The sequence below is a fragment of the Pseudophryne corroboree genome, assembly GCF_028390025.1.
Source record: "Pseudophryne corroboree isolate aPseCor3 chromosome 3 unlocalized genomic scaffold, aPseCor3.hap2 SUPER_3_unloc_1, whole genome shotgun sequence".
Classification (NCBI taxonomy): Eukaryota; Metazoa; Chordata; class Amphibia; order Anura; family Myobatrachidae; genus Pseudophryne; species Pseudophryne corroboree.
Window position 1 is genome coordinate 4,453,459 of NW_026967493.1, and position 144,179 is coordinate 4,597,637.

At 48.0% G+C, this 144,179-nt stretch overlaps 3 protein-coding genes across 8 annotated transcripts; 1 reads left to right on the top strand and 2 right to left on the bottom strand.

Moving 5' to 3' along the window:
* Window positions 1–8,401: 8,401 nt before the first annotated feature.
* Window positions 8,402–24,793, bottom strand: LOC134983142 (gastrula zinc finger protein XlCGF26.1-like). 4 transcript variants are annotated; one of them, XM_063948875.1, is made up of 7 exons: window positions 24,502–24,791; window positions 20,152–20,308; window positions 19,490–19,675; window positions 19,120–19,198; window positions 18,921–19,006; window positions 11,418–11,517; window positions 8,402–10,703 (listed from the first exon to the last, which is right to left on the bottom strand). In XM_063948875.1, the coding sequence occupies exons 2-7, from the start codon at window positions 20,227–20,229 to the stop codon at window positions 9,703–9,705; spliced, it is 1,530 nt and encodes a 509-aa protein (XP_063804945.1). In that variant the 5' UTR covers window positions 20,230–20,308; window positions 24,502–24,791; the 3' UTR covers window positions 8,402–9,702. The 4 variants fall into 4 exon arrangements, with proteins under 4 accessions (XP_063804945.1, XP_063804944.1, XP_063804947.1 ...); XM_063948874.1 differs by having other exon boundaries at window positions 24,427–24,791; XM_063948877.1 differs by lacking the exon at window positions 19,490–19,675 and having other exon boundaries at window positions 24,427–24,793.
* Window positions 24,794–43,666: 18,873 nt separating this feature from the next.
* Window positions 43,667–64,078, bottom strand: MMAB (metabolism of cobalamin associated B). Of its 3 annotated transcripts, none has more exons than XM_063948868.1 (9): window positions 63,969–64,078; window positions 60,838–60,899; window positions 60,651–60,744; window positions 59,513–59,570; window positions 58,853–58,925; window positions 58,369–58,466; window positions 57,177–57,241; window positions 57,031–57,090; window positions 43,667–43,986 (listed from the first exon to the last, which is right to left on the bottom strand). In XM_063948868.1, exons 1-9 carry the CDS (start codon window positions 64,040–64,042, stop codon window positions 43,899–43,901), a joined length of 672 nt encoding a protein of 223 aa, XP_063804938.1. In that variant the 5' UTR covers window positions 64,043–64,078; the 3' UTR covers window positions 43,667–43,898. The 3 variants fall into 3 exon arrangements, with proteins under 3 accessions (XP_063804938.1, XP_063804937.1, XP_063804939.1); XM_063948867.1 differs by lacking the exon at window positions 63,969–64,078 and adding an exon at window positions 63,828–63,962; XM_063948869.1 differs by lacking the exons at window positions 43,667–43,986; window positions 63,969–64,078 and adding exons at window positions 45,497–46,390; window positions 63,828–63,962.
* Window positions 64,079–64,139: 61 nt separating this feature from the next.
* Window positions 64,140–85,719, top strand: MVK (mevalonate kinase). The gene is made up of 11 exons (XM_063948870.1): window positions 64,140–64,283; window positions 67,443–67,533; window positions 74,248–74,395; window positions 74,653–74,797; window positions 79,014–79,169; window positions 80,285–80,388; window positions 81,777–81,822; window positions 82,218–82,308; window positions 83,861–83,977; window positions 84,560–84,713; window positions 85,042–85,719. The coding sequence occupies exons 2-11, from the start codon at window positions 67,456–67,458 to the stop codon at window positions 85,191–85,193; spliced, it is 1,191 nt and encodes a 396-aa protein (XP_063804940.1). The 5' UTR covers window positions 64,140–64,283; window positions 67,443–67,455; the 3' UTR covers window positions 85,194–85,719.
* Window positions 85,720–144,179: the final 58,460 nt, after the last annotated feature.

Consider the following 144,179-nt stretch of genomic DNA (forward strand, 5'->3'; position numbering starts at 1 on the left):
TCACCTCCCAGCCCAGTCCTTACCTCACACCTCTGTTCTCCTTATGTCACAGCCCTGTCCTCTTACCTCACAGCTTCCCCTGTAACAAATATACATACACATACAGTGACAGTATAGAAATGATAATCCCTTTCCGACTTGCTTTGTCACTTTGTATTAGCGCTCATCGATTAACATCACCGATTAAATCCAACACACAGAGACTATATAAAAGATTTCAGCAAAGTACTGTGTATATATAAATATATTCAGGCCGTCCGCATTGATGAGATGGCAGGGAGACGTATCAGTAGAAGACACTGTGAGCCTAATTCAGACCTAATCGCTCGCTAGGGTTTTTTTGCAGTCCTGCGTTCGCATAGTAGCCGCCCATAGGGGAGTGTATTTTCGCTGTGCAAGTGTGCGATCGCATGTGTAGCAGAGCTGTACAAACAGATCTTGTGCAGTCTGTGCGCAGCCCAGGACTTACTCAGCCGCTGCGATCACTTCAGCCTGTCCAGGACCGGAATTTACATCAAGATCCCTCCCTGCAAACGCATGGACACGCCTGCGTTTTTCCAACCACTCCCAGGAAACGGTCAGTTGCCACCCACAAACGCCTTCTTCCTGCCAATCTCCTTGCGACCGCCTGTGCGACTGGATTCTTCGCACAAACCCATCGCTGAGTGGCGATCCGCTTTGTACCCGTGTGACGCGCCTACCTGATCGCCCGCTGTACGAAAATGCAGCCTAGTGATTGGGTCTGAATTAGGGCCTGTGTCCCACTGCACATATACCTTGAAAAATCAGGATTTTGGTACTTACCGATAAATCCCTTTCTCCGATTCCACAGGGGCCACTGAAGCGTAGTTACAATGGGGAAATAGTAGGCAGTAATTGGGAGCTGGCACTTTAAAATTCTAACACTGTGGCTAGCTCCTCCCCTACTATCTCCCCTCCAAGCCAGTCTACGTAAAACTATGCCCGAGGAGAGCTGGAATAAACAAACCTTAAGGTAGAGGAGGTTAATGACGCCCTGTAAACCAGGATAACACAAACCAAACCTGGAACAGAACCTGCCAAAAAACAGGCTAGCCCGAACTCAACCAGCAGTCATATGGTGAACTGCAAACCGTTAAGCAAAAAACAAGGAGGAACAGCGCTGGGCGGGCGTCCAGTGGCCCCTGTGGAATCGGAGAAAGGGTTTTATCGGTAAGTACCAAAATCCTGATTTCTCCTTCATCCACTAGGGGCCACTGGAGCGTAGTTACAATGGGGACGTCCCAGAGCTCCTAAAACGGGTGGGAGAGCGCTGAGAGTCCTGGAAAACCGCTCGGCCAAACTGTGATGCAGAGGCCGCGAAAGTGTCAAACTTGTAGAATTTGACAAAACGAATATCGGTCCGACCAAGTAGCCGCCCAACATAAAGGATTCATGGAGACCCCACGGGCAGTCGCCCACGAAGGTCCCACAACGCGCGTAAATTGCGCTGAAATGGAAAACGGAGGCTCCCGAGCAACCACCAAGAAGACTGTCTGATGGTCAGATGTATCCAACGGCCCAGCGTATGCTGGGACCCCGTCTATTTAGTACGGGAGCATCGTACAGAACAAAGAAGAAAACACTTCGTCGAATAGCCTAAGACTTCTGTAGAGAGAGTCGGCGAGCCCTGACAACATTCAAAGAGGACCGAAAAACACTAGTGTCAGATTTATATGAAAAACGTACATCCCCTCTGGAAGAAACGACCGCTAAGGCCGAAGCTCAGCCGGGGGAGTTGCCAATAGAGTAGTTCCTGAAAGAGAGCCCGAACTTACGGCCGCCAGGCTAATCTCTTTTGGAAGAAAACCGAAAGGGCAGAGACCTAAAATTCAGGTCAATGTGGTTTGAAGCGCAGCCGAGCAAAACCTCCCAGAGAAACCAAAGATGACGGCTGAATGGTAACTGAAAGAAGGGGAAAACCCCTTTTATCCTCACTATGGCCCTCATTCCGAGTTGTTCGCTCGCAAGGCGAATGTAGCAGAGTTACACACGCTAAGCCGCCGCCTACTGGGAGTGAATCTTAGCTTCTTAAAATTGCGACCGACGTATGCGCAATATTGCGATTACAAACGAGTTAGCAGTTTCAGAGTAGCTCCAGACTTACTCTGCCTGTGCGATCATTTCAGTGCTTGTCGTTCCTGGTTGACGTCACAAACACACCCAGCGTTCGCCCAGGCACTCCCACCGTTTCCCCGGCCACTCCTGCGTTTTTTCCGGAAACGGTAGCGTTTTCAGCCACACGCCCCTGAAACGCCGTGTATCCGCCCAGTAACACCCATTTCCTGTCAATCACATTACGATCGCCGGAGCGAAGAAAAAGCCGTGAGTAAAAATACTTTCTTCATAGTAAAGTTACTTGGCGCAGTCGCAGTGCGAACATTGCGCATGCGTACTAAGCGGATTTTCACTGCGATGCGATGAAAAATACCGAGCGAACAACTCGGAATGAGGGCCTATGTCCCATAAGATTTTCCAAAAGTGGCAAAAGCGAGAAGAGGTAACAGACTTCTGAAATCGGGGCCCAGTAGGCATAACCGAACTAGGGAACTCCTCCCTTCTGAGGTCTCGTGAACAGTCACACGGTTAAACGAAACCAGTTTAAGATGAAGAAAAGGACCCTGTTGAAGTAGACAGTCTAGTCAAGGTAGGAGCCAAGGCTCCTGTACTGACAACAGGTGTAGCTGTATCTTCAAGTCATGTGTGGCCCAACCGGAGCCACCGAGAGGACTAGTGCGCATATTCCCGTCCTGTGTTACCGAAAGTGAGGTAGAAATAGAAAAGGAGGTAGAAATAGAAAAGGAGGCAGGATAGAATAACCAGAAACTCCCAGGAGCCCTGAGGGCATCCTCGGCTACTGCCGCCAGAGCTCACGTCCGAGAGTAGTAAAGGGTTAAAGAGTCAGTCAGAACGCCCTGAGGTCGATCCGAAATCTCCGCCAACAGCGGACCAGCTGACAAAACTCCGGGAAATGTCCCCTCACCCGGGAGTCTGACCTGGCGGCTTGACCTGGAAAGAAGATTGTTGTCCTTCGCTCAGAGGGGAATGTAGGCGACCACTCATTGCGTCGCAACTTGACTTAAGAAATAGAGTACCTGGTGCTGAGGAAGGAAAAATCCTCTGACGGACCGTGTTGAGAAATGTATACGAGGAGCATAAATTGGATCCGTGTCGAACCAGAAACTCCTGGATCCTCCGGATATTCAGAAGCCACCTAATGTACATAGTGGGAGAGTAGCAGTAGATTGTCCCATTAGGGAACCAACGTCACTTCCTGCCCTTGAAAAAGAGTTATTCTGTGATCTTCCTGAACCCTGTGGGAGCGGAAGAGAGACTGAATGGAAAGGACTGACAGTGAAAATGAGTATCCTGTAATGCGAATCTGGGAAAAGCCCGATGAGGAAAAACCCAACGGAAATGAGTAAACAGGCATCCCTGAAGACAAGAGACGCGTAAAACCCCCTTTCTTGTTCAAAACTAGCAATCACAGACTGAAAGGATTCTAAGGCCAAAATAGGCCTGGCCGAGCCAACTGGCTTCGGAAAGTGAAAAGAAAACAAAGGCCTGAAAACGGTCCCGATTCAAATGATATGTGAAAAACAGGGATCAACACCCTTTGCGGTTAGAAGCATATGGAGCGCCGCCTGCAGTATGACTCTCTTGTCATCGTAAATCGGCCGACCCATGCCGAAGGACTCCTGAGACGGCTGTACTCCAAAATCTAGTCTGGTACCGCCCAAGCCTTCTCAGTACTCCCCATAGGACCACCGACCTGCGCCTACCCTGGGACCCTCCAGGTGGTAGGAAGGTCTAACCTGTAGTGGGTGTATAGGATGACCTAAAATCAGACTGGACCGAGGATGCTGAACCTCTGCTTCAGCCTGTTACCCTGAGATCCCCTGGCGACGGAGAAATCGCCCGTGTGGAGTCGAAAGCTTGAAAGGGCACGGAAAGATCTAAAGGAAAGACCGGTAAAGGTCCGTCTTGGAGCTGGGGCAGTAGTAGGAGAAAGAAAAGTGGACTTACCTCCAATGGTTCAAGAAATCCTGCAGAAAGTTCCTTCCCCTGAACCATCTGCCCCGTAGGATTTCATGTTCACCTGTCACTGTCGCAGCCCCAGAGGTCGTCAGGTTAAGACAGCCCAAGCGAAAATGCAGGTTCCGAGTCTGCAGATGTGGAGACCTCAAAAGAACATAAAGCAGAATTGTGATTCTGATCTGTCCCAAAGTATCAATTGATCCTGATGCGAAATATCCTGTAACCTAGAGGACAATTGTTCCACAACCTACCTGCTCCAGACAAGGTAGAACCCCGCTGCCGTATATGCTTCGATGGATACCTGAGCAATGTTGCCTCAGGAAAACGGCAGCTTGTTGGACCGGTGATACATTGAGGGGTATACCTGGAGAGGTTCTGATGCCATTTCCTTCCGTCTGCGGTGAAAGGATAGGAAAACCAACATTGTTTTACACCTGAGATTGTGTATTCGGGTGTCTGCAAGCCGCCTACCGGAGCCTGTCCAGCCCATCCGAAACTGGACCATTTCGTCATCGGCGTCGAACCCTGATGGACCTGACGTGTCCGCCTCCTTTACCTGCAGTATCAGACAAACTGCTGTATAATGCACCTGGATATTCTGAGACACAGGTTCAGACTGCACCGAAACCAGACATCCTCCGTATCCTGGACATCTCTCGCCTCCTCCCAGAGAGGCCTTTCCACCGCCGAGTCGTGTAATCTGGGAGGTTATCAAGGTTCATTTAGAAACCTGTATAATCTGAGCTGTTCAAACAGGAGTGTCCTGCAGGTGCGTGGAGGGCTAAGCAGATGGCTCCACCGCATACTTCACACCTAAGAGGGAATTCTTTGACTATCCCAGGTGAGACAAACGAAAGGAGAAAAGGTGGGTTAAATAAACACAGCCCTATGTAAGGTCTGCACTATAATGTGTAGTGAACGACACGATTCAAATAAACTTTCTGGAGCAGCGGAGACCTGAACCAGTAGCGCTGCGCTGTGGGACAGGAGTCTTAGCCCTAGGCTATAGGAGCTCCCCTTAAAGTTTTTTTTTTTTTTTTTGTTGGGATTCAAACCCTGGTCCCCCTGTTCATATACCCGCTACTAGCGTACCGAGTCGCAGCGCTATTTGTCTGATGCCTTAAAGTATCTGTGGAGGTACTTGAACCCAGGCCTCTGTGGTTGGGTGTTTAGGGGATTAGTGTGCTGAGCCACACTGTCTGATATATACACATTCCCCAAATTACCAATATCATTTGTACCCAGTGACACCAAGGAATAATAAAGGGAAGGCAACACCCCGCCCTGTATGTAGTGTACCGCTAATTTAGGTGCACCAGATGTTTTCGGTATTTTGTTATTATAAAACATTGCGGAAGTGGTTTTACCCCCCCATATATGGTATTGTATGCATATATATACATACACACACACACTCACTCACACAGTGAACCCAACAGGGTAGATAAATACTGTCTATGTGAAATACTGTAGGGTAAATAAATATTGCATACCAGATTTCAATCATTAATGAGCTGAGCCCCAGCTCCTGTTATAGAGCAGGCTCCCTGATCTACAGCCTTTATGAAATGCCTGGCAGAGGACTCCCCTGCAGGGAGGAATGTAGCCAAGGTGAGAGAAAATAAATATGTCAGCATCTCCCTGCACAGAAAAACTAAAATCCCCCTGAGACAGGATCTGTTGCCTGACAATGAGCGCTGCGAGCCGCCGCCGGGAGCCCGCTGAGCAAAGCGGGAATAAGCTTCACCCCCACCTTGTTACCTGTAAAATAACCTCATTGCAGCGGCCCGGGGAGCGGAGGACTTGTAAGCGGCGCTGTAGCGGCCCGGGGAGCGGAGGACTTGTAAGCGGTGCTGTAGCGGCCGGGGAGCGGAGAGCGCTGAGCCCGCCGTACAGAGCGGGAGTTAGCTCCGTCCCCCCCCCCCCCGCTTCGGCGCCAAATTCAAAATGAAACCCGCTGCTGTTCACTAAGCGGGAAGCGCCCTGTATCTCCCCGGCCGCCTGTATGCTGCGGCCGGGGAGCGGAGAGCGCTGAGCCCGGCCGTACGGAGCGGGAGTTAGCTCCGCCCCCTCCCCTTTCGGCGCTCAATTCAAATTTAAACCCGCTGCTGCTGTAAAAATAAGCGGGAAGCGTGTATCACCCGGCTGCCTGTATGCTGCAGCCGGGGAGCGGAGAGCGCTGAGCCCGCTTACAGAGCGGGCTGAAGCTCCCACTAATGTTTAAAAATACAAAGTGCGCCTTTGATACCCTCCAGCCTGTCTATGACTGGGGAGTATAGGGGATCCGTCCAACCACCACATAATGCACCATTAAACCACTAAAACTGACAGTGTAAAATAATAAATCAGTCTGGAGGAGGGGGGAGATTGTACTCACCGCTGTCCTGTAATTCCGTCAGGTGCCGCACTTTACACTGCTCGACAGATCGGCCCCGACACGCGCCGCACGCAGCGGTGTCCGGCCCCTTTTAAGACTTACCGCTGCCATGCTGCCGGAATCTTCTGCTGGTGGAGCGGCCCCGACACGCGCCGCACGCAGCGGTGTCCGGCCAGCTCAGGAGAGCTTTGTGTCTCCCTCAGCTGGGGCCCATCCCGAGCCGCAAGCAGCTGCGATGGGACCCCGCCGGCAGCTCCCGCGGTGCAGACTGGCAGTGGCAGAGCTGCCAGTCTGTATGTGTAAGAAAGAAAAATGAAAAGAAAAAAGAAAAATTTCTTCAGCTAAAACCCAAGTGAACCAGCTCCCTCGGGCACTAACTAAGACTGGCTTGGAGGGGACATAGTAGGGGAGGAGCTAGCCACAGTGTTAGAATTTTAAAGTGCCAGCTCCCATTACTGCCTACTATTTCCCCATTGTAACTACGCTCCAGTGGCCCCTAGTGGATGAAGGAGAAAGAGTTGAAAAGTAAATGTCCGGTAAATTCGTACAAATATTCCTTTTGAAACAATTTACCACCCGTGCTTCCAACCCATTTGATAAGATCTCTGTAAGAATTCATTTTAAAGTAATTCCTCTTTTATAAAATACCCTACTGAGGATTTCAGTGCTTTTATCTATTAATATGATCCTTAGACAGTATCAATGTCTGCTTTCCTTTTTGTCCCTCTGGGGTCTATTCATGAAGCAGTGAAAAGAGTGGAGAAGTGAGCCTGTGGTGTAGTTGCCCATAGCAACCAATCGGCTGCTCCGTACCATTGTATGGTATGCAAATTATAAATGTTACTTCAATGTTGATTGGTTGCCATGAGAGACTTCTCCACTGGCTCACTTCTCCACACTTTTCACTGCTTCATGAATAGACCCCCTCTGTGTGTTATTAATTACTTTGATCCTATCTCTGCTTAATTAGTGGGAGTCTTATGAAAATCGGATCTACTCCGACCATACCAATTGGGCCTCATACTCCAAACTGTTCCGTGTCTCCCAGCAATGCGCTATACAAGATCTCCTCACAAGCTTCCATCCTCTATCCTCACTCCTCACTCTCTCCTGTCTTTCAGGGACAGATGTATCAAACAGTGGAGAGATGCAAATTACCAACCAATCAGCTCCTAACTGCCATGTTACAGGCTGTGTTTGAAAAATGACAGTTAGGAGCTGGTTGGTTGGTTGGTACTTTCTTTCTCTACAAGATTTGATACCTCTCCCCCTCAATCTCATCATTTACATTTATTAATTAATCATGGATTCCTGAGGGACTGAGCGTCGCCCATATCTTCCAATAGGGGTGTGAATCATTGGGTCAACCCTGTCTAGGTCAACAGTCACTAGGTTGACCACTAAAGGTCGACAGTAAGTAGGTCGACACTGACTGAAGGTCGACAGGTATGGAAGGTAGACATGGTCATTAGGTCGACACACAAAAGGTTGGCACAGTTTTTTTTTTTTGGGGGGGGGGTGTCTTGACCTGAATTTCCATCTAGGACCACCAACAGTTGAAACGCAACCGCTCGCCACGCTTCGGGCACAGTGGCTCACTATGCTCGCCACAAGGTTTATAGCCAACTCTATGCCCACTTGTATAGAGAAGGTATTAAAAGGTCCTGAAACCCCCCAAAAAACTGTGTCAACCTTTTATGAGTCGACCTTGCCCATGTCGGCCTTCCATACCTGTCGACCTAGTTATATGTCAACCTTCAGTCAGTGTCAACCTTCAGTGGTCGACCTACAGACTGGACACCTTCCAACAGTCCCAGCTAACAAACAGATCAGCCGGGACACAGCCCAAATCTTCTAATTAGGATGACCTGCCCACTAACAGCTGACACCATCGGTAGAAGACACAGCGCCCGTCAGTCAATGTTCCAGAACCACATAGACGAGCCGGATGAATACAGGAAACGTTCTTACAGTGTCTTTACTCAATAGACTTACGCATGGCAAATATTGCAGGTCCCGTATTACAGAAATGTGGGTCTAGCTCTACTGATGCCTCCATAATAGAAGACGTTCTTACAAACAATGGGGCAGATGTATTACGCCTGGAGAAGGTCTAAAGAAGTGATAAAGCGGTGATAAATGCAAGGTGATAACGCACCAGCCAATCAGCTCCTGTCAATTGTCATATTGGAGCTGATTGGCTGTTGCATTTTTCAACTTGCACTTATCACTGCTTTATCCAGTCTCCAGACTCAATACGTCTGCCCCAATACTTCAGTAAGAGTATACTTATTGCAGAGCATACAATGTAACAAAAGGATTCTAAAATGTGTACTACAGGGTATATACAGTCAAGTCGCATTATAATGACCACCAGCTAATAGCCAGAGTAACCGCCGTGTGCAGCAGAGACAGCACCTAGACGGGCTGAACTGTCGTTTTAGACACACGTCTGGTTCATATGACGGTGAGCTGCTTCACTGTAGCGTATCGGTCGGCCCTCACGCACCTTCGTAGCCGACGTTCACCTCTCACATCACTGTCACGTGGTGCTCCGCAGTGTCCACATCAGTTATTCACAGTGGTGCCATCTGTCCAGTCACGATACAACTTCACCACAGCAGCACGCGAACAAGTCACACAATGCGCTGTATCAGAGATACCGCCACCCTTGGCCCGAAAGCCGATAATCATCCCTTTCTGCAACTCTGAGTCGCCCCATTTACCCATGACAGCAACGAGTGATATGTGTGCAGACGGCCTATAGCACACCTTATATACCCACCAAGCCAGCGCACGACACGTGACGTACTTCATGGGCTACGCGCCGCCGACGTCATATGTAGGAGGTGGTTGTAATAATGTGACTCGACCGTGTATAACAGCCTGCGTGCTGCAGGCAGCTGCATGATTTCAGGGAACTTAAAAGGGGCAATAATTTAAAACCAACCCCCTTTCACCTTGGAAAACTCTAGGGGGCCATGATTCAAGAAAGTGTAGGGACCACTGTTGTAGCCTATTACAAGTCTTTGTAACCAGGTCTGGAAATTCAGGTGAGTGATACCAAGGGAATGTCAATGTTATTTTTCTGCATCTTATACAGTATATCTGCCCCCCAAAAGGTGAAAACTGGACACGACGACCACAACTGAAAGCCTATCGCCCCTCCGCCTTTGCCGGTATTAGCAGACGGACAGACTTTGGCTTAGTTGCATCGGCCAGAAAACCTGTAGAACCAGTCCCAGGCATACTTGTTCCTAAACACAACATTATTCTAGTATAGCGGACGCCATAGTTACACCGTCACCCATGCCAAAAAACCCGGGGGTATCATCGCTGGGAATTCCGTAGAGCGATGAGAAGGGGAAGAATGACAGGTAATGCTCCTTCATGTACGCCGGTAAGTGCACATTTTGAGGGAAGAAGTTCCCACCCTCCGAACCCTTACTGCTCTTCTCGGCAGAGTGGACCCTCTGATGCTTAACGAGAATCGATCTCTGCGTAAAATACTTCCCACACTCGGAGCACCAGAAGGGCTTCTCCCCCGTGTGAATTCTCTGGTGCTCCACGAGAATGGCTTTCAGAGTGAAACATTTCCCGCACTCCGAACAAGAAAATGGCTTCTCCCCGGTGTGTACTCTCTGGTGGTCCAACAGGTGCGACTTCTGCGTAAAACATTTCCCGCACTCGGAGCAGGCATAGGGCTTCTCGCCGGTGTGGATGATCTGGTGCTCTGCCAGGTGGGACTTCTGTGTGAAGCACTTGGCACATTGAGGGCAGGAAAACGGCTTCTCGCCAGTGTGGATCCGCTGATGTCTAACCAGGTCAGACTTTTTTGTAAAACATTTTCCGCACTCGGAACAGGGGAACGGCTTCTCGCCCCTGTGCGTTTTCTCGTGGCCGACGAGAATCGACTTCCTGGTAAAACATTTCCCGCACTCGGAGCAGGAAAACGGCTTCTCGCCAGTGTGAGTTCTCTGGTGTATGATGAGATTTGCATTCTGGGTAAAACACTTCCCACACTCGTAACATGGAAATATTTTATCTGCTCTGTGGGGTATGCTGTGGGTGACGGTATCTGAGTCATTCGGGAAACACTCCTCCGGATTAGAGTTGTCCGATGATACATCTGCACCGTGAGATACTGGATGTACATTTGGGGGAAAGGGGTTTTCTCCTGGGGAATCCTGCGAGAGTTCGTCCTCCTCTGTTTTACAGTCAGGAGATAAAGGGAGAGGTTCCTCTGAGGCACTCCTACTGCGGTGTCCATCTGATGGGGAGACAGGAAATGTACAGTATGCAGTAACAACCAGCTGGACAAAATTCAAGATATTTGCACTTTGTCATTACAAATATCTAATTTTAACAGCAACTTGATTTTGACAGTAATTATGTAGGCAACTGCAGTATTAGGACACAGCATGGTTCGGAGATATTTACAATACAATCAATGAAAAGTACATGTGAAGGGTAATATTCCTATAGCATGATAAATGGGTACCATCAACTGGTAGAACAGAGGGAGGAGTATGAGTAATGTGTATAGATTAGTGACTGGATCACTATGGTGACATGTGGGGAATAGCCTAGGACAGGAGTATAATAGGGGCTGATGGCTCCTGATGTATGAGATACACCAGAAAGTGTGGCGAGGAGACTGGTCAGATATCTGGGCTGGTAACACACAGTGACATGATGTGAGGGGGAGAGCAGGAGTATAATAGGGGCTGATGGATCCTGATGTATGAGATACACCAGAGAGTGTGGGGAGGAGACTGGTCAGATCTCTGGGCTGGTAACACACAGTGACATGATGTGAGGGGGAGAGCAGGAGTATAATAGGGGCTGATGGCTCCTGACTCACCCACTGGGCAAATACTTTGTCCTCATTAGTCTGTAGTGACAGAGGAGGGTGTAGAATATGTGTCTGCTGTAGTGATAGTATAAGAAGAATATCTATCTGTATTTAGTGCTTATTACTCACCTGTGCTGATAAATGTAGGGCTTTCTGCCTCCTCTTTACACTGCTGATCACACATCTCTTCTTCCTCATTTTCAACTTTAATAACAATGAGGTCTCCAGCCTAAACAACCCACAAAATAAAAAAGTTTAGCAACGTGCAATGTGTACTGTGTAAATAGACTCAAAAGGAAAATTCTCTGCACGTTTCTTGCTCCAGAAACACCAAACCCAGTAACTCATGACCCAGCCTGGGAAACAGAGAGTAGAAAGTTTCTACCTAGTCAGAAAAACATCTGCGGCTGGGCATATAAAAAGATATATATTTTTTATATATTAAGCCATTTACTAAATGACATGCACCATATACACTGAGACACAATCAACAATTTGCAGACAGCCATAAAATCTTAGGCAAAGTCCGTATAGACCGATCTAAATGCTATACCCGCTATAATAAGAATTTACTTACCGATAATTCTATTTCTCATAGTCCGTAGTGGATGCTGGGAACTCCGTAAGGACCATGGGGAATAGCGGCTCCGCAGGAGACTGGGCACAAATAGAAAGCTTTAGTACTACCTGGTGTGCACTGGCTCCTCCCCCTATTACCCTCCTCCAAGCCTCAGTTAGGATACTGTGCCCGGACGAGCGTACACAATAAGGAAGGATTTTGAATCCCGGGTAAGACTCATACCAGCCACACCAATCACACCGTATAACTTGTGATCTGAACCCAGTTAACAGTATGATAAATAGAGGAGCCTCTAGAAAAGATGGCTCACTACAACAATAACCCGATTTAGTTAACAATAACTATGTACAAGTATTGCAGACAATCCGCACTTGGGATGGGCGCCCAGCATCCACTACGGACTATGAGAAATAGAATTATCGGTAAGTAAATTCTTATTTTCTCCGACGTCCTAGTGGATGCTGGGAACTCCGTAAGGACCATGGGGATTATACCAAAGCTCCCAAACGGGCGGGAGAGTGCGGATGACTCTGCAGCACCGAATGAGAGAACTCCAGGTCCTCCTCAGCCAGGGTATCAAATTTGTAGAATTTAGCAAACGTGTTTGCCCCTGACCAAGTAGCTGCTCGGCAAAGTTGTAAAGCAGAGACCCCTCGGGCGGCCGCCCAAGATGAGCCCACTTTCCGTGTGGAATGGGCTTTTACAGATTTTGGCTGTGGCAGGCCTGCCACAGAATGTGCAAGCTGAATTGTATTACAAATCCAACGAGCAATAGTCTGCTTAGAAGCAGGAGCACCCAGCTTGTTGGGTGCATACAGGATAAACAGCGAGTCAGATTTTCTGACTCCAGCCGTCCTGGAAACGTATATTTTCAGGGCCCTGACTACGTCCAGTAACTTGGAGTCCTCCAAGTCCCTAGTAGCCGCAGGTACCACAATAGGCTGGTTCAGGTGAAACGCTGAAACCACCTTAGGGAGAAATTGAGGACGAGTCCTCAATTCTGCCCTGTCCGTATGAAAAATTAGGTAAGGGCTTTTATAGGATAAAGCCGCCAATTCTGACACGCGCCTGGCTGAAGCCAGGGCCAATAGCATTACCACTTTCCATGTGAGATACTTTAAGTCCACAGTGGTGAGTGGTTCAAACCAATGTGATTTTAGGAACCCTAAAATCACATTGAGATCCCAAGGTGCCACTGGAGGCACAAAAGGAGGCTGTATATGCAGCACCCCTTTGACAAACGTCTGAACTTCAGGAACTGAAGCCAGTTCTTTTTGGAAGAAGATCGACAGGGCCGAAATTTGAACCTTAATGGACCCTAATTTTAGGCCCATAGACAGTCCTGTTTGCAGGAAATGCAGGAAACGACCCAGTTGAAATTCCTCTGTAGGGGCCTTCCTGGCCTCGCACCACGCAACATATTTACGCCAAATACGGTGATAATGCTGCACGGTTACATCCTTCCTGGCTTTTATCAGGATAGGGATGACCTCATCCGGAATGCCTTTTTCCTTCAGGATCCGGCGTTCAACCGCCATGCCGACAAACGCAGCCGCGGTAAGTCTTGGAACAGACAGGGTCCCTGCTGGAGCAGGTCCCTTCGTAGAGGTAGAGGCCACGGGTCCTCCGTGAGCATCTCTTGAAGTTCCGGGTACCAAGTCCTTCTTGGCCAATCCGGAACCACGAGTATAGTCCTTACTCCTCTCCTTCTTATGATTCTCAGTACCTTGGGTATGAGAGGCAGAGGAGGGAACACATACACTGACTGGTACACCCACGGTGTTACCAGAGCGTCCACAGCTATTGCCTGAGGGTCCCGTGACCTGGCGCAATACCCGTCTAGTTTTTTGTTGAGGCGTGACGCCATCATGTCCACCTTTGGTTTTTCCCAACGGTTCACAATCATGTGGAAGACTTCTGGGTGAAGTCCCCACTCTCCCGGGTGGAGGTCGTGCCTGCTGAGGAAGTCTGCTTCCCAGTTGTCCACTCCCGGAATGAACACTGCTGACAGTGCTATCACATGATTTTCCGCCCAGCGAAGAATCCTTGCAACTTCTGCCATTGCCCTCCTGCTTCTTGTGCCGCCCTGTCTGTTTACGTGGGCGACTGCCGTGATGTTGTCTGACTGAATCAGCACCGGCTGACCTTGAAGCAGAGGTCGTGCTAGGCTTAGAGCATTGTAGATGGCCCTTAGCTCCAGGATATTTATGTGAAGTGATGTCTCCAGGCTTGACCACAAGCCCTGGAAATTTCTTCCTTGTGTGACTGCTCCCCAGCCTCTCAGGCTGGCATCCGTGGTCACCAGGACCCAGTCCTGAATGCCGAATCTGCGGCCCTCTAGAAGATGAGCCCTCTGCAACCACCACAGAAGAGACACCCTTGTCCTTGGAGACAGGGTTATCCGCTGATGCATCTGAAGATGCGATCCGGACCATTTGTCCAGCAGATCCCACTGGAACGTTCTTGCGTGGAATCTGCCGAATGGAATCGCTTCGTAGGAAGCTACCATCTTTCCCAAGACTCTTGTGCATTGATGCACTGAGACTTGCCCCGGTTTCAGGAGGTTTCTGACCAGTTTGGATAACTCCCTGGCTTTCTCCTCCGGAAGGAATACCTTTTTCTGGACTGTGTCCAGAATCATCCCTAGGAACAGAAGACGTGTTGTCGGAACCAGCTGCGATTTTGGGATATTTAGAATCCAGCCGTGCTGCTGTAGCACTACCTGAGATAGGGCTACTCCGACTTCCAACTGTTCTCTGGATCTTGCTCTTATCAGGAGATCGTCCAAGTAAGGGATAATTAAAACGCCTTTTCTTCGAAGAAGAATCATCATTTCGGCCATTACCTTGGTAAAGACCCGAGGTGCCGTGGATAATCCAAACGGCAGCGTCTGAAACTGATAGTGACAGTTTTGTACTACAAACCTGAGGTACCCTTGATGAGAAGGGTAAATGGGGACATGGAGGTAGGCATCTTTGATGTCCAGAGACACCATATAATCCCCCTCTTCCAGGTTCGCGATCACTGCTCTGAGTGACTCCATCTTGAATTTGAACCTCTGTATGTAAGTGTTCAAAGACTTCAGATTTAAAATTGGTCTCACCGAGCCGTCCGGCTTCGGTACCACAAACAGCGTGGAATAATACCCCTTCCCTTGTTGCAGGAGGGGTACCTTGATTATCACCTGCTGGGAATACAGCTTGTGAACTGCCTCCAATACTGCCTCCCTGTCGGAGGGAGACGTTGGTAAAGCAGACTTCAGGAACCGGCGAGGGGGAGACGTCTCGAACTCCAATTTGTACCCCTGAGATACTACTTGCAGGATCCAGGGGTCCACTTGCGAGTGAGCCCACTGCGCGCTGAAATTCTTGAGACGGGCCCCCACCGTGCCTGAGTCCGCTTGTAAGGCCCCAGCGTCATGCTGAGGACTTGGCAGAAGCGGGGGAGGGCTTTTGTTCCTGGGAAGTGGCTGCCTGTTGCAGTCTTTTTCCCCTTCCTCTGCCCCGGGGCAGAAAAGAGGAACCTTTTGCCCGCTTGCCCTTATGGGGACGAAAGGACTGAGCCGGATAAGACGGCGTCTTCTTATGTTGAGAGGTTACCTTGGGTAAAAATGTGGATTTCCCAGCAGTTGCCGTGGCCACCAGGTCCGATAGACCGACCCCAAATAACTCCTCCCCTTTATAAGGCAATATTTCCATATGCCGTTTAGAGTCCGCATCACCTGACCACTGTCGCGTCCATAATCCTCTTCTGGCAGAAATGGACAGCGCACTCACTCTTGATGCCAGCGTGGAAATATCCCTCTGTGCATCTCGCATATATAGAAATGCATCTTTTAAATGCTCTATAGTCAACAATATACTGTCCCTATCCAGGGTATCAATATTTTCAGTCAGGGAATCCGACCAAGCCACCCCAGCACTGCACATCCAGGCTGAGGCGATTGCTGGTCGCAGTATAACACCAGTATGTGTGTATATACTTTTAAGGATATTCTCCAGTTTTCTGTCACCTGGTTCCTTGAGGGCGGCCGTATCAGGAGACGGTAACGCCACTTGTTTTGATAAGCGTGTGAGCGCTTTATCCACTCTAGGGTGTGTTTCCCAACGCGCCCTAACCTCTGGCGGGAAAGGGTATAATGCCAATAACTTTTTTGAAATTATCAGTTTTTTATCGGGGGAAACCCACGCTTCATCACACACCTCATTTAATTCGTCTGATTCAGGAAAAACTACAGGTAGTTTTTTCACACCCCACATAATACCCTTTTTAGTGGTACTTGCAGTATCAGAGATGTTTAACACCTCTCTCATTGCCATGATCATGTAACGTGTGGCCCTACTGGAAGTCACGTTTGTCTCCTCACCGTCGACACTGGAGTCAGTATCCGTGTCGACGTCAGTATCCACCACCTGAGGTAACGGCCTTTTTAGAGACCCTGATGGTTTTTGAGACGCCTGGACAGGGACCAGCTGATTAATCGGCTGTCTCATGTCATCAACCGTCTTTTGTAAGGAGCTGACACTGTCACGTAAATCCTTCCATAAAGCCATCCACTCAGGTGTCGACTCCTTAGGGGGTGACATCTCTATTATAGGCAATTGCCCCGCCTCCACATCATTTTCCTCCTCATACATGTCGACACAAACGTACCGACACACAGCACACGCACAGGGAATGCTCTGATAGAGGACAGGACCCCACTAGCCCTTTGGGGAGACAGAGGGAGAGTATGCCAGCACACACCAGAGCGCTATATATAGATATAGGGACAACCTTATATAAGTGTTTCTCCCTTATAGCTGCTGTATTGTTAATCACCCGCCAATTAGTGCCCCCTTCTCTTTTTTACCCTGTTTCTGTAGTGCAGGACTGCAGGGGAGAGTCAGGGAGACGTCCTTCCAGCGGAGCTGTGAGGGAAAATGGCGCCTGTGTGCTGAGGAGATAGGCTCCGCCCCCTTCTCGGCGGCCTTTCTCCCGCTTTTTTGTGAAAATCTGGCAGGGGTTAAAATTCATCCATATAGCCCAGGAGCTATATGTGATGTATTTTTAGCCAGCCAAGGTGTTTCTATTGCTGCTCAGGGCGCCCCCCCCTAGCGCCCTGCACCCTCAGTGACCGGAGTGTGAAGTGTGCTGAGAAGCAATGGCGCACAGCTGCAGTGCTGTGCGCTACCTTGTGGAAGACAGGATGTCTTCTGCCGCCGATTTGCCGGACTCTTCTTGCTTCTGGCTCTGTAAGGGGGCCGGCGGCGCGGCTCCGGGACCGAGCTCCAAAGCTGGGCCTGTGAGCTGTCCCTCTGGAGCTAATGGTGTCCAGTAGCCAAGAAGCCCAATCCACTCTGCACGCAGGTGAGTTCGCTTCTTCTCCCCTTAGTCCCTCGATGCAGTGAGCCTGTTGCCAGCAGGTCTCACTGAAAATAAAAAACCTAAACTAAAACTTTCACTAAGAAGCTCAGGAGAGCCCCTAGTGTGCACCCTTCTCGTTCGGGCACAAAAATCTAACTGAGGCTTGGAGGAGGGTCATAGGGGGAGGAGCCAGTGCACACCAGGTAGTACTAAAGCTTTCTATTTGTGCCCAGTCTCCTGCGGAGCCGCTATTCCCCATGGTCCTTACGGAGTTCCCAGCATCCACTAGGACGTCAGAGAAATTATAATTCTCCTCCAACATCATCCATTCTAGTTCACCCATTTTATGTGACTCTTAGTCTGTTACTATACATTCCACATTATTACTGACATTTCTGTGTTGCCTTTCCGTCACCTCCCCCATATTCTATCACATTTCCTTTGATTAAGCCCTGTTTTCTGTCCGTATTATACTGCTTGTAACTTCACCATCACCCCAAATTCCTAGTATAAATCACCGCCAAGCATCTAATTATCTTCTGCACCCTCCTAATAGAGATTAAGCTAATCCCTACTACAATGCCTGTAGCCAAAGGGGAAATTATCCCAGTTCCCAAAATCATCCTCCTTGCTACGCCAATTTCTCAGCCACTTATCACCAAACCTAAACCCCTACTGTCTTTCAGGCGTAGCCCTGACACCGGGATTATTGCAGAAAATACCACATTGGAGGTCTGTGCTTTAAATTTACAGCCTCATAGCTTGAAATATATTTTTTAAGATGGTCCATCTACCTTTAACTTTTCCATTAGTATTGATATGTACCTTAACATGTCATGACTACTAGGTCCTCCCCACATCCATCTATTGACCCAATCCGCACTAGCCTGATCTCAAGCTCCATCCTCCATGCGCTGAGCCCAAGCCCCATCCACTCTACGCTGAGCCCAAGCCCCATCCACTCTACGCTGAGCCCAAGCCCCATCCACTCCACGCTGAGCCCCATCCACTCCACGCTGAGCCCAAGCCCCATCCACTCCACGCTGAGCCCAAGCCCCATCCTCTCCGCGCTGAGCCCAAGCCCCATCCTCTCCGCGCTGAGCCCAAGCCCCATCCACTCTACTCTGAGCCCAAGCCCCATCCACTCTACTCTGAGCCCAAGCCCCATCCACTCTACTCTGAGCCCAAGCCCCATCCACTCTACTCTGAGCCCAAGCCACATCCACTCTGCACTGAGCCTAAGCCCCATCCTCTCCGCGCTGAGCCCAAGCCCCATCCTCTCCGTGCTGAGCCCATGCCCCATCCACTCTACGCTGAGCCCAAGCCCCATCCACTCTACGCTGAGCCCAAGCCCCATCCTCTCTGCGCTGAGCCCAAGCCCCATCCTCTCTGCGCTGAGCCCAATACAGGCAGTACATTTTTTGGCATTCACATGATAATTATCACAATTTATAGCAATTGTTTATATCTCAATGGTCTCAGTTGTGTTTGTGCCTCCTCACTTACCTTCCTAACATCTATTACTTTCCAATTTCTCCTTCTTGGGGATTGGTTTTTGTGTCTTATTTGTCTTTTGCTTGGTTATACTTATACTTTGTTTTGTTAATTAGGTAACTAACCCATAGTAAAGGCAGCCATGGAGGACTGAAGAAGAAAAAGTGGTACTTAACAGAGTTGTGTGTGGGGAGACCCTCAATTCCACCCACCTTATAATCTGTATTTTCCTCTCTATCATCCTGGGAATAAAGAGGACGGGGACATCTCTCTGGGGTATTCCTGTTACTGGCCCCATCTGTAGGAGACACACAGTGACTGAGTACATTGTATATATGTGATTATCAGGTGATGTGTAGCTAGGTGGCCCCATAGCTCTCTCCATTACACTACATGACAGTCTCCTCTTACCCAGTGATGTGAGGGGCCAGAGATTCTCCATCATCATCTCCTTATACAGACCCTTGTGTTCATCTAAATAATCCCACTCCTGCATTTAAAAAGAACAAAGAAAGACCACAATAGTCATCACCCAGTCACATCCCCTGGTGTTACTGTATAACGCCCCATTCCCAGCAGTCACCTCTCCAGTCATCACCCAGACACATCCCCTGGTGTTACTGTATAATGCCCCATTCCCAGCAGTCACCTCTCCAGTCATCACCCAGACACATCCCCTGGTGTTACTGTATGACGCCCCATTCCCAGCAGTCACCTCTCCAGTCATCACCCAGATACATCCCCTGGTGTTACTGTATAATGCCCCATTCCCAGCAGTCACCTCTCCAGTCAGCAGCTGAATGATCTTGCTGGTGACTTTCAGGATCTTCTGGTCATTGTGTCTCTCATGTTTCTGTGAGTGAGGTGGAGGCACCGGGATGGGGCTCTGGGTCCTGTTCAGTCTTCCAGGCAAACGGGAACAGCTTCTGGATTTTATGCTCTCAGACCTCTTCACAACAATGTAATCCTACATATTACAGACACTAATAATTAAAAAGTTGCAGTAAGAAAGATTTCATCTCCATTTTGCCGACAGGTCTAAGAGTGACATCACTGTGACACTCCCAGGCTCCCTCACCTCCCCAGTCAGGTCCCTGTGTTAGTAATGGAGATCAGAATGATGTCACTGTGACACTCCCAGTCTCCCTCACCTCCCCAATCAGGTCCCTGTGTTAGTAATAGAGATTAAAGTGATGTCACTGTGACGCTCCCAGACTCCCTCATCTCCCCAGTCAGGTCTCTGTGTTAGTAATGTAGATCAGAATGATGTCACTGTGACACTCCCAGGCTCCCTCACCTCCCCAATCAGGTCCCTGTGTTAATAATAGAGATTAAAGTGATGTCACTGTGACGCTCCCAGACTCCCTCACCTCCCCAGTCAGGTCCCTGTGTTAGTAATAGAGATAAGAGTGATGTCACTGTGACACTCCCAGACCCCCTCACCTCCCCAGTCAGCAGGTAGATGATCTCCAGGGTGAGATTTAATATCCTCTCAGTAACCTCGTCCCTGTCTGTGTCCATGGTCACTTTATATGTTGGAGAGTGTACTCTGGATCTTGTGGAGGAGAATGATCATGAGGAGACGTCAGCTGAGGCGATACTGTAAAATTAATGAAATAAGATTGTATACTAATACATAAGTGTAGCGACGACAGAATGCAAATATTGAATAGAATAAAATGTAAATATTTCAATCAAATTGTATCCATTCTATGAAGGGGTCTGCTACACAGGACATTTTAGGCACTAGGACTGTACTTTTTGACCTCATGTGTGTGCTATCCTTCCCCTATCCACCAGAGTTCATAATTATGTGGGCCTAAGGGATCCATAATTTAAACAAAAATTGGGGTCCTACTTCACTTTTTCTGGGTTCCATCTTAATTTATCTCTCCACATGCCCCTTATAGGCCATCAGACCACTGCAGATGTCCCTTATAGGCCATCAGACCACAGCAGCTACCCCTTATAGGCCATCAGACCACAGCAGATGCCCCTTATAGGCCATCAGATCACTGCAGATGCCCCTTATAGGCCATCAGACCACTGCAGCTGCCCCTTATATGTGCCATCAGACCACTGCAGCTGCCCCTTATATGTGCCATCAGACCACTGCAGCTGCCCCTTATATGTGCCATCAGACCACTGCAGCTGCCCCTTATATGTGCCATCAGACCACTGCAGCTGCCCCTTATATGTGCCATCAGACCACTGCAGCTGCCCCTTATATGTGCCATCAGACCACTGCAGCTGCCCCTTATATGTGCCATCAGACCACTGCAGCTGCCCCTTATATGTGCCATCAGACCACTGCAGCTGCCCCTTATATGTGCCATCAGACCACGGCAGCTGCCCCTTATATGTGCCATCAGACCACTGCAGCTGCCCCTTATATGTGCCATCAGACCACTGCAGCTGCCCCTTATATGTGCCATCAGACCACTGCAGCTGCCCCTTATATGTGCCATCAGACCACTGCAGCTGCCCCTTATATGTGCCATCAGACCACTGCAGCTGCCCCTTATATGTGCCATCAGACCACTGCAGCTGCCCCTTATATGTGCCATCAGACCACTGCAGCTGCCCCTTATATGTGCCATCAGACCACTGCAGCTGCCCCTTATAGGCCATCAGACCACTGCAGATGCCCCTTATAGGCCATCAGACCACTGCAGATGCCCCTTATAGGCCATCAGACCACTGCAGATGCCCCTTATAGGCCATCAGACCACTGCAGCTGCCCCTTATAGGCCATCAGGCCACTGCAGATACCCCTTATAGGCCATCAGACCACTGCAGATGCCCCTTATAGGCCATCAGACCACTGTAGATGCCCCTTATAGGCCATCAGACCACTGCAGATGCCCCTTATAGGCCATCAGACCACTGCAGATGCCCCTTATAGGCCATCAGACCACTGGCCCATCACAATTCCCCCTCAACCCCAATACTGGAGGCCATGAAGAAAGGAGGGACAGGACACTTTCCTCCTCCATCCCTCTTGGCTGGAATGCTTATGTCCACTACACCTCTCTCGCCTGTACTAGTGACGTGTCCCCTCACACTAATGATCATTTGCGCTCACAATAGTATTGTCCGCTATCTCTACTCCTATAGTAATGGCGATGCCCCCTCCTCAAGACAATATAATGCTGACACAGTGACTGTACTTGGTCTTTGTATGGTTTGTATGGTTTCCAGCACGTATTCTATAACAGTGGCATGAAAGGGTTAATGCTTATATGAAATAGGTCTGTCATTTTGCAGTTGCAGAGCCTGACAGAGAGCAGCGAATACCTAACTCAGATGTTCTTGATCAATGGGTCAGGTCCAAATAAAGGTCACTGTATTGTACAGGGTCACGGACTACTGTAACATTTCAGTGCACTGCCAACAAATAATTCCTAATGTATGAACCATATATTGCACACCTATACTATTTTGCAACCATGAGCAAAACATCTAGGCCTTTTTTTAATGTTTTGATTAAAACATCTAGGCCTAGATAATTTGGGTCATCCACCACTACACCCCGATGTTTCCCTGTGGAACCCCTATGTACCCTGCTGCAGAAACACCACTATATATTATCCCGTGCTAGCGCTCAGAATGTGGCGTCACAAACACAATTTGTATTTCGGCTTAAAAACCTTAAAGAACAAGTAAAGAAACAAGTAAAGCCAGGCTCTCGCATATTTCTCCATTGCTGGGGTCAGTGATGTCACAGGAGCTTAAATGGCTGCAGTCTCAGCCTTAATCCAGTCGAGCCGGGAAGCAATAGCACTGATGTGTATTAAGAGGTTAGCTGCCGAAATTGGCGAGCGAAAACTCCCTCCGCCGTCGTTCCCGGCTAGCACCAGACTTTTGACTCCTGTCTGACCCCAATGCGCATGCACAATAAAGTCCCGAGCTATAAATTACACATAGCGCCATCCTCAGGTGGCGCTATGTGCTGGAGAAATCGGATTATTCCGTAGTCAGTCTCTACATTTTAGAGAAGCGGTAAAGGTCGATACATGGCTGGGTCGATAGGTATGGAAGGCCGACATGGTCATTAGGTCAACATGGGCAGGGTCGACGCAGTTCTTTGGGGGTGGTTTTGGGCATTTCAGTACCTTTTCATACCGCCTCTATCCAAGTGGGCATAGAGTTCCTTATAAACCTTGTGGCGAGCGGACGCGGTTCAACTGTCGGTGGTCCCAGATGGAAATTTGGGTCAAGAAACCCCCCCACCCCCCCCCCACAAAAAAAAAAAAACGTGTCGACCTTACCCATGTTGATCTTCCACTACCTGTCGACCTAGTCATGTGTCAACCTAGTGACTGTTGACCCAATGATTCACACCCGATTGACACATGTATCCCTTAGACCAGAGGTTCTCAAACGCGGTCCTCAAGGCACCCCAACGGTCCAGGTTTTAGGAATATCCATGGCTCAGCACAGATGGTTAAATCAAATTGACTAAGGTGCTAATAAGTCACCTGTGGCCAAGCATAGATAAACCTAAAACCTGGACCGTTGGGGGTGCCTTGAGGACCGCGTTTTGGGAACCTCTGCGTTTGACCTCTAGAATTATAGTCGTCTCTAAAGGCATTGCAATGGATGTGGGAGGAACCCCGGCTTTCTGCAATGGAGTGGTGAGATAATCATTTAGCAGTGAAGTGCCAGGGTAACACTGAACAGCGGACTTTAGCTTCAGGTTTCCGATCTGAAAATGTCAGTTTTGGGTGTGTAGTGGTACAGCAGATTAACAACCTCTGACCCACTCCAATAAATGTCACCGCGTGACAGTAACACGATTAGTTATACAAGTTAGTTACACATGTCAGACGTGTTTTCACGTAAGTGGCCACAATTTCCAGGGACACTTGCTGTATACCGAATGTGGCTACAATGTCATTATTAGGGGGACATTTACTAAGCAGTGATAAGAGCGGAGAAGTGAGCCAGTGGAGATATTTCCCCATCAACCAATCAGCAGCTCTGTATCATTTTATAGTATACAAATGATAGATGTTACTTCAGTGCTGATTGGTTCCCATGGGCACTTCTCCACTGGCTCACTTCTCCACTCTTATCACTGCTTAGTAAATGTACCCCTAAGTGCTAGGAAATGATATAGCTGTCATAAATAAGGCACAATAGCGAGAAAATCCCCGTCACAATCTAGAGGAATTATAAACTTTGTCTTTCACTAAAAAAATAAAAATAAATTGAGGGTTCAAGGGAAACTGGGGGTGGGGGGGGATAGGGTTAGGCTGCGGCGATCACAATACTGACAGCGGTGAAATACCGCAACCGGAATACCGGCGACACAGGTTATTCTCCCTCTGTGGGTGTACACGACACCCATAGATGGAGAATATAACCTGTGGCGAGCGCAAGAAGCGGACTGGATGCCGCAATCGGGATCATGACAGCCGGCATCCCGTCCGCCAGGAAATCATATGTATACTTACCTCTCCCCTGCCGGGATGCCACCGCCAATCACACATATCAAACTCCTACAGTGGTTAGATATAGTCTGTTAGACAGCCTGTATCTAACCATGACACAGTGCACAAGGCAGTCTCACTGCATGCATTACCATAGGCATGCATTTGTGTGCAGCAACATCTGCAAAACATGCATCATGCTATGTCAGTGTCACTGAGCTGCTTGCATTATCTCTCCCTCTCCAGCAAAACATTAATATTATTATCATGAGAGTTTCATTACCTCTCCCAGGAAAGAGCTCAGGCCCTGTAACAGGAGACAGGTCTGGAACATACAGCAATACCCCTCTCTAATTACCCGGGGATAGATGGGAGCTGTAGGAGAGGAGCTGTGTTCCATCCATTCTTGTCCCACTCCCTTCCCTCCTGCTCTGAACCACAATAAAATGGCCGCCGACCCCCCTGCACTAAAGACAGCTGTACTAAATACAGTTATCCTCTCTAGTGTTTGTATGCAGGCGTCTTGTCCGGTTAAGGTGACGTCAGTGATTTGGTTTTTGGTTATCCCATTGCCACCAATCAGCACTAAGGGCGGAGCTTGACGCTCTCAGTGTCTGTTCAGAAAGCAGAGGGTTAACGGCCATGTTGGGCGTGGGCAAGGAGTCACCCGCGGCCATGTTAGATATGGGCAGGTTTCCAGTAGCTGCAAGGAGTAATTTTGTATATGATAGTATATATAAATACAGCATGCCCAATTAGCAGTAATGCTGAAGTAATAAAAACAAATCTCATTTTAAGCTACAAATGGTAGCTCACATAAATGATCCCCTTCTATCAGAAATTTTGATGGTCTTCTTTTGGGACAGAGGTGAGGCAAAAACACCCCTTTAATGCCTCGCCATACGGCTGCTGCTATGAATGACACTGAGCTGGACAGTCCCCTCGAAAAAGGACATTTGTGAGGTTTAGGGGTTTATTCATAGAGCAGTAAAAAGTGTGGAGAAGTGAGCCAGTGGAGAAGTTGCCCGCGGCAACCAATCAGCATTGACGTAACATTTATAATTTGCATACTATACAATTGTACGGAGCCGCTGATTGGTTGCCATGGGCAACTTATTCACAGGCTTACTTCTCCACTCTTTTCACTGCTTCATGAATAGACCCCTTAATTTCCTGCTGCATAAAGGGGTCTATTTACTAAGCCTTTGAGAGAGGTAAAGTGGACAGAGATAAAGTGCCAGCCAATCAGCTCATAACTGTCATTTTTCAAACCCAGTCTGTAACATGACAGTTAGGAGCTGATTGGCTGGTACTTTATCTCTGTCCACTTTATCTTCCTCCAAGGCTTAGTAAATAGACCCCCAAACCCCTTGCTGGTGGTGATGGTAACTTGTCACCAATGTTATCCTCCACCGTATATCCTATGAATCTGTGATGAATGCAAAATGCTGTATTCTTGTCCTGATAAAATCACGCTATATTTAAACTCCCCCATCCCCATCCACCCCATTCCTGGCCCAGAGATTCCTGGTGGATGGTCTTTATCCGGGGACAAGCCACCAGACCCAAGGGACTGGAGGCTAAGTTTAGTACAAAACCAGTGTGGACTTCCTTGGTGATGCATAACATGAAAATTGGTATGTGCCAATTGTCAGTCTTCTTACTGGCATTCACTAGAGCAGAGGTTCCCAAACGTTGTCCTCAAGGCACCCCAATGGTCCAGGTTTTAAGTTTATCCTTGTTTGGCCACAGGTGACTTAATTAGCACCTCAATTTGATTTAATCATCTGTTCTGAGACATGGATCTACCTAAAACCTGGACCACAGGGGTGCCTTGAGAACCACGTTTGAGGAACTCTGCACTATAGGTAAACATACATGCATACATACATGCGTAGGAGATGCTGGAGCTAGGCATGATCAAGGTATCTTGTGGTCCATGGGCACACTCCCTTATATTGGTTTCCAAGAAAGACAAGCGAGAGTGGTTCTGCCTAGACCACCACCGGATGATCAAAGTAACTCTTCCTACGATTATTGGTAGATACTACTGACCCCCGAGGACTGCGAACATTCTCTATTCATTATCCCATTTGGTCTGTTAACGGCCGTGCTGAGGGGGAGATTTCCCCAGAGATGGGTGCTGAGCGGTCTAGCACAGACCGCTCAGCACAGCACGATGTGCTGAGCGAGGGGGTGACGGACACGGTGGGCCGCTCATTTCAGCTAGCTGCGAAATGAGAGACCTGCTAGATTGTGCCTGCATGTAGGCCAATCTAGCACCGGCGATAGCGACGTGCGGGACCGCGCATCGCTGTCGCCGGCACCCCTACACATGGAGCGATGTTCAGCTAATTTCTAAGCAATCTAGTCAGATTGCTTAGAAATTAGCTAAAAATCGCTCCGTGTGTACCCCTTTTAGAGTTTAAGGTAATGCAAATTTGGTAGATCGCACCAAGCAGCATTTTGGCAATGCCCTGCTAGAAGGGTTTGAAGTCTTTGCTTAGGCACTCTTGAATAACGTTGCCCTCTTTTAGTAACACATGGGAAAGTTACTGAGAGCATCTAGGGCAGGTTCTAGAGAAGATTCTAGGGGGGCAGGTCTGACAATCAGGGTAAACAAGTGTCACAGTTGCTATACCCGAGACACCGTGTGTGGAGAACAAAGAAAACTAGACACAATCCTTCCTGTGAGGGAAATATATAAAACCTTTTGGAGAGTGGAGAAATTAGCAAGTGGAGAAGTTGTCTCATGACAGACCGAGCGTAAATTGCCTACTATGAGCGTATGTAGGTCAAAGAATAGGAAATATGTGAACCGGGATTTGGAAGAATGAACCCGGGGATGATAAATTACAGCAACACAGAGGAAAACAAGGATGGTGTGGACACTACAAGTGAAGACGGAGAAGTCAGGGATAACTCTCATGGCGCACATTGGAGAAAGTAGGGTGCTGCGTTGCATGTCTCGAGGTCTGGGTATAGCTTTGGGGAAGCATCCTACCATTGTCACATCGGTACACAGAAAAACACACCATCATAAAGCAATAGTTCATCATACTGTATTGAACAAACAGTAACCAGAAATGAACGCACATGAAAGAAGTCCACAGGAAAATTGCGCACGGAAAAAAGGAGATTTATGGTAGACTTACCATTGTTACTTCTCTTTCTGCGAAGTACATTGAGTTCCACAGGGAAACATTGGGGTGTAGAGTTGGATCTTGCTCCAGGCACTAACAGTTTAAAGCTTTAGCTGTCCCAAGATGCATTGTGGGGCCTCCTCTATAACCCCGCCTCCAGGCACTGTGAGCTCAATTTCGTTAACCAGTCCAATGCAGGAGCAGGTAAAAGAGAAGGCATATGTTAGTCACATAGAACCACATTCTTACGACAAGAGAAGGGACCAGTGGCTAATGCCATACAAACCCATAGATGCTAGGTACGTCAGGGCAGGCGCCCTGTGGAACTCAATGTACTTCGCAGAAAGAGATTTAACAATGGTAAGTCTACCATAAATCTCCTTTTCTGCAGCAGGGTACATTGGTTTCCACAGGGAAACATTGGGGATGTCCTAAAGCAGTTCCTCATGGGAGGGGACGTGCCTTAGCGGGTATGAGAACCCAGCGTCCAAAGGAAGCATCCTGGGAGGCGGCAGTATCAAAGGCATAGAACCTAATGAACGTGTTCACAGAGGACCACAAAGCCGCCTTGCACAATTGTTCAGCGGACGCGCCACGGCGGGCCTCCCAAGAAGGTCCAACAGACCGAGTAGAATAGGCTTTTATAGCAGCAGGAGCTGGGAGTCCAGCCTGCGTATAAGCTTGTGCAATCACCATTCTAATCCATCTGGCCAAGGTTTGCTTATTCGCAGGCCAGACACATTTGTGAAAACTAAAAAGTACAAAAAGGGAATCTGACCTCCTAATAGAGGCAGTCCTATCTACATAAATACAGAGAGCCCTTACCACATCCATAGACCGCTCTTTGGAGGACAAACCAGAAGAGATAAAGGCCGGAAACCACAATCTCTTGGTTAAGGTGAAAAGATGACACCACTTTAGGTAAATAACCAGGGCGAGTTCTAAGAACTGCCCGGTCCCGGTAAAATATCAGAAAGGGTGGACGACAGGACAGAGCGCCTAGGTCTGAAACCCTCCTAGTAGAGGCAATAGCCAGTAGGAAGAGGACCTTGACCGTGAGCCATTTAAGATCCACTGACTCAAGAGGTTCGAATGGAGACTCTTACAGGTCATTCAGGACAACAGACAGATCCAATGGAGCCACAGGAGGGACATAGGGAGGCTGAATCCGTACCACACCCTAAGTGAAAGTATGAACATCAGGAATAAATGCAATTTTTTTCTGAAACCACACAGACAAGACAGAAATATGAACCTTGAGGGAGGCCAGACGAAGGCCTAAGTCCAGGCCTTGTTGCAGAAAAGCCAGAAGTCTGGAAGTACTAAATTTCTATGCATCGTAATTCTTAGCAGCACACCAGGTGAATTAAGAATTCCAGACCCTGTAATAAATCCGCGCAGATACTGGTTTACAGGCCTTCAGCATAGTTTGGACAACCGCCTTGGAGAAACCTTTGGCCCTTAGGAGTGAAGCTTCAAGAGCCATGCCGTCCAAGCCAGTCTGGCCAGGTCCGGGTAGACTCAAGGGCCCTGAACGAGAAGGTCTGGTCGTTGAGGAAGTAGAAGAGGACCCTCTATCGATAGACACTGTAGGTCTGAGTACCAATGCCATCTGGGCCATTCTGGAGCGACTAGAAGTAGTATTCCTCCTTCTTGTTTGAACTTCCGCCGTACCCTGGGCAGAAGAGAGACTGCAGGGAACACGTAGGGCAGCCGAAAGTTCCATGGAATTGCCAGTGTGTCCACGAACGCTGCTTGAGGATCCCTGGTTCTTGATCCGAAGACCGAAACTTTGTGATTGTGTCGAGACACCATCAGGTCTACATCTGGTAGGCCCCACTTGTCCACTAGGAGTTGAAAGACTTCCTGATGATGACTCCACTCTCCGGCGTGCACGTCTTGATGACTGAGGAAATCCGCTTTCCAGTTGAGGATCCCCGGAATGAACACTGCCAATATTGCTGGCAGATGGCGTTCCGCCCAACAAAGGATTTTTGACACTTCCATCATTGCCATGTGACTTAACGGTTTATGTATTTCACCGTGGTGGCGTTGTCTGATCGTACTTGAACAGGCCTGTTCCATATCAGAGGCAGGGTGAGAGACAAAGCATTGAACACTACCCGCGATTCCATAATGTTTATCAGGAGTGATTCCTCCCTGGTCCACCGACCCTGGAAAGAGTGTTACTCCAGCAACGCGCCCCATCCCCTCAGACTGGCGTCTGTAGTCAGTAGGGGATCCAGAACGGACGGCCCCTGCTCAACTGCTGGTCCTGTAGCTACCAGGTGAGCGACAGACGAACCTCCGGAGTTAAGGAGATCATGTGAGACCTGATCCGATGAGGTAAGCCGTCCCACTTGGAAAGGATTAACCTCTGCAGAGGGCGGGAATGAAATTGAGCGTACTCTACGATGTTGAACGCCGACACCATGAGGCCTAGTACTTGCATCGCCGAGTGTATCGACACTCTTGGGCGAGAGAGGAAGTATCTGATCCTGTCCTGAAGTTTCAAGAACTTCTCTGGAGATTGAAACAGCCGTTGACTGTGTGAGCCCAGGAGTGTCCCCAGGTGCACCAAGCTCCGAGCAGGGACCAGCGAGGACTTCTTCCAGTTGATGAGCCACCCGTGGGCATGTAGGAAATTTACCATCAGTTGTAGGTGACTGAGGAGGACATCGTGAGAGTTTGCCAGTTAGCAAGTCGTCCAGATACGGCAGGATCCTGACGCCCTGGCGCCGAAGATGAGCAGTCATCATGGCCATAACCTTGGTGAAGATCCGAGGAGCCATGGCCAGTCCAAATGGCAGAGCCTGGAACGGACAGTGAAGGTTGCCAATAGCAAACCGCAGATACTGCTGATGCGATATGGCAACAGGTATATGCAGGTAGGCATCCTGTATATCCAGGGATACCATATAGTCTCCGGGTTCCATTGCCAGTACAACAGAGCGCAGTGTTTACATACGGAACTTGGACACTCGCACAAACTTGTTCAGTGACTTGAGGTTGAGTATAGGCCGGAAAGACCCATTGGGTTTCGGTACCAGAAACAGTGTTGAGTAGTATCCTCTGCCCCCTTGGGACAGAGGTACCGCCACTACCACTCCTGTATCCAGGAGGGAACGCACAACCTGTTGCAGAGCTTGTGCCTTCAACAGATCCAAAGGAATAACCATTGTGCAGAACTGGCGAGGGGGACGTCTCTTGAAAGAGACTGTGTACCCGTGAGAAACAACTTCTCGCACCCAAGCGTCTGAAGTGGTCTTTAACCAGACCTGGGTGAATCGCAGAAGTTGGCCTCCCACCCTGGGGTCCCCCAGGCCCGCCCCGTCATGCAGCAGGCTTGTCGTGTTTAGCAGCCAGCTGACGGGCAGCCCAGGATTGTTTTGCCTTGGGCTTAGTGGTTTTGGGAGCACGAGATGGTCTCTGGTATGACTGACCTTTTGCTTTCCCTTGAGGCCGAAAAGTGGTACTCTTTGCCTTCTGTGCAGAAGGATTAGTATTCAGGAGAAATTCAGTCTTAGCAGCACCTAAGTCAGTCACAGCTTCCACGACCTCAACCACAGAATACGGTAAGCCAGGATGGACGTAGTCGATGCCTTGGCTGCCAACACACCTGCCTCAGAGGACACCTCCTGAATGTAACACGCGGCGGTAGCAATATGGGACAGGTACTGTCTGGCCGTGTCCGATATATCCTGAGGTAGCTCTTCCTCTAATGCCTGAACCCATGTTTCAATTCCTTTTGCAGCCCAGAGGCTGCTATAGTGGGTCTATGTACAACACCTGTAAGGGAGTAAATAGACTTCAGGCATCCCTCCACATGCTTATCTGTCGGTTCCTTAAGTGAGGTGACAGTGGTGACAGGCAGAGTAGATGACACCACGAGACGGGTGACATGTGCATCCACCGGTGGAGAATTTTCCCACTTGTTGCACAACTCTGAAGGGAGAGGATAACGAGCTACCATCTATTTAGATTGGGAGAATTTCCTGGCGAAGACCAGGGTTCCTGACGTATGTCTATTAAATGGTCAGAATACGGTAATAATATTTTAGTTACCTTCTGACGTTTAAACTGATCAGGTTTCTTAGACACAGTAGTGGGATCCATATCATCCTCTATTTGTAGGATTTGCTTAATAGCCACCACTAGGTCAGGGACATCAACCTGAGTAGTAGATTTCTCGTCAGAAGCAGCTGAATCAGCGTCTGACGGGTCAGTATACTCCCCATCCTCATCAGAAGAATCTTCCGAGAGATTAGTGGATTGTGAGGAGGAAATAGCCCGCTTAAATGACCCCTTGACACCAGAGTGACATGGAGTAGGTTTCTGTCTAACCAAAGATTGATTCAATTGCTGCAACTGGGTAGACAAACTATCCGCCCAAGGCGGATTTACCATAGGGACAATATGTGGCTGCAATGGCACAGGGGGTCCCATAGGGGGTGTAAGGCATGTCACAAGCGTATTGAGCATAGTTGAGAATGCCACCCAAGGTGGCTCCTGATTGGTTATAGGAGCTGCGGACTGACTGGGAGATGTATGGCACATATTACACAGACCATCATTCAAAGCTTCCCCCTCCGGCAAATCCCCGGCGCATGCGCTGCATGAGACAGGAGCATCCGTGGATTTCCCTCCCTTTGTGTTAGACATTTTAGTGAATGTAACCACAGAGCGTATTAGTACGATACCGCCAGACAGAGTACAATACCTGCAAAATAAATTCCCTAGGAAGTGACTGCGTACACGGTACACAACACCAGCGAATAAATGCGGTATGATGTGACTGAGTACACAGTAGAATACACTTAACAGTAATGGTAAATACTGTGCCGCACTATATATTAGACCCTGACGCACCTAGTCCCTTAGAGTATAGAATATAGTGATATATATAGCTGTGATACACTGAAAGTGAAATCCACACAGCAGATACAGGCACACACAGTGACAACGCAGATAATTATTTTAGTCAGACAAAAAAATAAGAATTTACTTACCGATAATTCTATTTCTCGTAGTCCGTAGTGGATGCTGGGAACTCCGTAAGGACCATGGGGAATAGCGGCTCCGCAGGAGACTGGGCACAAAAGTAAAGCTTTAGGACTACCTGGTGTGCACTGGCTCCTCCCCCTATGACCCTCCTCCAAGCCTCAGTTAGGATACTGTGCCCGGACGAGCGTACACAATAAGGAAGGATTTTGAATCCCGGGTAAGACTCATACCAGCCACACCAATCACACCGTATAACCTGTGATCTGAACCCAGTTAACAGCATGATAACAGAGGAGCCTCTGGAAAGATGGCTCACAACAATAATAACCCGATTTTTGTAACAATAACTATGTACAAGTATTGCAGACAATCCGCACTTGGGATGGGCGCCCAGCATCCACTACGGACTACGAGAAATAGAATTATCGGTAAGTAAATTCTTATTTTCTCTGACGTCCTAGTGGATGCTGGGAACTCCGTAAGGACCATGGGGATTATACCAAAGCTCCCAAACGGGCGGGAGAGTGCGGATGACTCTGCAGCACCGAATGAGAGAACTCCAGGTCCTCTTCAGCCAGGGTATCAAATTTGTAGAATTTAGCAAACGTGTTTGCCCCTGACCAAGTAGCTGCTCGGCAAAGTTGTAACGCCGAGACCCCTCGGGCAGCCGCCCAAGATGAGCCCACCTTCCTTGTGGAATGGGTTTTTACAGATTTTGGCTGTGGCAGGCCTGCCAGAGAATGTGCAAGCTGAATTGTACTACAAATCCAACGAGCAATAGTCTGCTTAGAAGCAGGAGCACCCAGCTTGTTGGGTGCATACAGGATAAACAGCGAGTCAGATTTCCTGACTCCAGCCGTCCTGGAAACATATATTTTCAAGGCCCTGACTACGTCCAACAACTTGGAGTCCTCCAAGTCACTAGTAGCCGCAGGTACCACAATAGGTTGGTTCAGATGAAACACTGAAACCACCTTAGGGAGAAAATGAGGACGAGTCCTCAATTCCGCCCTGTCTGAATGGAAGATCAGATAAGGGCTTTTACAGGATAAAGCCCGCCAATTCTGACACGCGCCTGGCCGAGGCCAGGGCCAACAACATGACCACTTTCCATGTGAGATATTTTAACTCCACAGATTCAAGTGGTTCAAACCAATGTGACTTTAGGAACCCCAAAACTACATTGAGATCCCAAGGTGCCACTGGAGGCACAAAAGGAGGCTGTATATGCAGTACCCCTTTTACAAACGTCTGAACTTCAGGTAGTGAAGCTAGTTCTTTCTGGAAGAAAATTGACAGGGCCGAAATTTGAACCTTAATGGACCCCAATTTTAGGCCCATAGACACTCCTGTTTACAGGAAATGCAGGAATCGACCTAGTTGAAATTCCTCCATCGGGGCCTTACTGGCCTCGCACCACGCAACATATTTTCGCCAAATGCGGTGATAATGCTTTGCGGTTACATCCTTCCTGGCTTGATCAGGGTAGGGATGACTTCATCCGGAATGCCTTTTTCCTTCAGGATCCGGCGTTCAACCGCCCTGCCGTCAAACGCAGCCGCGGTAAGTCTTGGAATAGACAGGGTCCCTTCTTAGAGGTAGAGGCCACGGGTCCTCCGTGAGCATCTCTTGACGTTCCGGGTACCAAGTCCTTCTTGGCCAATCCGGAGCCACGAGTATAGTTCTTACTCCCCTCCGTCTTATAATTCTCAGTACTTTTGGTATGAGAGGAGGAGAAGGGAACACATACACTGACTGGTACACCCACAGTGTTACCAGAGCGTCCACAGCTATTGCCTGAGGGTCCCTTGACCTGGCGCAATACCTGTCCAATTTTTTGTTTAGGTGGGACGCCATCATGTCCACCTTTGGTTTTTCCCAATGGTTTACAATCATGTGGAAGACTTCTGGGTGAAGTCCCCACTCTCCCGGGTGGAGGTCGTGCCTGCTGAGGAAGTCTGCTTCCCAGTTGTCCACTCCCGGAATGAACACTGCTGACAATGCTATCACATGATTTTCCGCCCAGCGAAAAATCCTTGCAGCTTCTGCCATTGCCCTCCTGCTTCTTGTGCCGCCCTGTCTGTTTACGTGGGCGACTGCCGTGATGTTGTCCGACTGGATCAGCACCGGCTGACCTTGAAGCAGAGGTCTTGCTTGGCTTAGGGCATCGTAAATGGCCCTTAGCTCCAAAATATTTATGTGAAGTGATGTCTCCAGGCTTGACCACAAGCCCTGGAAATTTCTTCCCTGTGTGACTGCTCCCCAGCCTCGCAGGCTGGCATCCGTGGTCACCAGGACCCAGTCCTGAATGCCGAATCTGCGGCCCTCTAGAAGATGAGCACTCTGCAACCACCACAGGAGAGACACCCTTGTCTTTGGTGACAGGGTTATCCGCTGATGCATCTGAAGATGCGATCCGGACCATTTGTCCAGCAGGTCCCACTGGAAAGTTCTTGCGTGGAATCTGCCGAATGGAATTGCTTCGTAGGAAGCCACCATTTTTCCCAGGACCCTTGTGCACTGATGCACTGACACTTGGCCTGGTTTTAGGAGGTTTCTGACTAGTTCGGATAACTCCCTGGCTTTCTCCTCCGGGAGAAAACACCTTTTTCTGGACTGTGTCCAGGATCATCCCTAGGAATAGAAGGCGTGTCGTCGGGATCAGCTGCGATTTTGGAATATTGAGAATCCAACCGTGCTGCCGCAGCACTATCTGAGATAGTGCTACCCCGACTTCCAACTGTTCCCTGGATCTTGCCCTTATCAGGAGATCGTCCAAGTAAGGGATAACTAAAACTCCCTTCTTTCGAAGGAGTATCATCATTTCGGCCATTACCTTGGTAAAGACCCGGGGTGCCGTGGACAATCCAAACGGCAGCGTCTGAAACTGATAGTGACAGTTCTGTACCACAAACCTGAGGTACCCTTGGAGAAGGGTAAATTGGGACATGTAGGTAAGCATCTTTGATGTCCAGAGAGACCATATAGTCCCCTTCTTCCAGGTTTGCAATCACTGCTCTGAGTGACTCCATCTTGAATTTGAACCTTTGTATGTAAGTGTTCAAGGATTTTAGATTTAAAATTGGTCTCACCGAGCCGTCCGGCTTCGGTACCACAAATAGTGTGGAATAGTACCCCTTTCCCTGTTGCAGGAGGGGTACCTTGATTATCACCTGCTGGGAATACAGCCTGTGAATGGCTTGCAATACTGCCTCCCTGTCTGAGGGAGACGTCGGTAAAGCAGACTTTATGAAACGGCGAGGGGGAGACGTCTCGAATTTCTTGAGACGGGCCCCCACCGTGCCTGAGTCCGCTTGTAAAGCCCCAGCGTCATGCTGAGGACTTTGCGGAGGCGGGAGAGGGCTTTTGTTCCTGGGAACTGGCTGTTTGCTGCAGCCTTTTTCCTCTCCCTCTGCCACGGGGCAGAAATGAGGCGCCTTTTGCCCGCTTGCCCTTATGGGGCCGAAAGGACTGCGCCTGATAATACGGCGTCTTCTTAGGTTGAGAAGCTACCTGGGGTAAAAATGTGGATTTTCCAGCAGTTGCCGTGGCTACCAGGTCTGATAGACCTACCCCAAATAACTCCTCCCCCTTATAAGGCAATACTTCCATGTGCCTTTTAGAATCCGCATCACCTGACCACTGCCGCGTCCATAAACCTCTTCTTGCAGAAATGGACAGCGCGCCTACTCTTGATGCCAGTCGGCAAATATCCCTCTGTGCATCACGCATATATTAAAATGCATCTTTCAAATGCTCTATAGTCAGTAATATACTGTCCCTATCTAGGGTATCAATATTTTCAGTCAGGGAATCCGACCACGCCACGCCCGCACCGCACATCCAGGCTGAGGCGATTGCTGGTCGCAGTATAACACCCGTGTGAGTGTATATACATTTTAGGATATTCTCCTGCTTTCTATCGGCAGATTCCTTTAGGGCGGCCGTATCAGGAGAGGGTAGTGCTACCTGTTTAGACAAGCGTGTGAGCGCTTTATCCACCCTAGGGGGTGTTTCCCAACGTGCCCTATCCTCTGGCGGGAAAGGGTACGATGCCAATAACCTTTTAGGAATTATCAGTTTTTTATCGGGGGAAACCCACGCCTCATCACACACTTCATTTAATTCCTCGGATACAGGAAAACTACAGGCAGTTTTTTCTCACCAAACATAATACCCTTTTTAGTGGTATTATCAGAGATATGCAATACATTTTTCATTGCTTCAATCATGTAACGTGTGGCCCTAGTGGAAGTCACGTTTGTCTCCTCATCATCGACACTGGAGTCAGTATCCGTGTCTGTGTCTGCCATTTGAGGTAACGGGCGTTTTAAAGCCCCTGATGGCGTTTGAGACCCCTGGACAGGCACAAGCTGAGTAGCCGGCTGTCTCATGTCGTCAACTGTCTGTCGTAAAGAGCTGACACTGTCACGCAATTCCTTCCATAAGCTCATCCACTCAGGTGTCGACTCCCTAGGGGGTGACAACTCTATAATAGGCAATTGCTCCGCTTCCATCTCATTTTCCTCCTCAAACATGTCGACACAATCGTACCGACACACCGCACACACACAGGGAATGCTCTGATAGAGGACAGGACCCCACTAGCCCTTTGGGGAGACAGAGGGAGAGTATGCCAGCACACACCAGAGCGCTATATATAGACAGGAATACCACTATAAAATGTGCTTTTCCCTTTATAGCTGCTGTTAGTATCAAAACTGCGCCAAATTAGTGCCCCCCTCTCTTTTTTACCCTTTTCTGTAGTGCAGGACTGCAGGGGAGAGTCAGGGAGACGTCCTTCCAGCGGAGCTGTGATGGAAAATGGCGCCCGTGTGCTGAGGAGATAGGCTCCGCCCCCTTCTCGGCGGCCTTTTCTCCCGCTTTTTGGTGAGTTCTGGCAGGGGTTAAAATACATCCATATAGCCCTGGGGGTTATATGTGGTGTATTTATGCCAGCCAAGGTGTTTACATTGCTGCTCAGGGCGCCCCCCCTAGCGCCCTGCACCCTCAGTGTGAAGTGTGCCTGAGTAACAATGGTGCACAGCTGCAGTGCTGTGCGCTACCTTGTTGAAGACTGATGTCTTCTGCCGACGATTTTTCCGGACCTCTTCTTGCTTCTGGCTCTGTAAGGGGGCCGGCGGCGCGGCTCTGGGACCGAGCTCCGAGGCTGGGCCTGTGTTCGGTCCCTCTGGAGCTAATGGTGTCCAGTAGCCTAAGAAGCCCAAGCTACCACCACTTAGGTAGGTTCGCTTCTTCTCCCCTTAGTCCCTCGGTGCAGTGAGCCTGTTGCCAGCAGGTCTCACTGAAAATAAAAAACCTAAAACTAAACTTTCACTAAGAAGCTCAGGAGAGCCCCTAGTGTGCACCCTTCTCGGCCGGGCACAAAAATCTAACTGGGGCTTGGAGGAGGGTCATAGGGGGAGGAGCCAGTGCACACCAGGTAGTCCTAAAGCTTTACTTTTGTGCCCAGTCTCCTGCGGAGCCGCTATTCCCCATGGTCCTTACGGAGTTCCCAGCATCCACTAGGACGTCAGAGAAAACTGCACTGGACTAGTATATGTGTGTGTGTGTGTATATATATATATATAACAATGCACGGTCTGAGACCGGATGTATTTATCAGAATACTCGTACAATATATTCTGGCACAGGTACACTTGCTCTTAACGAACGCTGTCTTGTTAATGACATGTAGAATACTTAAGTGTCTGTAAAATCACGGCGCTGATGTACAGGCGGATTTACAGAGGAGACCTTGCCCTGCAGTCCTGGAGACAAGCCGCAGCTACTTAGAGAAGATGGCGCCCAGCGTCTCAGTCAGGGAGTGAAGGAGAGTGTGAGGCAGCTCCAGGGTGGGAACACCAGCAGTAGATGGCGCCCAGAGCTGGGGGAGGGGCTACAGGTCAAGCGCCTTATCTCCTATGCTGGTCCTCACCACCTGGTACTAGGGAGCCTTACTAAAAAGGATATTAATATATCCGACCTGTGCTCCTATGCCTTGGTGAATATAGTGAGGTCCCTGCTCTGTCCACGCCGGCGCCGCAGTCCGTCTCCTGAGACTGCGGTCAGAACGTGATTTATGGCAGGTCCCGCCTGGGGTACCCTCTTACCTCCTCCCTTCTGTAGTAGCCACACGAACCAGGAGAGCGCAGAGACCGTGTACCCAATGCCGGAGCGTCTCCGCCGCAATTACCCGGGAACAGAGCCAGCGGGAGTATGCAACGCCACTGGGGAGGTGATGGAGCCGCAGCACAGAATGTCAGCATGACATGTAAGTGCTGCAGCCCTTGAAGTCTTCTAAAAGTGTTTTCAGTGCAGCCCCCCATGTTCAGTGACCTGCTCCTGCAAGGCACCAACTCAAAACTGAGCTCAGTGCCTGGAGGTGGGGTTATAGGAGGCCCCACAATGCATCTTGATCTTGGGACAGCTAAAGCTTTAGCCTGTTGGTGCCTGGATCTACACCCCGATGTTTCCCTGAGGAAACCAATGTACCCTGCTGCAGAAAACCCCCACTAACAGAAAACCCCCAACAAAATTGCATTCTATGTGGGTTTTGTCCATAGAACCCGCTACATCTTATTTGCCCCAGTGACAGGGCTGTGACAGGGATACTTGTTACTCCTTTGTGTTCCCAGATGATTTCCATGATCAAGAAGACCATGTTCAAACAAGGGTAAATCCCCATCTTCCATATTACCCCTACCCCCCAACTCCCAAATCCAGTATATCGTGCCCATGTTCTTTCTCTGCTCTGTATGTCCCTAGTGTACACCCCCCATCCCCATTTGTTTTCATATTGTCCCCAACACTCCTATCTGTATGTTCTGTACTGCCCCCCCCCCCCTTACACACACATTTTGCATTGATTCCTCTCCCCCACCACAGTCTATAGGTTGTATGCTGTGTTGTCAATGCCAATGAGACCACCATCTGGGGTAGCACTCACTCCTCTGCCCTGGCTACCACCACCCAGGCTAATTCGGGAAGCAGACCTTGATTTCAGATTTGGGAACCTAATACCTAAAGACTTGGTGTTGCCTCCGGCAAGAAAGTGGTCGGAGGGGAATGGACAGCTCCTTGTCCCTTGGGAGATAAGACCCACCAATAGGAGAATCAGAAATGGGGACAACGATCCCTATGCCCAGAGGCCATGATTGTGGGAAAGGATAAAAAGCCTCACCAGGAGGCCAGAATCGAGGATTTGTTTGATGACTGGGTAGGGGGTTACAGCTGTTGTTGGGTTGCCGAAAAGTGGAGGCTACATGAAGGCTGTGAGGAACAGAGGTCTTCTTTCTTCGTCCACATACCCAGCATTTACGGTGCAAGCGGTGGGGACATTGAAGCAGAACTGCCGACTTTCCAGCAATACTGTCATGGGCATATGGCCAAAGCAGGTTCACCACAGTTGACAATTGTAACGTATTGTTTCCCTGTATGAAATAATGCATTATTATGCGATGGTTTTAACCCTTTCATAAGAACATTATAGCCTTGTTGGTACATTTTGTGTTGACAAACCTTAATATACTTATATTCAAATAATTGAATGGGTGATCAATCACTTTCCCATGCCAATTATATATATATATATATATATATATATATATTTAAAATACATTGCGGCAGAATTAAATGTGACAGCTGCCAGAACATGTTCTGCGCCTCAACATACAGTAGCCAATAGGATTGCGAACAGAAGTCATCGCCCGTAACTGGCCGGAGAATACACAACCATCTGAATCTGACACAGTGTAGTATTGTTATAATGTGCTTTAACAGACAAGGCTTTCCCACCCCGAGAGAATACACCATACGTCTCTGAGCCTGGGCAGTACATTTCCACCTCTACAGGAGTAAATACAGGAGGAGGTGTAGCAAAGCTTTGAGAAACGAAAAGCAGTGTGGTTGCCCATGGCAACCAATCGGCTGCTGTCATTTCCTAGGCTAACTAGATAAATGGTTTTCTAAGGGCAACGTCTCAGCTTTATCTCTTGAAGGTTTGATACACCTCCCCCCATAGTTTGTTATACAGAAGACATTACTAACAGTGGTGCAATGAACATTAAAGTGCAGGTCTATCTCTTCATATTCTCATGTCCTCTTCAGCTGGATGAAGAAATAACGGGATGCAGTCAGGAATTTGAGAATTTGTTAGGCTGGAATTCTTGAAGAGTACTTCTACTAAATGGTACTGTCAGGTTTATTGAAGAACTGCAACAAATACACATAATAAACATATATAAATAATTGAGCATATACATAAAAGAATAAAGCACCCAAGCCTAACATTACGGCAAACATAACCTTAACAATATTATATAAACCAAAACACATATCACATAAATCGTACAGTACAACTCAAATCTATTACAATAGCACTCACATATTACTACCAACACCCCAAACTCTACACAACCACCTTCACCAACATCCCAAAATTACACCCCTGCGCAAAGAGAAACTGAGCCAAGCCTTTTAGATGTGTGCAAACTAATTCCATAAAAAAGAAAATAATCTTATAAAAATCTAAGGGATATGAAAAAGAAAGAAGAAAACCCTACAGCTGGATTTGGAGAAGACTTCCATCACCCACTCATAGGGGCTTTAGATGACCACACTATCGGGAACAACTGACAACGCCCATCTATTCCTTTATCCAGATCCATCATCCGCTTCAGGTCATGTCCCTTCAGGTTGGCATCTAAAATCGTTCACCTACCTGCCAGTAAGTCTATAACCTGGTGCACAGTTGCCATACCGGTAAAAAAACACAGCCACCCCACCGTCGGCCGCAAGAGACCAGTAAGGCGGCCCATACCTCCAAGCTTAGTCCTGTGGAGGGTGGCCAACTCACTAATTCTGGTCTCATGAAAAAATAAAAATCTACCTCAACCGTTCCGAAAACCCCCAAAACAAACAAACAAAGGCCATAAAAACGAGCACGCACGGAAACTACGGAAGCCACATTAATGGCGGCACATCGTATGGGTTGGTGATCCGTGTTTTTTGGTTATAGAAGCAGGACCTTGCTCACTTTCCCTTTGCTTGCTTCCCTGACTCCTTATCAGAGGAGCCAAACCTTTTAAACACTCACCCTTGCAGGGATAACCTCTTCCACACTAGGCCATACAGCACCTGTCCCCTGGGCACACTCCCATTCTCCATTGCCCACCCCCAATCCATCTGGGGGTTTTGTGTTAGGGGGATTATGGACAAGTTTGCTCACTGGACACAGTTTCCCCACCAGCAGATAATCTTCATGAGCTGGCAGGTCCAACCACACATCCCATCTGCCCTTCAAATTGACTCGTTTCCTCCACCACCCCTCCTTCTCTAAAGACTCACACCTTCCCAAGTCCACAGCCATTCCCTCAAGCCCCACTCCTTCTACCAACTCCATACTGGTAGGGTCCCAATTCTAACCTGCTCTGATTCATTCCCTTCCCCACTATCCTCTTCCCTTATCCTTTAGCCCCTGAATCCCCTCCTCCCATGTTTTGCTCTCAACTCTCCTCTCCTTCCTCCGACTGAACTTGGGAGCAAACACATGATCATCCTTTCTGGTGGCAACCTCTCCTTCCCCTCTCTTCGTCTGAAGAGAATACATCAAACCTATTGCTACAACTAACACTGGGATCTTCCCCACCACCCCACCCCCCCTCTCCTGCTGACCACCTGAAAGGGAGTATCCCCTAGTCTGCCCTCGTTTGCTCAACCTCCACACTCCCACTAAAACGGTTTCCAAATGTTATGGCTAGCCCACCTGCACCTACTATATGGATGCCCCTCTTCCCCACATTGGTTACAAGTGACTCTTTGGTTGTCTTGAATCATGCTCTACAGCACTTTACCACACAATGCACACCTTACCACCGTACAAACCCACTCAAGTGGCAGAAGTCCCCACATTTAAAACAGGTTAAAGGCTGGCCTTGGGAAACACTGTAACCTCTCTCTCTCTCCCAATGTAGGCTGCAGATGGAATATACACAAACCCTACACCATACAACCACTGTATAACAATTTCCAGGTTTGACTGTACTTCACAATAGTGAGACAAGCAGTAAAGAACATACAGAGACGGTATGGATGCATTTCGGACTAATATCGTGACCTTAACTTTATCCTGTTAGGATTCCTGCAAGGCCAGCCTCGTAACCAATGTTGACAACCAATTTCCCCAAAAAGTCTGCAATCCATTGTAGGATATGAAGCGGAGGTCGAAGTCCGGTGTTTTGCCAGGATGTATACAGGTAAAAAAGTCAAGATGCCTGATACAAAAAAAAAAATTGTTTCCAAAAACTTCACCTTCAAGGGCACTTGCCCCTCCCTATCCATTTAAATTGCACCACATTTTATCTGTACTACCCGTCATCCTTACACCATTAACACCACCTGAGTAGAAGATTGGATAGGGCTTGAGGGCCACAAAATTGCTTATATCTGTCTTCCTTGGACACCAATGCCACACAAGGAACACCAATTTGTGAATCAACTCTTTCAGCTATATCAGACATATTACAGGCAATACATTTCCCCTTACTTTATCCCCTCTATTCCGGCAAATTATCTCATTTGCGGCTTTAGCCCTTAGAGGCACCCTCATTGGTCAGTTATTTGCTGCTCTTCTGGTGGCAGGGAATCCCTCTCCAAGCAGAGAATTCCCTGCAATGTCTTCACTGGTTGTATAGACAACCTAGATGGCGCTGGCAGTTTCTCGAGCCCCAGCTGACTTAACAGGAAGCATGACCTCAGTACTCAACAGCTCCCTGGTCTTCAGCAGCACCACCCTTGGTTGGAGCTCCCCAGCACACGTCGGCTTCACTGTAATGTTCAGTGCAGGGGTACCGGATCCATGAGAGAGGTTACTGGTGACGTGGCCGCACTTCTAATAATCTATGGAGAACCGCCCCTCCTACTGCAACCACCGCAGCCTCAGCACTTCATTTGGAACTCCTCACTAGACCTTGGAAAGCTCCCTCTTCACCTACAGACCATGCTGCTTCACAGAGCCAGCTTCTACACACTGGACAGTTTCCACTTCACCAGGTTGGCTGTACTCATCACCGTTTGCCTGGGCTATGATCATCTTCAGGTTCAAATCAGACCTGTTCTCCAGGGAGCCCTCCTCTTCCTCCTCCCAGGAGGGTCCATCCTGCCCGTGAAGGCCCCAAAGAAACACAGGAGGATCTGGTAGTCTGGATCTCTCAGGTGCTCACGCAGGCACCTCCTCTACGCAGCACAGCAGACACGTTACAGAGTGACAATGTCTGGAGAGATGTAGCAGTGTTTGCCACGCTTTTTTTGATGACTATTTCTTATAGTTCTGCTCACAGAAACATAAGCGTGATAAAAAAAAAACACTAGACCGCCTCCAAAAAGGCCATTTATTTCATTTCAGTAATCAAGACTGTCCTATCCTATTCCTGGCTACAGAGATAGGGATTGCTCGTGCCACTGGCCGGTAAAGGACTGTGGGATCTAGCCAGGCCTTAGGTGAAGGTTCTTGCATTGTCAAGGAGACAATATATTATCTTCTTCGAACACATGGGGTCACAGGTAACACAGGCACAGCAAAGGTAGAACCACTGGAAATGACAAGGCGTCACGGGTGCCCAGTTCGGTATATGGTCTCCGGCCTGCCTTCTGCTTTAGCCACGAATCTTGCCAATGTGAAGAGGTAATCGCTCAGTCTGTAACATAAAATACAATGTGTTACCGATTGTCCACTCCCATGCAGCGGTCACGTGAATACATCACGGTGGCTATGTCAGTCACTTACACCTGACAGATGAATGTGCATTGTTGCAATTTAATTCACATTCATTAGGTAAAGCTTTAACTGATACTAGGTACAGTAAATATGTATCTGAACCAGAGAGTTTTGGAATGCACTGGACAGCAAAATGAATGATCAATAAACTTATCACAAAACCATAGAAATGGGCTAAGTCTCTTGGGCCAAAGTAAATGACACTGCATCACGTACAGGTTTCATATTGTGTATCCCCAGTACAGGTGTATGCCCTGGATTCCTTCCTCCTCAGAGTAATGAGGCGTATTAACCGGCTTTGACCAATGGCTTGTATGCGACTTCGTAGCATACAAATTTCATTCTTGATTCTCCTTAATTAACCAATGTGGCTTACACGAGCCCTTTTGTATACTAGACCCCAGCAAGCAGTGTCAAAGTCGAAAAATATTGTAATGCATATACCCTGTACTAACCCCATGCACATGCCCGCTGCGCGTGCACTCAGACCGCCGTGCGTGCACATATCCGCAATTTGCGTAGGATCACTCCTGCGATCATGCGCGTGGTATGGGTATTTACGGCAGAGTTTGTGAGCGCATAGAGGGTTATTAGAACATTACATATTTAACCCAAATAGTGTACATTTTAGATATAACTCCCGTGCACCACATCAGCGAGTATCAATAGTTTAAACAGTTCCAGGACTAAGGGATTCGCCTTTGCATGATAGGAAGGGTCAGATAAAGGTTAGAAGGTGATGTCTAGTATCCAGCTGTAGGGTATTTTAAGGGTAACATTCCGGTGTTGGTTAGAGAAAGATCGCATGTTCCAGCGTATAGTTATGTGCAGAAGTAGAATATAGATATTAATTGTATTTACTGTATATTATGTATGCGGCGGGAATCCAGAGGATACCACCCACCAGAGCAGTTGGGGAAAGACATCGCCCACCTTTTTAAATCAACCTATGACCTCTCATGTAATGAAAAGACACATCTCTGTGTCCAATGGACAATGAGATTACAGTGACCATTGTATTGTGTATGTAAGTTGTGTATAAAAAGACCGTTGTTGCCTGGCCGGTCAGAAGACTCTGAACGCTTTCTATCTGACAAGCGGAGGACCGGCCGGGTTGCGCTTGCGAACATTCTCACGTATGTACATTCTCTGTAGCCATTATTCTGTTTAGATTTATCTTGTTAGCCTGTAGTGTATGATTTGTACTGTTTTACCTTTTGAAATAATCCAGCCTTAGAACCCTGTGGTTTCAACTACAAATCGGTGTTGTGTCTTCACTTTCCTGCAAGGGTTTAAAGCGTATTTAACTGTATAAGGTTTATAAGTATTGATAAGGTGTACGCACTGCGGGTACTTTATACCGTCAGCGCTACTTAAGGTTTAAGGTATAACATTGTTGCAGTACTTTGCTGCTAAGGGTTTAAAGTGTAAACATATCAATACATTTTATCACTAACAAGGTTTAAAGGTTATCAATTGTGTGTGCGTGCGCTGTGCGTACTCTGTACACTCAGCGCAGCGTGTGTACGCCAGGTACGTACCACATACGGGACTCTACGCAAATAGCGTACAAAGTGCGTAGCACGTGTATTCAGTCTAACGGCCATAGCGGCTCCACGGTAAAAGTGTATCTAGAGGTATAGCTTTATGGTTTAAAGATAATATCGTCATTATCAGCAGACATCTCTTAAGGAAGGTACACACTGAGAGATCTGTGCTTATATTCTAAGAAGTCTGACTAGACTGCTTAGAAGTTAAGCACGGATCTCTCCGTGTGTACCCCCCCCAGCGATAGTGATGCGTGGCCCCGCGCGTCGCTATCACCGGTGCTAGATTGTGCCTGCATGCAGGTCGCTCATTTCACCCGCTGGGTGAAATAAGCCCCTCCCCCTCCCCATCTCCCGATGTGTACGGGGCCTTAGTGACTGCTACCTCTTCTCAATCATGCTAGTAATAGTAACATGCGAGCCGCACGTAGCGAAAAAACAAATCACTGAATGGGGATCTCCGCCACATCAGTACTTTACTTGCATTGATATCTTTTCCTCCACCATTGTTAAACAGAAGCTTAAAGCGGTGATAAGGGTTACACGGTACAGTAGTGAATAAAGCAGTGGATAATGGCATCCCTGATGAGCTCTGTGCCCTTTAAAAAAAACTATACGACATTGGTATCCCAGGTCTCACTCCGGCTCTAGGTTGGGTATAAAAGACTAGAACCCTTGTTTCAGCAAAACGGCCATCGGTGCTCCCATGCAGCAGATCCCAATGTCCTAGAGATGCTTTCAGTCTGGTGCGGACACTAGAAGGATTAGCTGCAAGTTCTGGATAAAGTTACATAAATTACTAGTGGTAGATCAGCTACAGGCATTTGGGTATTACTGTAAGACTACATCATGGTAATAGAGTGTTCACTCTAGCACCCTGCACCTGTCGCAACCTGTGCAGTTCCTCTTTCTGCTCTGGTGCTACTAGCACACTCTGGTCTGCATCTTCTCACTGAGCGACACCCCAGACAGGAAAGAGGAACTGTACGGGTTCGGCTACTGCTGGAACGTCGTCATGTGTTGTCGGACAGTATTCATTAGTACTCTGGGTCAAGCATTCCCAACCTCGGTCCTAAAGGCTCACTAACAGGACAGGTTTTAGTGATATCCAGGCCTCAGCACAGATCGTTAAATAACTGAGGTACTAATTGAATCATCTGTTCCCAAACATGGATATCACGAAAACCTGGCCTGTTAGTGTACCTCGAGGACGGAGGTTGGGAATGCCTGGGCTAGGTGTTTCTCTAGTATGCTATGATCACACATCTTCCCCCGTAATCCAGGTTTAGATTTAGCCAAGAAGAGAGGGGTTTGTGTAAGGCGACAGATCAGATTAATAATAATGTCAGGCTAATCCAGGGCTGAATCAGAAGTAGCATTTTATGGTCTGTAATGTGTACCCTGTAATAGAAGAGGAGGATTTTGGTAGTTACTGATAAATCGATTTCTCTGAATCCACCCGGGGACACTGGAACAGCTTATACAGTAGGGGTATGAAGCTTGCAACCGGAGGTGTGGCACAATCTAAAAATTAAACATCGTCTGCACAGCCGGCTCCTCCCCTTAACGCCCCTCATCCCTCAGTTTGGAAAATTTGACGGAGAGAATAAGACATGAGACTACAAACCAATGGCGAAGAGCTTACCGTAGCAAATCAAACAGCATCCAAGAACTCTTAACAGAAACTAACGCTGTTTGCACAAACTGTTTAACAAGAAACTAAACACAGCAGGTTTGACAGCACAGAGGCGGGCGTCCAGTGTCCCAGAGTGGATTCAGAGAAATGGATTTATCGGTAAGTACCAAAATCCTCCTCTCTTTTTCATCCACTAGGGGACACTGGAACAGCTTATACAGTAGGGGACATCCCAAAGTCAGTGGCCTGCAAAACGAAATGTCCAAACTTTGAATCTCCGGACGCAAAACGTATCGAACTTGTAGAATCTCGTGAACGTGTGTGCAGATGACCACGTTGCCGCTCTGCAAAGTTAAGTAGTAGAGGTAACTCTGGCTGCCGCCCACGAGGCCCCCACGGATCTGGTAGTACGAGTCCCTACCTGAAAAGGGGACCCGTTTACCACAGGATAGAGATAATAATATTTATATATATATATTTATATATATATATATATATATATATATATATATATATATATATATATATATATATATATATATATATATATATATAATAAAAATGGTAAACCTAATCCATCTGGCCAGAGGCTGCTGAGATGTTGTCCAATCCCTCCTCGGACCATCATAAAGAACAAGCAAATGGACAGACCTTCTGATGCCTGATGTAACCTGTACGTAAATCCGTATTTTCTGTGCTCTTACCACGTCTAAAGACACGTCCCCTTCTGCAAATCCTTGAAAGGAGGGGACCACAAAAGGCTAATTATTTACAATTCTGCCATACTCAGGATTCAAAAACCCATGATCTTGCATATTTCAGCGAGACTCCTTACTCATGGAGCCATCGTATCCTGTCCTACCGAAGGGAGGACTCTGACCTCGTACGGAGTACTGCCCTATCTTCCTGGAAAAGTAGTAAAGGACCTTTACACGATAGGGATCCCAGCTCAGAGACTCGTCTGGCTGAAGCGAAGGCTAATAACAAAGTGATCTTCAAGGAGTGAAATTCCATTCTGCTCCTTCCGAAGGCTAAAAGGTTGTTGATCTCAAATCTTCTAACACTAAGTTCAGGTCCCACAGTGCTGTGGGAGGACGGGGAAAAAAAGGAGGTAGTATCCTTAGAATTCCCCACAAGAAGTTTAAACTCCCTGTAGGGATGCTAAATGCTGTTGAACATAGGATGGAGAGAGACGAAATCTGAACCTTCAAGGAACCCAAACGTAGACCTCCCTCTAAGCCGGCATGGAGGAAACGTAGAATCTAGACAGGTGAAATTCATTTTAATTTCTCTATCGTCCTAGTGGATGCTGGGGTTCCTGAAAGGACCATGGGGAATAGCGGCTCCGCAGGAGACAGGGCACAAAAAGTAAAGCTTTAGGATCAGGTGGTGTGCACTGGCTCCTCCCCCTATGACCCTCCTCCAAGCCTCAGTTAGATTTTTGTGCCCGGCCGAGAAGGGTGCAATCTAGGTGGCTCTCTTAAAGAGCTGCTTAGAAAAGTTTAGCTTAGGTTTTTTATTTTACAGTGAGTCCTGCTGGCAACAGGATCACTGCAACGAGGGACTTAGGGGAGAAGAAGTGAACTCACCTGCGTGCAGGATGGATTGGCTTCTTTGGCTACTGGACATTAGCTCCAGAGGGACGATCACAGGTACAGCCTGGATGGTCACCGGAGCCTCGCCGCCGGCCCCCTTGCAGATGCTGAAAAGAGAAGAAGGTCCAGAATCGGCGGCAGAAGACTCCTCAGTCTTCTTAAGGTAGCGCACAGCACTGCAGCTGTGCGCCATTGCTCTCAGCACACTTCACACGGCAGTCACTGAGGGTGCAGGGCGCTGGGAGGGGGGCGCCCTGGGAGGCAATGTAAACCTATTTTTTGGCAAAAAATACCTCACATATAGCCTCCGGGGGCTATATGGAGATATTTAACCCCTGCCAGAATCCGTTGAAGAGCGGGAGACGAGCCCGCCGAAAAAGGGGCGGGGCCTATCCTCAGCACACAGCGCCATTTTCCCTCACAGAAAGGCTGGAGGGAAGGCTCCCAGGCTCTCCCCTGCACTGCACTACAGAAACAGGGTTAAAACAGAGAGGGGGGGCACTAATTTGGCGTTAGAAATATATAAAAAGATGCTATAAGGGAAAACACTTATATAAGGTTGTCCCTATATAATTATAGCGTTTTTTGGTGTGTGCTGGCAAACTCTCCCTCTGTCTCTCCAAAGGGCTAGTGGGTCCTGTCCTCTATCAGAGCATTCCCTGTGTGTGTGCTGTGTGTCGGTACGTGTGTGTCGACATGTATGAGGACGATGTTGGTGAGGAGGCGGAGCAATTGCCTGTAATGGTGATGTCACTCTCTAGGGAGTCGACACCGGAATGGATGGCTTATTTAGGGAATTACGTGATAATGTCAACACGCTGCAAGGTCGGTTGACGACATGAGACGGCCGACAAACAATTAGTACCGGTCCAGACGTCTCAAAAACACCGTCAGGGGTTTTAAAACGCCCGTTTACCTTAGTCGGTCGACACAGACACGGACACTGAATCCAGTGTCGACGGTGAATAAACAAACGTATTCCTTATTAGGGCCACACGTTAAGGGCAATGAAGGAGGTGTTACATATTTCTGATACTACAAGTACCACAAAAGAGGGTATTATGTGGGATGTGAAAAAACTACCTGTAGTTTTTCCTGAATCAGATAAATTAAATGAAGTGTGTGATGATGCGTGGGTTCCCCCCGATAGAAAATTATTGGCGGTATACCCTTTCCCGCCAGAAGTTAGGGCGCGTTGGGAAACACCCCTTAGGGTGGATAAGGCGCTCACACGCTTATCAAAACAAGTGGCGGTACCGTCTATAGATAGGGCCGTCCTCAAGGAGCCAGCTGACAGGAGGCTGGAAAATATCATATAAAAGTATATACACACATACTGGTGTTATACTGCGACCAGCGATCGCCTCAGCCTGGATGTGCAGAGCTGGGGTGGCTTGGTCGGATTCCCTGACTAAAAATATTGATACCCTTGACAGGGACAGTATTTTATTGACTATAGAGCATTTAAAGGATGCATTTCTATATATGCGAGATGCACAGAGGGATATTTGCACTCTGGCATCAAGAGTAAGTGCGATGTCCATATCTGCCAGAAGATGTTTATGGACACGACAGTGGTCAGGTGATGCAGATTCCAAACGGCACAAAGGTGTATTGCCGTATAAAGGAAGAGGAGTTATTTGGGGTCGGTCCATCGGACCTGGTGGCCACGGCAACTGCTGGAAAATCCACCGTTTTTACCCTAAGTCACATCTCTGCAGAAAAAGACACCGTCTTTTCAGCCTCAGTCCTTTCGTCCCTATAAGAGTCATATTTGCCCAGGGATAGAGGAAAGGGAAGAAGACTGCAGCAGGCAGCCCATTCCCAGGAACAGAAGCTTTCCACCGCTTCTGCCAAGCTCTCAGCATGACGCTGGGAACGTACAGGACCCCTGGATCCTACAAGTAGTATCCCAGGGGTACAGATTGGAATGTCGAAACGTTTCCCCCTCGCAGGCTCCTGAAGTCTGCTTTACCAAGGTATCCCTCCGACAAGGAGGCAGTATGGGAAAAAATTCACAAGCTGTATTCCCAGCAGGTGATAATCAAATTACCCCTCCTACAACAAGAAAAGGGGTATTATTCCACACTATATTGTGGTACTGAAGCCAGAAGGCTAGGTGAGACCTATTCTAAATCTAAAAAAATTTGAACACTTACAAAGGTTCAAATCAAGATGGAGTCACTCAGAGCAGTGATAACGAACCAGGAAGAAGGGGACTATATAGTGTCCCGGGACATCAGGGATGCTTACCTCCATGTCCCAAATTTGCCCTTCTCACTAAGGGTACCTCAGGTTCGTGGTATAGAACTGTCACTGTCAGTTTCAGACGCTGCCGTTTGGATTGTCAACGGCACCCCGGGTCTTTACCAAGGTAATGGCCGAAATGATGATTCTTCTTCGAAGAAAAGGCGTCTTAATTACCCCTTACTTGGACGATCTCCTGATAAGGGCAAAGTCCAGGGAACAGTTGGAGGTCGGAGTAGCACTATCTCGGATACTGCTACAACAGCACGGATGGATTCTAAATATTCCAAAATCGCAGCTGATCCTGACGACACGTCTGCTGTGCCTAGGGATGATTCTGGACACAGTCCAGAAAAAGGTGTTTCTCCCGGAAGAGAAAGCCAGGGAGTTATCCGAGCTAGTCAAGAACCTCCTAAAACCAGGAAAAGTGTCAGTGCATCATTGCACAAGGGTCCTGGTAAAAATGGTGGCTTCCTACGAAGCAATTCCATTCGGCAGATTTCACGCAAGAACTTTTCAGTGGGATCTGCTGGACAAATGGTCCGGATCGCATCTTCAGATGCATCAGCGGATAACCCTATATCCAAGGACAAGGGTGTCTCTCCTGTGGTGGTTACAGAGTGCTCATCTTCTAGAGGGCCGCAGATTCGGCATTCAGGATTGGATGCTGGTGACCACGGAGGCCAGCCCGAGAGGCTGGGGAGCAGTCACACAAGGAAAAAATTTCCAGGGAGTGTGATCAAGTCTGGAGACTTTTCTCCACATAAATATACTGGAGCTAAGGGTAAATTTATAATGCTCTAAGCTTAGCAAGACCTCTGCTTCAAGGTCAGCCGGTATTGATCCAGTGGGAAAAACATCACGGCAGTCGCCCACGTAAACAGACAGGGCGGCACAAGAAGCAGGAGGGCAATGGCAAAAACTGCAAGGACTTTTCGCTGGGCGGAAAATCATGTGATAGCACTGTCAGCAGTGTTTCATTCCGGGAGTGGAAACTGGGAAGCAGACTTCCTCAGCAGGCACGACCTCCACCCGGGAGAGTGGAAACTTCATCGGGGGGTTTTTTCCACATGATTGTGAACCGTTGGGAAATACCAAAGGTGGACATGATGGCGTCCCGTCTGAACAAAAAACGGGACAGGTATTGCGCCAGGTCAAGAGACCCTCAGGCAATAGCTGTGGACGTTCTGGTAACACCGTGGGTGTACCAGTCGGTGTATGTGTTCCCTCCTCTGCTTCTCATACCTAAGGTACTGAGAATTATAAGACGTAGAGGAGTAAGAACTATACTCATGGCTCCGGATTGGCCAAGAAGGACTTGGTACCCGGAACTTCAAGAGATGCTCACAGAGGACTTATGGCCTCTGCCGCTAAGAAGGGACTTGCTTCAGCAAGTACCATGTCTGTTCCAAGACTTACCGCAGCTGCGTTTGACGGCATGGCGGTGGAACGCCGGATCCTAAGGGAAAAAGGCATTCCGGAAGAGGTCATTCCTACCCTGGTCAAAGCCAGGAAGGAGGTGACCACACAACATTATCACCACATGTGGCGAAAATATGTTGCGTGGTGTGAGGCCAGGAAGGCCCCACGAAGAAATTTCAACTCGGTCGATTCCTGCATTTCCTGCAAACAGGAGTGTCTATGGGCCTCAAATTGGGGCCCATTAAGGTTCCAATTTCGGCCCTGTCGATTTTCTTCCAGAAAGAATTGGCTTCAGTTCCTGAAGTCCAGAAGTTTGTCAAGGGAGTATTGCATATACAACCCCCTTTTGTGCCTCCAGTGGCACTGTGGGATCTCAACGTAGTTCTGGGATTCCTCAAATCACATTGGTTTAAAACCAGTCAAATCTGTGGATTTGAAGCATATCACATGAAAAGTGACCATGCTCTTGGCCCTGGCCTGGGCCAGGCGAGTGTCAAATTGGTGGGTTTTTTCTCAAAAAAGCCCATATCTGTTTGTCCATTCGGACAGGGCAGAGCTGCGGACTCGTCCCCAGTTCTCTCCCTAAGGTGGTGTCAGTGTTTCACCTGAACCAGCTTATTGTGGTGCCTTGCGCCTACTAGGGACTTGGAGGACTCCAAGTTGCTGGATGTTGTCAGGGCCCTGAAAGTATAGGTTCCAGGACGGCTGGAGTCAGGAAAACTGACTTGCTGTTATCCTGTATGCACCCAACAAACTGGGTGCTCTTGCTTCTAAGCAGACTATTGCTAGTTGGATGTGTAATACAATTCAGCTTGCACATTCTGTGGCAGGCCTGCCACAGCCAAAATATGTAAATGCCCATTCCACAAGGAAGGTGGGCTCATCTTGGGCGGCTGCCCGAGGGGTCTCGGCTTTACAACTTTGCCGAGCGGCTATTTAGTCAGGGGCAAACACGTTTGTAAAATCCTACAAATTTGATACCCTGGCTAAGGAGGACCTGGAGTTCTCTCATTCGGTGCTGCAGAGTCATCCGCACTCTCCCGCCCGTTTGGGAGCTTTGGTATAATCCCCATGGTCCTTTCAGGAACCCCAGCATCCACTAGGACGATAGAGAAAATAAGAATTTACTTACCGATAATTCTATTTCTCGGAGTCCGTAGTGGATGCTGGGCGCCCATCCCAAGTGCGGATTATCTGCATTACTTGTACATAGTTACAAAAATCGGGTTATTATTGTTGTGAGCCTTCTTTTCAGAGGCTCCGCTGTTATCATACTGCTAACTGGGTTCAGATCACAGGTTGTACAGTGTGATTGGTGTGGCTGGTATGAGTCTTACCCGGGATTCAAAATCCTTCCTTATTGTGTACGCTCGTCCGGGCACAGTATCCTAACTGAGGCTTGGAGGAGGGTCATAGGGGGAGGAGCCAGTGCACACCACCTGATCCTAAAGCTTTACTTTTTGTGCCCTGTCTCCTGCGGAGCCGCTATTCCCCATGGTCCTTTCAGGAACCCCAGCATCCACTACGGACTCCGAGAAATAGAATTATCGGTAAGTAAATTCTTATTTTCACCCCCTGTCCTGACACCACTCCATGTATCTTTTCCATATTCTGTAGTAGTGCATGGCTGGAAAAACCCATGCAAGTACAGGGAGTATGTACAATTTCCGCACACTTAGGTCCGTGGTGGGGATCGAACACATGATCTCAGTTCCTTAGTGCTGTAAGGTAGTAATGCTAACCATTACACCATCTGTACTGTGATTGACTGGCTTCCGAGCGGCTATCATCCTACATACCCTGGGTATGAAAGAGAATGCTGGAAAAATGGACACTCTTCTGTAAGACCGTGAAAGGTTCAATGCATCCACTCCTGGATCTCTCAGTCTGGTCCCATACCCGGGCAACTGATGATTGTAACAAAACGCCCTTAGCTGAGATAGGCCCCATCTCCTCACTCCCATCACCAAGACTTGTGGACGTAGACACCACACTCTAGGATGCATGTCCCTGCGACTGATATAGTCTGCCTCCTAGTTTCCACTCTTGGAATGAACAACGCCAAGAGGACGATGGTGTGCCTCACTGTTCACAACAAGATCTTTGTGGCCTCCTTTCGCTTCTTGTTTCTCCCTCATGGGATATGTATGTTGTTGCTATTACATTGTCCGACTGTATCCGTAGGTTCTCGGCTAAGAGAAGAGCTTTTGTAAACAGCTCTGTGTTTGAGAATATTTATGGGTAGAACGCTCTCTTGTGGCGTCCATCTGCCCTGAAACTGATGTTCCTCTAAAACGGTAACCCAAACTCTGAGACTGGCATCCGTTGTGAGGATCCTCCAATTCTAAAACCCGTATCTCTTGCCTGCTGCGAGATTTCTGTGCAATGACCACCAATTTATTGAGAGTTTCGGACCTGTGTCGACCGCCATATTCTCTGACGTAGAGACCCGTGTGAATCTGCTCCCTGAGCAATGAGGCTCTGGAATGAAGTCTGCCGTACTGTAGAGCCTCAAAAGACGCCACCATCTTCCCGAGAAGCTGTACACATTGATGTAAGGAAACAGTTTTGGATCTGTAATACCTGATCCACCAGCTTCCTTATGTTTTCTGGCAGAAACTTCCTCAAATTGTATCGTGTCCAACCTTAGACCGAAGACTCTAAACCTTTGCGTTGATATCCGGTTGGATTTCTTGAAGTTCACAATCTAACCGTGTGATTTAAAAATTGATGAGTTGTCTGCGCATCTCTGATCAGCTGTTCTTGAAAGTGGACAGTGATCAGCGGCTCGTCTCGCTAATGTGTCATCGTGATACTGAACACTCAATCTTGCGATCAGTATTGCCATGAACTTCGTAAAACCTCTTGGGGCTGATGATAGTCGAAATGGTAAGGCTTTGATCTGGTAGTGATCTTTCTCCAGTGCAAATCTTAAGTAGGCTCGGTGAGGGGTTCAATTTGGTACAAGAAGGTAAGCATCCTTTATGTCCATGGACACCATGAACACTACTAGTTCCAAACCTGCAATAACAAGCTGGATTGACTCCATCTTGAATCTGTAAACCGTTAGAAACTTGTTAAAAATTTTTAAAGTGAATATCGGTCTGACCATCCCTTACAGTTTTGGCACTACAAAAAGATTTGAATAAAATCCTGATCCTCCTTAAGAGTCCGGGAGCTGGTAACCCTTGGAGAGAATTTTGTTTATCCAAACTTCTGGTGAGAATCTGGCCCAGGTGTCCTGAAATCCTTCCAGCCGTGCGCCCATCAAGGGGGACCCCAGGTGAGCTGGGAGACCGTCATGTCACGGTCTTGTCAGCAGGCTTGTCCTGCTTGTTGTCTGGGAACGACCTCTAACTGTCTCCATGAGTTTTCCTCTTAACCGGTGGAGTGGTTCTCGCATAATGGCTCAGTAACTTTGTCAAGGAGCAGTAGTTCCCACGTGCTGTACCTCCAGCACAATTTTTCAAACTGAGGGATGAGGGGCGTGAAGGGGGAGGAGCCGGCTGTGCAGACAATGTTTAATTTTTAGATTGTGCCACTCCTCTGGTTGCAAGCTTCACACCCCTACTGTATAAGCTGTTCCAGTGTCTCCGAGTGAATGAAAGAGAAATATTAAATTGTTTTCCACATACAAGACATCAATGCTGTATTTAGGTTATTCATTATCCCTTGAACATTCCAAGACTGGATCAAGGCTTGCTAGTTCAGTTAGTAATAGGCAGTGTAGATGCAGCTTTACTCAGTAAGGGAAGTTTTCTCCAGACTTAAGGGCCCCATACACTTACGCGACATGTCCGTCTGACATGTCGCCGGCGATCACCCCGGCAGCCTCCCCGGGGTCAAGATCGCCCAAGATACATCGTATGTTGTCCTTTTGCATACGATGTATCTTGGGCGATCCCAGCCGTGCCTGCGGGGTCGGACATGATTGAATGTGCAGCACATTCAATCTGGAGGATCCGATGCTCACAGGAACGGTCATCGAAAACACATCCAAAATGACCATTTTCACCAGATATATCGGGCCGAATGCCCAAAATCGGATTAAATCGGGCATTATCGTCCTAGTGTATGGGGCCCTTAACTAGTGCTGCATACCAAAGCTATACCACCCACAGAAGTAACAGCTAATTACACTGAGGAACAGGAGAAACTGCAAAATGTACCCACACTTATGTAGTGTTCATTCTAGCACCCTGCACCTTTCAAATCCTGTGCAGTTCTTCTTTCCTGCCTGGGGTGTCACTCTTTGCTCCGGTGCTTCTCAGCAAACACAGGTCTGTATCACAGCGCTGAGTAACAGATCAGAGTGTGCTGAGAAGCACCACAGCAAAGACATTAAAGGATAAGATATAATCACAATTCTCCACGGGCAAAGCCCCCCAATTTATCAACCATAGTTATAATTAATAAAACATTGATTTTCTTTGTACGATGAACCACGTTAAGGGCACATTTGTTTTCTTAAAATTTAGAAATTGGATTTCAAAAGAGGCGGGACCGAGCCTTTGTACCTGTTCAAGTATTTGCCAACGTTTGGGTCTGCCTCCTCCAGCTGTAACAGCTTGAAAGTGCTGAAACGAAAAATAAATGGTGTGTAAAGAGTGACTGGAATGTTTTGTCGTCGTATGTAGAGGTTTTAGAGGTAGAAATTCCTTACACTCTCTCGGCTCTGCGACAGACGGCCCTGGCCACATGCAGCGACGCGCTGGCCTTACCCCCTGACTAAAGGGAAAGAGAAGAAGTCAGTGTTATTCCGCATCGCAAAGCAATAATATCATAGGCTATTAAATACAATCTATAACACATGGGGATATGGTCACGTTACCCTATGTCTGAATTGCTCAGTTGAAGGCTAAGAGCCAGACGGATCTGATTAATGGATTTTAATGAGTTTTAGCATACAAAGCATATTTACGCATCTTTGTGTATCTCCAGCCAACTCAAGCAGAGCATGGTTGGATTTCTCTTCCTGTGCAATTGGCATTTCAGGGCGGGAACTGAGCAGTGATATTGCGCTCGCACAGGGCTGTCCTGTCTAGTGGGTGTGTGAGCTAGAGGTCTGTGCTATCCTGACCCACGCGGACGGCGAATGGCCACTTTGTGTTGACCCAGAATCAGTCCCTAAGGCGTTTTGACAATGGAACCAATGGAAGAGGAGATCCTTATGTTCTGAAATACCCATATATAACATGCTCCTTATAAGGGGTTTTTCTTTTATGAAGACTACTTATAGAAGGTGCAAGTCGCCACCAAAACCACACTTACCAATTAAGTATCTACATTAAATGTGTAACTTGCACACGTATGAGCAATCTCAATTATTAAGCCTCTAAGATTCCCACCAATCACAGAAGGGAAGAGGAGAGAATGGTCACAAAGGGACCAATCAGTAAGAGATTAACCAGCTGCACTGAACATGTGACAGCCAATAGCAAACACGGCTTTAGACTATAATCATGGCTTAAATAACCAGATTCTAGCTGTTCTTTAATACAATGTACCATTTAAATGAAAGCTAGAATCTGATTGGTTGCTACAGGCCACACCCGATTGTGTTCTTTGGAAAGACTCCACCTACGTTTGTTGATTAATGCTACATAGCCGTTTAGCAAGTCAGCGCCCGATGAAGGGGGTAATTGACCGTAGGCCACGATACTCTAGGAAACAACTCCTGACTTTACAATTAGCAGAGATTGTGGCGCTTGCCGCAACTCTTCAGCTATCCCATCTGTCCCAGTGGGAGTGTTACCACAAAGCTACATACATGCAATGACCGGCTCTCACACAATACAGTGACATAGCGCATGTGTAAAGTTAACGAGAAGCCGCTGCCATTATGTCGGACGTACAGGTAGAATGAAGCTGGCCAATGGGGGAAGCTGCAGAGTGTACTCGTCAATCCATCGCTCCAGCTCCTGGACTGGGTCAGCGCTAAACGTGGTCCTGACTGTAAAGAGAAGAAACAAATCACAAGATGGCCGACAGGACAGTGACCACTGTCAGATTACGAGGTCGTAAAACAAGAACATTGCTGTTACTAGAGTGGGAGAGACGCCAGTCAGTGTTGGCAGCCTGAGCGTGCCCATAGCGTCTCTATACAGCTGCCTGGCAGCGTACCTGGGGAGCGCTACTGACCGTCTGCAATGTGCACATATAAAACTAGCGCGAGGTACAGGAAGCCAGCTCTCCAGTATAGACCAGGGGCTGGTCTTCATGGGCTATGGACTTCCCCCTATTACCCAGATTTCTTTTTAAAAAATATATATAGAAAATTAAAGAATATCTACCAATCTATAGTAGGTGAATTACTACAATGACGTATGTTCCATTTACCTTTGTGGCTGTCTCTAGCAGAGGACAGGGGAGTTGCAATATTGGAGCCAATATCCTGCAGCATGCACTGTATCTGCAGGGGAGAGATGCCATGCATTACACACCACTGTGCTACAACACCTCTACAGTCTTACACGGTCATATGACACAGATTTAAAACAAGACTTCTGCCCAATCTTCTGCCCAGCCGCTACAGGACTCCGGAGTGGTAAGTATTGAAGAAACAGGGTGCAGGGTTTGTGGTGATATCTCCCCTGGAACCAGGGGCCGTGTGTACCGCACAACCTGCACTCATTGTATATACGCCACTGATCTATAGGGCCCCATACACTAGAACGATAATGCCCGATTTCATGCATTAGGGCCGATAGATCAGGTGACTTCGGGCATGTTGAAGGTGTTTCCGATCCGATGCGCGTTCCCATGAGCATCGGATCCCCTATATTGAATGTGCTGCACTAACAATCATGTGCGACTCCGCAGGCATGGCTGGGATCGCATACGATGTATCGTATGCAATCTTGCCGCCAGAGAGGCTGCCGGGGTGACCGCCTGCGGCATGACGGTAGGATATGTCGTGTTAGTGTATGGGGCCCCCTTTAGTGCTTCACACCAAACCCCCGGATGACAGAACAGTAGCGGTAATAGAGGCGCCGTTACCTTCTCAAGCTGCGACACACACTGGAGACTGGCATCCAGGCAGAACTCTCTTGCCAGCCTGGAAAGCAGAAAGAAGAGATGAGAGAAGGAATACCATTCTATGCTCAGCCTCTATGAGGGGGGGGGGGTCGACTGTCCAGATGGGGTATGGAATAGGACATATATCACCGTGTTCATTGTAAGTCCGCTATTAGTGCATGCTGATTTTAAGGCTACACAAATATTTATTATGGCTAGAAAAATTGTAAGAATAAACATCCTCAACAACGGATAGATTATAGCAAAAACACCTTCTGCAGCGACACGTCATTGTCACCCAACTGTCATACACCCGACGCGTGTGGGGATACAGTCAAGTTCTGCAATCGGTTCGAGTGAGGACAAGATCTATAAGATATGCCACTACTTGGCGAGGGGTATACTCTGTTCTTAAAACCCAGGATATGTTATTTTAGTCTATTAGTGTACGGCAAACATGGTTCATCAAAAAATACGCAATACATTTGTTGTATTCAAACTGGATATAAAACTTCTGAAGAAACAAAAGAAAAATAGCCACCAATGCTAAGCGGAAATCAACCAGGATATATAAATCGTGTCTCAGATTATCCTTTGTACGCACCGGAGGCCAAGCGAGTCCTCATTTGCAGCCGCTTGTGTGTTGCTGCTAAATCTGACTTCTTCTCTGCTTGGGTTTAGTATGAAATACCTACGGTCAAAATACCGACATTTAAAATGTCGGCAAGTCAAAAAGTCGACAAGTTTTTCATTGTTTTTTCCCCTTCTGTATGTTGACATGAACACCGTATAAGTGTACTGCGTCCGCTCACCATGCTTCGGGGACTATTATATTCCCCCTCCAGGTCCACTGGGAAGTATGAACAAGTCGGTTTGAATTAAAAAAAAAAATCATGAAAAAGTCAGGTCAACTTTTTGACCTGTCAACATTTTAAATGTCGGCATTTTGACCATGTCAGGATTTGTCGGTCAATGGTTGTCGGGATTTTCATTGTAGATAAATTGACCACATCCCCTCTGCTTTGCTATAAAGTGTGTGGTATATTGGGTTCCCCATCACAGTGTTAGAGCATAAGTAAGGTCTAATGAGTTATGTGCTGCACAGGGTATTACAACCTACCCCAAAGCAGAGCTCAGCTCATCGGTGGCACCCAGGGCCTCAAACACCAAGTCATCCTTGGGGCGCCGCTCCCCAGTGTACGTGCTGGAGTAACCTGGCCAGGGATACAATACAGGTTACCAGCCGTGGTCGGAGGCACATGAGATTCTCACCCACAGCCCCACCATCGGCTCATTCATAGCAAAACCTTTGTCTCCTGTCTTGGTGTAGATCTTGGGGAACGTCTTCGTTTTGGTTTCTCTTTGGGAGCTGAAAGAAAAATAAATAAAAGAAAGGTTGGGATCTAACAGTAATATGATCTGAGAAATGCATTTATATAAACAGAAGGATATGCTGTGTTCTTGAGGCAAACATATCAATATATTGCATCTACGTAGAAGTCCACATCTTGCTGAATACGTTATGTTTCCTGATGACTGTGCGTCCGGTTAGGGGAGAGATATTGGTGTCTCTCATTAATAGGTGATGGTGTGAGGTCTCACCCAGATATCTGTACTGGGGCAGCAGTCTGTCACTAATAAGGGGATGGGGAGAGGTCTCAGTTCTGATATCTGTACCAGGGGAAGTAGACAGGTATCTGCTCATATGTCTCCAATAGGAAGAGCCCACATATATGCACTCAGAAGTATGAGGACATGAGAGCTATACATACGACACAGTATTGCAAATATTCAAAGAATAAAATTGTATCCTTAGACATATATATTAATGATCATCAACCAAAATTTATCAGAAACAGCTACAGAGTAACAAAAAACTATTACAGTTAACTTGGGCAATGAGCTTGGGAAACATTGCTTTAATGTATGATATATAGCTAGAACATATACAGAAACACCTCTCCAATCAACTGTTAGCTGCCTGTCCTGACCTCAGCTAGGTTCCTGGAATTCCACAGTCACCTGCCTGTCCTGACCTCAGCTAGGTTCCTGGAATTCCACCGTTTCCTGCCTGTCCTGACCTCAGCTAGGTTCCTGGAATTCCACTGTCTCCTGCCTGTCCTGACCTCAGCTAGGTTCCTGGAATTCCACCGTTTCCTGCCTGTCCTGACCTCAGCTAGGTTCCTGGAATTCCACCGTTTCCTGCCCGTCCTGACCTCAGCTAGGTTCCTGGAATTCCACTGTCTCCTGCCTGTCCTGACCTCAGCTAGGTTCCCGGAATTCCACCGCCTCCTGCCTGTCCTGACCTCAGCTAGGTTCCCGGAATTCCACCGCCTCCTGCCTGTCCTGACCTCAGCTAGGTTCCTGGAATTCCACCGCCTCCTGCCTGTCCTGACCTCAGCTAGGTTCCTGGAATTCCACCGCCTCCTGCCTGTCCTGACCTCAGCTAGGTTCCTGGAATTCCACCGCCTCCTGCCTGTCCTGACCTCAGCTAGGTTCCCGGAATTCCACCGCCTCCTGCCTGTCCTGACCTCAGCTAGGTTCCCGGAATTCCACAGCCTCCTGCCTGTCCTGACCTCAGCTAGGTTCCCGGAATTCCACCGCCTCCTGCCTGTCCTGACCTCAGCTAGGTTCCCGGAATTCCACCGCCTCCTGCCTGTCCTGACCTCAGCTAGGTTCCTGGAATTCCACCGCCTCCTGCCTGTCCTGACCTCAGCTAGGTTCCTGGAAATCCACTGTATCCTGCCTGTCCTGAGGTATGCTCATCAGCAATCTTCTTGACCCCTTGCTCGTCTCAACATAAGCCATAACAAATGGCCAGTCTTAGTGCTGTGAGAGTTTTACCAGGTTCTTTGTTAACCATATGAAACCATCTACTACACATATTGATTCTTTCACTGAAGTACATACATTGTTCAATTAAAATGTTTTAAAAATAAAGGTGTTTTGCTTTAATGTTTACTTGCCGAGTTTATTTCTGCATGAGCCCCAAAACAGGAACAATGTGGACTTAAGGACAAAGCTTAGTATTGTAGGGTCAAAATAAGCGTTACCCTTAAAAGGTCAACAGAGATGTGTCTAGCAAAATTGTGTCAGGGAGTTGTAGCTGGAGGTGTATATCTGTATATACATCGTAAACTGGCGGCAGAACACTACTTTAAAGCAAAACTATCATGTTTAAAAATATAACATATAGCATTTATCTGCACTTTCTGGTTCATTTTTAAATGATGTGCAGGGTCTCTTTTAGAGACAGGGCCTTTCAGCTCACTTCGAGAAGGGCGTTTTCCAAAACTCACTCGTATCTCGAGGTACCCGCAGCTCTGGATCAGAGGGTTAAAAATATCCATGGTCTTGCCACCGATGGCTCTCCACTATCAACGGCACAGACCCTTGCAATGTGACTTGTGAAACTCTGCCTCCACCTTTGATTGGCCTGCAGCCTTGTGAGTAACAAAGCCCGGATGGCCACCATGAAATCATTGCTGGTTTTACTCACTGGTGTATAATGGGTGCAATGTGTGTGTGTGTAGTCCAGGGGGGCCCACAACGCACACATATTTAATTACCTCTCCAGAGCGGCCATTTTCCTTGTGATTTGCGTATGCGCAGTAGAGATTAGTCTCCAGATACATGACAGGCGCCATAGTTCCGTACACCTGCGACCTGCCAGAGAGTCTACTGCACCTCAGACAGGGGGTGAGCACACAGAGACTGCACACTCTACCGCGCCTCTCTTAAACCGCCCCTGGTTCCATGGCGTTGATGTCAGCCACCGAGGAGCATCCCTAGAGACCACACAATTATTACGTCAATGGTATCGTAATAGGGATTCAGTCCCGATGCGTAAAAGGGGCGGCGTGCCACTCCGCAGCGGCTCCACGTGCCCAACCGGCATCACAAGTTACACCCTAGAGGAGTCGTAGGGTGGCCCATACGTTGCGCGGGGTGGCGCCCTGAGGCACCTGCCCCAGTGTAAGGGTATATGGGTTTATGATTTCACAAACAGAAGCATAAGAGGCAGACAGCGAGCTCAGGTGACCTGCGGGTGGCACTGTGCAGCGGTATCAGAAGTTGTCCCCCCCTTGCCGGGCATGCTGGCACTTATGGTTCTACAACAGACGTATATGGGTCCATGTTGCCAGGCAGGACTGCACAGACTGAAGTGAGGGCTGCGGGGGGCCCAACATATCCATAGGGCTGTCACCTGCTGATATATACCGATAGATAGATAGATAGATAGATAGATAGATAGATAGATAGATGGCATGGTGCAGCTTCTGCTCTCTGCTCTCACCTCTCCTCCACCTCACGCCCCCCTCCTCCTGTGCCGCTGCTGTACAGCCGCCTCCCGCTGCAGCCCCAGGCAGTCACCCCGCAGCGCAGCGCCACCAGACTCCTCAGCACCTGACGCATGGACGCCGCCATCACCGCTCACCTGGCCACGCCCCCGTCATCCTGGGTTGGACCCTTCAGACCACCAAACCTGCCTATCGCACGGCCGCCGCTCATTGGGCAGGACGCGTCACGCCTTCCCTTCCGACGCGCCCTCCTTGCCGGCGATTGGAGGGGAGAAGAGGGAGGGGCGGGGTTAGAGAGTGAGAGCGGAGCAGCTGATTGGTCAGTCAGGCTAGGACGGGCCTGGGATGGTTACCTGTGCTGTACTACTAGTGGTGACAGTCACACTGGTGACAGCTGTTGTGTGTATGGGAGACACTGGGGCTGCAGCAGCAGGACAGGGCTGACCACGCTGGTGAGTTCTGTGTCATTACCTCTCTGGTCTGTCACCCTCAGCCGCCTGGCTCACTCTGTCTCATAATATATATATATATATATATATATATATATATATATATATATATATAATGTGTGTGTGTGTATATATATATATATATATATTTATACACATACACACACACACACACACCACATTCTCTCTTCCTCATACTCTACTGCTTGTGGCTTGCTGGGACTTGTAGTCCCCCATCTCCCGCCTTGGCAGCCACTCTAACTTGCTGAGCCTACAGAGAAATAACGCAGCGAGCACGGCTGCAGACGCTCCGTAACAGATGGGTGACAGAGACCGGTCTGTGATGGGGGAGCCTGATGTGTATAAAACAACATGTCAGGGTTAATTTACTAAGATGGGAGTTCTATGTAATAGAACATGCCGATTTTTTGAAATAAATGAACGAGAACTCGTTCATATCTTTCAGTGTGGAGGCTCCAGCGATGAACGATGCACGGCCCCACGCTCGTTCATCGCTGGTCCCCCGTCGGCTGTGCATGCAGCCCAATATGGACGATCTTGTCCAGATTTGCCTGCACTTCAATGGAGCCGCGTGATGGGGGGAGTAAAGAAACTTCACTCCCCCCGTCACTGCCCCCCCGCCGCCGGGTCGCTCGTCGGCCGTATCCGCCGTCGGGCAGCTCGGCGGCGGGTCGGCCAGTGTGTAGGGCCCTTAAAATGGGATGTTGCCCATAGCAACCAATCACATTCCAGGTATTATCTTCTAGAACAGGGGTGGGCAATTATTTCAGCTGGGGGGCCGCTTAACACTTCCAGTGAATAGTCGAGGGCCACACATAAAATATCTTGTAAATCGGGTCTGAACTGTACCGCAATGTGTTGGCGCGTCGGTCCGCAGCAACGGGATGGTACAAACAAAGCAATCGCACGGGCGATCGCAAGGTGATTGAGAGGAAGAGGATGTTTGTGGGTGGCAACTGACCGTTTTAGAGGAGTGTCCGGAAAAACGCAGGCGGGACCTGGCATTTGAAGGGAAGGTTTCTGACGTCCGCTCCGGTCTCGATCATCGCACTGGAAGAGTAAGTCCTGGGCTGTGCAGAGACTGCACAAACTTTTGTTTGTGCAGTTCTCTGCAGATGCGATCACACCCATGCACAGCGTTTACCCCCACCCCTGTAGGCGGCGACTACCTGATCGCAGCAGTGCAAAAATCGCCTGCTAGCGATCAGGTCTGAATTAGGCCTATAGTTATGTATACAGGTTGAGTATCCCATATCCAAATATTCCGAAATACGGAATATTCCGAAATACAGACTTTTTTGAGTGAGATAGTGAAATCTTTGTTTTTTGATGGCTCAAAGTACACAAACTTTGTTTAATACTCAAAGTTATTAAAAATATTGTATTAAATGACCTTCAGGCTGTGTGCATAAGGTGTATATGAAACATAAATGAATTGTGTGAATGTACACACACTTTGTTTAATGCACAAAGTTATAAAAAATATTGGCTAAAATTACCTTCAGGCTGTGTGTATAAGGTGTATATGTAACATAAATGAATTCTGTGCTTAGATTTAGGTCCCATCACCATGATATCTCATTATGGCATGCAATTATTCCAAAATACGGAAAAATCCGATATCCAAAATACCTCTGGTCCCAAGCATTTTGGATAAGGGATACTCAACCTGTATAACAATAAAAACATAGTGTGTGTGTATATATATATATATATATATATATATATATATATATATATATATATATATATATAACACTATAAAAACATACACCACAATATACATTAAATACGTAGTTTTTTACGGGCAAAAAACAAAATGTCTAAAAAAAATAATAATAAAAAATCCAGTAATAAAAAATTTGCGCTGGTCCTATATAGCAGTCTCTACCCCCCCCCCCCCTCCCCTTCCTCCCCCTCCTCCCCCCCACCCTCTCTGCTGGACCTATATAGCAGTCTCTATCCTCCCCTAAACCCATATAGCAATCCCTCCCCTCCTAACTAACCCTCCCCTCCCATGAACCTATATAGCAGCTTTTAAAGTTGAGCATTTATTCCTTTACCTTTTTTCACAGTGGCAGATCCGGGGCCCGCTGCCTGATCCCCGCTGCCCGCTGTGCCGCACGCAGTCCCTGCTGCTACTGCCTGCTGCCCGCTCCTGCCATGGCCCCGCCCCCAGTGCCTGACCTCACAGTGGAAATCCCGGTCAGCAGACCCAGTGACGTGACCGGGATTTCCTCTGCGGCGCCGCTTCTTGGAGTTAGGTAGCGCAATGACGAGCGGCTCAGCCAGTCGGGCCGCTTGTCATTGCACAGTGGTGTGGGAAAGCGGGGCCGGACAGGATCGGTTCGCGGGCCGCATCCGGCCCGCGGGCCGCATGTTGCCCACCCCTATTCTAGAAGGTGCTAGATAAATGAGAAGTAGAATATGATTGGTTGCTATGGGCAACATCCCATCTTAAATAGAATTCCTATTTTAGTAAATTTACCCCATCATTCCAGTTTGGCTGCATGTATTCAGGGTAAGAAGCCGACGTGGTCACATGTAATGGACAAGTTACTGCAATCAGAATACCAGTAATCACACTACGTGATAGACACCGCAAGTGAGGTAGGTGGCCGGGAGTCTCTTAGTAGCCTGTGGCTGTAAGTCTCTCCATAGAATGTATAGCAAACATCGATGAAACGCACCTGCTCCACCTTGAACGGGCTCCTGGGAACTGTAAACAACCGAGCTGCTGACACTTGTTATACCTGGAACACAGCGGATTGTGATATGTATTGTTGGAGCTAACGCGTTTCTCCGCCTATCCAGCCGTTTCCTCAGAGGTGTATGTATGCCATACTAAGACTGCCTTACACATCGGTACGACCAGCCCAGCCCACTTACACTACTCCCTGTTACACGCGGCCATTCTCTACTAGTGCTTCTGTGTTTTATTGATATTTTACATATTTTTATTTATATAATATATATATATATATATATATATATATATTTTTTTTTTTTTTTTTTGCTTTTAGAGTCCACGTTTGCAAATCTTTTACCAAACTGTAATTTCATTGGTCTGAATTGCCATCATAATCCCTGCTCCCACATGCTGTATGACTCCTGACACACTGTTCTCCCATCTGTTTGCAGAGAGAGAGACATCATGGTGGACAGGGAGCTGTTAGTATCTGCCCCTGGGAAGGTCATTCTGCACGGAGAGCATGCAGTGGTGCACGGGAAGGTACTGTGTCTCTCCTGTCTCCTATTGCCCAGTGTATGACATTGTACTGCACCGAGCATCCCATTGCTGAGTATCTGTTATTGCCTTGTTGCTGACACCTCATAAATGGTCCATCGGATCTCGTAAAATAAAGTTGATTTACTGTATACTATTATATTATAACAGTCCTCTCACTGGTTCATCCGCTCAGCCAAGATTGCTGTGCCCTGACAGGTCTACTTACAAGTGTGGTGATAGTGCTGGTCACCACAGCAATATAAAACCTCCTATCACCACCGTTTGTAATATCGCTGGACCAGCTAAGCTGTACTGGTCGGCGGTGGGAGTGAGTGGCCTTAACGTGTCATTGGATACAGGGTGTCTGTAACTGAATGCAGGTGCTATAGGGAGACAAGGCCCAACCCCTGTCCCTGTGCGGCAGCACCGCTTGCCCCCCCCCTAGTTACAGCGCTGGTGACACACGTCCCATTAACTATAGGTAAACCATAGGAGTAGCTGTGGTTCCATGCTGTGAGCAATGGGTATATGTTGTGCAGGGGCCAGGGCGTCCGCTAAAGGTGGGGATAGGTGAGGTTAGTGCAGGAGACTTCTGTCCACCCTCCCTATATCTTATAGCTTTTATACAGACAGATGCTGCACATATAATACATGATTACTCAGGGGGTTAGGTCAATGAGTAATACACAGGATCACAGTGACGTGATCTGTGATTGCTTCCTGGCCAAGATAAAAAAATTTATTTGGAAAGACCTAGATCTTCCCCATATACATTCTTTTAAAGCGTGTGGTATGTTACGTCGGCCGTTATTGCATCGACATGCACCAGGTTGCCATGACGACCAAACGTCCCTAGCGGCCCAACGATCACTTAATTGGTACCGACGGCTGCAGCGGCTCCCGGGTCCCGCGGTCAGGTGACCTTTACTTCCCTGTGATGGAGCTGCGGTTTCGGTGAGTCCTATCTAAGACAGTAGTTTGTGGGAGAGGAATTGCTTTATGCTGTGCTATGTATTTTATACATTTCTCTAACGTCCTTGAGGATGCTGGGACTCCGTAAGGACCATGGGGAATAGACGGGCTCCGCAGGAGATAGGGCACTTTAAGAAAGCTTTGGACGCTGGGTGTGCACTGGCTCCTCCCTCTATGCCCCTCCTCCAGACCTCAGTTTTACACTGTGCCCAGAGCAGGATGGGTGCACTGCAGAGAGCTCTCCTGAGTTCTCTGCCTAGAAGCATTTTTGTTTGGATTTTCTCTACTTTTTTACAGGGAACACTGCTGGCAACAGGCTCCCTGCATCGAGAGACTGAGGAGAGAGGAGCAGACCTTCTTGTCTAAGATAGGCTCTGCTTCCTCGGCTACTGGACACCATTAGCTCCAGAGGGGGTGAACACAGGTTCTTACTGGGCGTCCACCCCCGGAGCCGCGCCGCCGTTCTCCTCGCAGAGCCAGAAGAACCGAAGTCAGAAGACGGCAGGCGGCAGAAGCCTTCAGCTTCACTGAGGTAACGCACAGCAATGCAGCTGTGCGTCATTGCTCCCATACACCTCACATACTCCGGTCACTGTAAGGGTACAGGGGCGGGGGGGGGGGGCGCCCTGGGCAGCAATATAACACCTCTATTATGGCAAAAGACAATATACATGTACAGGTGGGCACTGTGCATGTATATAAAAGAGCCCCCGCCATATTTTAGTAAGTTTGAGCGGGACAGAAGCCCGCCGCCGAGGGGGCGGGGCTTCTCCCTCAGCACTCACCAGCGCCATTTTCTCTCCACAGCACCGCTGAGAGGAAGCTCCCCGGACTCTCCCCTGCTTACACACGGTGAAGGGGTGTTTAAAAGAGAGGGGGGGGCGGATAACATATTATACAGCGCGGCTGGGGGAAAAACATTTTGTGTTGGTCTCCAGGGTCATTGCGCTGGGGTGTGTGCTGGCATACTCTCTCTCTGTCTCCTCAAAGGGCCTTGAAGGGGATACTGTCTTCAGAAAAGAGGTTCCCTGTGTGTGTGTGAAGTGTGTCGGTACGCATGTGTCGATATGTTTGACGAGGAAGGCTCGCTTAATGTGGAGGGGGAGTGCTTGAATGTCATGTCGCCGTCGGCAACACCGACACCGGAATGGGTGGATATGCTGAATGTCTTGAATGCAAATGTCAATCATTGCATAAAAGGTTAGACAAGGCTTAAGCTAGGGATCAGTCAGGTAGCCAGTCCATGCCTGTCCCTGTGGCGCCAGGCCCTTCAGGGTCTCAGAAGCGCACCATATCCCAGATCGATGACACAGATACCGACACGGATACTGACTCTAGTGTCGACTATGAAGATGCAAAATTACAGCCGAGGGTGGCAAAAGGTATTCGGTACATGATTATTGCCATTAAAGAGGTTTTGCATATTACTGAGGAACTCCCTGTCCCTGACACGAGGGTACACATGTATAAAGGGAAAAAGCCTGAAGTCGCCTTTCCGTCCTCAATTGAACTGAGTGAATTGTGCGAAAAGGCTTGGGAATCTCCGGATAGGAGACCACAAGTTCCCAAAAGGATTTTTATGGTGTATCCTTTTCCACAAACGGATAGGATACGATGGGAATCTTTGCCTAAAGTAGACAAGGCGCTGACACGCTTGTCCAAAAAGGTGGCACTGCCTTCTCAGGATACGGCTTCCCTCAAGGATCCTGCTGATCGCAGGCAGGAAATTACCATGAAGCACATCTACACTCATTCAGGTACTATTGTTAGACCGGCTATGGCGTCGGCCTGGGTTTGTAGTGCGGTTGTGGCATGGGCAGATTCCTTATCTACGGAGATTGACACCTTAGATAGGGATGCCATTCAAATGACCATAGAGCATATCAGAGATGCTTCCTTGTATATGAGAGATGCTCAGAGAGACATTTGTTTATTAAGCTCCAGAATAAATGCTATGTCTATTTCTGCTAGGCGGCTCTTGTGGACCCGACAGTGGACGGGAGACGCCGATTCAAAGCGGCATATGGAGTCCTTGCCTTACAAAGGGGAGGAGTTTTTTGGAGACGGCCTCTCGGACCTTGTCTCTACTGCTACGGCTGGTAAGTAAAATTTCTTACCTTATGTCCCCCCGCAGCATACAAAAAAGGCACCTCATTATCAAATGCAGTCCTTTCGTTCCAATAAAAACAAAAAGGTACGGGGATCGTCCTTTGTTGCCAGAGAGAAAGGCAGGGGAAAGAAGCTGCACACAGCTAGTTCCCAAGAGCAGAAGTCCTCCCCTGCGTCTGCAAAGTCCACCGCATGACGCTGGGGCTTCCCGGGGTGAGGCAGATCTAGTGGGGGCTCGTCTTTGGTTTTTCAGCCACGTCTGGGTTCACTCGCAGGTGGATCCCTGGGCATTAGAGATTGTTTCTCAAGGATACAGGCTGGAATTCGAAGACTTGCCTCCTCAACGGTTTTTCAAGTCGGTTCTGCCGGCTTCCCTGTCAGAGAGGGAGCTAGTGTTGGCAGCAATCCAAAAATTGTATATTCAACAGGTGATTGTCACAGTTCCTCATCTCCAGCAAGGAGAGGGATATTACTCAACCCTGTTTGTGGTCCCGAAACCGGACGGTTCGGTCAGACCCATTTTAAACCTAAAATCCTTGAACCTGTACTTGAAGAGGTTCAAGTTCAAAATGGGATCACTCAGGGCGGTCATCGCCAGCCTGGAGGGGGGGTGGGGGGGGATTGGATGGTGTCCCTGGACATAAAGAATGCTTACCTTCATGTTCCGGTATTCCCCCCTCATCAGGCGTTCCTGAGATTTGCAGTGCAGGACTGTCACTACCAATTTCAGACGTTGCCGTTTGGGCTTTCCACAGCCCCAAGAATTTTCACCAAGGTAATGGCGGAAACGATGGTGCTCCTGCGCAGGCAGGGGGTCACAATTATCCCATACTTGGACGATCTCCTCATAAAGGCGAGATCTCGGGAGAAGTTGCTGGACAGCGTGTCTCTGTCCATGAAGACGTTGCAGTTACACGGCTGGATTCTCAATATACCGAAGACCCAGCTAGTCCGTACAACGCGTCTAACTTTTTTGGGCCTGATTCTAGACACAGACCAGAAAAAGGTTTTTCTTCCGGTCGAAAAGGTTCAGGAGCTCATAGCCCTGGTCAGGAACCTATTAAAACCAAAACAGGTTTCAGTGCATCATTGCACGCGGGTCCTGGGGAAGATGGTGGCTTCATACGAGGCCATCCCTTTCGGCAGGTTCCATGCGAAGACTTTTCAATGGGACCTCTTGGACAAGTGGTCCGGGTCCCACTTACAAATGCATCCAAGGATCACCCTGTCTCCCAAGACCAGGGTATCTCTCCTGTGGTGGCTGCACAGTGCTCACCTACTAGAGGGTCGCAGGTTCGGCATTCAGGACTGGGTCCTGGTGACCACGGACGCAAGCCTCCGAGGCTAGGGAGCAGTCACACTGGGAAGAAATTTCCAAGGTCTCTGGTCAAATCTAGAGACTTGTCTCCACATCAATGTCCTGGAGTTGAGGGCCATATACAACGCCCTGCGTCAAGCGGAAGAATTGCTTCGGGAAAAACCGGTTCTGATTCAGTCAGACAATGTCACGGCAGTGGCTCATATAAACCGCCAAGGCGGAACAAGGAGCAGAGTGGCCATGGCAGAAGCGACCAGGATTCTACGCTGGGCGGAAGGCCATGTAAGCGCGCTATCAGCAGCGTTCATCCCGGGGGTGGACAACTGGGAGGCGGACTTCCTCAGCAGGCACGACCTGCATCCGGGAGAGTGAGGACTTCATCAAGAAGTCTTCGCACAGATCACGGGTCGGTGGGGACTGCCTCAAATAGACATGATGGCATCCCGTCTCAACAAAAAGCTAAAGCGGTATTGCGCCAGGTAAAGGGACCCTCCGGCGGTAGCGGTAGACGCTCTGGTGACACTTTGGGTGTTCAGATCAGTCTATGTGTTTCCTCCTCTTCCTCTCATACCCAAAGTGTTGAGAATAATAAGAATAAGCAGGGTCAGAACAATCCTCATTGTTCCAGATTGGCCACGGAGGACTTGGTATCCGGAGCTGCAAGAGTTGCTCACAGAAGATCCGTGGCCTCTTCCTCTAAGGCAGGACCTGCTGCGGCAGGGGCCCTGTCTGTTCCAAGACTTACCGCGGCTGCGTTTGATGGCATGGCGGTTGAACGCCGGATCCTAGCGGAAAAAGGGATTCCGGAGGAGGTCATTCCTACCCTGATCAAGGCTAGGAAAGACATTATCACCGTATATGGCGAAAATATGTTTCTTGGTGTGAGGCCAGAGCTGCTCCTACGGAGGAGTTCCATTTGGGCCGTCGACTTCACTTCCTTCAAACAGGAGTGACTTTTGGGCCTAAAATTAGGGTCCATAAAGGTCCAAATTTCGGCCTTATCCATTTTCTTTCAAAGAGAATTAGCCTCTCTTCCTGAAGTACTTTTGTGAAGGGAGTGCTGCATATTCAGCCTCCCTTTGTGCCTCTGGTGGCGCCTTGGGATCTTAACGTGGTGTTACATTTCCTCAAGTCACCTTGGTTTGAACCACTCAAAACTGTGGAGTTGAAATACCTCACGTCGAAAGTGGTCATGTTGTTGGCATTGGCTTCGGCAAGACGTGTTTCAGAATTGCCAGCTTTATCACATAAAAGCCCATACTTGGCTTTTCCCATGGATAGGGCAGAGTTGAGGACTCGTCATCACTTTCTGCCAAAAGTGGTCTCATCTTTTCATGTGAACCAACCTATTGTCGTGCCTGTGGCTACACGGGACTTGGAGGATTCCGAGTCCCTGGATGTGGTCAGGGCTTTGAAGATTTATGTGACCAGAATGGCTAGAATCAGGAAGACTGAAGCTCTGTTTGTTCTGTATGCGGCCAACAAGGTTGGCGCTCCTGCTTCAAAGCAGACTATTGCTCGCTGTATCTGTAATACGATTCAGCAGGCGCATTCTACGGCAGGTTTGCCATTGCCTAAATCGGTTAAGGGCCATTCCACTAGGAAAGTGGGCTCTTCTTGGGCGGCTGCCCGAGGGGTCTCGGCATTACAGTTGTGCCGAGCAGCTACTTGCTCGGGGTCTAACACCTTTGCAGAGTTCTATAAGTTTGATACCCTGGCTGAGGAGGACCTCCTGTTTGCTCAATCTGTGCTGCAGAGTCATCCGCACTCTCCCTGCCCATTTGGGAGCTTTGGTATAATCCCCATGGTCCTTACGGAGTCCCCAGCATCCTCAAGGACGTTAGAGAAAATAAGATTTTACTTACCGGTAAATTTATTTCTCGTAGTCCGTAGAGGATGCTGGGCGCCCGTCCCAAGTGCGGACTTCTTCTGCAAGACTTGTATATAGTTGTTGCTTACATAAGGGTTATGTTATAGTTTATCGGTTGAACCGAGGCTATGTTGTTCATACTGTTGACTGGGTAGTGTATCACAAGTTATATGGTGTGGTTGGTATGGATCTCGCCCTTAGATTTACAAAAATCCTTCCTCGTACTGTCCATCTCCTCTGGGCACAGTTTCCCTAACTTAGGTCTGGAGAAGGGGCATAGAGGCAGGAGCCAGTGCACACCCAGAGTCCAAAGCCTTCTTAAAGTGCCCTATCTCCTGCGGAGCCCGTCTATTCCCCATGGTCCTTACGGAGTCCCAGCATCCTCTACGGACTACGAGAAATAGATTTACCGTTAAGTAAAATCTTATTTTTATATGCTTCATCTCAGATGGCGTTGGCGGTGGGTTTAAACCTGAGAACCTTCCTCAGGCTGCGGCCATCCAAAGATAATAAGGTCCTGATAAACCTTCCTAACATTGGAACCAAGCTGAGTTGGAGCGTCTGTGACCTGCAACCCCTGCTCCATACTTTCCAAGGTGAGAAACATTTTATATTTATATTTTATATACTATGTGATTGTTCCAACCACCCAACTCTCCACCTCAAATAGCGTGTGTGACCCTCAGCCATCTAGTCAGATTGTTTAGAACTGAAGCACACATCTCTACGTGTGTACACAGCATTACAGAGGCCTGGCGTCATGGCGATTTCTCCTTTCCCCACCGATTAATGATTAATGCATATTCCTTGTGTACCCCAATAATGATTAATGCATATTCCTGCTCCCTTATAGGGAACGCTGGACAAGAACCGGCCAGTCCTGGCCCAGAACAGCTGGAAGTGCTGATGAGGTTTGCAGGTATTCCTGAGGACTCCAGAGACACGGAGGCTCTTGCTGTCCTGACCTTCCTGTATCTCTACCTGTCTATCTGTGGGCGGTGAGTGAGGCGCCGATACTGTGACTGCACATCTAAACGTACCGCTGCCGGTCCCCGGTGACATGCTCTGATGTGACGGGACCTGTAATGTCTCAGGGACCTGCAAAGTACTGATTATCACATACTGTACCATGACATATTGTTATAGAGCGATGCAATTGATTGTTGCATCAATTAATACTTTTATTGTATGTTTAACCTAGTGCACATGTTTAAAGTTCAGGTTCAGTATGTTATATTGACATTTATCACATCAACACGATATTGTTGACACATTCTGCATGCCGATACGTTCAGCTTGTCGACAATCAGAAATGTGGACACAGTGATAATGTCAGCCAGGTGTTTCCTCCCTAACGTCAACATTTCCACTATGTCGGCATGTCACGTGTCTGTTTCTGGTCCTTGTCGTCATGTTAGATATCAACACTTTAACCATGCCAACATCATAACCCGACATTGCAGTGTCGGCATTATGAATGGTGACTGCTTACCTAAAAGTCCCCTCAGACGTTTGGCATCCGTACGGAAAACAGACAGTCAGTAAGTCAACACCAGATAGGCAACAGTCAATAGATCAACAGGATCACAAGGTCGACAGATAAATGGTCGACACAAAAAAAAGTGATTTTTTTTTTTTCATGATTTTTAGGGTGAGGACTAGGCACTTAGGGGGGAGGGGGTTAGGGTTAAAAAAAAAAATCCACAAAAAAACATTTAAAACTTTTTTTTTTTGTGACCTTTTACCCCGTTGACCTAAATAAATCCATATAGATAATTTCACTGTCACCCTTTTGACCCTCCATTGAAAGAAGTAATTGTAAGTCTCCAGGGGGTATATTTACTAAAGGTCGATTTTGTTTGTCTGTTTTTGTTCGATTTTAGATTGATGTTAAATTGATTTTAATCGATGTTGGGCTTCCAGGGTTAAAAAACACATTTACTAACATTTAAAAATGAATATTAAAAAATCATCTGCTAGTAAATGTGTGTTTTAACCCTGGAAGCCCAACATCGATTAAAATCGAATGAACATCGATAAAAAATAAAATAAAATAAAAATAAAAAAATCGACCTATAGTAAATATACCCCCGATGACCCAAACGCAGGTCTGTCACGGCCCTTTCTGGGGTGTGTCACAGTGTGCCGCTGCAATCCCGTGTGCAGATAGATGGTTCCGGCGTCTTACTTCCGGTGGCTATGCCGTGAGGCCATAGGGTTATTATTATACTTTATTTATGTAACCCCTCTCTCACCACCCAGGGGTACTTAATACATATGTGCCTCCACCCAAGCTATATTCTATTTGGCTTGCTTGGGTAAGCCTGATGGGTAGGCAATCTGTGTCCTATGTATAGGCATGTGAGATTACAATTGTACTAGTTTAAACAATAACATGACATTTACACCTGAAATTGTTGCTGTATAAGAATACCTGTATTCTTTATCTGCTTTCACAAAGAATATTACACTAGAATGTTATGCAACAGACAAGTACATAGGTTTTAATGTAAGCACATAGGTATAATAACATTGCCAACATTAACATTTATCTAATAGTTGCACCGTATGTAGTTGTAGAACACATAGATATGCCCTATTAAATACAAATAACAAAACAAAACAAAAATCATAACTATAAACCCGGGTTCAAATTTGTCTCACTGTGTACTGCAGTAACGTCGGTGCACTTACGTTGGGGCCCTTTAAGGAAGATCTTAAGTTTCGTTAACGGTGAGAAAGTATTTCACTAGTTCCACTGTGAAGGATTAGTCAGCACTATATGTGCTGTACTGTATGTTGTCGCTTCTCCTTGTAAGTCTAAACTGAGTTTGAAGTTATATTTCTCTGTTTAACAAACTCTTTAGTTCAGTGTTTCCCAACCGCGGTCCTCAAGGCACACTAACAGTCCTGGTTTTAGTGATATCCAGGCTTGAACACAGGTGACATAATTAGTAACTCAGTTATTTTGATTTAACCATCTGTGATGAAGCCTGGATATCACTAAAATCTGCACTGTTGGTGTGCCTTGAGGACCGCGGTTGGGAATGCCTGCTTTAGTTGAATGTAGAAATTTTTTTGATTCACGCAGAAAATTACAATTCACCTACTCAATATAGCTGCGTTTAATCCCCTTCAGGAAAGACTTCAGTCATTTTATATTTAATTCACTCCTCCGTAAAACTCAACTGTAACCATCAAATCAAAATTTCCTTTCCAGTTTTTAACTTTGCTTTATATATTAGTAGCTACATTTGTTTAAAATCCAGAAAGGCAGCATATGTCTCTTCATCTGCCTCCGTTAGAACTTAGTTATGAACCTCTCATTTACTATATGGAGTCACACATGCAGCCACTCCACGGTCCTGCCACTCTTCTACTAACTTGTGTGTAGTTCTGACAGCTACTCTTCCCTCTGCAACTGTTATGGAGTTGGCGCAATAGGTAGCAATGTCACAGATGGTGCTGCTTATTATGTGAGCTGAGTAATGTAGCTACCTCTACAATGTTTATGAACCTCCGTAGATGAGATCCATTATATTTTATGCAGCTATACTGTACTTTATCTTCTTGGATTAACTGTCACTTAGCTGCTGTAATAGCTACAAAGTATTAGTCTAAGATATTTACTCCTTTGAAGTTACAAGTGCATGCAATATTAGCTGCAGTGCAGGGGTTGTCACTTTGCCTTGGTGTAGCTGGGGTGAGTATAGTATTACACTAAAGGTGTGTACACACGGTAAGATATTTTCTTCCGATTCTGACTATATAGTCAGAATCGGAAGAAAATATAGTGCAGATCGCAAGGTGACAGTCACCTTGCGATCCCGATCCGATGCCGATGCGCGGCCCCGCGCGGTCGGCATCGGAAGAAAAAATAGGCTGTGCAGGCAAGTCAATCCTGACTATCTCTATAGAAGAGATAGTCAGGATTGAAATCGCACATAGCCAGCATCGCAAGCACAGTTATTATGTGCTTGCGATACTGGCTAAGTGCCGACCCGGCCCCCTGTCGCACGGTGAGAATCGGATAAGTCCGAATCTCACCGTGTGTATGCACCCTTACAAATGCCTCACTGCTGCTCAGTCTCCACCTCCTGCCGACACTCCCCCAACTTCTCCCTTCACTTACAGCCACACAGAATGGAGCCTCTGCTGCTTCTGTGTTGTGACTGTCAGAGTCTGTGGGGCAGATGTATTAAGCCTGGTGAAGTGATAAAGTGGAAGGTGATAACGCTCTAGCCAATCAGCTGCTAACTTCCATGTTACAGGCTGGGTTTGAAAAATTACAGTTAGGAGCTCACTGGCTGGTGCGTTATCACCTTCCACTTTATCACTTCACCTGGCTTAATACATCTGCCCCTGTGTCTGTAGTAGGTAGAGCTGTCATAACTCGGGGTACAGGAAGGAACCCTCTCCGCCTCCCTGTCACAGACGCGCCCTTCTAATACTGCTGGTTGATTTGACTAGCACTGATGCCGGGTTCTGTGAACAGTGCTGAGCCTCAATGCCGTTGACGCCACCTTTACTGCCAGGAAGCTCTGCTCTGGCTTCACACACTAAGCCCCCTCCGGCCGCCGCAATGTATACCACTCAGCTCTAATGTGGGCGACGGCCGGAGCAGCAATGAGGTGTGTGCTCTCACCAGAGGATCTGCAGTCTTCTTGTCAGCTACACTGACAGCACCTATCCACCCCTCTCTAGTAGTCACATGACCCACTCTGAGGTGATGCCCCGCCCACTGGCAATCACCCCACTAGGTGATTGACAGTTAGGAGCACAAGGACATTAACCATTTAGATGAACTGTGAAACCATAAAATGAGCTTTAATTGTATTTACCACTACATTTACATCAATGTACATACAATTACATATATGTGAACTATATTATTTACCTCAGAAAATGCATATAAAAACATTAGTTAACTTCAATATGCTTATACTTAATTTTTATTAAAATATTTGAACTACCTCAGTATAAGTGTTGTATAAACCCTTAATCAGGGTTACATTTATAAGGCGCCACAAGGGTTCCGCATCTTAGGCACCTCCAGCGGGCATGTCAATACAAGTCTCAGCGCCTGTGACATTGGCGTACTTTCGCCCATCCGCTGCGTACTTAATCGCAGCTGTGATGCCATTTGTGTCATCTCTGAATAAGTCCATTTGGTGCTGAATTTGAACCGGTACTGAACTGCTGTGTTCCACCCAGGGATCTCCCATGTCTGGAGATAGCAGTTTGGTCCCAGCTGCCTACAGGAGCCGGATTGGGGTCCAGCGCTGCCTACTCCGTGTGCCTGGCCGCTGCCTTATTAACCGCATCTAAAAGGATTTCTCTTCGAATACAGGAAGATGCAGAGGCCAGAAGGTATATATGCTTTTATTGTGTTTTTATCTTTTTATAACTAACAACGAGAAATATACAGCGCAGCCGAGGCTTCTACTCTATGCGGAAGACGCGCTCGCACAGCTAAAAAAAAATGTTATTTAGCTGCCAAGGCTATTTACACGAATTTAGGGTGTTTTGGGGCTGCCAAATTCACAAATGAAAGTCCTTTTTTTTTAAATTGGGGTTAGTTCTTGAGATAATGGATGCCCTCAATATTTAACTTATCCATAACGCGTGCCTTTTGAATCCTAACATACTGGTCCACCCTCCCAGAAACTGTGGGAGACTCCCAATTTGTAGTGTAGACCCCCGCGCCTCCAGAAGAGCAAGCGTCTCTCCCGCATCCTGCCGGCTTCCTAGTGAAGAGGGAAAGTATTAATTTACCTATTTGGCGATCTCCACTCTCCCACTTTCGGCGGGGCCACTGACAAGCGCTTGCATGGCTACCGTACATGCACCGGCCAAATTCCTCCCAGCATTGAAAGAAAAAAAAACGTTATTGTTTTTACAATGAACAATCTCTGTCTGTCAAGCCGACGGCCGGGTGACAGTGCTGTACGTGCGGCAACGACACCTGCAGTTGTCGAAATCGATAGCTGCAGTTGTCGGAATGGTCAGTGTTACTGACCGTTCTTACTTTTGCGTGCACATCCTCATCCTGTCTTGCAGAAAGGAGTGGCTATAATGACGGGGGAGCCCGCCATTTGACAGAAGGTAACGCAAATATACCATTTATAGCAGGTTTTAAAGTCCACACTAACCAACCTATCGGCAGCGGAGTAGGAAACTGCACTGTAATCCTGCTGTCAGATGGCAGCCGCAGCAGCTATACTCTATTTGCATAATTGGGTGTGTCTTAGACGCATTCAGCGAATCAGTTTATTGGAACCGTGCCGCTGGTAATACTTATATTGTGCTTTTTTCTTTCTTTTATATTGTGTTTTTCTTACTTTATACCTTATTTTTGCTCTAGTATTGGTTATTGCACACTGTATATTGCACATGCAGTAGGACTTATAGGAAACATCTAGTGAGGTTCCATTTGTAGTCGGTACCGCTGTCTGCACAACCTGACCCTGGTGCCCTTTTGGTAGGTGGACACAGAGGGAGCTGGACCTTATTAATCGTTGGGCCTTCCAAGGTGAGAAGGTCATCCATGGGAACCCGTCCGGAGTGGACAACGCTGTGGGCACATGGGGTATGTATCTCGGCTGAGAGACGGGCAGGAGAATGTAACTGACCTATGAGGTTATGTTGGCTGTACGTTACATATTGGCATAGAGGGCAGATGTGATCACTTTCAGCTTATTGACCAATATGGCTTGGGTGCCAGGATATTCGTCGTCATTACAATCCCAAAAATACGTTTCTGGAGTGCCACCACCGTTACACCATCCCTTCCTCTTGTGCAGTTAGTTTGCACGGATTAGCTTGGGTTCCTCGGTATAAAGAGGATCTAGCTCACCAAAAAGGTCACCCCCGTGAGGGAGGGTAGGAGGGGGAGACGCAGCGCCTCTTGTAGGAGAGTGGTGCCACTGGAAAACAGCCGTGAGTGCCACCTTGTGGCACTAGAGCCAAGAGTACAAAACCATGGCAGCCAATCAGACTCTTGATTTTCATTGTCTAACACGCACTACATATTTTGGGTATCCGGATGATAGGTCAACAGGTTCAAAAAGGTCGACACACAAATGGTTGACACATTATTTGGGGGGGTTTCACACGTTCTCCCAACATTTGCTTGATGTACTGTCCACGTGTCGACTGGGAATAGGACCTTGCCCGAAGCTTGGCGAGCGTACACGATTGTAGGGAAAAAAAACTGTCTCGACCATGTGTGTGTCGACCATTGCCACATCGACCTTTTGTACCCGTCTGCCTAATGCATGACGGCTATTTGATGTAGACCCCGTTCACTGGCAACCTTAACGTTGCCGATTTTCTATACCACAGCTGATATTTTGCACCTAAATGGCATTTTAGTAAATAAGCCCTAATAGCACCAGTCTGTGAGTTAGAAAATTGACAAGTGCACCCAATGCCCCCTGGGCTCAGACAAGAGCATGAGATATTAACAGTGCTGGGGCAGTTTCCTAGGGGCCCCACACTTGGGGCCTAATTCAGACCTGATCGCAAAAGCAAAATCTTTCTCTAATGGGCAAAACCATGTGCACTGCAGGTGGGCCAGATGTAACATGTGCAGAGAGAGTTAGATTTGGGTGGGTTATATTGTTTATGTGCAGGGTAAATACTGGCTGCTTTATTTTTATACTGCAGTTTAGATTTCAGTTTGAACACACCCCACCCAAATCTAACTCTCTCTGCACATGTTACATCTGCCCCCCCTGCAGTGCACATGGTTTTGGCTATTAGAGAAAAATGTTGCTGTTGAGATCAGGTCTGAATTAGGCCTTTAGCTACATCACTGAGGCGAGGGCACTGTGAGCTGGGGGTTCTGTGTGGCATAACGTGGACCGGCGGCACTACAGTGCGTATAACACATTTGTGGTTCTGGGCGTATTTTATTTTATGCATTTTATTTTTTAATGGCCAGCCTGTCCTATTGACTGGATTGATTTCCTGTAGGTGGAGCGCTGCAATACCAAGCTGGAGAAATCACGCCAATGACGAGGTAGGGTTTGTACCCTTTGCTTCTCCCCCAGCTCCCTCGGCGCATATTACAGACCCGTCCGCTATAACACCGTTCTTCTTCTTCCTGACGGACACGTCTGTGATTCCCCCCCAGACCTGCCGGTGTGAGTGCGGTGCCTCTTTGTGCCTCAGTTGTATTATTCTGCAGAAGTAGAAAGACACAGCCGTTAGCTGCACTGTGTGTATGGCATTCGTCATCATAATTAGGACTAGCAGGGACATTGTCTATCTCCCATTGTATGTCCGTACTTCCCGTAGCAAAATATTTTCATGTTGTATTTTTGTTTTTTTTTATGTTGTGGTTTTCTTTTTTTATGTTGTGTTTTTGTTTTGTTTTTACGGCTGGTTTAGTGATATGTTACGTTGTGTTTCCAGGGTCCCGGTGCTGCAGATCTTACTCACCAACACACGAGTCCCGCGCAGTACAAAGACCCTGGTGGCCGGGGTGAAAGAGAAGCTGCTGAAGGTCCCGTGTCTTCCCTTGGCATTAAACTCGTTTTTTAGTGTGTATGGCCCTATTTGTGGTGCCGCCGTTATCCTTGTTATATATATATACTTTAGAAACCTTTATGGGGGGAATTCAATTGTTTTTTGCACGCCTGCAAGTAATGGGCACCCAACGGAGCTATTCAATGGCCGACCAATACTTATTGCTTGCCGCTCCAAATGCATCGGTTTAGCCACGTCACATACTGGGCACCCAGAAGCCCGACCTATCACACAATCCCGCTCTCCACCATCAGGAGGGTGCGGGCAGATATACGCAACTAAGATCTCCGTATTATCTGACTATTATGTCGTAATATTTTTCACTCGGTGTGCATTAGGGAACCTTTGTTTTTTCCTACACAGAATTACCCCTCCCTTTTAGCACCTGAGTGACATCACTATCTGATTGAGCAGCTCACCACTTTGTGCGGGTGCGGGCAGATGCAATGGGCGCCGGCGGCACTCACACCCAATCAGCATAACAAATGAATAGGCTCCACCTGGCTCCATCTGCGCCTCCATAAAACAATTGAATTCCCTTCTGTACTTATTTTACAAGATTACAAAGTGCAGAGTAATTCCTACAACAAGCGGGGCTATTATAGGGACGTATGTATTGTTAACGGGAATGCAGACCCAAACCACTTGCACGGCATGACCAGGCGGGCGGGTTTTCCCTGAAACCGAGGCTCGTCTCCTCTACCGGCATGTATGTGTCTCCCACTTTGTCCAGTGTAAGAGAGGAAACCATTTCCTCTTCAACGAAGCGCTAGGTTGAGATGTCGGAAGTCCATGACCGTCGACATCACTTGTCGTTTGTTCATGTTTTGCAGTCGGCATTCTGGAGGAGTTCCCAGTGTCGCAAAGTGCTTGGAGGGAAAGTCCTCCCCCCCTCTCTGAGGACAGGGGTGCGGACCGCAGTGTGTGGCCATCAGCCCCTCAGCATGCCGCTTCCAGCTCAGTGACTGGTGAATACGAATGAACTGAAGGGGATATTTCTACAAAAGTCTGTTCGACATACACACAGGGGGGCACTGTACACCCACAAAGTCTATTATATGCAAAAATATTATTAAATGAGCTTTTAAATATTATCTCCCTAATTAATTACAAAAAAAATATACAATTTTAACCTGGTTTTCCCTTCTAAAAGATTGCTGCTTTAAAAATACGGAATTCCCGCACAGCCTGCAGCCCGCAGGCTATTACATAAGCCCCTTAAAGCTTTTAAAGCGTATTTGTCAGTTTCCCGACTTATAATTACCTGATCGCTCAGCATCTCGCTTACCATTTGGCAGGCTCTGGGTAAGAACGGGGAGACTACCATTGCAGCCAGCACTCTCTTTCCAGCGGCAGCGGCTTCAAGTAGTGACGTGACCTAAAAGTCGCAATGCTGGACAGCAGAAAATGTTGCCGTGGGGAGACCAAGGATATTATATTGTTGGAATGGATAACTGAAGTGATTATATGCACAGTCCTCGTTGTCACATGTTGCGCCATCTTGACAATCTTGTTTTTTTACCTCACAGTATCCAGAGATCATGGAGCCTGTCCTGGCATCCATACATGCCGTTTCCCGGGAGTGCCAGCGAGTCCTACAGACTTCAGCTGATGGGTTGTCTCAGGATCAGTACTCTGTGCTGGAGGTAATATAGCTGAGGGGAGGTCAGGGAAGCCATGTTTTCAGTTTCATTGCATCACCCATTAAGTGAATGGGCAACTGGCTCTTTAGTACATGGAGATGGTAGTATTGAATTAATTAAAAACAACACACTCTCTTCTACAGAGTATTCCAGACTATCCATAGTGTACAGTATTGTTTATGCAAGAAAGGACAAAATGGAAGCTGCATCTTATTGCAGTTTAGCGTAGTCCAGAGTTTCCCAAACTCCGCCATCACAGTCCAGGCTATAAGTATATCCATGCTTCAGCACAGGTGACCTAATAAGTACCTCAGTCAACTACATATAAACATTTGGACTCAAACACAGGTATCCTTAAAACCTGGACTGTTTATGGTGGAGTTTGGGAAACTCTGGCGTATCCAATCAGGACTTGGATGTAATTGGTATAGAACGCTTTATTACATATGAGACAAAAAAAATGATTTGTGGAAAATAATTGTTCGTTTTTTACCCGTCGCGATAGATTAGAGTATGTAAGATGACGCATCACGTGGTTCTGTGTTTAGCCATGCCAACATTGGATATATTATATTGATATTGCAGGAACTATTTGACATCAATCAACATCATTTAAACGTGATCGGTGTCGGGCATTCCTCACTGGACCGGGTATGTCAGGCGACTGCGTCACATGGTCTGCACAGCAAGCTGACCGGAGCGGGAGGAGGCGGCTGTGCGATTACTCTGCTCCGCCCTGGTGCGTATTACAGTCATCTGTCGTCTATGAGTGTAAGGGAGTGCAATACTTTCCCCCAGACTACAGTGCTGTCTCTTGACAACCATTGTGATATCTCTGTTTGTCTGGGAAAGCAGACGCTTGCATTGACACGCCTGTGGGTGATTAGGGCTTAGCTCCGCCACCGATGTTCCCCGCATAGCATCACCCTCTTCCCTGATTGGCTGGCAAAGTCCCGTCTCCGGCCGTCTCACATTGCATTACAGCCGGCCCATAGTCTTTTTACCATGTGTGTGTGTATATAAATAACACCTTACTCGGCCTTACTAACGGCTCTCTCTCCTGTCAGACGTAGACCCCGGAACTGTGGAAGCCGCCAAACAGCAGCTGTCGGACTGCGGCTATCAATGCTGGGAGACCAGCATCGGGGCTCCAGGGGTCTCACTGGATTCTCCGTTATCGCTGCCAGAGGATGTCTCCCGAGCGCTCAGCACCATATAGACTGCAGTACAGCGATGGCGCATTGCATTGTGGGGCATCATGGTCATAGACGTCTGTCAGGAAAATTACATTTGAAGCTTTCTTTTGTTTTATGGGGACCGGGAGAAGCTGTGACATTGGGACAATCGTGGACGTGCCATACCAACGGTTATGACGTGGATGTTCCAGCACCAGCTATAGTTGCCTGTCTTCCGGACTGCCCGAATATTAGTGGGGAGGTGTATCAAAACGTATTAAGCGGTCAAGTGGAGACACGCTACTTGGGCACCACCGTTAGGACCTATGACTTTATTCTACTGCTGCTACAGAGCCCTTCCCTGGTGTACATCCCATGTGTGCAAGGACCGAGACCCCCAACCCGCCACGTCTATAGATGCTGCATTACCACCTGTAGACTGGCACCCGCCCAGTGGAAGGTGCAGTTTCTCCGTCCGAGTACGGCCTCCCATGTGAGCGGTTCCCATGATTGTCATTCCTCAGGGACGCTCGTCGCTGCAATAAGAAAATTAAAAGTCTTGAGAATGAATTAATCGCTAGCATTTATTTTCAGAAGCGTAAAGTCATTGCGATGGCAGCTGCTGTACGTCCAGAATCCCAGTGTGCTGTGATAATACTAGTGCAAAGCAGACATTGAGAAGCACATTGGCTGTATGACCTCGCTTTCCTGTACAGGTGCATTACACAAAACAGTCTTTCTGCAGAAGTTTCTGACCCATTCTGAGGAATACATGCAGCTGGGGCGGTAACTGTGGTCACATGACCCTGGGTAAGAGACAGCCTGACACCGTGCCCGATTTCGGCGGACATGAGGGGTGACGGACAAACTTGGATATTTTTTAAAGGGGCAATCACAAGGCTAAACCATGCCATGTACACGATTGCCCCTTCAAAAAAACATCCGAGTTCGGCCATCATCCCGCACGGCCGTCGGACTTGCCGTCATTACATCCGGCCCCTTATGTCAAGTTTATGGATTTTACTTTTTTTTTTTTCTAATTAGGTTGCGTGCAAGGTTTTTCTATTTAATCCCTGTGTACCAGAATATACAACACCATCCAGCAATGCCAACTGAAGTCAGTATTATCATGGGTTAGTCAGACCATTCCAAAGGGTTTGGTATATTTTTCGCCTGCATGTCATCATTGTCCACGTCAACACTGATTAAATGTAGACATGATTAGAATGAACAACAAAATAGTTGCCTAGCGGTGACGTACCTTGTTTGGTGGGTCCATGGCTTCAGTGGTATCTTCCGAGTCTGGCGACAGGCTAACATTGACTTCTGGTTTATCCTGCGGCATTTAGTATTGCTAACCTTCCCCCTAGTGTCTATCCCTAACCACCCCTCCCGCAGCCTAGCCCTAACCCTCCACAGCCTAGCCCTAACCCTCCACAGCCTAGCCCTAACCCTCCCCAGCCTAGCCCTAACCCTCCCCAGCCTAGCCCTAACCCTCCCCAGCCTAGCCCTAACCCTTTACAACCTAGCCCTAACCCTCCCCAGCCTAGCCCTAACCCTCCCCAGCCTAGCCCTAACCCTTTACAACCTAGCCCTAACCCTCCACTGCCACAGCCTATCCCTAATCTCCCCTCCCACAGCCTATCCCGGACCCTACACAGCCTAGCTCTAACCTTCCACTGCCACAGCCTATCCCTAATCTCCCCTCCCGCAGCCTAGCCCTAACCCTCCACTGCCACAGCCTATCCCTAACCTCCCCTCCCGCAGCCTAGACCTAACCCTACACAGCCTAGCCCTAACCGTCCACTGCCACAGCCTAGCCCTAACCTCCCCTCCCGCACCCTGCCTTAAATCCTCCCCTCCCACAGCCTAGCCCTAACCCTCCACTCCCACAGCCTAGCCCTAACCTCCCCTCCCGCACCCTAGCCTTAAATCCTCCCCTCCCACAGCCTAGCCCTAACCGTCCACTGCCACAGCCTAGCCCTAACCTCCCCTCCCACACCCTAGCCTTAAATCCTCCCCTCCCACAGCCTAGCCCTAACCCTCCACTGCCACAGCCTAGCCCTAACCTTCCCTCCCGCACCCTAGCCTTAAATCCTCCCCTCCCACAGCCTAGCCCTAACCGTCCACTGCCACAGCCTAGCCCTAACCTCCCCTCCCGCACCCTAGCCTTAAATCCTCCCCTCCCACAGCCTAGCCCTAACCCTCCACTCCCACAGCCTAGCCCTAACCTCCCATCATTGTCCACGTCAACACTGATTAAATGTAGACATGATTAGAATGAACAACAAAATATTCCTAGTTGCTTAGCGGTGAGGTACCTTGTTTGGTGGGTCCATGGCTCCAGTGGTGTCTTCCGGGTCTGGCGACAGGCTAACATTGGCTTCTGGTTTATCCTGCGGCATTTAGTATTGATAACCTTCCCCCTAGTGTCTATCCCTAACCACCCCTCCCGCAGCCTAGCCCTAACCCTCCACAGCCTATCCCTAACCCTTCACAGCCTAGCCCTAACCTCCCCTCCCACAGCCTATCCCTAACCTGCCCTCCCGCAGCCTAGCCCTAACCCTCCACAGCCTATCCCTAACCTCCCCTCCCGCAGCCTATCCCTAACCTCCCCTACCGCAGCCTAGCCCTCCACAGCCTATCCCTAACCCTACACAGCCTAGCCCTAACCTCCCCTCCCACAGCCTATCCCTAACCCTCCACAGCCTAGCCCTAACCCTCCACTGCCACAGCCTATCCCTAATCTCCCCTCCCACAGCCTAGCCCAAGCCCGCCACAGCCTATCCTTAACCTCACCTCCAGCAGCCTTACCCTAACCTTCCACTACCACAGCCTATCCGTAACCTCCCCTTGCGCAGCCTATCCCTAACCCTCCACAGCCTATCCCTAACCTCCCCTCCCGCAGCCTATCCCTAACCTCCCCTCCCGCTGCCTAGCCCTAACCCCCCACTGCCACAGCCTATCCCTAACCTCCCTTCCCGCAGCCTAGCCCTAACCCTCCACTGCCAAAGCCTATCCACTGCCTAGCCTATCCCACAGCCTAGCCCCAACCTCCCCTCCTGAAGCCTAGCCCTCCACTTCCACAGCCTATCCCTAACCTCCCCTCCCGCAGCCTAGCCCTAACCGCTCACTGCCACAGCCTATCCCCAACCTCCCCTCCCGCAGCCTAGCCCTAACCCTCCACTGCCACAGCCTATCCACTGCCACAGCCTAGCCCTATCCCTCCACTGCCACAGCCTATCCCTAACCTCCCCTCCCGCAGCCTAGCCCTAACCCTCCACTGCCTAGCCTATCCCACAGCCTAGCCCTAACCCCCCACTGCCACAGCCTAGCCCTAACCTCCCCTCCCGAAGCCTAGCCCTAACCCTTCACTGCCACAGCCTATCCCTAACCTCCCCTCCCGCAGCCTAGCCCTAACCCTCCACAGCCTAGCCCTAACCCTCCACTGCCACAGCCTATCCCTAATCTCCCCTCCTACAGCCTATCCCTAATCCTCCACGGCCACAGCCTATCCCTAACCTCCCCTCCCTCAGCCTAGCCCTCCACTGCCACAGCCTATCCCTAACCTCCCCTCTCGCAGCCTAGCCCTATACCTCCACTGCGACAGCCTATCCCTAACCTCCCCTCCCACAGCCTATCCCTAACCTCCCCTCCCGCAGCCTATCCCTAACCTCCCCTCCCGCAGCCTATCCCTAACCTCCCCTCCCGCAGCCTATCCCTAACCTCCCCTCCCGCAGCCTATCCCTAACCTCCCCTCCCGCAGCCTAGCCCTAACCCTACACAGCCTAGCCCTAACCTCCCCTCCCGCAGCCTAGCCCTAACCCTCCACTGCCACAGCCTATCCCTACTCTCCCCTCCCACAGCCTATCCCTAACCCTACACAGCTTAGCCCTAACCTCCTCTCCCGCAGCCTAGCCCAAGCCCGCCACAGCCTATCCTTAACCTCATCTCCCGCAGCCTTGCCCTAGCCCTCCACTGCCACAGCCTATCCGTAACCTCCCCTCCCGCAGCCTATCCCTAACCCTCCACAGCCTAGCCCTAACCCTCCCCTCCCACAGCCTATCCCTAACCTCCCCTCCCGCAGCCTATCCCTAACCTCCCCTCCCGCAGCCTATCCCTAACCTCCCCTCCCACAGCCTTGCCCTAACCTCCCCTCCCGCAGCCTAGCCCTAACCCCCCACTGCCACAGCCTATCCCTAACCTCCCTTCCCGCAGCCTAGCCCTAACCCTCCACTGCCAAAGCCAATCCACTGCCTAGCCTATCCCACAGCCTAGCCCCAACCTCCCCTCCCGAAGCCTAGCCCTCCACTGCCACAGCCTATCCCTAACCTCCCCTCCCGCAGCCTAGCCCTAACTGCTCACTGCCACAGCCTATCCCCAACCTCCCCTCCCGCAGCCTAGCCCTAACCCTCCACTGCCAAAGCCTATCCACTGCCTAGCCTATCCCACAGCCTAGCCCTAACCCTCCACTGCCACAGCCTAGCCCTAACCCTCCACTGCCACAGCCTATCCCTAACCTCCCCTCCCGCAGCCTAGCCTATCCCACAGCCTAGCCCTAACCCCCCACTGCCACAGCCTAGCCCTAACCTCCCCTCCCGAAGCCTAGCCCTAACCCTTCACTGCCACAGCCTATCCCTAACCTCCCCTCCCGCAGCCTAGCCCTAACCCTCCACAGCCTAGCCCTAACCCTCCACTGCCACAGCCTAGCCCTAATCTCCCCTCCTACAGCCTATCCCAAACCCTCCACAGCCTAGCCATAACCCTCCACTGCCACAGCCTATCCCTAACCTCCCCTCCCGCAGCCTATCCCTAATCCTCCACAGCCTAGCCCTAACCCTCCACAGCCTATCCCTAATCTCCCCTCCCACAGCCTATCCCTAATCCTCCACAGCCTAGCCCTAACCCTCCACGGCCACAGCCTATCCCTAACCTCCCCTCCCTCAGCCTAGCCCTCCACTGCCACAGCCTATCCCTAACCTCCCCTCCCGCAGCCTAGCCCTATACCTCCACTGCGACAGCCTATCCCTAACCTCCCCTCCCACAGCCTATCCCTAACCTCCCCTCCCGCAGCCTAGCCCTATACCTCCACTGCGACAGCCTATCCCTAACCTCCCCTCCCACAGCCTAGCCCTAACCCTACACAGCCTAGCTCTAACCTTCCACTGCCACAGCCTATCCCTAATCTCCCCTCACACAGCCTATCCCTAACCCTACACAGCCTAGCTCTAACCTTCCACTGCCACAGCCTATCCCTAACCTCCCCTCCCACAGCCTAGCCCTAACCCTACACAGCCTAGCTCTAACCTTCCACTGCCACAGCCTATCCCTAACCTCCCCTCCTGCAGCCTAGCCCTAACCCTCCACTGCCACAGCCTACCCGTAACCTCCCCTCCCGCTGTTACGACCCGGATGCTCAGGACTGGAGAGATCTTATACAGTAGTCCAGAGCAGCAGAACGTAATGCTGGGAAAGTGAAACGGAATGGGAAATGTTACTACCTGGAGGCTCAGGACTGGAGAGATCTTATACAGTAGTCCAGAGCGGCAGGATGTAATGCAGGGAAAAGGGAAACTAAATGGGAATAGCCCCTGGCACCCTACCTCCGTTGTTTTACCCGTGCTGTCAATTCACTCTTGCGAGACTATGGTTTCTTGGGCCCATGGCAGCCGTGTTTGAAGGGCGGATTAAGTCTGCCCAACTCCGATGCCCCCTCAGGTCTTAAGGAGAGACAAAGAGTGAACTGAGACAGGGTAATAACAAGGGGCCCTCTAACTGAAACAACAAGGCCAGGGGCTACTGGCTAACCTAAAACAAAAAGTATGCGCGGCTTGCCGCCAAGGAAAAGGACAACCAAAGATACCACTTGTCCACTCCCCTACACGGCACCGCCGAGCTCCGGGGAGGACAATGGAAGCGGAAAACTCCGCAATGCTCCAGTACAAACAAAGCAATACTAAAGCGTCCTAGGCCGCAACACGCGGCAAGGCCGCCACTCACGAAACCCGGGTGAGAAAGAACCCCAACCGACTGCCACAGGTAAATGAGGACCAGAAGGATTCCCAGGACCGGCTAACGAACTCCAAGATACAGGAACTCAGGGAGCAGGACGGACCGGATACGACAGACCAAGAACAGACGTTCACCAAACATGAGCAGCATGCAGGAAGCTATCACCGGCGTTAGTGTGAGGCACTGAGGAGGCATATAACAGGGAACCCTCCAATAGAAACACAAAGGCTAATGAACAAATGCCGTGCAGCTGCTTTGCTGCACGAGCAGGGGAAAACAGGTGAATGCTGATTAGTGCAACGGGGAACGCGGTCCGCCTGTGGCGTCCCCGTTGCTAAGGACCCGGCGGCCCTGCACACACGGTGTCCTAGCGTTGCCAGGGAGCCGGCGGCTTGCGCGCGCCTAGCGTCCCGGCGTTGCTAGGCGCCGTGCAGAAGAAACAAGAAGAGAGGCGCGGCGCCCGTGACCGCTGCTCTGTCAGCGAGCTGGCGCACCGCCGCGCCTAACACCCGCAGCCTAGCCCTAACCCTCCCCTCCCACAGCCTATCCCTAACCTCCCCTCCCGCAGCCTAGCCCTAACCCTCCACAGCCTAGCCCTAACCCTCCACTGCCACAGCCTATCCCTAATCTCCCCTCCTACAGCCTATCCCAAACCCTCCACAGCCTAGCCATAACCCTCCACTACCACAGCCAATCCCTAATCTCCCCTCCCACAGCCTATCCCTAATCCTCCACAGCCTAGCCCTAACCCTCCACGGCCACAGCCTATCCCTAACCTCCCCTCCCTCAGCCTAGCCCTTCACTGCCACAGCCTATCCCTAACCTCCCCTCCCACAGCCTAGCCCTATACCTCCACTGCCACAGCCTATCCCTAACCTCCCCTCCCACAGCCTAGCCCTAACCCTCCACAGCCTAGCCCTAACCCTCCACAGCCTAGCCCTAACCCTCCACTGCCACAGCCTATCCCTAATCTCCCCTCACACAGCCTATCCCTAACCCTACACAGCCTAGCTCTAACCTTCCACTGCCACAGCCTATCCCTAACCTCCCCTCCTGCAGCCTAGCCCTAACCCTCCACTGCCACAGCCTATCCCTAATCTCCCCTCCCACAGCCTATCCCTAAACTCCCCTCCCACAGCCTATCCCTAACCCTACAAAGCCTAGCCCTAACCTCCCCTCCCGAAGCCTAGCCCAAGCCCGCCACAGCCTATCCTTAACCTCACCTCCTGCAGCCTTGCCCTAACCCTCCACTGCCACAGCCTACCCGTAACCTCCCCTGCCGCTGTTACGACCCGGATGTCACGATCCGGGTATCTGGACGCCATTACTTGCCTTTCAGATGTCTCCTGAGGCTGGCTCAGCGTTCCAAGGTCGGATCTCATCTGTGTCCACATTCTGCATATCCCTCCTGTCACGCTGAGACGCTGTCACAGCGGCGCCATGTTTGAATCCTGCATGGCGTCTCCTGTCCTCTGCGGCCGGCGCCGCCATTACTTTTATGTTCCACATGGTTTCCAAACCAGCTTTCCCTCCAAGTTCTAACATGGGCGCAGCCATGTTGGATCCAATCACATGTCTCAGTTCCACCAATCCACTGCCTCTGGAAATCTGCATAATTGCCCAGCCAATGCCTGCATTGCTGCAGGTATAAGTATCCTGTGCCTGGGCCAGGAAATCGTCAGTGCTTTGTTTGTCACACCTTGTTCCAGTCTCTCTCTCCTGTGGTTGTTTTTCCAGGTTCCAGCTCCTGTCTCCAGCATCCACTAAGAGACCCGCACCTGCCTACCATCCTGCGGTGCAGTCTGACTCTGCAGTCCTTCGTGGCTGATCCAGCTTCCAGCTATTAACCCATCTGCTTCCAGCAGCCTGCTTCCAGCAGATTCCAGTATCCTTAAAGTGCCGGTGTTGTTCCAGCGGATTCCTACTTATCAGCAGTATCCACTACCACCGGTAACCATCCTTCAACTCCTCTGTTTCCACGCTCCCTAGCATCTTACAGTTTCCACTCCGTGTTTCATCACCTGGCTGGTTCCATCCAGCATTTACTCAGTGACTTTATCACCTGGCTGATCCCACTCAGCATCCACTCCGTGTCTTACCACCTGGCTGGTTCTATCCAGCAAACACAACAGCTGATTCAAGTTACCAGCTTCATCTATTCCATCTACTGGCATGTTCCTTGGTTATCTGCACTACTACAGCCAGGCCTGGTAAGGTTATTCCATCTAAGGACTTTAACAGCTGTTCTTAACCTACCAGTGCTCTGTTACACCTTCCATGGTTAAAGTGTTCCAGGAATATTATTTATTGCCACTGTCATCATTTGCGGTCTGTTGTTACACGGAGTTTGTCAATAAACTTTTAATTTACTTTTACCTGGTTGTCATGGTCACACCTTCGGGTTTCCTTTTAACACTTACATGTCCAGGGGTCTGATTAAACCTCCCCGGTTTAAATTCCTCTCAGCCCCTACAACTGAGGCTTCCTCCTGTCAGCTAAAACCCTCAGTTGTGACAGTAAGCACTGACCATATGAATCCAGCCGGAGACCAGGATCAAGCGGTTAGGCCGATGCAAGAATTGGCAGCCCGACTTGAACATCAGGAGGCTGCACAAGGCCATATCATCTGCTGTCTCCAGGATCTCTCTACGCGGCTGGATGGGATTCAAACGACCCTCCATGAACCTGACACGTCCGGTGCGTCCACCACAGTGACACCAGCTGTAACCCCACCCACCTTGCCCATTTCCATTCCACGTCTTCATCTTCCAACGCCAGCAAAATTTGACGGATCTCCAAGGTTCTGCAGGGGATTTCTCAACCAATGTGAAATCCATTTTGAGCTTCAACCTGGCAATTTCCCCAGTGACCGTACTAAAATTGCCTATATCATCTCCCTTCTCAGCGGCTCAGCCCTTGACCCTACATCACCTTTATGGGAGAAATCTGATCCCCTGCTGTCCTCCTATACTGACTTTGTGGCAACAATCAGGCGCATCTTCGACGAGCCAGGCCGGGTAACCTGTGCTTCATCTGAGATTCTCCGTTTACGCCAGGGAACACGTACTGTGGGACAGTATCTAATACAGTTCCAAATCCTGGCATCCGAACTGGCATGGAACGACGAGGCCCTGTATGCTGCATTCTGGCATGGCTTATCTGAGCGCATCAAGGATGAGTTAGCTACCAGAGACTTGCCCTCTAAGTTGGATGAGCTAATTTCATTATGCACGAAGGTTGATCTACGGTTCAGCGAAAGAGCAATTGAGCGGGGAAGGTCATCCACTCCAAAATCCTCTGCTCCTCGTCAACCGTCTCCGTCCGAAGATGAGCCCATGCAAATTGGCCGTTCCCGTCTATCCCCTGCTGAGCGCCGAAGACGTCTTTCCGAGTTCCTCTGTCTCTACTGTGCAGCTCCGTCTCACGCAATCAATGCCTGTCCCAAACGTCCGGGACTTCAAGTCCTAGCTCGCCAAGGAGAGGGCCGGCTAGGAGTAATGCTGTCCTCTCCATCTCCTCGTGATTGTAATCTCCCAGTCTCGCTTCAAATTGCTCAACGTTACAGGAACGTCATTGCCCTCCTTGATTCCGGAACAGCTGGGAATTTCATAACCGAAGCTTATGTTAAACGGTGGTCCCTACCCACCGAGAGACTTTCCTCGTCCATCTCCTTGACTGCCGTGGATGGCAGCAAGATATTTGACGCAGTTATTTCTCTAAGGACTCTACCAGTTCGTCTGAGAGTGGGAGTTCTTTATGCAGAATTTATTTCCTTCCTAGTGATTCCAAGAGCCACACATCCAGTGGTTTTGGGCCTTCCATGGCTCCGCCTCCACAATCCATCGATTGACTGGACGACTACGCAGATACTAGCATGGGGTCCCTCCTGTGCTGAGACATGTTTGTCCAAAGTGTTTCCTGTTTGTTCTTCTTTCCCCAGGTCGTCTGATGTTCCACCTCCTCCATATCAAGACTACACGGACGTGTTCAGTAAAGCTTCTGCTGATATCCTTCCTCCTCATAGAGAATGGGACTGCCCAATTGATCTCATTCCAGGGAAGGTTCCACCTCGAGGCCGAACTTATCCGCTGTCTCTGCCTGAGACGCACTCCATGGAGGAGTACATCAAAGAGAACCTGGCGAAGGGTTTTATCCGACCTTCTTCTTCTCCAGCTGGCGCAGGCTTCTTCTACGTTAAGAAGAAAGACGGTGGTCTGCGGCCGTGCATCGACTACAGAGGTCTGAACGACATTACAGTCAAGAACCGGTATCCTTTACCCTTGATTACAGAGCTCTTCGATAGAGTCAGCGGAGCAACCATCTTTACAAAGTTGGATTTGAGGGGTGCCTACAATCTCATCCGGATCCGTGAGGGTGACGAGTGGAAGACCGCCTTTAACACCCGTGACGGACATTATGAGTACCTCGTCATGCCCTTCGGATTGAGCAATGCTCCAGCTGTCTTCCAGCATTTCGTCAATGAGATCTTCAGAGACATCTTATACCGCCATGTCGTGGTATATCTAGATGATATCCTCATCTTTGCCAATAATCTAGAGGAACATCGTTTTTGGGTAAAGGAGGTTCTGTCCCGTCTCCGTGTCAATCATCTCTATTGCAAATTGGAGAAATGTGTTTTTGAAGTTAAATCCATTCCGTTTCTAGGTTACATTGTGTCCGGTTCCGGACTAGAGATGGATCCTGAGAAACTACAAGCAATCCAGAATTGGCCGATACCCTTAACCCTCAAAGGGGTCCAGAGGTTCTTAGGGTTCGCCAATTATTACAGAAAGTTTATACGAGACTTTTCCACCATTGTGGCGCCTATCACTGCATTAACCAAGAAGGGTGCTAACCCGTCCAAGTGGTCTGAAGAAGCTACGCAAGCTTTTCATCTCCTAAAGCAACGTTTCATCTCTGCACCAGTTCTGAAACAGCCAGACATCGACTTTCCTTTCATCTTAGAGGTGGATGCCTCCTCCGTTGGAGTAGGAGCGGTGTTATCCCAGAGGGCTAAAGATGGCCATCTACATCCTTGCAGTTTCTTCTCCCGGAAGTTCTCCCCAGCTGAGCGCAACTATGCCATTGGCGACCAGGAGTTGCTAGCCATCAAGCTCGCTCTAGAGGAGTGGAGATATCTGTTGGAGGGAGCTTCTCATTCAATTACTATACTTACCGACCACAAGAATCTTTTATATCTGAAAAGCGCACAATGTCTTAACCCTCGTCAGGCCAGATGGGCACTTTTCTTTTCCAGGTTCGACTTTAAACTCAAGTTCTGTCCGGGTTCTCAGAATCGCAAGGCCGATGCCCTTTCTCGCTCATGGGAGCAAGAAAATGAGTCTGAGTCTGCGGACAAGCATCCTATTATTAATCCGTTGGCATTCTCCACGGTAGGGATGGACTCTACGCCTCCACCAGGGAAAAGTTTTGTGAAGCCGGTGTTAAGGAAGAAGCTCATGCATTGGGCCCATGCTTCCCGTTTTGCCGGACATACAGGCATTCAGAAAACCCTTGAATTTATTTCTAGGTCCTACTGGTGGCCAACTCTGAAGAAGGACGTCATGGAGTTTATTGCTTCTTGCCCGAAGTGTGCCCAACACAAAGTCTCCCGCCAGTCGCCTGCAGGGCAACTGGTTCCATTATCTGTTCCCCGTCGACCGTGGACCCATTTGTCGATGGACTTTGTTACAGACCTGCCTATATGCAACAAGTTTAATACCATCTGGGTGGTAGTTGACCGGTTCACCAAGATGGCACATTTCATACCCCTCACCGGTCTTCCGTCAGCTTCCAAGTTGGCTCAAGTGTTTATCCAAGAGATCTTCCGACTTCACGGTCTTCCTGAAGAGATCATCTCCGATCGTGGAGTACAATTCGTAGCCAAATTTTGGCGAAGTTTGTGTCAAGCCCTCCAAGTCAAGTTAAAGTTTTCTACAGCTTACCATCCTCAGACCAATGGTTAGACCGAGAGGGTGAATCAGGACTTGGAGGCCTTCCTCCGCATTTATGTGTCTTCCTCCCAAGATGACTGGGTTCAACTCCTTCCTTGGGCCGAGTTTAGCCACAACAATCAATACCATTCCTCATCTTCTTCAACACCATTCTTCATCAACAATGGATTCCACCCTAAAGTTCCAGAATTCCAACCGCTTCCAGCAACTTCTGTTCCAGCAGTGGATGTCACCTTGCGTCAGTTTTCAAATAACTGGAAGAATGTCCACGCGGCCCTGCTTAAAGCCTCATTCAGGTACAAGAAGTTTGCCGATAGGAAGCGTAGAGCGGTTCCTGCTCTCAAGGTGGGTGATCGTGTATGGTTGTCCACGAAGAATTTGAGGTTGAGAGTTCCCAGCATGAAATTTGCACCTTGTTTCATCGGTCCTTTTAAAATTGAACAAGTCATCAATCCCGTTGCTTACAGACTCCAGTTACCTCCCTTCTTGAAAATACCCAGGACATTCCATGTTTCCCTGTTGAAACCGCTGATACTGAATCGGTTTCATTCTGCACTTCTTCCAGCTCCTAAAGTTCAGACTCAACGGGGAGTCGAGTATGAGGTGGCCAAGATTCTGGACCCACGTTTCCGTTACGGTCAGTTGCAGTATCTTATTGACTGGAAGGGCTATGGTCCTGAAGAACGCTCTTGGACCAATGCCTCAGATGTCCATGCTCCTGTCTTGGTCCGGAATTTCCACTCGAAGTTTCCTCTAAAGCCTAAGAAGTGTCCTGGGGCCACTCCTAAAGGGGGGGGTGCTGTCACGATCCGGGTATCTGGACGCCATTACTTGCCTTTCAGATGTCTCCTGAGGCTGGCTCAGCGTTTCAAGGCCGGATCTCATCTGTGTCCACATTCTGTATATCCCTCCTGTCACGCTGAGACGCTGTCACAGCGGCGCCATGTTTTAATCCTGCATGGCGTCTCCTGTCCTCTGCGGCCGGCGCCGCCATTACTGTTATGTTCCACATGGTTTCCAAACCAGCTTTCCCTCCAAGTTCTAACATGGGCGCAGCCATGTTGGATCCAATCACATGTCTCAGTTCCACCAATCCACTGCCTCTGGAAATCTGCATAATTGCCCAGCCAATGCCTGCATTGCTGCAGGTATAAGTATCCTGTGCCTGGGCCAGGAAATCGTCAGTGCTTTGTTTGTCATACCTTGTTCCAGTCTCTCTCCTGTGGTTGTTTTTCCAGGTTCCAGCTCCTGTCTCCAGCATCCACTAAGAGACCCGCACCTGCCTACCATCCTGCGGTGCAGCCTGACTCTGCAGTCCTCCGTGGCTGATCCAGCTTCCAGCTATTAACCCATCTGCTTCCAGCAGCCTGCTTCCAGCAGATTCCAGTATCCTTAAAGTGCCGGTGTTGTTCCAGCGGATTCCTACTTATCAGCAGTATCCACTACCACCGGTAACCATCCTTCAACTCCTCTGTTTCCACGCTCCCTAGCATCTTACAGTTTCCACTCCGTGTATCATCACCTGGCTGGTTCCATCCAGCATTTACTCAGTGACTTTATCACCTGGCTGATCCCACTCAGCATCCACTCCGTGTCTTACCACCTGGCTGGTTCTATCCAGCAAACACAACAGCTGATTCAAGTTACCAGCTTCATCTATTCCATCTACTGGCATGTTCCTTGGTTATCTGCACTACTACAGCCAGGCCTGGTAAGGTTTTTCCATCAAGGACTTTAACAGCTGTTCTTAACCTACCAGTGCTCTGTTACACCTTCCATGGTTAAAGTGTTCCAGGAATATTATTTATTGCCACTGTCATCATTTGCTGTCTGTTGTTACACGGAGTTTGTCAATAAACTTTTAATTTACTTTTACCTGGTTGTCATGGTCACACCTTCGGGTTTACTTTTAACACTTACATGTCCAGGGGTCTGATTAAACCTCCCCGGTTTAAGTTCCTCTCAGCCCCTACAACTGAGGCTTCCTCCTGTCAGCTAAAACCCTCAGTTGTGACACCGGATGCTCAGGACTGGAGAGATCTTATACAGTAGTCCAGAGCAGCAGGACGTAATGCTGGGAAAGGGAAACGGAATGGGAAATGTTACTACCTGGAGGCTCAGGACTGGAGAGATCTTATACAGTAGTCCAGAGCGGCAGGATGTAATGCAGGGAAAAGGGAAACGGAATGGGAATAGCCCCTGGCACCCTACCTCCGTTGTTTTACCCGTGCTGTCAATTCACTCTTGCGAGACTATGGTTTCTTGGGCCCATGGCAGCCGCGTTTGAAGGACGGATTAAGTCTGCCCAACTCCGATGCCCCCTCAGGTCTTAAGGAGAGACAAAGAGTGAACTGAGACAGGGTAATAACAAGGGGCCCTCTAACTGAAACAACAAGGCCAGGGGCTACTGACTAACCTAAAACAAAAAGTATGCACGGCTTGCCGCCAAGGAAAAGGACAACCAAAGATACCACTTGTCCACTCCCCTACACGGCACCGCCGAGCTCCGGGGAGGACAATGGAAGCGGAAACCTCCGCAATGCTCCAGTACAAACAAAACAATACTAAAGCGGCCTAGGCCGCAACACGCGGCAAGGCCGCCACTCACGAAACCCGGGTGAGAACCCCAACCGACTGCCACAGGTAAATGAGGACCAGAAGGATTCCCAGGACCGGCTAACGAACTCCAAGATACAGGAACTCAGGGAGCAGGACGGACCGGATACGACAGACCAAGAACAGACGTTCACCAAACATGAGCAGCATGCAGGAAGCTATCACCGGCGTTAGTGTGAGGCACTGACCAATAGAAACACAAAGGCTAATGAACAAATGCCGTGCAGCTGCTTTGCTGCACGAGCAGGGGAAAACAGGTGAATGCTGATTAGTGCAACGGGGAACGCGGTCCGCCTGTGGCGTCCCCGTTGCTAAGGACCCGGCGGTCCTGCACGCACGGCATCCTAGCGTTGCCAGGAAGCCGGCGGCTTGCGCGCGCCTAGCGTCCCGACGTTGCTAGGCGCCGTGCAGAAGAAACAAGAAGAGAGGCGCGGCGCCCGTGACCGCTGCTCTGTCAGCGAGCGGGCGCACCGTCGCGCCTAACAGTACCCCCCCTTGAGGAGGGTTTACAGAACCCCTAGAGCCGGGTTTCTGAGGAAACTCCTGAAAAAATACCCTCTTAAGTCTTGAAGCATGTAAATCTTTATCCAACACCCAAGACCTTTCTTCAGGGCCATAGCCTTTCCAGTGGACCAAAAAATAAAGTCGGCCCCGAGACATCTTAGAATCTAAAACCTTCTCCACCAAGTACTCCTGCTGCCCCTGCACATTCACCGGAAGTCTACTCCGGGAAGCCCTCCGAAGAAATCTCCTGGAGGAAAAATACTGTTTCAGAAGGGAACAGTGAAACGTATTGCCAATCTTTAGTGATCTCGGTAAACGTAATCGAAAAGCAACTGGGTTGACCTTTTTAATGATAAGGAACGGTCCAATAAATTTGGGTCCTAATCTAGCCGAGGGCTGTCGGAGCCTGATGTTGCGGGTTGACAACCACACCTTATCTCCCACCTTAAAAGTGCATGGGCGCCGGGACCTGTCCGAAAAAATCTTTTCTCGGAAGGCAGCCTTCTTGAGGGCAAGGTGAACTTTTCTCCAAATAATTCTAAGACGGGAAGTTAAGGTCAACAAAGAGACTGGAACATGAGGGTAAAAAGAATTTGCTCTAGGATGGAAACCCAACACTGAAAGAACGGAGACTCCTTGGTGGAGGAATGACAAGAGTTATTATAAGCAAACTCAGCCAACGACAGAAATTCAGACCAATCATTCTGAAGTTTGGCCGAATATAACCGTAAGTACTGTTTTAATGACTGATTTACACGTTCAGTTTGTCCGTTAGACTGGGGATGATATCCAGATGTTAAAGAAAGTTTCATATTCAATGAGGCACAAAAACGTTTCCAGAATCGTGCGATGAATTGCGGACCCCGATCAGAGACAATATCCGTGGGTAAACCATGGAGCCTGAACACATGGCGGAGGAACAAAACTGCTAACCCTTGAGCAGAGGGTAACCGGGGGAGAGCAATGAAATGAGCCATTTTACTAAAACGGTCTACCACCACCCAAATGACTCGAAGGCCCGCAGAAAGAGGAAGGTCCACCACGAAATCCATGGATATATGTGACCATGGCCTGAGAGGAATGGCTAGAGGCATGAGTTGCCCGACTGGCAACGCTCGATCAACCTTGAACTGAGCACAAACCTGACTGGAACGGACAAATTCTTTAACATCTTTAGAGAGACTAGGCCACCACACCGAACGAGATACTAGTTCCAAGGTCTTAGTGATACCTGGATGACCAGACACTTTGTTGTCATGCAACTCAGCTAGAACAGAGCCTCTCAGAAATTCAGGGACAAAAAGACAATCAGCAGGAGTAGCTTTGGGAGCCTGCTGTTGAAGCTGGACCAGCTGTGTAAATAAATCCTGTGTGAGGCCTGCCCGGATGATAGATGATGGAACAATGGGGGTGGTGGCAGGATGGTTATTGTGAACTGGAAGAAAACAACGTGACAGCTTTCGTATTATTGGAACCGGGCCTGAAGGTGATAATAAACCTGAAACGAGTGAAAAACAATGCCCAACGTGCCTGCCGAGCATTAAGTCGTTTAGCTGACTCAATATATTGCAGGTTCTTATGGTCAGTAAACACTGTAATGGTATGCCTAGCACCTTCCAGCCAATGCCTCCATTCCTCGAAAGCCCATTTAACTGGCAACAATTCTCGATTACCAACATCATAGTTGGATTCTGCGGAGGAGAATTTCCTGGACATGAAGGCACAAGGGTGTAACTCCTGAGACTCCGGATCTTCCTGAGAAAGGATAGCCCCCACTCCAACCTCTGAGGCATCTACCTCAACTATAAAGGGGAGCTCCGGGTTAGGATGTCTGAGAATAGGAGCCGAGACAAAGGCCTGCTTCAAGGCCAGAAAGGCGGACTCAGCTTCTGGCGACCAATTGGAAGGGTCTGCTCCTTTTTTAGTCAAGGCTACAATTGGAGCGACCAAATCAGAAAAGGCATGAATGAAACGCCTATAATAATTTGCAAACCCTAAAAAGCGCTGAATTGCTTTTAAATTTGTGGGTTGCGCCCAATTAAGGATGGCCTGGAGTTTTTTCGGTTCCATATAAAACCCCTGGGGAGAAATAATATACCCCAAAAAAGACACTTCCGTGATGTGGAAATCACATTTCTCAAGTTTAGCATATAAATGATTCTCCCGTAGCTTTTGAAGAACCAGACGCACATGGGAAACATGTTGTTTCAAAGACTCGGAGTAGATCAAGATGTCGTCTAAATAAACGACTACAAACTTCCCAAGAAAGTCACGAAGCACATCATTAATAAGGTCTTGAAATACCGCAGGCGCATTAGACAGCCCAAATGGCATCAACAGGTATTCATAATGACCTGACTGAGTGCTGAAAGCCGTCTTCCACTCATCCCCAGATCTTATTCGGATGAGGTTATAAGCTCCTCTAAGATCGATTTTTGAGAAGATGACGGCAGAGCGTAACTGATCAAAAGAGCACTGAAATTAATGGCAAGGGATAGGTGTTCTTAACAGAAATTTTATTCAGAGCCCGAAAGTCAATACATAGTCTGAGCGACCCATCTTTTTTCTCAACAAAAAAGAACCCTGCACTCAATGGAGACTTCGAGGGCCTCATGAAACCTTTTTTCAGGCTCTCCTGAATGTAGTTATCCATAGCCGTGGTTTCTGGCCCAGACAGGGCATATAATCTCCCCTTAGGTAAAGTGGCATCTGGAATTAAGTCAATAGCACAATCATAGGACCGATGGGGAGGCAGAACGTCCGCGTTACCTTTGGAAAAAACATTGGCAAAATCCTGATATTCCAAAGGAATAGATTCTGGGGTAACAGCCGCAACCCGAACTGGATGGGAAATACACTCCTTGCAACAAAAAGGACCCCATTGGGAAATCTCCCCAGACCGCCAATCTATGGTGGGATTATGAAAGGCAAGCCAGGGGTGACCCAAAACTACTGGAACTGCCGGACAATGTGTAAGGTAAAATTCTATTTCTTCTGAATGTAGGGCCCCCACTGTCAGCAATACTGGAGGTGTGCGGTGAGTAATAACCCCATTGGAAAGCGGACCCCCATCCAAGCCGTGCATGGTGACACGTCTATCTAAGGGTATCTGTGGAACGCCTAAAGCCTTAGCCCAAGCTAAATCCATAAAATTTCCTGCAGCTCCACTGTCGACGAAGGCCGACACCAACGAACTGAGGCTGCCAAAGGAAATCTTTACCGGAACTAATAAAGAATCTTTAGAGGAGATTAACTGCAGACCTAAGTGAACCCCCTCACCATTCACTTGGTCAAAGCGTTTTCCGACTTATTCGGGCAACTACGTGCGATATGTCCCTTGCCACCACAATACAAACAGAGACCAGATTTTAACCTTCTGGTCCTTTCCTCTGGGGACAGCCGGGAGAAACCCATCTGCATGGGTTCCTCAACGTCCTCAGGAAAAGTGTATACACATGGACTAGGCCTAAAAGTTGTTCCTCTTTCAGCCCTCCGCTCTCGGAGACGACGATCAATTTTAATGGCAAGCTCCATGAGTTTGTCTAGAGTCTCAGGAGCGGGGTACTGAAGGAGACTGTCTTTAATAATTTCAGACAAACCGAGGCGAAACTGACTGCGCAGGGCCGGGTCATTCCAGCCACAGTCGTTCGACCAACGGCGAAACTCGGTACAATATGCTTCTGCTGGACCTTTCCCTTGCTTTAGAGCACGCAGATGGCTCTCAGCTGATGCTTCTCTATCAGGGTCATCATACAAAAGGCCTAAGGATTTAAAAAAGGCGTCTCCTGATAGCAAGGCAGCATCATCTGATTTTAGCCCAAAAGCCCAGGTCTGTGGATCACCTTGGAGTAAAGATATGACAATCCCGACCCGTTGGGACTCAGTACCGGAAGAACGAGGCTTTAAAGCGAAAATAAAGCTTACAAGCTTCTTTAAAATTAAAAAAATCCTTCCGACTACCCAAAAAACGATCAGGTAAATGCATCTTCGGTTCAGTAACCACACTCGGGGAGGCTCGCAAAAGATCTTCCTGCGATCTCACCCGAAGAGAAAGATCCTGAACCATCTGAGTTAACTCCTGAATCTGGTTGGCCAAAAGCTGACTGGGATTTGGACCTAACCCTGCTGGATTCATGAGGACGAATTTCTAGGCCCACCAATACAAAAAATAAAACCCCCCTTTTTTTATTTTTTATATGGGCCGGTGATAATGTTACGACCCGGATGCTCAGGACTGGAGAGATCTTATACAGTAGTCCAGAGCAGCAGGACGTAATGCTGGAAAAGGGAAACGGAATGGGAAATGTTACTACCTGGAGGCTCAGGACTGGAGAGATCTTATACAGTAGTCCAGAGCAGCAGGATGTAATGCAGGGAAAAGGGAAACGGAATGGGAATAGCCCCTGGCACCCTACCTCTGTTGTTTTACCCGTGCTGTCAATTCACTCTTGCGAGACTATGGTTTCTTGGGCCCATGGCAGCCGCGTTTGAAGGGCGGATTAAGTCTGCCCAACTCCGATGCCCCCTCAGGTCTTAAGGAGAGACAAAGAGTGAACTGAGACAGGGTAATAACAAGGGGCCCTCTAACTGAAACAACAAGGCCAGGGGCTACTGGCTAACCTAAAACAAAAAGTATGCGCAGCTTGCCGCCAAGGAAAAGGACAACCAAAGATACCACTTGTCCACTCCCCTACACGGCACCGCCGAGCTCCGGGGAGGACAATGGAAGCGGAAACCTCCGCAATGCTCCAGTACAAACAAAACAATACTAAAGCGGCCTAGGCCGCAACACGCGGCAAGGCCGCCACTCACGAAACCCGGGTGAGAACCCCAACCGACTGCCACAGGTAAATGAGGACCAGAAGGATTCCCAGGACCGGCTAACGAACTCCAAGATACAGGAACTCAGGGAGCAGGACGGACCGGATACGACAGACCAAGAACAGACGCTCACCAAACATGAGCAGCATGCAGGAAGCTATCACCGGCGTTAGTGTGAGGCACTGAGGAGGCATATAACAGGGAACCCTCCAATAGAAACACAAAGGCTAATGAACAAATGCCGTGCAGCTGCTTTGCTGCACGAGCAGGGGAAAACAGGTGAATGCTGATTAGTGCAACGGGGAACGCGGTCCGCCTGTGGCGTCCCCGTTGCTAAGGACCCGGCGGCCCTGCACGCACGGCGTCCTAGCGTTGCCAGGGAGCCGGCGGCTTGCGCGCGCCTAGCGTCCCGGCGCTGCCAGGCGCCGTGCAGAAGAAACAAGAAGAGAGGCGCGGCGCCCGTGACCGCTGCTCTGTCAGCGAGCGGGCGCACCGCCGCGCCTAACTCCCGCAGCCTAGCCCTAACCCTTCCCTCCCACAGCCTATCCCTAACCTCCCCTCCCGCAGCCTAGCCCTAACCCTCCCCTCCCGCAGCCTAGCCCTAACCCTCCACAGCCTAGCCCTAACCCCCCACTGCCACAGCCTATCCCTAACCTCCCCTCTCGCAGCCTAGCCCTAACCCTCCACTGCCAAAGCCTATCCACTGCCTAGCCTATCCCACAGCCTAGCCCTAACCCTCCACTGCCACAGCCTAGCCCTAACCTCCCGAAGCCTAGCCCTAACCCTACACTGCCGCCAGCCTATCCCTAACCTCCCCTCCCGCAGCCTAGCCCTAACTCTCCACAGCCTAGCCCTAACCCTCCACTGCCACAGCCTATCCCTAATATCCCCTGCCACAGCCTATCCCAAACCCTCCACAGCCTAGCCCTAACTCTCCACAGCCTATCCCTAATCTCCCCTCCCACAGCCTATCCCTAACCCTCCACTGCCACAGCCTATCCCTAACCTCCCCTCCCTCAGCCTATCCCTAACCTCCCCTCCCGCAGCCTAGCCCTAAACCTCCACTGCCACAGCCTATCCCTAACCTCCCCTCTCACAGCCTAGCCCTAACCCTCCACTGCCACAGCCTAGCCCTAACCTCCCCTCCCACAGCCTAGCCCTAACCCTCCACTGCCACAGCCTATCCCTAATCTCCCCTCCCGCAGCCTAGCCCTAACCCTCCACTGCCACAGCCTAGCCCTAACCTCCCCCCCTGCAGCCTATCCCTAACCTCCCCTCCCGCAGCCTAGCCCTAACCCTCCACAGCCTAGCCCTAACCGTCCACTGCCACAGCCTATCCCTAACCTCCCCTCCCGCAGCATATCCCTAACCCTCCACAGCCTAGCCCTAACCGTCCACTACTACAGCCTATCCCTAATCTCCCCTCCCACAGCCTATCCCTAACCCTTCACAGCCTAGCCCTAACCCTCCCCTCCCACAGCCTATCCCTAACATCCCCTCCCACAGCCTAGCCATAACCCTCCACTGCCACAGCCTATCCCTAACATCCCCTCCCACAGCCTAGCCATAACCCTCCACTGCCACAGCCTATCCCTAACCTCCCACAGCCTAGCCCTAACCCTCCACTGCCACAGCCTATCCCTAACCTCCCCTCCCGCAGCCTAGCCATAACCCTCCACAGCCTAGCTCTAACCTTCCACTGCCAAAGCCTATCCCTGGGCTGGCTCCTCCCTCTATGCCCCTCCTCCCAGACTCAGTCTAGAAACTGTGCCCGAGGAGACGGACATACTTCGAGAGAAGGAAATACACAGATAGTGGTGAGATTCACACCAGCTCACACATAACAAGGCAAACCAGGCCAACCAGCCTGAACAACCTCAGCAATAGCTGAATACAGTACTTAACCAAGTAACAACACAGTACAAGAAAAGGATTTACCGGTAGATAATTAAAATCCTATTTTCTCTTACGTCCTAGAGGATGCTGGGGTCCACATTAGTACCATGGGGATGTACAAAAGCTCCCAGTACGGAAGGGAGAGCGCGGAGGCTCCTGCAGAACCGATTGACCAAACTTTAGGTCCTCAGAAGCCAAAGTATCGAACTTGTAGAACTAGCCCTCCACAGCCTAGCCCTAACCCTCCACTGCCACAGCCTATCCCTAACATCCCCTCCCGCAGCCTAGCTCTAACCCTTCACTGCCACAGCCTATCCCTAACCTCCCTTCCAACAGCCTAGCCCTAACACTCCACTGCCACAGCCTATCCCTAACCTCCCCTCCCGCAACCTAGTCCTAACCCTCCACAGCCTAGCCCTAACCGTCCACTGCCACAGCCTAGCCCTAATCTCCTCTCCCATAGCCTAGCCCTAACCCTCTACTGCCACAGCCTATCCCTAATGTCCCCTCCCACAGCCTAGCCCTAACCCTCCACAGCCACAGCCTAGCCCTAACCTCCCTTCCAACAGCCTAGCCCTAACACTTCACTGCCACAGCCTATCCCTAACCTCCCCTCCCACAACCTAGTCCTAACCCTCCACTGCCACAGCCTATCCCTAACCTCCCCTCCCCCAGCCTAACCCTAACCCTCCACTGCCACAGCCTATACCTAACCTCCCCTCCCACAGCCTAGCTCTAACCCTCCCCTCCCACAGCCTAGCCCTAACCCTCCACTGCCACAGCCTATTCCTAACCTCCCCTCCCGCAGCCTAGTCCTAACCCTCCACAGCCTAGCCCTAACGTTCCACTACCACAGCCTATCTCTGGGCTGGCTCCTCCCTCTATGCCCCTCCTACCAGACTCAGTCTAGAAACTGTGCCCGAAGAGACGGACATACCTCGAGAGAAGGAAATACACAGATAGTGGTGAGATTCACACCAGCTCACACATAAGGCAAACCAGGCCAACCAGCCTGAACAACGTCAGCAATAGCTGAATACAGTACTTAACCAAGTAACAACACAGTACTAAACCAAGTAACAAGGTAGTACCGAACCAAGTAACAACCGCAGGAAAACGAAGCGCTGGTCGGGCGCCCAGCATCCTCTACGGACTACGAGAAAAGGATTTACCGGTAGGTATTAAAATCCTATTTTCTCTGACGTCCTAGTGGATGCTGGGAACTCCGTAAGGACCATGGGGAATAGCGGCTCCGCAGGAGACTGGGCACAAAAGTAAAAGCTTTAGGACTACCTGGTGTGCACTGGCTCCTCCCCCTATGACCCTCCTCCAAGCCTCAGTTAGATTTTTGTGCCCGGCCGAGAAGGGTGCACACTAGGGGCTCTCCTGAGCTTCTTAGTGAAAAGTTTAGTTTTAGGTTTTTTATTTTCAGTGAGACCTGCTGGCAACAGGCTCACTGCATCGAGGGACTAAGGGGAGAAGAAGCGAACTCACCTGCGTGCAAAGTGGATTGGGCTTCTTAGGCTACTGGTCACCATTAGCTCCAGAGGGACCGAACACAGGCCCAGCCTCGGAGCTCGGTCCCGGAGCCGCGCCGCCGGCCCCCTTATAGAGCCAGAAGCAAGAAAAGGTCCGGAAAAATCGGCGGCAGAAGACATCAGTCTTCAACAAGGTAGCGCACAGCACTGCAGCTGTGCGCCATTGTTACTCAGGCACACTTCACACTCCGGTCACTGAGGGTGCAGGGCGCTGGGGGGGGCGCCCTGAGCAGCAATGTAAAACACCTTGGCTGGCATAAATACACCACATATAACCCCCAGGGCTATATGGGTGCATTTTAACCCCTGCCAGAATTACCAAAAAAGCGGGAGAAAAGGCCGCCGAGAAGGGGGCGGAGCCTATCTCCTCAGCACACGGGCGCCATTTTCCATCACAGCTCCGCTGGAAGGACGTCTCCCTGACTCTCCCCTGCAGTCCTGCACTACAGAAAAGGGTAAAAAAGAGAGGGGGGGGCACTAATTTGGCGCAGTTTTATACTAACAGCAGCTATAAAGGGAAAAGCACATTTTATAGTGGTATTCCTGTATATATATATAGCGCTCTGGTGTGTGCTGGCATACTCTCCCTCTGTCTCCCCAAAGGGCTAGTGGGGTCCTGTCCTCTATCAGAGCATTCCCTGTGTGTGTGCGGTGTGTCGGTACGATTGTGTCGACATGTTTGAGGAGGAAAATGAGATGGAGGCGGAGCAATTGCCTATTATACAGTTGTCACCCCCTAGGGAGTCGACACCTGAGTGGATGAGCTTGTGGAAGGAATTGCGTGACAGTGTCAGCTCCTTACGACAGACAGTTGACGACATGAGACAGCCGGCTACTCAGCTTGTGCCTGTCCAGGGGTCTCAAACGCCATCAGGGGCTTTAAAACGCCCGTTACCTCAAATGGCAGACACAGACACGGATTCTGACTCCAGTGTCGATGATGAGGAGACAAACGTGACTTCCACTAGGGCCACACGTTACATGATTGAAGCAATAAAAAATGTATTGCATATATCTGATAATACAAGTACCACTAAAAAGGGTATTATGTTTGGTGAGAAAAAACTGCCTGTAGTTTTTCCTGTATCCGAGGAATTAAATGAAGTGTGTGATGAGGCGTGGGTTTCCCCCGATGTTGCCATATAGACCATTACATAACAATATAATTTAGTAGGTACCAAAGTTAGAACAAATTATGTAAATTAAATAATATGATTTATTACCCAATGTGATTTTAACCAGTTAAGAGTGTGTGTATATATATATTATTGTAAGGTATAACTTAAATAGGTTTGAATGTATTAGTCTTATGTTTTGAGAATTTAGTAGCATGTATTTCTGTGTGTTTTACTGCAAGATTATGGGTCATTATGTAAGAGACAGGTTTTCTCTGTGTAAGCCATATAGCCAGAATACACAATATATTGAGCATTACACAAATTCATCCCTTCCATTCCATTATTCATATCTGTATTAATCAAAGGATTAACGTCTGATCTGCGCTATACCAAGTACAATTAAATCAAAGTTTACATGATATGTAGATATATGTATACTGTATACTTTATTCACACACAGCAAATAAATAATCATAACTTGGTGGATAAAGTCAATAGGTCACCTAGCTCAGGTCTCATAATATGCAAACAGTTACTGGTATGAACAGGGTACATTGGAATTCACAATCAAAGATCTTCATACCTTTAGAGAGTACATCAACCAGCTGGCCTATTGTCCAGTTATACTGCTGGCCAGAGGCAATGATAATATAGGATCAAACGCACTATAAACAGGTCACAATCATTTATGCTAACACCCTAGGGCCTAGGCGAAATAGATCTTTACACATCCATACAAAGGTAGATCTCTGATGGATAAAGGAATACCAAACTTTATGATCCCAAAATTCTCTACATGCTCACCACCGTGGGACGGAGTTAGCAGAGAACGTTTTATTACACTTTGGAATCTGTCAAAACCTATAATTATGTACTCCATTGGAAACTGTGGGCATATACTAGTTTTGAATTGGTAGAATATAGGATATAAGGGGCAGTCTGATAGATAGAGAGTTAGAAGGAGAGGAGGAAGGAACAAAGTCCAGAGGGAGTCAGGATCCTAAGACGGTAGCTATGAATTATGCCCTCACATATTCTTGCAAGTGTATAGTATGTGTATTAATTGTTTAAGTTTGTAAAACTGTTTGTGTTTTATGTATGTACCATGGTTAAGGAAGTTTAGATAAATTATAAGATTTATTATCATTGTGTTATCTTATCTTGTAATTTGTATCACCTATAATAAATGTACTAGACAAAATAGAGCTGGTATTCCAAGTCTTGAACTCATTTTCGGAATCACTAAAGTTATACATGAAATCTGCATATATTATATAAGGCTCTGCAAGTTGGGACAACTGACTTGTAGTCAAAGTATAGTACTTATATGTTCAATGAGCCAGGATTATATATCTCTGTAAAGTATATTTAGGCTTTGCCTGGAAATATTTCCTGGACAGTAGAGATATAGCTCCTTTAATCTGAGCCAATCACAGGTATGAAAATAGGAACGTCCACGCATTACATATTGTGTGATTGGACCAGTACTAAACATCACCCCTTTTGTTATGAGCCCACCTATTTGTAAGCCTATTATAATATATTTGCAGATATAAAATACATAAACCATTATATCAATATATGATATAATAAATATATGTTATATAAGATTCCATAAATCAACATTGGCGACCACGGAAGGGACTTGGAATTATTCAGTATCAATTTTGACTAAATACAATATTTAGGGGCAGCGCAAGGGCTATAAGCCCGCTGGGCAAAATACAAGATCACAGTGGAATAAGTTGCAAATGACTAGAGAATTTTATTTTCTAAAAAAGGCCTAAAGTAAGAAATTAAAAAACACGGGTGTTAGAGTTTAACTTATCAGGCTAGCGAACAGATAAGGGAGGATACCACGTGCAAAATATAGGAAATATTGTTCCCAAATACTAAAAGTTTGTAATTCTCAGTGATAGAATACATATAACGAAAGGGAATAAATCTGTAAAATGGCTACAATGTCAAATATAGACAGCATTGTAGTGAAATACATCACAAAGCAAAAGTGTACAGACTTTGCTTGTGATGCCAAATTAAAAGAAAACCCATGGAGCTATGTCCAGGGTTTGTTTGATGATGAAATTAAATCATCAAAGAAAAGGAAACAGAAAGGAATAGCCATTGCAGGCTTGTATGCAGCCTGTTTGGCTATGGATGCTAAATTAAGCAGTTTAGCTAAAACCCTACAAAAATGTAGAGAAGAATCTAATTTAAAAGAAACAGAAAGCAAGGAAAAAATAGATCAGCTAAATATCCAAATTAAAACTTTAACAACACTTAATGACATGGGTAAAATCTCCCAGGATGAAGTGTTACAGAAACATAAAAATGCTCAGAGGGAATCCACAGAATGTAGGAGAGCTCTAACAGAGGTTACAACAGAGAGAGATGAGATAATAAGTGCATATAAAGTTATGCAGGGACAGCTCACAGAATGTATGAAAGGGAAAGCAATTGACCATACCCCTTGTGTGGACAGGGAGATGCAGCTTATGCAAGAGATATCTGTTCTGAAAGGACATATTGCTGCAAACATTAGGATAGGAACTGCAGCCACTGCCCCATATCCTATCTATGCATATGAAAGAGAACAATGGGACACAAATCATGAGGACAGAGAGGACTGCTGGGGAGAGGGGAATTCTACTGAATCTACCCTCAGGGTACCCATAGCAATGGGAGAGTTTGCAGAATCAGCAGCGAATAGGGAGTGCTCTATATTAATAGGCACAGATAGTAGTGATGAAGAAGTACAGACAGAAATTGAGGCACACAGGGCTCATAAACAGCCAGCATTCCTCACTGAGAGTAGGAACACCCTATTGGGATTCAATAGTGAAGGAGAGGCCATTCACTCAAGGGCCCCTAGTGCCAATCATCCCCCACAACCCATAAAAACACTTATGGGAGTGGCAGATATGATTGGAAAAATGAGTTCAGGAGAACACATCACCTCCCATGCAGCTAATGTTCAGCAGAGGTGTGAACTTCTAGGAATTAGAAATCTCACTGATCAGGTTAAGGTACTGCAATTAACAATTCCATTAGCTGCTTGGAGTGCTTTGACAGATTTGATTAAAGAAGGTAAAGGTACATATGAAGAAACTGTAGAGGAGCTACAAAAGATAATTAACCCTTCAGTAGCAGGCACAATGGTTGCATATGAAATCAAACAGCAAAGTGAGGAGAACCCATTAATATATGCAAATAGATTGTGGGCAGCATATAGTGCAGGAAACAGCAAAAATGACAACAGTCAGAAAAACAGCAAAGATTTCAAAAACTTGTTGGTGCATAACTCGCACCCCACAATTAAAGCTAAGTGTGAACACTTGATAGATACCGTAAAGCATAGCTATGATAAAATAATGGGATTAATGCAGCGGTCCTTTCAAGCAGTACAGGCCAGTAAGCAACGTAAGATGGCAGAAAGGAATGAGAAATGTGTTATAAAGAGGGTTGCAGCATTAGAGTCAGAAGGTAAACCAATGGTGGTTGAAGGGCCCCACATTCCAGGGGAGGTAAACACACCATTTAACCCACGATGGAACACAGGGTCACAAAGGAGAGGGGGAATGTTTAAAGAGAGATCCATTTTTAGAGGTGGAGGTAGAGGATACCAAGGACATTCAAATGATGGAGCTTGGAATAGACACATGGGTTACTCACAACATTTTGGGAACAGAGGAAAGGACACAGAGTTTAAACTCCAGGGTCCCACTTACACAGAGCTAAGACACCAGCTACAGGCCATAAAAGAGAAGTATGAGAATTTAGAAAAAGCAAACAAAGTGCAGCAAGCTGACACACAAAAGGAGAAAAATTGACAGTCAGTGGCCCCAAGGATAGTTGCACCAATCACTTTAGATAGGTGCGGGCGCCCTCAAGTCTCGGTTCTGGTCAGGGGCCACCAGCACACAATGTTACTAGACACCGGTGCCGCCATATCAATCCTACATGATGATCAGCCACATCACTCTCCTCTGTCAGCAGGAAAAACAATACATCTCCAAAGCTTTGCAGGGAATAAGGTAGATACAGTGCTGTCAAACCCTCTCCAAATACAAATAGGAGATGTATCTGCAATTCACACATTTGCATTAGCCTCACTGCCAAGTGAAACTCATTTATTAGGGTCTGACTTTATGATCCCTAATGGGTGTATATTGGATCTGACTAACCTTTTACTTCTGCAGAGTTCTCCTAATGTAACACCTGAGGTTGTAATTATACCAGATTCCCATGTAATTGCTGCTGTAAAACCCAATAATGCGAAATATGATGTGCTTAAGGCTAATGTTGATCATCCTGACAAAGATTTGGTATTACCATTACTTGAACAGTTTCAGGATGCTTTTGCTAAACACAAACATGACTGTGGGAAGGTAAACAAGGTGATTGAAGTCAGTGGTCTTGACCCTCCCCCACAGAAGCAGTACAATTTCCCACAGGAGGCCATAAGCTTCATTCAAGAAACAATTGACTCTCTGTTAGAGCAGCGTGTAATCAGACCATGTGTATCCACTAACAATGCGCCAATATGGCCAGTACGGAAACCGGATGGTTCCTGGCGGCTCACAATTGACTACCGCAAACTTAATGGCCTTACGCTTAGCTGCGCACCCACTGTTGCGTCAATGCCAGACATTCTAAAAATGTTAAGCCCAGAGCATAAATGGTTCACAGTTTTAGATATTTCAAATGGGTTTTGGTCTCTGCCTCTATCTGAAGAGTGTCAATACAAATTTGCCTTCACATTTCTGGGAAAGCAATACACGTTTACATGTCTTCCACAGGGCTTCCATAATTCTCCATCATTTTTCCATACTACGATGAGAGAAATTTTAACTGATTTTTCTTCCCACAAGAATTTATTGCAGTATGTAGATGATCTCTTACTAGCAACAGAGACAAAGGAAGAACATCTTCAGCTACTGGGAGAACTCCTTGGCATCCTCAAAGACGCAGGTTTGAAGTGTAACCCATCTAAAGCTCAGATTTTACGGGAATCTGTTTCCTTCCTGGGGATCAGTGTTACGGCTGATGGGAGAACAATATCGGCAGATAAGGTAAAAACCATCCTTCGTTTACCCCTTCCTGTCAGCATACCTACACTGAGATCCTTCCTGGGGTTGGTAAATTACTCTAGGTCCTTCATTTCTGATTTTTCACAAATATCTGCACCTCTCTATTCTCTCCTCAAAAAGGATATAAAATGGGAATGGACCCCCAGTCACACAAAGGCAGTAGAAACATTAAAAGAAGCACTAGCTAGTGCCCCTGCCCTTGCAAATCCAGACCCACAGTTACCCTTTCACTTAGAGACAGCAGCAACAGAAACAGCCATGTCTGCAGTCCTGTCACAGGAAATACATGCACAGCAAAGGCCCATAGCTTATGCATCAAAGTTACTGACACCAGTGGAATTAAAATACTCTGTGTGTGAAAAACACCTTCTTGCCACATTTTGGGCAGTAAAACAGTTCACATACATGATAGGCCTGAACCCTATCATCTTACATTCCACGCACACACCAACAAGGTTCCTCCTCACAGACAGAATCAAAGATGGGAATGTCTCTAATGCCAGGTTAGCACATTGGGCCCTTTTGTTGCAGGATCGAGATATAACAGTGAAGGCAACTAACAGTCCATCCACCTGTGCATATGGACTAATATACCAGGGACTGACACACACATGTGACTTACTCCCAGCTGACCATTCAAAACATTTGTTTAGAGCAATGCCACAGGAGGCTACAGCCCCTGAACAAACCACCCAGATCTTTACAGATGGTTCATGTTTTTATGTACATGGGTCACCCCATGCAGGTTTTGGTCTGTACATAATGCATCCCCAAACCACACCACAATCTGTTTTTCGATCTTGTGATGTAAAGTCTGCACAGTACGCTGAGCTGGCAGCAGTAGCACATGCCCTTGAATTATTCCAAGACCACAAACATGAAATCGCATTGTACTCGGACTCAGCATGGGTGTGTAATGCCCTTACTGAATTTTTGCCCTTTTGGCAAACTCATCAGTATACCTCATCTGATGGAAGCCCTCTTAAATATGCAGACCTTCTCCAGTACATAGTTTCCCTGGCACAGAGTCTAACACATGTCCCCTGGGTCTGTAAAGTCAAAGGGCATTCACCTGCATCACCACACCATGAACAGAATGAAATGTCTGACCTTTTAGCCAAACAAGGGGCACAAGAGGGGGAGCTGTGGCAGATACCGAAAGCAAGCCCAGAGCCAAAAGTGTGCCCTCTTGTATGTGCAGTGGCAAAAAGGCCAGAGATGATAAATGCACCAGACATTTCAGAGATCCAAATGCAGGACCCTGAAATTAAAGAAATCATACAAAAGTTGAGGAATGAGGAGTTGGACTTAACAGAGGGAAATACATTGGCAAAACACACACCAAATCTAACACTAACAGAGGACAAGGAAATGCTTATCCACAATGGGGAAGATACAACATGGGTAGTCCCAAAAGAGTACAGGAATGAAATGATATATCTTGTACACGACCTCCCCACAGGTGGACACCAGGGTGTAGAAAAGACACAGCAGAGACTAAAAACAATAGGTTGGTGGCCAGATATGGTAAAAGATGTACAGCAATACTGTGACAACTGTGTGGTATGTGCCCAAGTTAACCCAGCACCTAGAAAGATAAATGCTCCACTGAGAATCCAGAGAAGGGAAGGTCCCTGGAATGCCTTACAAATTGATTACATGGGCCCTCTGCCTGCCACAGCTAAAAATAACAAATACGTGTTGGTTGTGACTGACCTATTTTCAAAATGGGTAGAAATTTTTCCCTCTAAAAGTAACACAGCCCTGAGCACAGCAAAAATTCTGGTTGATCAGATATTCACACGGTGGGGCCTTCCAACATCGGTTGAATCAGACCAAGGTTCACATTTCACAGGTAATGTGATGCAAACATGCCTGGAAATGCTGGGAATAAAACAAAGCTTCCATGTCCCTTTTCATCCTGAATCTTCTGGACAGGTGGAACGTGCCAACAGACAGATCAAAACTATGTTGAGAAAGTTTGTTGGCATAAATGGTAAGAACTGGGATAATTTGCTACCCCTAGTGGCAATGGCAATAAGGGCCACACCTTCATCAGCGACCCGATTGACCCCCTTTGAATTAATGACAGGCAGGCAAATGAGATTGCCAGAGCACCTTTGGATAGATTTACACACCCCTACTATTGATAGACTATCAATGGATCAGTACCTTACAAAACTGCAAAAAGCACTCACAGAGGTTCATCTGTTTGCAGCACAGCAGTTAGGGAAAGCACAGAGAAAAGCAAAGGCTTATTTTGACAAAGGTGTAAGAGAAAATTGTTGGGAAGTTGGAGAAAGGGTCATGTTTCTAGAACTCCGACCCACAGACCATGGTCTGGGCAAGAAATGGAGAGGACCATTTTCAATAGTGGACAGACTGAGTCCCTCAGTATACAAATTAAGAATCAACGATGCAAAGAAAGTGCAGGACAAATGGGTACATGCCAATCAGATTAAACTGTACAAAGGAGAAGGGTCAACTGAGTAGCGCATCTCTCTTTCTTTCTTATAATTTTATTTTGTTTTGTTTTGGTTTTACAGAAAAATGAGAATCCCGACTTTGGTCCTGTCCTTCGTGGTGAGCCTCCAGATCCAGTGTACCAGTGAGGTCAACATTTCAATTAGAGTGGAAGCCAATCCGATTCACTGTAAAGAGGGAGAATCCATCCTCCTTCCAGTGTCAGTACAAGGCACAACAGGGAAACAGGTATCCTGGTGGGGCCCAGCAGACAAAGAAATTAAAGCCTGGGATAATGGAAACGCAGGAAACTCACCACATTACATGGGTAGAATACATGTTTTTCCAAATGGATCACTATTGCTTAGCCATGCAAACCCTACAGACACAGGAACCTGGATATATGGTTTTATCATCCCCATTCCCATGTATGGGAATCCACCCACAGTAAAGAGGACTTATGTTCCTGGGAGCATCACACTGAATGTGTCCCAGAAAAGAGACCCTACTCCCCCAAGTACCACAACAAAGGCTAAATCACTGCCATCTACTAAAACAGCTGAGTGCCCACCAACAAGTGAAGGACCCACAAGTGGCCTTACTGCCACCTCCATTCCTGGTTCCTTGATAAACAATGTACAATATATACATGTACCAGTAGTCCTAAATCTATCAAAATGGAATATGGCAGAATTTGGTTATTGTGTAAATAGTAATGTTTCTTTATTCTATGCTTCATTACTAGTAGATATTGTTGCTTCTCACCAGAGCAGAACTCAAGACCCATACACAGGACAGGCAACCCCTAACCAAAAAGGTATTTTTAGATCCAGGAAATTACAAAGCTTAGATGGGATCATTGGATCCATCCCTGGACTGTTTGGTTCCGGGATGTCAATTTGGAATAGGGCGGATTTGGAAGTCATCCGCAGACACATAGGCAATTTTGAGCAGAAAGAGGGGCAATATGTTTTGAAGCCTGTCCTGCAGGGCATTGAGGGTCTGGCCAGTGAAGAAAAATTTACTGTTTATAACATGCATGATATAGCAAGATTGTTTTCAGAGACCCAAGCCAAGATAAACGAAATCATTGAACTGAACAATAGAGAAGCCAGACAAAATCAGGTGGGGAAAGAAATAATATGCACTGCATATGGTAATTATGTCCTCAACGCAATCACACATGTAATTAGAGACCTACAATCTGGTAGAATACCTGACATTTTAAGAGATAATGACCTGACCAATTGGTATTGCTCACAATCTGACATTGGGCATGGGGAAAATACCCCAAGAGATGGTTGCAGACCTCTGCCCATCTCCACAATTAGGAATTTAGGCACTGTGACCCCCCACCCAAATAGAGGTTCACCCCATTGTTACAACAAGCAGCAACCTTGTGCAGTCAGCGATATCCTATATGTCTCCTTTACCATTTCTCTACCTGTGTTCGACCCAAGCAAGTCTTTATTTGACAAACTGTCTACAGTCCACTCCATTGGATATTTGGAAAAGGACATTTACAAAGAACGGCTGGACCTACCAGAACTACTGGTCCGAGTCGACGACATCTGGAAAGTTCCACATACTGCTTGCTGTGCAGTCAAGGGAAACCAATACTTGTGTCGCTGCAATGTTTTCGAAATTGAGACGCCAATCTGCGGCCTAGAATCAAGTAAACCAAGTACCCTAATCACAGATATAAATGAACTTGCCACCATTCCCAGCAAAGATATGGATATGGGAGGACCTGAACACAGTGCAAAGCCAAATACATCAACCGGCTATACAGCCAGAGACATTGCTTGTCCAGTGCAGCTAACAAAATGGAGAACTCCAGCGGTGAAGGTTACATACAACATGAATGGACAGTACTGCATAGTCACAAATCACGGAGAGTTCTTGTATGGGGAAAAGTCATGTCCAGTGCCAAACCCAAATTTCTGCTTTAGCCCACATGAGTATACCACCATTGGTCAGACGGTTATCACCCCAATCCCCGTTTATGAAGAGGACATAAATATAGATAGTGAACCAGAAATCTCAAACCTTGGAGAATATATACCTGTGTTCAACATACACATAGATAGTTTAACCTTAGATTTACAGAAACTCCTGGATAGGAAAGACACACACATAGTTCAAATTAATAACATGGTTGAGAAGGCAGATGCCACACTAAATAAATTACTGCATGATGGAGATTTTGAAATAACCATGACAAACACCTGGCTGGAGATTGGTTTAAAGGGCTTGCTGATCGGTCAAACAATCTTGCTAATCATTTTAATTTCACTGATATTGTGGCTTAAGCGCCTTATAAGGCAGGAACGCAGTAAGCTAGAAAAACTGGTAGATGCAAGATATAAGCAATTATTATGTTAATGTATGTGTGGCCATCATCATCAATTCTCACGGCCACAAGGGGGCGACTGTTGCCATATAGACCATTACATAACAATATAATTTAGTAGGTACCAAAGTTAGAACAAATTATGTAAATTAAATAATATGATTTATTACCCAATGTGATTTTAACCAGTTAAGAGTGTGTGTATATATATATTATTGTAAGGTATAACTTAAATAGGTTTGAATGTATTAGTCTTATGTTTTGAGAATTTAGTAGCATGTATTTCTGTGTGTTTTACTGCAAGATTATGGGTCATTATGTAAGAGACAGGTTTTCTCTGTGTAAGCCATATAGCCAGAATACACAATATATTGAGCATTACACAAATTCATCCCTTCCATTCCATTATTCATATCTGTATTAATCAAAGGATTAACGTCTGATCTGCGCTATACCAAGTACAATTAAATCAAAGTTTACATGATATGTAGATATATGTATACTGTATACTTTATTCACACACAGCAAATAAATAATCATAACTTGGTGGATAAAGTCAATAGGTCACCTAGCTCAGGTCTCATAATATGCAAACAGTTACTGGTATGAACAGGGTACATTGGAATTCACAATCAAAGATCTTCATACCTTTAGAGAGTACATCAACCAGCTGGCCTATTGTCCAGTTATACTGCTGGCCAGAGGCAATGATAATATAGGATCAAACGCACTATAAACAGGTCACAATCATTTATGCTAACACCCTAGGGCCTAGGCGAAATAGATCTTTACACATCCATACAAAGGTAGATCTCTGATGGATAAAGGAATACCAAACTTTATGATCCCAAAATTCTCTACATGCTCACCACCGTGGGACGGAGTTAGCAGAGAACGTTTTATTACACTTTGGAATCTGTCAAAACCTATAATTATGTACTCCATTGGAAACTGTGGGCATATACTAGTTTTGAATTGGTAGAATATAGGATATAAGGGGCAGTCTGATAGATAGAGAGTTAGAAGGAGAGGAGGAAGGAACAAAGTCCAGAGGGAGTCAGGATCCTAAGACGGTAGCTATGAATTATGCCCTCACATATTCTTGCAAGTGTATAGTATGTGTATTAATTGTTTAAGTTTGTAAAACTGTTTGTGTTTTATGTATGTACCATGGTTAAGGAAGTTTAGATAAATTATAAGATTTATTATCATTGTGTTATCTTATCTTGTAATTTGTATCACCTATAATAAATGTACTAGACAAAATAGAGCTGGTATTCCAAGTCTTGAACTCATTTTCGGAATCACTAAAGTTATACATGAAATCTGCATATATTATATAAGGCTCTGCAAGTTGGGACAACTGACTTGTAGTCAAAGTATAGTACTTATATGTTCAATGAGCCAGGATTATATATCTCTGTAAAGTATATTTAGGCTTTGCCTGGAAATATTTCCTGGACAGTAGAGATATAGCTCCTTTAATCTGAGCCAATCACAGGTATGAAAATAGGAACGTCCACGCATTACATATTGTGTGATTGGACCAGTACTAAACATCACCCCTTTTGTTATGAGCCCACCTATTTGTAAGCCTATTATAATATATTTGCAGATATAAAATACATAAACCATTATATCAATATATGATATAATAAATATATGTTATATAAGATTCCATAAATCAACACCGATAAAAAACGAATAATTCCTAAAAGGTTATTGGCATCGTACCCTTTCCCGCCAGAGGATAGGGCACGTTGGGAAACACCCCCTAAGGTGGATAAAGCGCTCACACGCTTGTCTAAACAGGTAGCACTACCCTCTCCTGATACGGCCGCCCTAAAGGAACCTGCCGATAGAAAACTGGAGAATATCCTAAAATGTATATACTCTCACACGGGTGTTATACTGCGACCAGCTATCGCCTCAGCCTGGATGTGCAGTGCGGGCCTGGCGTGGTCGGATTCCCTGACTGAAAATATTGATACCCTAGATAGGGACAGTATATTACTGACTATAGAGCATTTGAAGGATGCATTTCTATATATGCACAGAGGGATATTTGCCGACTGGCATCAAGAGTTAGCGCGCTGTCCATTTCTGCAAGAAGAGGTTTATGGACGCGGCAGTGGTCAGGTGATGCGGATTCTAAAAGGCACATGGAAGTATTGCCTTATAAGGGGGAGGAGTTATTTGGGGTAGGTCTATCTGACCTGGTAGCCACGGCAACTGCTGGAAAATCCACATTTTTACCCCAGGTAGCTTCTCAACCTAAGAAGACGCCGTATTATCAGGCGCAGTCCTTTCGGCCCCATAAAGGCAAGCGGGCAAAAGGCGCCTCATTTCTGCCCCGTGGCAGAGGGAGAGGAAAAAGGCTGCAACAAACAGCCAGTTCCCAGGAACTAAAGCCCTCTCCCGCCTCCGCAAAGTCCTCAGCATGACGCTGGGGCTTTACAAGCGGACTCAGGCACGGTGGGGGCCCGTCTCAAGAAGTTCAGTGCGCAGTGGGCTCACTCGCAAGTGGACCCCTGGATCCTTCAGGTGGTATCTCAGGGGTACAAATTGGAATTCGAGACGTCTCCCCCTCGCCGTTTTCTAAAGTCTGCTTTACCGACGTCTCCCTCAGACAGGGAGGCAGTATTGGAAGCCATTCACAAGCTGTATTCCCAGCAGGTGATAATCAAGGTACCCCTCCTACAACAGGGAAAGGGGTACTATTCCACACTATTTGTGGTACCGAAGCCGGACGGCTCGGTGAGACCAATTTTAAACCTAAAATCCTTGAACACTTACATACAAAGGTTCAAATTCAAGATGGAGTCACTCAGAGCAGTGATTGCAAACCTGGAAGAAGGGGACTATATGGTGTCTCTGGACATCAAGGATGCTTACCTACATGTCCCAATTTACCCTTCTCACCAAGGGTACCTCAGGTTTGTGGTACAGAACTGTCACTATCAGTTTCAGACGCTGCCGTTTGGATTGTCCACGGCACCCCGGGTCTTTACCAAGATAATGGCCGAAATTATGATACTCCTTCGAAGGAAGGGAGTTTTAGTTATCCCTTACTTGGACGATCTCCTGATAAGGGCAAGATCCAGGGAACAGTTGGAAGTCGGAGCAGCACTATCTCAGATAGTGCTGCGCCAGCACGGTTGGATTTTCAATATTCCAAAATCGCAGCTGATCCCGACGACACGACTTCTATTCCTAGGGATGATCCTGGACACAGTCCAGAAAAAGGTGTTTCTCCCGGAGGAGAAAGCCAGGGAGTTATCCGAACTAGTCAGAAATCTCCTAAAGCCAGGCCAAGTCTCAGTGCATCAATGCACAAGGGTCCTGGGAAAGATGGTGGCTTCTTACGAAGCAATCCCATTCGGCAGATTCCACGCAAGAACCTTCCAGTGGGATCTGCTAGACAAATGGTCCGGGTCGCATCTTCAGATGCATCAGCGGATAATCTTGTCACCAAGGACAAGGGTGTCTCTCCTGTGGTGGTTGCAGAGTGCTCATCTTCTAGAGGGCCGCAGATTCGGCATTCAGGACTGGGTCCTGGTGACCACGGATGCCAGCCTGAGAGGCTGGGGAGCAGTCACACAGGGAAGAAATTTCCAGGGTTTGTGGTCAAGCCTGGAGACATCACTTCACATAAATATCCTGGAGCTAAGGGCCATCTACAATGCTCTAAGCCTAGCAAAACCTCTGCTTCAAGGTCAGCCGGTGCTGATCCAGTCGGACAACATCACGGCAGTCGCCCACGTAAACAGACAGGGCGGCACAAGAAGCAGGAGGGCAATGACAGAAGTTGCAAGGATTCTTCGCTGGGCGGAAAATCATGTGATAGCACTGTCAGCAGTGTTCATTCCGGGAGTGGACAACTGGGAAGCAGACTTTCTCAGCAGACACGACCTCCACCTGGGGGAGTGGGGACTTCACCCAGAAGTCTTCCACATGATTGTGAACCGTTGGGAAAAACCAAAGGTGGACATGATGGCGTCCCGCCTCAACAAAAAACTAGACAGGTATTGCGCCAGGTCAAGGGACCCTCAGGCAATAGCTGTGGACGCTCTGGTACCACCGTGGGTGTACCAGTCAGTGTATGTGTTCCCTCCTCTGCCTCTCATACCCAAGGTACTGAGAATCATAAGGAGGAGAGGAGTAAGGACTATACTCGTGGCTCCGGATTGGCCAAGAAGGACTTGGTACCCGGAACTTCAAGAGATGCTCACAGAGGACCCGTGGCCTCTACCTCTAAGAAAGGACCTGCTCCAGCAGGGACCCTGTCTGTTCTAAGACTTACCGCGGCTGCGTTTGACGGCATGGCGGTTGAACGCCGGATCCTGAAGGAAAAAGGCATTCCGGATGAAGTCATCCCTACCCTGATCAAAGCCAGGAAGGATGTAACCGTACAACATTATCACCGTATTTGGCGTAAATATGTTGCGTGGTGCGAGGCCAGGAAAGCCCCTACGGAGGAATTTCAACTGGGTCGTTTCCTGCATTTCCTGCAAACAGGACTGTCTATGGGCCTAAAATTAGGGTCCATTAAGGTTCAAATTTCGGCCCTGTCGATTTTCTTCCAAAAAGAACTGGCTTCAGTTCCTGAAGTTCAGACGTTTGTCAAGGGGGTACTGCATATACAGCCTCCTTTTGTGCCTCCAGTGGCACCTTGGGATCTCAATGTAGTTTTGGGGTTCCTAAAATCACATTGGTTTGAACCACTCTCCACTGTGGACTTAAAATATCTCACATGGAAAGTGGTAATGCTGTTAGCCCTGGCTTCAGCCAGGCGTGTCTCAGAATTGGCGGCTTTATCCTATAAAAGCCCTTACCTAATTTTTCATGCGGACAGGGCAGAATTGAGGACTCGTCCCCAATTTCTCCCTAAGGTGGTTTCAGCGTTTCACTTGAACCAGCCTATTGTGGTACCTGCGGCTACTAGGGACTTGGAGGACTCCAAGTTGCTGGACGTAGTCAGGGCCCTGAAAATATATGTTTCCAGGACGGCTGGAGTCAGAAAATCTGACTCGCTGTTTATCCTGTATGCACCCAACAAGCTGGGTGCTCCTGCTTCTAAGCAGACTATTGCTCGTTGGATTTGTAGTACAATTCAGCTTGAACATTTTGTGGCAGGCCTGCCACAGCCAAAATCTGTAAAAGCCCATTCCACAAGGAAGGTGGGCTCATCTTGGGCGGCTGCCCGAGGGGTCTCGGCTTTACAACTTTGCCGAGCAGCTACTTGGTCAGGGGCAAACACGTTTGCTAAATTCTACAAATTTGATACCCTGGCTGAGGAGGACCTGGAGTTCTCTCATTCGGTGCTGCAGAGTCATCCGCACTCTCCCGCCCATTTGGGAGCTTTGGTATAATCCCCATGGTCCTTACGGAGTTCCCAGCATCCACTAGGACGTCAGAGAAAATAAGAATTTACTTACCGATAATTCTATTTCTCGTAGTCCGTAGTGGATGCTGGGCGCCCATCCCAAGTGCGGATTGTCTGCAATACTTGTACATAGTTATTGTTACAAAAATCGGGTTATTATTGTTGTGAGCCATCTTTTCAGAGGCTCCTCTGTTATCATGCTGTTAACTGGGTTCAGATCACAGGTTGTACAGTGTGATTGGTGTGGCTGGTATGAGTCTTACCCGGGATTCAAAATCCTTCCTTATTGTGTACGCTCGTCCGGGCACAGTATCCTAACTGAGGCTTGGAGGAGGGTCATAGGGGGAGGAGCCAGTGCACACCAGGTAGTCCTAAAGCTTTTACTTTTGTGCCCAGTCTCCTGCGGAGCCGCTATTCCCCATGGTCCTTACGGAGTTCCCAGCATCCACTACGGACTACGAGAAATAGAATTATCGGTAAGTAAATTCTTATTTTCTCTTACGTCCTAGAGGATGCTGGGGTCCACATTAGTACCATGGGGATGTACAAAAGCTCTCAGTACGGAAGGGAGAGCGCGGAGGCTCCTGCAGAACCGATTGACCAAACTTTAGGTCCTTAGAAGCCAAAGTATTATACTTGTAGAACTTAGCAAACGTGTTCGACCCTGACCAAGTAGCTGCTCGGCAAAGCTGTAAAGCCGAGACACCCCGGGCAGCCGCCCAGGAAGAACACACCTTACGAGTAGAGTGGGCCTTAACAGATTTTGGGCACGGCAAGCCTGCCGTTGAATAAGCATGCTGGATAGTACACCTGATCCAGCGAGAAATCGTCTGCTTAAAAGCAGGTCACCCAACCTTGTTGGGATCATAAAGGACAAACAGAGCGTCCGACTTGCTGTGATGAGAAGTTCTCTTCACATAAATCTTCAAAGCCCTTACAACATCCAAGGATTTTTAAGTAATTGAGGAGTCAGTAGCCACTGGCACAACAATAGGTTGGTTGATATGAAAAGCCGACACAACCGTCGGAAAGAAATTGCTGACACATCCTGAGCTCAGCTCTATCTTCATGGAAAATCAAGTAGGGGCTCTTGCAGGACAATGCCCCAAATTCCGACACCCGTCTAGCAGATGCCAATAGTGTGACCGCCTTCCAAGTAAGAAACTTGACATCAACCTCCTGTAAAGGTTCAAACCAATCCAACTGCAGCACCACATTAAGATCCCAAGGTGCCGTAGGAGGCACAAAGGGAGGCAGGATGTGCAGAAACCCTTTCAAGAAAGGAACCTCAGGGAGGACAGCCAATTGTTTCTGGAAGAAAATGGACAAGGCCGAAATCTGGACTTTTATGGAGCCCAAACGCAGGCCCACATCCACACTTGCAGAAAGAGGAGAAACCGCCCTAGTTGAAACTCCACCATAGGAAGCTTCTTGGATTCACACCAAGACACATACCTTTTCAAAAGTCGATGGTAATGTTTAGACGTTACTCCTTTCCTAGCCTGTATCAGAGTAGGAATAACTTTGATCCGAGCTAAGATTTGGCGTTCAACCTCCATGCTGTGGTAAGTCTTGATATGCGAACGGCCCCTGTTGCAGAAGGTCCTCTCGAAGAGGAAGAGGCCTCGGATCTTCCAGTAGTAACTCCAGAAGGTCCGCGTACCAAGCCCTTCTTGGCCAGTCCGGAGCAATGAGGATCGCCTGAACTCTTGTTCTTTTGATTAGTTTGAGAATCCTTGGGATGAGTGGAAGTGAAGGGAACACATACACTGACTTGAACACCCACGGAGTTACCAGGGCGTCCACTGCCACTGCCTGTGGGTCCCTCTACCTGGAACAGTACCTCCGAAGCTTCTTGTTGAGGCGGCAGGCCATCATGTCTATTTGAGGTACGCCCCAAAGTCTTGTCACCTCTGCGAACACCTCTGGGTGAAGGCCCCACTCTCCTGGATGGAGATCGTGTCTGCTGAGGAAGTCCGCTTTCCAGTTGTCCACTCCCGGAATGAAGATTGCTGACAGCGCCACTGCGTACTTTTCCGCCCAGAGGATGAATCGTGTTACCTCTGACATTGCAGCTCTGCTCTTCGTTCCGCCTTGTCGGTTTATGTAGGCCACCGTTGTTACATTGTTCGACTGAACCTGAATGGCCTGATCTTTCAGAAGATGTGCCGCTTGTAGAAGACCGTTGTACACGGCCCTTAGTTGCAGAATGTTTATTGGAAGGATGGATTCCAGACTTGACCACCTTCCTTGGAAGTTTTCCCCTTGGGTGACTGCTCCCCAACATCTGGGACTTGCATCCGTGGTTAGGAGGATCCAATCCTGAATCCCGAACCTGCGGCCCTCCAGTAGGTGAGAAGTTGCAGCCACCACAGGAGCGAGATTCTGGCTTTCGGCGACAGACGTATCCTCTGGTGCATGTGAAGATGAGATCCCGACCATTTGTCCAGGAGATCCAGTTGGAAGGGTCATGCATGAAATTCTCCGTACTGTAGTAGAGCCTCGTAGGAGGCCACCATTTTCCCCAGAAGGCAAATGCACTGATGAACAGACACCCTGGCTGGCTTCAGGACATCCCGGACCATTGTTTGAATCACCAACGCTTTCTCCTCTGGTAGAAACACCCTCTGAACTTCCATGTCGAGAATCATCCCCAGGAAGGACAGTCTCCTTGTCTGCTCCAAATGCAACTTTGGAAGATTCAGGATCCATCCATGATCCTGGAGAAGTTGAGTCGAGAGAGCAATGCTCTCTAACAATTTCTCCCTGGAAGACGCTTTTATCAGCAGGTCGTCTACATAAGGAATTATGTTCACACCCTGCTTGCGGAGGAGTAGCATAATTTTCGCCATGACCTTGGTGAACACCCTCGGGGCCGTGAAGAGGCCAAATGGTAGTACCTGGAACTGATAGTGACAGTCCAGCAGCGCAAATCTTAGATAAGCCTGGTGAGGCGGCCAGATCGGAATGTGAAGGTATGCATCCTTGATATTTAGGGATACCAGAAACTCCCCCTCCTCCAGACCTGAGATCACCTCTCTCAGAGACTCAATTTTGAACTTGAATTCCCTCAAATAAGGGTTCAATGACTTTAGGTTCAAGATTGGCCTGACCGAACCATCCGGTTTTGGTACCACAAACAGGTTTGAGTAATAACCCTTGTTTGTTAGGTGAGGTGGAACTGGAACAATGACATTTGACCTTAGCAATTTTTGAATCGCTTCCTGTAAGATAGCACTTTCTGTCAGCGAAGCTGGAAAACTTGATTTGAAAAATCTGTGAGGCTGGAGTTCTTGGAACTCCAGTCTGTACCCCTGAGTAACAATATCTTGTACCCAGGGGTCCAGGCCTGATGACGCCCAGACGTGACTGAAATTCCTTAGTCTTGCTCCCACCTGCCCGATCTCCAGGCTGGGAGGTCCACCATCATGCCGAGGATTTTGAGGAAGCAGAAACAGATTTCTGTTTCTGGGAACCTGTTGGTGCAGGTTTTCTGGATTTCCCCCGACCTCCTCTAAAGAAAGTGGAAGGGGGTTTGGACTTTTTAACTTTCGCGGTCTGAAAGGACTGCATAGCAGACGTAGGATAAGATTTCCTAGTCAGTGGTGTTGCAGAGGGAAGAAAGGCAGACTTACCCGCAGATGCCGTGGAGATTCACGCATCTAATGCTTCCCCAAACAGAGCCTGACCTGTGAAGGGTTGGTTCTCCACACTTTTCTTGGATACTGCATCCGCCGACCATTGGCGCAGCCAGAGTCCCCTGCGTGCCGAGACTGCCATGGCAGCAGCCCTCGCATTAAGATGTCCAAGGTCCTTCATGGCTTCCACCATGAAACCCGCAGAATCCTGTATGTGACGTAAAAACAATTCAATGTCACTTCTATCCATGGAATCTAATTCCTCTAGTAAAGTGCCTGACCACTTTACTATGGCTTTAGAAATCCACACACAAGCAATAGTGGGTCTTAAAGCTACTCCATTAGCTGTGTATAGTGATTTGAGAGTAGTCTCAATCTTGCGGTCTGCCGGTTCTTTCAAAGCGGTGGATCCAGGGACAGGTAAAACCACCTTCTTAGACAACCTAGATACAGAAGCGTCTACTACTGTTGAGTTTTCCCACTTTTTCCTGTCCTCCTCAGGGAATCTGGAATTTTTTCTCTGGGTTTTCCCAGGATTTTTCAAACAATGTGTTTAATTCCTTTGATGCAGGAAATGTAAGGAAGGTTTTCTTATTGTCTGTAAAATAAGCCTCCTCTACCTGCTCAGGTATTTTCTCAGTAATGTGCAAAATGTCCCTAATGGCCTCAATCATAAGTTGCGTCCCTTTAGCAAGGGATGCCTCCCCCCCCCCTGCATATCCCCATTACCGTCACCTGTATCAGAGTCGGAATCCGTGTCAACTTGCATTATCTGGGCAAGAGCACGCTTCTTTGGGTAAATAGAGGGGGACCTAGATGAGGTATTGGGAGCTGAACATTGCAACACCTCTAGAGAATTTCTCAAAACCTGTGTTTGTTTCTCATTATATGACATCCGAGATGAAATCTGAGATATCATTTACCTTAAGGAATCCACTCATGGGGGTTCAGATTCAGAGGGTTGGGAAAGCCCATTGCAGTCTGCGTACATAGAATAGACTCATCAGGTGAAGAAAGACACTCTGCTGCACAAGAGACAGATTCCCTAGACATGATAATGTGATCTATATAGCAACACACACACACACACAGGAAAATGTCAGCCACAGTTTCCACCAGAGTACTTTCAGAGAGTATAAGGAGCCTTCAATAGGCAGTATAATATACAATAAGCCCAGCGCTGATATAACACCCTAATGGGTTAATATATAAATATATAACACTCTCTTACCCTGTCTTTCTCTAACGTCCTAGTGGATGCTGGGGACTCCGAAAGGACCATGGGGAACAGCGGCTCCGCAGGAGACTGGGCACAAAGTAAAAGCTTTAGGACTAGCTGGTGTGCACTGGCTCCTCCCCCTATGACCCTCCTCCAAGCCTCAGTTAAGATTTTGTGCCTGAACGAGAAGGGTGCAATCTAGGTGGCTCTCCTGAGCTGCTTAGAGTAAAAGTTTAAATAGGTTTTTTATTTTTAGTAAGACCTGCTGGCAACAGGCTCACTGCATCGAGGGACTAAGGGGAGAAGAAGCGAACTCACCTGCGTGCAGAGTGGATTGGGCTTCTTAGGCTACTGGACATTAGCTCCAGAGGGACGATCACAGGCCCAGCCATGGATGGGTCCCGGAGCCGCGCCGCCGGCCCCCTTACAGATGCTGAAGCAAGAAGAGGTCCATAAATCGGCGGCAGAAGACTTTCCTGTCTTCATAAGGTAGCGCACAGCACTGCAGCTGTGCGCCATTGCTCTCAGCACACTTCACACTTCGGTCACTGAGGGTGCAGGGCGCTGGGGGGGGGGGGCGCCCTGGGAAGCAATGAATTTACCTTATTTGGCAAAAAATACATCACATATAGCTCCTGGGCTATATGGATGTATTTAACCCCTGCCAGTTTTCCAGAAAAAAGCGGGAGAAGAGCCCGCCGTGAAGGGGGCGGGGCCTATCTCCTCAGCACACAGCGCCATTTTTCCCACACAGCTCCGCTGGTAGGAAGGCTCCCAGAATCTCCCCTGCATCCTGCAACTACAGAAACAGGGTAAAAAAGAGAGGGGGGCACTTATTTGGCAAAATAACAGATATAAGCAGCTATAAGGGATAGACACTTATTGTAAGGTTGTCCCTATACATATATAGCGCTCTGGTGTGTGCTGGCAAACTCTCCCTCTGTCTCTCCAAGGGGCTAAGTGGGTCCTGTCCTCTATCAGAGCATTCCCTGTGTGTGTGCTGGGTGTCGGTACGTGTGTGTCGACATGTATGAGGAGGAAAATGATGTGGAGGCGGAGCAATTGCCTATAATGGTGATGTCACCCCCTAGGGAGACGACACCTGAATGGATGGCCGTAATTAAGGAATTACGTGACAGTGTCGGCACGTTACAGAAAACTGTTGACGACATGAGACAGCCGGCAGCTCAGTTAGTGCCTGTCCAGGCGTCTCAAACACTGTCAGGGGCTATTAAACGCCCGTTACCTCAGTGGGTCGACACGGACCCAGACACAGACACTGACTCCAGTGTCGACGGTGAAGAAACAAACGTATTTTCCAGTAGGGCCACACGTTACATGATCACGGCAATGAAGGAGGTTTTGCACATCTCTGATACTGCAAGTACCACAAAAAGGGGTATTATGTGGGGTGTGAAAAAACTACCCGTAGTTTTTCCTGAATCAGATGAATTGAATGAAGTGTGTGAGGAAGCGTGGGTTACCCCCGACAAAAAACTGCTAATTTCTAAAAAATTATTGGCACTATATCCCTTCCCACCAGAGGTTAGGGCTCGTTGGGAAACACCCCCTAGGGTGGATAAGGCGCTCACACGCTTATCAAAACAAGTGGCGTTACCGTCTCCAGAAACGGCCGCCCTTAAGGAGCCAGCAGATAGGAGGCTGGAAAATATCCTTAAAAGTATATACACTCATACTGGTGTTATACTGCGACCAGCAATCGCCTCAGCCTGGATGTGCAGTGCTGGGGTGGCTTGGTCGGATTCCCTGACTGAAAATATTGATACCCTGGACAGGGACAATATATTATTGACTATAGAGCATTTAAAGGATGCATTCCTATATATGCGAGATGCACAGAGAGACATTTGCACTCTGGCATCAAGAGTAAGTGCGATGTCCATTTCTGCCAGAAGAGGATTATGGACGCGACAGTGGTCAGGGGATGCGGATTTCAAACGGCATATGGAAGTATTGCCGTATAAAGGGGAGGAGTTATTTGGGGGCGGTCTATCGGACCTGGTGGCCACGGCAACGGCTGGGAAATCCACCTTTTTACCCCAAGTCACCTCGCAGCAGAAAAAGATACCGTCTTTTCAGGCTCAGTCCTTTCGTCCCCATAAGGGCAAGCGGGCAAAAGGCCACTCATATCTGCCCCGGGGCAGAGGAAGGGGAAAAAGACTGCAACAGACAGCTTCTTCCCACGAACAGAAGCCCTCCCCCGCTTCTGCCAAGTCCTCAGCATGACGCTGGGGCCTTACAAGCGGACTCAGGCACGGTGGGGGCCCGTCTCAAGAATTACAGCGCGCAGTGGGCTCACTCGCAAGTGGACCCCTGGATCCTGCAGGTAGTATCTCGGGTACAAATTGGAATTCGAGACGTCTCCCCCTCGCCGGTTCCTGAAGTCTGCTTTACCAACGTCTACCCCCGACAGGGAGGCGGTATTGGAAGCCATTCACAAGCTGTATTCCCAGCAAGTGATAATCAAGGTACCCCTCCTACAACAGGGAAAGGGGTATTACTCCACGCTGTTTGTGGTACCGAAGCCGGACGGCTCGGTGAGACCCATTTTAAATCTGAAAGCCTTGAACACTTACATAAAAAGGTTCAAGTTCAAGATGGAGTCACTCAGAGCAGTGATAGCGAACCTGGAAGAAGGGGACTACATGGTGTCTCTGGACATCAAGGATGCTTACCTCCATGTCCCAATTTGCCCTTCTCACCAAGGGTACCTCAGGTTTGTGGTACAGAACTGTCACTATCAGTTTCAGACGCTGCCGTTTGGATTGTCCACGGCACCCCGGGTCTTTACCAAGGTAATGGCCGAAATGATGATTCTTCTTCGAAGAAAAGGCGTCTTAATTATCCCTTACTTGGACGATCTCCTGATAAGGGCACGGTCCAGAGAACAGTTAGAGGTCGGAGTAGCACTATCTCAAATAGTACTACGACAGCACGGATGGATTCTAAATATTCCAAAATCGCAGCTGATTCCGACGACACGTCTGCTGTTCCTAGGGATGATTCTGGACACAGTACAGAAAAAGGTGTTTCTCCCGGAAGAGAAAGCCAGGGAGTTATCCGACCTAGTCAGGAAACTCCTAAGACCAGGCCAGGTGTCAGTGCATCAGTGCACAAGGGTCCTGGGAAAGATGGTGGCTTCTTACGAAGCGATTCCATTCGGCAGATTCCACGCAAGAACTTTTCAGTTGGATCTGCTAGACAAATGGTCCGGATCGCATCTTCAAATGCATCAGCGGATAACCCTGTCTCCAAGGACAAGGGTGTCTCTCCTGTGGTGGTTACAGAGTGCTCATCTCCTAGAGGGCCGCAGATTCGGCATTCAGGATTGGGTCCTGGTGACCACGGATGCCAGCCTGAGAGGCTGGGGAGCAGTCACACAGGGAAAAAATTTCCAGGGCTTGTGGTCAAGCATGGAAACGTCACTTCACATAAATATCCTGGAACTAAGGGCCATTTACAATGCCCTAAGTCAGGCAAGGCCTCTGCTTCAGGGTCAGCCAGTATTGATCCAGTCGGACAACATCACGGCAGTCGCCCACGTAAACAGACAGGGCGGCACAAGAAGCAGGAGGGCAATGACGGAAGTGGCAAGGATTCTTCGCTGGGCGGAAAATCATGTGATAGCACTGTCAGCAGTGTTCATTCCGGGAGTGGACAACTGGGAAGCAGACTTCCTCAGCAGACACGATCTTCACCCGGGGGAGTGGGGACTTCACCCAGAAGTCTTCCACATGATTGTAAACCGTTGGGAAAAACCAAAAGGTGGACATGATGGCGTCTCGCCTCAACAAAAAACTGGACAGATATTGCTCCAGGTCAAGGGACCCTCAGGCAATAGCTGTGGACGCTCTGGTAACACCGTGGGTGTACCGGTCAGTGTATGTGTTCCCTCCTCTTCCTCTCATACCAAAAGTACTGAGAATCATAAGAAGGAGAGGAGTAAAGACTATACTCGTGGCTCCGGATTGGCCAAGAAGGACTTGGTACCCGGAAATTCAAGAGATGCTCACGGAAGACCCGTGGCCTCTACCTCTAAGACAGGACCTGCTCCAGCAGGGACCATGTCTGTTCCAAGACTTACCGCGGCTGCGTTTGACGGCATGGCGGTTGAACGCCGGATCCTGAAGGAAAAAGGCATTCCGGATGAAGTCATCCCTACCCTGATCAAAACCAGGAAGGATGTAACCGTACAACATTATCACCGTATTTGGCGTAAATATGTTGCGTGGTGCGAGGCCAGGAAGGCCCCTACGGAGGAATTTCAACTGGGTCGATTCCTGCATTTCCTGCAAACAGGACTGTCTATGGGCCTCAAATTAGGGTCCATTAAGGTTCAAATTTCGGCCCTGTCGATATTCTTCCAAAAAGAACTAGCTTCTGTTCCTGAAGTTCAGACGTTTGTCAAGGGAGTACTGCATATACAGCCTCCTTTTGTGCCTCCAGTGGCACCTTGGGATCTCAATGTAGTGTTGGGATTCCTAAAATCACATTGGTTTGAACCACTCACCACTGTGGACTTGAAATATCTCACATGGAAAGTGGTAATGCTGTTAGCCCTGGCTTCAGCCAGGCGTGTATCAGAATTGGCGGCTTTATCCTATAAAAGCCCTTACCTAATTTTTCATACGGACAGGGCAGAATTGAGGACTCGTCCTCAATTTCTCCCTAAGGTGGTTTCAGCATTTCACTTAAACCAACCTATTGTGGTGCCTGCAGCTACTAGGGACTTGGAGGATTCCAAGTTGCTGGACGTAGTCAGGGCCCTGAAAATATATGTTTCCAGGACGGCTGGAGTCAGAAAATCTGACTCGCTGTTTATCCTGTATGCACCCAACAAGCTGGGTGCTCCTGCTTCTAAGCAGACGATTGCTCGTTGGATTTGTAGTACAATTCAGCTTGCACATTCTGTGGCAGGCCTGCCACAGCCAAAATCTGTAAAAGCCCATTCCACACGGAAAGTGGGCTCATCTTGGGCGGCTGCCCGAGGGGTCTCGGCTTTACAACTTTGCCGAGCAGCTACTTGGTCAGGGGCAAACACGTTTGCTAAATTCTACAAATTTGATACCCTGGCTGAGGAGGACCTGGAGTTCTCTCATTCGGTGCTGCAGAGTCAGCCGCACTCTCCCGCCCGTTTGGGAGCTTTGGTATTGACAATACTAAATTCTTTTGTCGTATAAACAACCCTTAGTGAAGTCTAAGAACACTGTACGCTGTTTACTTAAGAAGTACCGTAAGGGTACGCTAGTTGCGTAACGATCGCTCAGCTGTGGGCGAGACGCTCAAGCGTCACGTTCGCTCACGGCCCAGTGATCACAAGACAGCACGTTGTTGGCTATGACTAGAGAAATGATTCGCTATGGCGTAGCGGACGCTCGAGACCACGAGGAGATCACCAGCGGCGCAGACGCTCACAACGCTATACCTTTATGTCTAAACCTTTTACCAATGAAATACACAGAATACCTTAATGTGAATACAGGGTGTAAGTGCAACCTTGTGTAACCTGACTAACTACAAAGCTGCTTGAGCGTCACCGACGCTCAAGTGAACACAACACTATAGGAAATACACAGATACGGGTTTAGGGTCCAAAGCCTATTAACTGTATTATATCTAATATACTTGTAAAAGAGAATAACAGTACAAATGATACACTACAATATAACAGATTCTTCCTAACCAATATACAATACTATCTAATACAATTCAATACTAGTCTAGGGGAGATGTGAGAGAAAAGAGAAAGGAGAGAGAGAGAGAAATGGAAAGAGATGAGAGAAATTGGCTCACAGTAAGACAATGATTACGGAGAGAAAACTTACGCACAAGGGGAAACGATCGCATGCGCCTGGACATCCAGCACCCGATTTTCAGCAATGAGAACCGTTGAAGAGTGAGAGCTGGATGTGGTCGGCCTGCCTATTTATGCCCCACACACAATGCAATCCAATGGTCCCTACAATCTTGTCGTCCATTGGACACAGGAATTCGGCTTCGCATCATAACAAAAGGTCATTGGGTAATTCGTACAGGTGGGCTGTGACGATTTCAAACAGCTCAGGTGGGTGGGAAACTGGGTTTCCCGCCGCATACCTGAGTATGAGTAAATAATAGAAATGGACATAAACTTCTTATGTCCATAACTATCCGCACGAGCGATTAATACGCTCCAAACCAACACCGGAATATTGTTAATTAAATACTCTTCCGATGGGTACCAAACACTGCTATATGATTCCTGTTAGACCCTTCGTACAATATAAAGAGGGATTCCTCCGTTCAGGGACGTTCTATATTAACCAAACTTTCAGGAACTATTAAAGGGATCATGATCTATAAACTACATTAATTATGAAAATGTGTAACGAATGAGTCGCACGCTACGACTACATAAACTCTACCGTAAATACGCATACCGTGCGCCCGCGGGTGCACGCTATTGCGGGTATGCGCCTTCACGGGAGAGCGTACGCATGCGCAGCGCGGACCAGCGTGAGGTGCAAATATGGCAGCATGTATAGGGATATTTTTCTGACTTTGACAGTCCACCCTTTGGCAGTCAATAATAACTGCCACCTTCTAAAACATTTCAAAAGGAGAAAAATATATGCCAGGGGTTAATACATTTACATGGTTGGGTAGGGGAGGAGAGGAGAAGGTAGGAAAAGGGTATGACCTAGTGAGATAGCAGAAGCATGTGTGTATGAATCCGTGTTTGGGGGTCATGTATCATCGTGCCGTACGTGTTTTAAATCAAGCTTCGAGGCACTGCGAAGTATACATTTGAATTCCTTCTTATCCCGTGGTACGGGTCTGTGGATGGGCTGTCAAACTTTACCGAGCTCTTTTCGGCTGTGGTTGTAACAAAATGGGGAGCACATTTTAGTTGATGATACATGAATGGGGGAATATGTGATTGCTGATATCTGTGCCTGTATTCCCTATCCTATGTGTGTTATTACCTGAGGGTTGTAGAGATGAAGATGAAGAACACTTATGGGAAAATGCAATGATATTCTATGTCAGGTAAATGTACATCTGTCGTCGAAGTTTTGTTCGGTATCAGTTGAAAGTCGTCTTCTTTGCGCTGTTTTGCTCCTTAGGCATGAGCAACAAGCTTTGTCAGTGCCATCAGATTTACAAAAAATGTTGGGCTAGCGTGAGTTTAAAAATACTAGGGAAACTGGGGATCCATGGCAAAGTTCATCAAGTGTCCATTTCTCAAGTGGTCAAAACTTCATCTTTGGTGCTTGTCTGTTGTCTGTATAGTGTCTCATCAACTTCCTCGTCCAAAAGGGGGTCTTTGTATCTTGGAGAAAAGCAGAAAAACAGGTGAAAGAAACGGACCGTATAATCGCATTTTCATCACATCCTGGTTTCTATCATTGGGTCATAAATCAAATCCAGGTTAATTACGGTTTCCTCACTCCTCAAGCTCATCACTTTTGTACTTTGTTTGCACCTCATTAAAGCCTGCCCGCATCTAAATATCAATCCAATAGATATAACAACACCCAAGATACATAGTAGAAACTTTCCAACATCCATTATGACTCCTTGAGCCCAGTTTCCTAAACCGGAGAACCAATTTCGCGGGTTCAACCATGACACCCAACCAGTCAGCTCATTACCTACAGCAGCAAGGGTGAGATTGTGTTTTCGACGAAATTCCCACTTCAATTGGAGAATGTCGTCCATCTTTTGGTCTATGACCTCTACCGGATCCTCGGTGCTATTTGTGATATACGTGCAACACTTTATGCCGTACTGTGTTGCCAATGTAACACAATATCCGCCTGTTACTGCTGTAAGATAATTAAGAACCATCCTATGCTGTACCAGTTCTGTTTTATAAGCTTGGAGTTCTCTTCCAGTGTATCTAAACGTGTCATCATACATTTCAGTGATATTATCTAACAAATTGGCGAGTGCGGAAATGTATCTATAATTCATCACTCCTCGAGCGGTGCGAGTGAAATCTAACGCTACCAGAACCTGAATCCCGGTGGATTCATGGATAAGATCAGAGGCCGGATGCTCTAACCTTTCAGACAGTTGTCTTTTAACTCGGTGCTCGTAATGGGTGTGAGTATAAGGAGCTTGGGCACCACGGTGTATGTCCTTCATTTTGTCATGTGTTATAGTCATCACTTCAGGCAATACTTTTCCAATATAACACAATCCTTCAGAGTTTGGGGCAAGCCACTTGTACGCCTTTCTCCCGCATATGAAATATGCATCATCGGGGAGAACATATGGGACGGAGAAGGACATTACCATGTTACACACCTTCCAGGTGAACTCTCCTGACCCTAATTCTTCCATCTGCTTAATGCACGTATCAGTTTGTACGATATGTGCACAGTATCCTGGTGATACCTCTCCAACTCTAGTAATCCTATTTCCTAAGGTATATCTATACCTGAAAGATTTTCCTCTACTGGCTATGTGGCGTACAAGCTCTGTATCTGTAGGCATTCTATCTGCTCTATGCGAAAAGGTCATGGTAAGGTTGCTCCATGACACTTCCCAATTTCCCGGCTTACGGGGATTGGAGATATTAAAACATAAGAGGGACCTATCCACATGGTATTGGTGGAGCTTCAAACTAGGAGGGCTGGAGATGTTAAACCTCCGGTCCACCGGTCTCCCACCACTTAGCTCAAGTACCTCCCCTAACGTTAAAGGAAATGGTACTAGCCCTGATTTGCTATGACCCTGAGGTACTTGAGAGCATACCCAACAATCTGTTTGGTTTAATACGTTACCCACTAAGGAGTGATAGTCACTCAATGGATGCCGGTCCATATGGATATTAAAACTGGATTGGCATTTCTTTATGCATCCATCTTCAATCAAATTGTCACAAAGCCTACAGATACAGTTTTCTTCGGCTAACAATCCATCACAATTTCTTCTATCGGATTGTTTTCTGATACTCGCCTTTGCTTGTTGGTTTGGTTGATCTTGGAAAACTACGCCTCCATCATCATAATCGGAACCCATTCCAGAACCTCTTTCGACCTCTATGGTACTCTCGCCGGAACAGACTGCTCTGGTCAACATCATGGTCAACAGGAAAATCCGGATCACAGTCTCTTGGGGCAAGTCCATCTTTGAGGAGGAAATGGAGAAGTATGAGAAGGGGGAAAAAGAAATTTCAAGGGAGAGGGGATGGGAAGTGGAGAAAAACAATAAAAGGGATTGGGGAGTCGACAACTGCTTTCGGTCTTCAAGGCTCAGGTGCCGCCTCAGTCCTCCTGGAACAGACACTCCAGTGATACAACCTCTACCGTCTGTTCCTTATCACGGGACTTCTCTGGATCAGCAACCTTCTTGCAGTGGGATGAATGGACCCAAGTCTCTCTCTCAGCAACCTTCAATGCTGTGGTGCTAGTCAATAAGACCTGGTATGGTCCTTCCCATCTATCAATAAGACAACCTGAGCGTAGAAAATTTCGTATCATTACATAATCCCCAGGTTCAATGTCATGACAATTACTATCTGGTAAATCAGGAATCACCAACTTTAGATTATCATTTTGATTCCTCAACTGCTTACTCATGTTAATCAAGTATTTTACAGTTACTTCATTGTTACATTTCAAATCATCCTGAGGGTTAATCATGACATGCGGTTGTCGACCAAACAGAATTTCAAAAGGGGACAGGTTAAGAGGGGACCTGGGAGTGGTTCTGATGCTATACAAAACAATGGGTAAAGCTTCTGGCCACGTCAATCCTGTCTCTGCCATTACTTTACTCAATTTATTTTTAATAGTGCTGTTCACTCTTTCGACCTTCGCACTCGCCTGTGGACGGTACGGAGTGTGCAGCTTGCTATCAATTCCCATCAACTTACACATTCCTTGAAAGACATCACCTGTAAAATGGGTACCCCTATCACTTTCGATTATCCTAGGGATACCATATCTACACACAAATTCGTGTACAATTTTCTTAGCTGTAAACATAGCGGTATTTGTAGCTGCTGGAAATGCTTCGACCCAATTCGAGAAAACATCTATACAGACAAGTACATATTTCAAATTTCGACATGGGGGTAATTGAATGAAGTCAATTTGTATTACCTGAAAAGGGCCGCCGGCAGGTGGGATATGGGATGGTTCTGTAGGTATTGCTTTTCCAATATTCTTTCTCAGACAGGTAAGGCATGACATTGCTCTTTTACTCGCATGAGAGGAGAATCCTGGGGCGCACCAGTATGCTCTTACCAATTTGCACATTCCCTCCTTGCCTAGATGGGTCAACCCATGAGCTGCTTCAGCCAGACATGGAAGGTATGCCCTGGGGGCCACTGGTTTACCATGTCCATCCGTCCAGAGCCCTGAGGACTCCTGGCCATATCCCTTTGCCTTCCAGACTGCTCTTTCCTGTGTGGAACACAAATTCTGCATCTCACACAACTTCTGTGTGTTGATGGTATTAAATACCATCAGTTGTGTGGTGTCTGTCTGTATGGGGGTAGCAGCTGCAAGCTTTGCGGCTTCGTCTGCTCGGCTGTTACCAAGGGATACTGGGTCTTGGCTATATGTGTGTGCTTTACATTTGATAACAGCCACTCTGTCGGGTTCCTGTATCGCTGTTAGAAGCCTTTTTATATAAGCTGCATGCGCTATCGGTGTACCAGCTGCCGTCATGAAATTTCTGAGGCGCCATAGGGCTCCGAAATCATGTACTACCCCGAAGGCGTATCTAGAATCGGTGTAGATATTGGCTGACTTACCCTTAGCCAATTCACATGCTCTGGTTAGGGCGACCAGTTCAGCAACCTGGGCTGAGTGAGGTGGGCCTAGCGGTTCCGCTTCTATGGTGTCTTGGTCATCTACGACTGCGTATCCAGTACACAAGTCTCCCGAGTCTGACTGTCTATGACAACTACCGTCAGTGTAGAACGTGAGTTCTGCATCTTCCAGTGGATTGTCACTGATGTCAGGCCTTGCGGTAAAATTTTGGGTCAAATATTCCATACAATCATGTGTATCTTCCTTTGTATTAAATCCTCCTTCCCCATCACTCTCACCTTCCACCCTTTGTGTCTGACCAGGCACACCTGGGAGAAATGTTGCAGGATTTAATGCGCTGCATCTCCTTATGGTGATGTTTACTGGGGCCATTAATGCCAATTCCCATCTTGTAAACCTTGCTGATGAGACGTGTCTGGTTTGGGCAGAATTCAATAAGGCAGATACCGCATGTGGTGTATGGATTGTGAGGTTGTGGCCTAGCACGACATCTTCGCTTTTTGTCACTAGCAATGCTATCGCCGCAACGCTACGCAAGCATGTGGGGAGGGATCGCGCTACCGTGTCTAGCTGAGCGCTGTAGTATGCGACTGGCCTGCTGGCGTCACCGTGTTTTTGGGTTAGTACACCTGCTGCGCAACCAGCACTTTCTGTTCCGTATAGTTCAAAGGGTTTCCCATAGTCTGGCATACCTAGTGCTGGCGCCTGCGTTAGGCACTGTTTGAGTCTCTCAAATGCTGTTTCGGATTCGTCAATATGCGAAATCCTATCAGGTTTGTTTGAGGAGACCATTTCCTGCAAAGGTAACGCCAATATGGAAAACCCTGGGATCCAATTACGGCAATACCCACACATTCCTAAAAACGTCCTGATCTGTTGCTGGGTTTGTGGTAGAGTCATGTCTCTAATTGCTTGGATTCTATCAGCGGTCAGGTGTCTCAGTCCTTGTGTTAGACAGTGTCCCAAATATTTTACCCTAGTTTGGCATAATTGCAACTTGTCTTTGGAAACCTTGTGTCCTGTGTCTGAAAGATGAAACAGGAGCTGTTTCGTATCCCTCAGGGATGCTTCCAATGAATCAGAACACAGTAGTAAATCATCCACATACTGTATCAATACTGATCCACTCTCTGTTTGGAAAGACTGTAAACAATCATGCAAAGCCTGAGAAAATATACTTGGACTATCTATGAAACCTTGGGGTAACCGAGTCCACGTGTATTGGACTCCTCTGTATGTGAATGCAAACAAATATTGGCTGTCAGGGTGCAGAGGTACCGAAAAGAAAGCGGAGCAGAGGTCAATAACAGTGAAAAATTTGGCAGTGGGAGGAATTTGCATTAGGATGACAGCTGGATTAGGCACTACGGGGAACTGACTCTCAACTATTTTGTTAATCCCCCTTAGATCCTGCACTAGCCTGTAACCCCTCCCCCCACTCTTTTTAACAGGGAAGATGGGACTATTTGCTGTGCTGGACGTTCTTACTAGAATGCCCTGTTGTAGCAAGCGTTCTATTACTGGGAAAACTCCTAACTCCACCTCTGGCTTCAGAGGATACTGTGGGATTTTTGGAGCTATCCTACCATCTTTTACTTGTACAACTACTGGAGCTACGTTTGCCATTAATCCAGTGTCCTGTCCATCTTTTGTCCAAAGTGACTCTGGTATCTGAGATGTCATCTCTTCTACCTGGGATGGATTCCTATTTGTCATAATGGTATGTGACATTAATTTTGATGGGGAGTCTAACATGTCTCGCACTTCCTGAGCGTGATTCTCAGGAATGTCCAAGAATACACCCTCAGGAGTACAATAAATGACGCAACCCATTTTACATAGTAAGTCTCTACCCAGGAGATTAGTTGGTGCAGATGCAGCCAGCAAAAAGGAATGCTTGGTATGCAAAGGCCCTATTGTAATCTCGGCTGGTTTGCTAACAGGGTAGTGCTGGACTACTCCTGTTACTCCCATGGCTGGAATGGTCCTACCAGTGGTTCTCATGCCCACTGTCGAATTTATCACTGACTTGGCCGCCCCTGTGTCTACAAGAAAATTTAAAGTTTTACCAGCCACGTTGATTGCAATCTCTGGTTCACTTCCAAGACTGGCAATCAATTTAACTGGCTGCAGATTACAGGTATGGCCACACCCCTATTGGGTATGCTGACCTCCCTGAATCCCGCTGGCAGCAACTACTTGTGAGGGAGTTGGTTGGGAACTACCAGAGGCATGCCAGTCTCTGTTCGGGGGATATCTTTTTGTTTCTCCTGTATGTGGCTCAAAACTCCGCCTCTGTGGACCCTGCTCCCAATGTCGTGTGTCGTGTCGTTGTCTAGGGGGTTGAAAAGATCTTTGTACACTCTTTGTTCTACAGTCTCGTGCATAGTGTCCCTGTTTGTTACAAGAAAAACATGTTATTACACTTGACTTACCCACAGGATTCGGTGGTACATACGCAGGCTGCCTTGTGGTCAGCGCCTGTATACTTACCGACATCAACTTATCACTTTGCGACTCCCTGTGCCTAGTGATGTTTCTGTCGTGATCAATAGCAGCCTCTCTCAATGTGGACACTGACAGACCTCGCCAACATGGTTGCGTGGTCTGGACCCTAGTCTTTAATGTTTCCTTTAAACCATCCATCAGTACAGATACTGCTACTTCTTGATGGTTTGGGTTGGTCTTAATGTCTTCTATTCCAGTGTACTTTGCCATTTCTAATAGTGCCCGGTGGAAATATTCTGTTGCCGTTTCGGACTCTTTTTGTCTAATGGAGAATATCTTGTTCCATTTAACAACGGCTGGGAAATACTCCTTTAGCTGTAAATTTATCCTTTTTACATTATCCTTGTTGTACACATCTGAAAGCGGTACATCTTTATCTAGTCCACAATCAGCCAAGAATTGAACTGAGTCGACATTTGAAGGTAAACAAGCTCTTAGCAGTATCTGCCAATCTTTGTGGTTGGGTTCTACAGTGTTACCTAGATCCCTGATGTATTTTTGGCTAGCAACTAAGTCTTTCCTGGGGTCAGGAAATTCGGACACTATTGTTCTTAATTCCATTCGGGAAAATGGAGTGTACATGGCAATGTTCCTTATGGGAGTGGCTCCAGACACATCTGTTTTTCCATTGGGAACTGCTATTACCCTTACAGGAGCAATTCTAACAACCTCATTCTGTGTAGATTCTACAACTTGTGGTGAGATTGTTTCAGTGTAGTGCATGGTGCCGTACTTACCCGTTGACACGACCTCACCTATCCCTCCGCTAGGGGCCTTTGCTAATCTCGTGGGTGTTGCTGTGCCTACTGTGGTCTCTGCTATAGTGGCTGCGAGAGAGAGAGCTGAAATTGTTGCTGAATCGTCTTCTTGATCACACTCCTGAGGAAAGTTCAAAACAGGGTACAACTTGCACGGGTTAATAATTGCATGAGTTACTTGGTTAACATCATTAACATTTACAGGGTTACTAAGTGTTTGTGTTTTACAACCCAGTGCGTTTCTCTCCGCAATCAACTTCTCTCCTACTATATATGGTGGTGGCGGGGCTGTGGCAATCAATTTTCTGTTAGGGCCAGCCCCCGCCGCCAGAGCCAAACCTCTCTGTATCTCACCTTCCTGGTGCC

Bases quoted from the DNA above. Each gene is read 5' to 3' on its own strand.
- LOC134983142 (XM_063948875.1), bottom strand. From the start codon at position 20,229: ATGGACACAGACAGGGACGAGGTTACTGAGAGGATATTAAATCTCACC. The intron at 19,676-20,151 runs GTGAGGGGGTCT...TGTAATATGTAG, and splicing joins TCTACCTGCTGACTGGGGAG to GATTACATTGTTGTGAAGAG. The intron at 19,199-19,489 runs GTGACTGCTGGG...TTTTAAATGCAG, and splicing joins TTCAGCTGCTGACTGGAGAG to GAGTGGGATTATTTAGATGA.
- MMAB (XM_063948867.1), bottom strand. From the start codon at position 63,958: ATGGCGGCGTCCATGCGTCAGGTGCTGAGGAGTCTGGTGGCGCTGCGC. The intron at 58,467-58,852 runs GTAAATGGAACA...TTCTCTTTACAG, and splicing joins TGCTAGAGACAGCCACAAAG to TCAGGACCACGTTTAGCGCT. The intron at 43,987-57,030 runs GTACAAAGGCTC...TTTATGTTACAG, and splicing joins GTTGGCAAATACTTGAACAG to ACTGAGCGATTACCTCTTCA.
- MVK (XM_063948870.1), top strand. From the start codon at position 67,456: ATGGTGGACAGGGAGCTGTTAGTATCTGCCCCTGGGAAGGTCATTCTG. The intron at 74,396-74,652 runs GTGAGAAACATT...GCTCCCTTATAG, and splicing joins CCTGCTCCATACTTTCCAAG to GGAACGCTGGACAAGAACCG. The intron at 82,309-83,860 runs GTCCCGTGTCTT...TTTACCTCACAG, and splicing joins TGAAAGAGAAGCTGCTGAAG to TATCCAGAGATCATGGAGCC.